The 144,179-nt window shown below is 40.4% G+C and overlaps 1 protein-coding gene and 1 long non-coding RNA gene across 5 annotated transcripts; one reads left to right on the top strand and one right to left on the bottom strand.

The window, feature by feature from the left end:
• Positions 1-8,886: 8,886 nt before the first annotated feature.
• LOC131225852 (uncharacterized) lies at positions 8,887-12,168 on the bottom strand. Its single transcript, XR_009161591.1, has 4 exons — positions 11,903-12,168; positions 10,906-11,032; positions 10,505-10,542; positions 8,887-9,222 (listed from the first exon to the last, which is right to left on the bottom strand). It is a non-coding gene; the product is annotated as an uncharacterized LOC131225852 (long non-coding RNA).
• Positions 12,169-43,788: 31,620 nt separating this feature from the next.
• On the top strand, positions 43,789-103,028 carry LOC131225186 (uncharacterized). Of its 4 annotated transcripts, none has more exons than XM_058220649.1 (10): positions 43,789-44,025; positions 44,325-44,518; positions 47,762-47,959; positions 48,128-48,250; positions 72,856-72,887; positions 72,987-73,158; positions 80,101-84,072; positions 84,569-84,625; positions 84,759-84,871; positions 102,588-103,028. In XM_058220649.1, the coding sequence occupies exons 1-10, from the start codon at positions 43,974-43,976 to the stop codon at positions 102,766-102,768; spliced, it is 5,094 nt and encodes a 1,697-aa protein (XP_058076632.1). In that variant the 5' UTR covers positions 43,789-43,973; the 3' UTR covers positions 102,769-103,028. The 4 variants fall into 4 exon arrangements, with proteins under 4 accessions (XP_058076632.1, XP_058076634.1, XP_058076631.1 ...); XM_058220648.1 differs by having other exon boundaries at positions 43,791-44,025; positions 84,759-84,892; XM_058220651.1 differs by lacking the exon at positions 84,759-84,871.
• The last annotated feature ends 41,151 nt before the right edge of the window (positions 103,029-144,179 follow it).

Below are 144,179 nucleotides of genomic sequence, written 5' to 3'. Positions count from 1 at the left end.
AGGACAACCTTACACCAAAAACCAGAGTTTATGGTAGGACAACCTTATTTCTAGAAAGATCTTTGTATCAAATCTCAAACCGAAGAGGAATACAAAATTAAATACAAACTGAATAAATTGTAATTAAAAATGTATTGTTCTAGGGACAGCCATACACCATAAAAATGGCAGGGCAACCTTGCTGGAACAACTTTCAAAAGAAATAGAATATCAAGCTGATAAAGGAATAGCAGAAAATAAATTCTAAGCTATTACAACATTCTCACAAAGCTTGAATTAAATAATTACAACATTCACCACCATACATACATCCCACAAAAATTAATTAAAGATTAGAAGTATAAATCATTCAACCACAACACAAGGGTTTATAGTGGTTCGCCTGTGTGTTCACCAACTGTTAAACAACAGCCACACAAAATGCTACTCCACTCCTAATATCCTCACACAGGGGATATTAGCGTTCACTAAAAATAGGTTTTCCCAGGTTCACCCAAAACCTTTACAATTGTGTCTTTGTCCGTGGGCTTACACAATTAAAAAAATCCCACTTCTGAGTTTTCCTGGCTCTCCTCAGAAAACCAATACAACAAGATTTTTCTGGCAAATCTTGAAAGAAACCAAAACAAAAGGGAATTTACAATAAAATGTAAAATACCTGATTATCTCCTTTGTTATAGCAGCCCGGTAGAACCAAATCAGAGTAGATGATTGAATGTCCAAGTTCAATGTCCATTACTCAATTACAATGGTTCTAATTCTAATAGATTTTAAATTAAACCAAATAGGGCCTGCCTTAATTGATTTTAATTCCAAAGAAAAGGAATAACAATTCCTCTTATCAAATCAGATTGGAATAGCAGAAACAAAATCAATTAAATAAAGCTAAGGAAAGAGAATATTAAATAAGCACACTTAGCTTAGATGGAGCACAGAATTATCTCTCAGAAGTTCGACGAAGATTGGCTTGAATGGATTAAGTAATTCGATGATTTCTTCTGAGATTCGTGCACTATTTATAAGTGAGAAGATCGGGTCTTCGACTAGTCGAAGCAATAACAGATATTTGAAAAATCCGACGGGATATGCTTTGACCGTTCTACGACCGGTCGAAGGTCTCCTACGACTGGTCGTAGGTCACCTACGACTGGTCGTAGCTCTCCTTCGACTGGTCGTAGGTCCTAAAAAGCTTCGCTAGAATTCGAGTTGAAGATGTTCGACTGGTCGTAGATGCAGTCGACACTGTTCCTACGACTGGTCGAACAGATTCCTGGACTAGTCGAAGCCTAACAGATTTCATCCAAAATTTGTAACAAACTCACGACTGATCGAGGAATTTCTTAGACTAGTCTAAGCAAGTCTAGGACTAGTCGAAGAAGGCCTAGGACTAGTCGAAGAACAGACCAAACTAATGTAAAATAAACATTCGGTTTATGTATCCGAAATGACCTACTTCTAAGGTCAACCTATGGTCAATCAAACCTCAATCATGAAGTATGGACATTGAAACATTAAGAACAAGTGACCTTGAAGTATGAGCTTGAAGGCTTGATGTAGATCAATTTTGAAATCTTGATGTAGCTCAATCTTGAAAGGGTCTTGAGTTCTTTACCAACTGCCTTGTACTCTTCAGCTTGAGTCTTATCTTGTGAGCTTTACTTGTTGTGAGCTTAGCTTGTTCATGAATGTTGATCCTTGAGAGAGCTTCACTTATGCAAGTTATATATAACATAACAGTGATTTTGGCACCACAAATTTGACAACAGACAGGGATATAAACTATAGCACTTACATCCTTTAAGTTGGAAGGCCATTGTGTTGAAGAAAAGAAGGATCTTGAGGTGGGTGCTCTTATAGTTAGGATTTTCTGATTTTCTTTGATTCCATAAATGCTCTTTCCCTCTTCTTCCATCTTAGAAGCATGTGAGGCCCATCAAATGACGGTGGAGGCCCCCATATCTTTTTGGGTGCGGCTAATGGCCCACCCCTTTGTGCATGCATGATCCACGCATGAGGCCATCCTCCATGGACCCCATTATGGTTTTCTCTCTTATGTTTAAGGATCCTTAGGTCATCTAGACCCTTGAACCTTGGTGGAGATGACATCTCCACCAAATATCTTGAGTAGGAAGAGTTATACTCATGTAGATCTATGTAAATCATGAAATAGTGAATGTGTGTGGTTGTGTGATGAGGGGAAGGGCCTCAATGTGGTGGAGTCCCTTCCCTTGTGGCCAAATCCTTTTTATTCCTTTGTTTATCCCTTTGTTTCTAATGTGTGTGGCCCACCTTGTGACCCGGAAACATCTAGACCATCCAAGGAGAGTGGACGCCCATGGCACTCCACTCTATGGATGCTAGTGCCTAAATTGCCCCAAAATGGGCACATGCAAAGAGTTTTTAGTGGTGGGAAGGGTCTGCCTATTTATGGGGCCCACTGAGGTGGTCCATATCACAATTTTTATGGGGTGATTCCCCTTTTAGTAGTGTTTATATTTAATTTATTTCAGCTATATGTTGCTGTCCAAAATTTCTGGACAGATTTTTGGGCTATCTTGAGCTTAGATTTTGGAATATTTTGAGGGGCGTTTGATCCTCATTAATAAGATATTCTTAGAGGTGTGGACCCCACCTAGATGCATGCCAAGTTACACCTCCATCTGACCTCACTTGGGCATCCAAAAGAGTAGGCCAAGAGGATTGAACAGTCCACATTTTTCTGGATAGTCCAGCAATACTGTCTAATAAAAACTTAAATTCATAAATTTTTCTAAAAGGGTTGGGCCACTTTTCTAGACCTCACCTTGATTCACACATGTTAGGGGATCTTGGCCCCCTATTTTCCAAAATTTTGGAGGTCCTGGACCCACTCTAATGGAATACACAAGATGAGGACAGCAATATGTAGTAGCAGAATTTTTTTAAGAAAACCTTGTTGTGCATTATGTCATTGTAGAAGTTTTTGGGCCCCAACCGATTGTTCATTATGGCCATCATATTGGGGCCCACCTTTGATGTTTTAGGGCCCATCGGGCCATGATTTTTTGGGGCCACTAAACTGGGCCAGTAGCCCTACTGGATGTCCCATCTGGGTTGATGTCCAGCATGGGCTAGCTCTCCTCAGCTCTCCTCGGCTGTGTTTCATCTAGTCATCCCCCCATTTGGTGTGGCCCACGTGGGAGTGTTCACCCCTGGTGGACGTCCACTGTGGAACCCACCTTATCATATATATGGTCCAGGCTGTCCAAGCCTTGGACCGCCCAACCATGGGGACGCCCACTGCCTTGGGCTGCTGTTGGACTTGTCTAAGTATTTAACTTAATCTTGATAAAAGGAGAGTACAACATTGTCACATGTCATACCTAGTTACCTTCATGATTCATCCATATGCATCATATGTATGCTTGGAGCATGGTATGATTGATCATGACTTATGCCATTGGGCAGATTATTTTATGAGACTCCATGGGTACTGGAGTTGCCTCTCTTAAGTGTGCTAGATGCGCAGGGTCAATGCATGTTTGACTGGTGTGGTTCATGCATTTGACATTATCATAACACATTGTTATCCACCCTAGCTTCATTTGGGCTGTAGCCTCCATAGACATATCGTGGATGGCCGAGTTTTAGGATGTCCTTAGGTGAAAGTCCCAAAACCTTCATGGTACCAGGAGATGCTCCAGAGCCAAGACCAAGTGGAAAACATAAGTGCCGATGCCTACTACCATAAGGCTATGTCTCCCACTGTGTCGTGGTCGATTGGAAAGGGGTGTGGCCTTACCCGCTCAAGTGAGGGGGCAATAACTAAGCTGAGTCTGACCAGCTCATAAATGGCTCCGCTACCATTGAGCCTTATTGGTGATTGGTTGTCCACAGGTGACTAGTGAGGTCTCTTACGCTCGTTGGGCTATGCGGCTAGGAGAGCGGCAGTCCATCTATAATGCATTTGACCCTGGTGGATTCCCTAGAGTAGAACTATACTGATACGTTGGATTAATATGAGGATGAGTTTGATCATATTACATATTGCACGTGGCATTGGCTCCTTAAGCCCTGCATTGCATTGTTAGCCTTGGGAAGGCTGTCAGTATCCCTACATTACATTTCATAGCCTTGTTATGGGTGGCGGTGTTTATGGTTCTTATCGCATATCCTTCACACTCTGTCATTGTATTCACGGCGTCTGTCATACACACATTTACACCACCTTCTAAGCTTTCTATAAGCTTATGCATAATTGATGCATGCAGGTGATCCCAAGCCAGCGACTGGAGCAAGAGCAGGGGCTAATCGTTGATCTTCTTGGAGCTTTCTTCTTGTTATCATTGTATTTCCTCTTTTGGAACTCTGTATTTTAAAAGTTTAAATTACTTGTGGATTTTGTGATGATGTTCCTGCAGTTATTTATGTGTGATTATGATGTTATAATCTTAGGTATGCTCATTTTGAATCAGACTTGTATTGTTGAAATCTTCCTTATAGGATCCCATGATCAGAACCTGGTGTATAGGCGCCAGGAGCCGAGAATGGGGTATTATGGAGGCTGTCGCCACCGGATTCAGTGATCAAGAATTTTGTGAGCCCAGTTCCCAGGTCTGGGAGGCGACAGACCTCCTGCTGGGCCTTCTGAGGGTCAGGAAGAGAGACAACATCCTTCTAGGACTACGTGTAAATTCATAGAGGAGCACATGCCTTTGACAGAACGACATATACCAAACTTTAATTCCTCACCATATTTGACTCTTCACTAGACATGATCCTTGCGTCTGTGACGAAGAGTTTTCTTGGGGTAAGTCAATCCTTTAAGTACTTGTTATTTTCCCTTTCTCTGTTCAACTTCTGATATCTTCCCATGCTTCTTTGTCAGTTCGCTCCTTGCCATTGAAGGTACATTGCGTTAGTGTATGCTTGCGGAAGGAGGCGTGGCAGAGTGAAAATAAACCTTTGGAAAAGAGAATTGAAGCCAAACAATTTCGCATTGCTGCCGAGGAGTCTCAAGCTATAGCCATTGTGGTTGTAACATCCTGAATTTTCGCGGCCCGAGTACATACTCGTGCCCGAGAATTTCAAGTGTTTGTAAATATTTGATGCTTCAAAATCGTACCTTATTTTTTCACCTAGATCACATCTAGTTACATTCACGAAGGTAAACCATTCATGAGAGTAAAATCAACTGTATTTATTATTCCATTAAATTAAAAGAATTCAATAAATTATCGAATGCCCTCTTAATAAGAGCTTATTACATTATCAAAGTTCACAGAAAAAATAAATAAACAAAACATAAAGATATCTCTTTATTTATTCAAAATAATCTTTCATGGGGAGATCGTCATTCATATCTTCAATATGTACATCACTTGCATCATCTTCATCGTTGAGGAGGGTCAATGCCCTACCCATAGTGATGGTTATCCTTTAATGATTAACGATAATTCAAGAGATTCATAAGAATAATTTAAGGGTTCTGATATGTTGTGTACTCTACCACTAGGAGTGGTATCAGTATGTGTAACCAATATATATATATATATATGATGCATGCCTAGTAAAGTGTGTGTGGCTCATCATCATACATAGTAATCATCTCAATGTGGAATATGATTCATAGAAAACCCGACTCGTCCCGCACCCCATAACTACAGAGATTCACCGGCGTGTCCAATACTACCATGGATTTACGTGAATACCTCGAGGTGACACAACACATGACTTAGATGAATTACATAACATGATTTGTTCATGGAGCAACTATTTACAACATCCAATCTCAAAAGTGATGTAACACACATTGTGAATCACTTACATTGATTTGTGCACTACTACCCGAACCCATCGAATTATGTATCGACCAAGAGGGTCTCTACACAGAGAGCATTGCATTCACGATAAATATTTGAATCACTAGTTATGAGACCTCTAACACATCACTTGAAAAAAAAGGGAAAATAAACTGAATCATGGGAATTTTGGAAAATGGGAATTTTAGAATTCTAAGACAAATGTCCAAGCCATAAAGGGAGGTAGCATAAGTGAAAAGGAGAGCTTAAGAAGTCCTAGAGGTCTTTGTAACCAAAAAATAACTGGTCGAATTTGCAACCAAAAAACAATTTTTCTTCGACTTGAACTAGGACTGGCCGAGAAAACTCAAACTAGTCGAACCAAACCTTAGGTTGGTTGAATTTCAAGCAAACACAAGTGTAAAAACTCAATTTAAATAATTTTTGAAAGCACCTAAACTTAAGGTTTTTCTATGGTTTTATACTACCTGAGATATATGAAATATCTAAACTTCTTTATCTTGAACTTGATCGCTAACTTCATCTTAACGTTGAGCTTGATCTTGAACTTGAACTATCAATTAATCATTAGCTTGATCTTCTCTTGAGAATGTACTAGACTTGAGCTTGATCTTTTCTTGATAATATACCAAACTTGAGCTTGATCTTCTCTTGATGTTGAGCATGATCTTGAACCGGTATTGAAGATTTCTTAACAAATTGTTTTGATCATATGAAATTTGACAACTAAAGAGTGCATTAATCATTTTAGCACTTACAACAAGGATGAACTAATAAAGGAGAAGAGAAGTAATAAGCTAACTTAATAAAACAGAAGACTAACAATGACTAACTCAGCAGAAGAGAAGAGTATCATTGACTAACTCAACAAAAGAAAAGAGTAGCAATGGTTAACTCAACAAAATAAGAGAGATGAGCAAAAGCCAACTCAATATATAGTGGAAACATGCGTCACTCTCAAAATTGGCAAATGGACAAAGGGCAAGGCTTGTATCTATAGCCTCATATAAATTCATAAAGATCACGCATAATTAAAATCATACATTAACCATAATTTTCAAAGGATAAATAATTGATGATGGTAAATCAAATAATTGCAGGGAGGATTTATAGTAACATGGAAGTATGTAAAAGGGTAAGATAAATCATCTCAACTCAAATTAATGTAAGCTTAAAGGAATCCCTTACCTTTTATAGTCAATTCATGCTCCGATTGAGGTTAGATGTTTACTCCTTCAATTCCAATCCTATCGTAGATCACGTAATTTGTAAGAATAAGATTTAGTCTAGAGCAGTGTTTATAGTCTTGGTCTAGGTTTAAGCTAGTTATTAGTGAGGAGAAACTTGGATTCTAGTTTTGTATAACGTTTCTTCTCAACCTGTCAATTTTTGTAACTTAGCGAATACATCCGCGAATTCGACTTAGTTCGATCCGGTTTCTCGCTAATTTACAACCTTGAACATGGAAGCCTAATTGTTAGGGATATTACTCTGGAATTTCTAACCAGTACTCACCTTTAGGATGGTTGGACTCGGCTCAATCTTGGACCCAAGTTGGTGACTCAGTGAGTCGTGGCTACAGCACCAATCGCTAACTCTCTCTCTCGCTATTTCTTCTCTCCTTCTTTCTTTCTTGTTTCCTCTCTCTCTTTCATTTCCCTTCTCTTTCTTTCTTTGGGTGTACATCTGGTGGAAGAGCTGGGGTTTTATAAGCTCTTCCATGCATCTAGGAGCTTCCTGAGTAGCGGGTACGCTAGCGGTATGTCACTACAAGAAAATAGGCCTTTATTGGCGGCCAAAAGCCACTGATACAAGTACTACTGGCGGTTAGGCACCTGCCGCTAAAGGGGGGCGTCGTTGTATCTTTTACCGGTGGTCGCACCTTTTTGCTGGCATTTTTAATGGCTGCTGCTAAGAATCAAACTTTTACCGGCGCTTAATATGGTTTAGCGGCGCTTCTGGTGACTGCCGCTGAAAGCAATAAAATGCCGCTAAAAACTATAAAAGTGTAAGGAAAAATGTACAAAATGTCGGTAAAAACCATAAAACGCTAAAAGATACGAGAAACGCCGCTAAAAGCTGCTACAAATGTTGTAAAAGTCGCTACAAACGCTGGGCAAAGCTGTAACAAATGCCACTAAGAGATTGAAAAAACACCAGTAAAAGCTGTAAAAAAATGCCGCTAAAAGTGCCAAAAATAGAAATTCCTACTAATTCTTTACTATTCCTTTCCCACAAATTCCTATTGATTCTAACTAATTCTTTCCTATAACTGTTGTCCTACAATCAAATCTCCATTGGTCTAACCATCAAATCTCTATCTGCATAACTATCAAAACCCTATGACTGAATGACAAGAATTTGAATTACCCAATAATCTGATTTCATAGAAACTAAAATGAGAATAGAGATGAAAAGACAGTGAAGCAAACAAGAGTAACCCGACCCAAAATTCAACAGACTCCTATTTGGATAATTAAAGCAAGTCTTCAAACTACAAGGTTGATAGCTTCAAATGTTTTCAATTAAAAATATTTATTGATATACAGAACTTGTGTGACAAGCCCCTATTTGGTAACAAGACTAACCGATATCAAGTAATGCAGATATGGAACACCTATTACTCAAGGCAAAGAAATACTATTGACATATATCAAAAACTTCTATGAAAGAAATAGTTATAATTTAGATAAACTTCATCATAAATTACCTTAGTATGTTCCTTAAAGTTTTTGAAGCAATACAACATGACATGATGACCATTCACATCATTTGTCACACTGTAAGCACTGATGAGAAACATGCAATTCTATTAACTCATTCAACACATTATCTTGCCAATACTAGTGGAAAATCAAGCTAATGCATAAGTATTTAGTATCATGCAGATTTTCATGTTGAATATGGTAAATTCAAGCACCATAAAACCTGTTATTTCATACTGTCTGAATCCACCTAATGGATGGCTTGGATCTTGCACCTGCTTGTCATGCTAGGACATATGGTGGCATGTAGATGGTATGCCTTGTACAGGCATGGGTGCTATAGATAGATTTTAAAAAAGGCATCCATGATTGACTCAAGATTGAGTTGGTTCCTAACCAAGTCAATAATGAAGCTAGAACCAAACCACGAGAGCACAAAGTGAGTTTACTACATCATTCGGTGCTTGGTTTCTAGAAAAATTGAGTGACTCAGTAGAATACAAAGTCTCAGCTCCAAGATTCAAACCATACCCAATGTTCATGTGGTAAAGAGAAAGACTACGAGAATGAAGTCATGGGCTTGATTCCAGCTTACCCACAAAACAAAAGAGAAAAGAAAAAGTCATGAAATATTAAACTACAAAAAATGCTTCAAGACAAAAGAATTACTTAGGGAGTGTTTGCCGCAGGACTTCCTCATGAAGCATCGGTTCCATCTGCAACCTCACGATTGGCAAGGCAGAAAAAATTCAAATAATCTTGCAGCACATGTTTTCTTGAGCCCAACCTCTTCCAAGGCCTTATAAATTATGTCATACATCATTCGCATTGTTTTATTCAGCAAGTCAATATTTCAAAAAGAATATATAGATTGGTGTTACTAATATCTGACACTCAATATTGCAAAACCAGCTTAAGTACAAAAGCAATTGGGGCAAGTCTCTTCTATCTGGATTTTTTTTTATGAGCTGAAATGAGAGCCTCTTCTTCTTACACAAGTGAAGCAAGAACACAGTTCCAAACTCAAAAAAAAAAAAAAAAAAAAAAAAAAAACCATTGCATATAGAAAATGCCTTCTAATAAATGGCTACAGAAAAATGAAGAAATGACAGAAAAGAAGCTTGGAGTGAAAATAAGCCTACCTCAAGTCATGCAATGTGTTGTGCCTCAGCCTTAGATATTCAAGTAGAAAACTGAACAACAATTGAGTTCTGTTGACATGAGCCAACCAAGTAATGCCAATTATGAAAAAAAAAAGAGTTGTGTATTATGAAAAAAAAGGACAAAGCCACACTTTCTGAAAATAGAAATATTGCCTAATACTATTCTGGTAAATATCGTTGTGTACTAATACATGGTCAACATAATTGCATGTTACAATATTTCTAGGGTTGTCAAGAGACTAGACATATTCAAAATTTTGATTTCACATGGCTCCAGCCTGGCTCAATGACAGCCCCAACCATTTCTAGCTCTTTCTTAAAAGTTAAAATTGGAGGTCGCTTCGGAATTAACCAAGCAGTATGGTTTTCTTAGCTTTAACTTTTCAGAAAGCAAGGATCTTACAATAGTTTTTGAAGAATGCAGAGGTTATTTATAAAATATTTTAGCCGTCTGGTTGTTGCCTGAAATGAGTTCATCTCATTTTTAATTAACTGTAAATTTTTTATTTTTTATTAGACATATGGTGCTTTAATACATAGTCAGTTCACGTTAACAATAATTCTGTATTAGAGTTCCTAATCTAATAAATATAATTACTGTTAATGAAATGAGATGAAATCATTTTTAGGCATGTAGAAAACAGGGTTGAAACTGTTAACAGAATCCATGGCCATAGATCAATCGACTTAACAGCCACCAATCTCAAATTTCAGATTTTGGAATTCATTAAACTATCCATTTCAAAAGCTTCAGGATTGATTCTTTTGAGTTCATGTTTGAATGCAGTGAAACCATGATGAGAGAACTTAATAAATGTAATCAACAAAGAATCACCTGAAAAGTATTCTAAGTGCTCCCCACCTTCACATAACCTGAAATATACAACAAATGAATCATGAGGATTCCAAACTACCATCTTTAATTTACCCAATTCATTTATCAGATCTCAAATACCCACACAAAAAATCTGTTGTGCTCGAATGATGAGCATGTCCCTACGTACAAATTTCTACAGTTTAATCGAGCTGAAATGTGTAATGTGAATGGTGGAGATTGATTAAAATCTACAATGAAATACCAAAGAAACTCTTATTTTTCACTACATCAATGAAGTTTAAAGCATAACTTATCATCCATAACTAATTGTCCTGATTGGGAATAGAAATAACCTGCCATTGGAAGCATAAAAACCTCAAAAGTTTTTATGGATGGCGTTATAAAAGGTTCCTACTTACCTTGGCTATCCAACATTTGCCTTCGCCATTGTGGATGGTGTTAATCAATGCAATGTAGTTCCAGTTCTTGACGACTTTGTACGGGCCATCATGGATCTCAACTTTAATAGTGTAGCCTTATCCAAATCTTCTTCATAGAATATAATTGCAATTAGAAAAGGAGGAAAAAAAAAAAAAAAAAAAGAGGCAGAGTTAGTGAGTTGTTTGGGAAAGCAGATATTTTCACAGATGCAGTTGGCTGATGAGATACCACAGATTGAGGAATCTATTAAGGTAGAGGTAGGGAGCTATTAGGGAAAGCAGAGATTTTCATTTGCAATTATATATATAATCAATTACTTAGATTCAAGCTTCAGGGTTAGTTTTCAGGTTTGTTTCTAAATTCTTTTACAAAGAGATGTCGTGTGCTTGTTGCTTCCATAAGGCCATATAGGGTGGTCATTGAATTACATGGCTATTTGGATTGGTGGAATGATCATAGACTGACTCAAGGTGACACCAAGTAATGTCTATTCCAAGTCAAGATTGCATGCATTTCCAACATGATGTATGTATAAAAAGTGGTATTATGAAATGGTGGCTCTTGAGTGCCAATTATAAGAGGTTTTAGGATCTGGCATGCATCATGTGCCATTTAGGAATGGTATGCAGCATTAAAGAGCTTCATCATCTCTGAAAAAATATTTTTTATTTTCCTTTGATAAGTATGAATAGAAAATTCTGATAGTAACAAGAAAAGGAGAACGAAATTTTGAAGTTAGATGCAAGATCGAAGTAAATAATGTTCTGTTTCAGAAAGATAATATTTTTAGAAAGCACGAGTTCACCAACAAGAGGAGAAACAGTCAACTCATGAACTGACAAACCTTGTAGTTTTGGAATCCTAAGTTGCATTCGTGAATCCATCAATTGCTAAGTTTAAAAAACACAAGCCATAACCAAAAGGAGCATTTGGATGATACTCCACCAGTGACAAGGAGAGTGCTTACATACTCACCTGTCTAGCAATTCTACTGGTTGAATCAAGGGTCCTTGCTTGCTCATTTGCTGCTCCATATAGAAATACAGGGATGACATGATTTGTATCAAGGAACATTAATAAGCGGAATAAAAAGTTTGAAGAACTGTCTAGGAAAACAGGATTTAGAACGGCTCATTCATAACATGGTCTTCTGCACACATAGCAATCCCTCATCGTTATTTTCTATGGACCTCCTTTCTGCAACATACTCAGCACCAGTCTTACCCCATGGGATCTCTTTAGGGTTCCTAAAGATTTCCATAGAATCAAGAAAATTTTAGTGACATGAGATTTCAATTTAAGGCAATAACATATAAAATGAAGAAACTACAGAGATATTAGCCACCATTAGATCAGCTGGGCTAAGTCTAGTTGGATCATCCAACTCAACCCATTGATAACTTATAGGGGTAGGACAAGTTGACTAGGGCTCAATCTAAGCAAAACTATGTATCCCGCAAACAAACAAGATGAATGGATGAGATGAATTCAATCTGTAGTTGATGGTGATTAAACAGGAGAACTAAGCAGCATTTTCAATTGCTTCAATGCATTTCAACACAGTAGCCTTGTTCGACATTTCTCCCACACACTCCAAACTCAATAAGCTTCAACTCAAACTAGCCCAATTTCACCCAAAGAAAAAAGAAAAAAGACCAAAGTGATCCAATATAAGGTGGGATACATATGTATCAGAAAATGAACAGTCATGTTGGATGCAAATATACTATAATCAGAATGCTCTCCAACCAAAAAAGTAAAAGTCGCTAATAGCTTAACAACCAAAATCCCATTACTTCCCAACCAAGCTATAACCATTTAATCTTAAAAGCCTTGGCCTCAACAAGTAGACAAGAAATAATAAATGTTACTAGATAATATGAATCATCTAATTACTTGAAAAGGTTAGTTATAATAAATTTTCTAGGTCAAACCAATGAGGCATCACTCATTTTTTGTCATCCCATGTGCTAATAACCTACAACATCCAATAAATATTTAGTAACAAAAGTCAAAACAAACTAAATGCATTAGGACCCCAAAAATCTTCAATCCATCCAAAAGGCAGAGGCATCAAGTAAATCAACCAGCATTATGATCTCATCTTCAAACTTCGGTGAAAAAAATCAAACTCTTCACTTTAATAATACTTGCATTCTTCAGAGAAGATTTGAGGTTGCTTCTCGGCAATGGATGTAGCAGTTATATGTCCTTGGCTACCTGCTCATCAACACTATAGGTGAACATGGATTTTGTATTAAATTGACAATGACATTGACAAGTTAAAATCAAAGATAAAAAAAAATAATTGGGAGTGGGTTGTTCCTGAAAGGTAGACCTGCATAAAATCATTCACCAAAGAAACGAATATTTACACCACCATCAAGCAATTGATGAATGAAAAATAAAAAATAAAAAATCCTTCTATGCACTTCAATTATGCCCTGCAAAAACCAAAACAAGCTTAACTTAACCAAAACAAGTATATTGTGCAGTTCACTACTGCCAAGTCACAATCCCAAGATTAGATTGGTTGAACAATCCTAATCTCTGATTCACAGACATTTTGTTTGCCAAAATAGGACAGTTGGAGATTTTCCATTTTCACACCAATACTCCCTAGTCAGTCACTAATCTTTATTTGAATTTCTTTTTCTTTATTTATTTACATCACTATCATCATCATCCTAGCATCATCCCACCACAGAAATAACAAGAAAATAGATAAAATACCCCAAGCTTATGAACTCCATAATGTTGACATCGGGTGCAAGAACAAGCTATCATGAGGTGGGTCCAATTGCATAGTTGCTCTAGCCTAAAATCAAGCTGGTCAGCTCATCAAGTGCGTCAAAATGTTAGAAATAGGTAGTCTTCTTGGGAATATATAGGCTTAGAGAAAAGAAACTCAAGGCTGGAGATTTTCTAGCCTTGAAGAGGTGAGGCTTACAAAGTTGAGCAAGAATACCAATGGCTACCAGAAAACATCCACCAGCAAATGTAATAGATAGCATTCGTAACAATGAAGAGCTCCTCTACCACAAAATAAAACAGCCATCTAAAGATTAAATGTTGATGTTAACAATGCATATTTTTTCAATGTCATTATACAGGTTCCACTCATCACTCAATGCTCAGACCTTGAGAAGAAGAAGAAGAAGAAGGGAACTTTAATACCTTACTCTTTGATAAATTTGAAATTTCTAAAACCAACCTAGATGAGAGCTGTTTGTTAGGGAGGGTGTATAAATCTTCATAATATAAATCCAGAATTTTAGCCAATCCAACTTGCAAAAATCATGAGTTAGCATTAAATCCAACAAACAACACATTAAGCTTTCATGAGACTTCAATCTTTTGAAATAGCATTTTATTTGCAAAAGAACCATGCAAAAGTCTATAAACTGAGCTGAAGTCTCTCATCAACACTTGTTCAAAATTCACAACATGATGCATAGCAGGCAACAAATTTCCACCTTTGACCACTAAAAAGACAATGTTAGAATTCTTTTTTATAGGTTAAAAAAAATGCCAACATTCTCTTAAATAGTTGCACAGTGCATGAAGCAAAGCAACAACAGACTTAAGTGTGGGAGTCAAGAAGTGTCTACTTCAAAATGTTATTAAGTATTAGCATCTAGGAACTAGGAGCAGCTGCAGGAATTTGAAGCATGACTCAAAGTGGGAAGAGCACCTGGTTAGAACTCAAAAGAATCGTGCAACTAAGCCCTCTTCAAATAGTTACAATTTAAACAATCTAATGCCCTGTAAGATGACAGAGCTTAAACATCGCTGGAATGCAAGTAACAAAAATTTGATATGGAGCCAGCATCATTTGATTCATTAATACAACCTTGAGTTTAATTCTAGAACTCAAAAGAACGTATAAAACATGCAAAGAAGCAAACTATTGCGATATAGCACATCATCGTATGTAATGGGCCAAACTCCATTTAAAATGGTGGTGACTACTCCTCACATGTGGCACTAATGCAAAACTATCCAGACCACGAGCCCCACTGTGTGGAGCATGTCTGCGTAATCATGCAGATCAATTAGCCAACATATGCTCCACATGTGTAATTGAGAGGATTTGTGGTGTGCGACGCATGATGCTGCCATCTTTAAATCATGATAAACGGCATTGGGAAGATCTATTCTATTTGCCATCTAGAGAAAAATATCTACAACTCAAATAGTTTCTATACATAGTAGCATTTAAGGAATAAAGCCATATACACACAAGTGGGCCCCAATGTAGCACTCATGGAATAAAGCTTATTCTATAAAAACTTGTAATAACTTTTATGGTGTGGCAACCTTGATGGATAGTAACCTTGATAGATAGCAACAACTTTGATGGATAGTAACAACTTCTATGGTGAAGCTGCCTTGATAGATAGGTTGGATGCCATACACACACAAGTGGGCCCCAATGCAGCACTCATGGAATAAATCTTATTCTACCAAGACTTGTACAGGAACAGTTCTCAAGACCATTCATGTGTACAAGATTAAGTTTCACTCATTTACATCAAATTCATAAATCTCAATCTCAGAACACACACTGCTAGTAAAGAATGGGAATTTATTTATCATTGTTCCCTTCTTAGAGAAAAAGAAAAGGGCATAAGATGCTACTCAAGAAGCTTTTGCACTAATTTCTTTTCCCTCTACTTTCATCCTGCAGCTCATCAATTTAAATCCCACCCAAGTGTCATAGAGACTATACAATAAAACCATTTTAAGGGTTTGAAATAAGATAAAGTTAGCAATTTAGAGAACTGACACCTGCATGCAGGGTGCCACAATTTGTGGTAACTTATGATCATTCCCCCATGACACTTGTGTAGGACAACAGTACCATGAAAAAGGTAGGTCCCACCACAAAGATCGCCTGGCAAAAAAAAAAAAATTCAAGCCAGACCAATCATCAGGTGAGATGCACAGTTGACATCAACGGATAACTGGACTAACTAAACATACAGGGATGACCCACCTAATGAGAGGATCAGCCTGATTTCCAAGGCAGGCAATCTTCATGTTGGGGCCTATCTTTTTTGTAGTACTGATTTCCTACACAAGTGGCTTTTAGCAGTAAATGTGGTACAACACCCTGTTTGTAACCTATTTCTATTTATCCAATGCATTTTCATGTAATTTACCTAATTGAGAGGAAATTTATAAGAAAAAAAAAAACATTAGCACAATGCTACCAAATCAAAACCTTCAATCAAGTGAACCCAAGCATGTAGATAGCTGTTGCTCATCAAAGGAGCAAACATTCAAATTGGATGTGGACCATCAACCTTTTTCCTTTATGGCCCTCTTCTTTGTATATTTTGGCCCAATCGATGATAGGACCATATTGATTTTTGGGTCAGAGTATCATTTGCGGGCAGACATAATAAACGGCTTGGATGCATGTGCTCCAAGCTAGCATGTACGGCTGGATTTAAGATAAAATCCAATCTATTGTAAAAAAAAATAAAAATTATCAGTTCAATTATCTTACCGTTCATTGAATTGAAAATTAAACGTTTTGATGCTTTACAATCTGGAAGCTGCCCATATATAACTTTTCTCCTGCATACACGGGCCCTTGAATTCCTACTATTCCAAAGTACACATTGTATAAAGATAAATAAATAAATAAATAAATAAAAGCCTACAATCCACTTAAATTTGAATATATATATATATATATATATATATATGGGTATCATCTTGAAATATCATCATGATTCTGAAGTAGTTCTTGCTTTTATGATTCTAATCATGCGATCCATGTCTCATGGAAAATGGACGATTGTAACAAAATAACCCCATTCAACTGGATGTTGCAGTAGATCTTCAAGGCAATAAGAGATTAACCTCCAAAGCTTCAAGGCAATAAGCTAACTAATATTCACACACCCCATACAGAGCTTCTGCTGCTGCTTCTACAATATCAGATGGATGTTGCAACGGCTGGTGGAAGTTGCAGGGAGAGGGAGATCGAGAGAGGGAGGGAGAGTGAGAGGGAGATTGAGAGAGAGAGAGAGAGTTAAGATTGGAAGAGGGAGAGGGAGATTGAGAGAGAGAGAGAGAGTCGAGATCGAAAGAGGGAGAGGGAGATCGAGAAAGAGGGAGGGAGAGTGACAGGGAGATCGAGAGAGAGAGAGAGAGAGAGAGAGAGAGAGAGAGAGAGAGACTTTCAGTAGGTTATTGCAGGAAGGAGAGAAGAGGGGAGAAGGGATTAGGTAAAAAAGAGGAGGGAGAAGAAGAGGCATGGATTTGCGGATAGGCGCGATGGATTTGGAAATAGGCGCGCGTTTTGGATATTTGGGGTATAGGGCACGCGTTTTAGATTTGGGGATAAGGGCTTTTGGGTTTTTTTTAATTATTATTTCAAATCAGCGGTGGTGGCCCATTTTGTACACAGGCGGCCACGTAAAAATGCCCCTCATTTCATTAATAGTGGCGGTTTGTTGTGGCCACTTATGATAAAAATGCCCCTAATAACTATATTTTTTTTGTAGTGTGTGTAAGGTCGAGCAGCACTTGCTGTTTGGAAACCTTTGGTTTCGACCTTTAAATAAGATGCTTCCTCCTCCTTTCCAAGAAGTTGTGTCGATTTTGGAAGGGTCCACAAACAAAGGATAGTGATCACATTCTTAGATGCAAGAACGTCCAGCGACTGATAAAAAAGGTGGCCCTGCTTCATTGGTGGATCCGTCCCCAGGTCATTTTAACTCGAACTAGCTAATCTGGACGGTCTGAGATGGTCGTCTGATGCTCTCTGGCCCACAGATCTGGTGTCTGGATGTTCTCGCAAGATGGTTTAAGTGAACCGGCTTCCACGCGTTGCGGTTCATCTCCGTGGAAAGCGACAGAATGCCAATCACTCCACTTCTTTCCTTCCTTTTCTGCCAACATGCAAGTGGTCGAAATTCTCATCTCTGAGGAGTGGATCATTCGGATTACCTCAATGTTGGGAGTTTCCTAACAAAGAACTCCCTCATGATTAGTTCTATCATAGAGTCGTGTTGTAGTGGTTTTCAACTGCCAGTATGATATTTTCGGTATATCCAGAGTGGTGGAAATCTTTCGAATCTCCCTGGAACTCTTCCCTTTAGAGTCGGGATTCTCTCCTTCGCTGGTTGAGTGGCTCAGATTGCATCAATCGTCGGGAGTTTGGATGAGAGGAATCCTCACATGCACGCATTCTTCAGATGATGTAATAGCGTTCACTTCTGTGTGTTTTAAGAAGAGGTGGGGTCCACTGTTAGTAGTTTTTTTAGGAAATCTATATTGACCGCTAATCTCCTCTCGTCTTGTTAGGACATGGGCTCAAGTTCGGGGTAGATTCAATGATCGGATGGCCCACATATGGAGCATGAAGATGGGGTGAAACCGTCGTTCGGTTCTGTCACCCATTGGTTTTATTTATTTATTTATACACACACTCACCCGACACACACCTACGCACGCCATAGTGGGATTGCACCACCTATGGGTTTCGAACCTAAGACCTCGTGTTGAAACTCCTTAGAGTCTACCAACGAGGCAAGGAATGGAACCCTGTCTGTCCCCCACTGTTGTTGCATGCGAAAGAATGCCTTTTTAGGTGGTTGTTCAAAATAGGTGGGGTCCACTTTTGATGCCTTTTCGGAAGATCAATGCTCTTCACTGTTTCAAGAACATCGTGTTGGCCCTTAGCCCCAAGTTTGAAGTAGATGTGGGTCATGTGATTGGCCAAAGTATGGAATGGTGTTCGCCATTAAAACAATCCCCACTCATACGAAGTATGTGCCAGGCATTTGACATCCCTTAATTACAAATTTACCATCCATTCCTTGACCATCTTCTGACGTCCGTTATGTTAGATAACACCGTCCAAATTGTCATGCCCCAAACCTGTAAATCAAGCTCACAAATTTCTCAATTGTCGAATCCGGTGCCGACAACCTCCGTAGTACCCCATTCTCGGCTCTCAGCGTCCATATGCCAGGTTTCGATCCTGTGATCCTACAAGAAGGATTTTCCAACGTACATTTGTCTTATAAGAAGCATAACCACAGTATACCCAAATCATAAAGGCAACATCATCATCACATATCCACTAATATAAACATTTGAATACAATACTGAAAGAGAAATTTATATGTCAAAAATCAAAACTCCAGAAGACCACTGCACGCTCAAAGCTCAACGCTGCTGCAACCTAACGCCACTTACACACATTTATCGTGCATAAGCATATAGAAAGCTTAGAGGGTGGTGAAAGTGTGTGTAAGGTAAGTGCCAAGTATACAATAAAGCCCATAAATCATAAATCATCAGGATAAGTGAAAATACTGACAAGATCGTGAATCATACGATATTAGATTAAGTGAAAATATACTAATAAGTCCATAAGTCATATAATATCAGAGTACGCAATGCAATTCATAATGAGCTAAATATCATATACTGCAGATGCAATGTAATATGCAGATCCTACCAAGTCCGTCTCAGCCATATAAGTGTAGAAATGTAGCTATCCAAAATGTCATATGCCGTAGATAAAATGCAATATGCGATGTGAATGAAATGACCAAGCTGGAGTGAAGTCGGGATGGTAGTACGAAGTATCGCAGGCTATGGGGTCTATCACAAGAGAATTCTATCCAAATTATTACATGTAAGAAGTGTTGACTCATGAAGAGAAGCCATCATTACTTGTGTAAGGTCATGACATCACCCACCTAGAGAATGGTGCCATTGTGATAGGTGAGTCCCGCAACATGCGGTCCACGGCCATTATAATGCGTGGGCCACATCTTATGATTTAAACATCGCATTGATGAATGAGACGTGGTGTTAGAACCATGGCGACGATGTGGTCGCAATGACACAGGTCTCGGGTCAAGCCCACTTGGATTGACAGGATGCAACTTAGGGTTACGCGCAAATGCTATTTACGCGTCGCGGGTCGCCGAAATTCGACCTGGAGGACCGTGAGATCCTAAGGAACGAAATGGTCACTAGGACACAGGCCTGACACTAGACATGATTTAAATATGTAGTCCAGGCACCCACAATCTAAAGTAATCATGGCAACACAATCGATACATTTTTCGAGCAACTAGGAGCACGAAGCGGTTAAGGCTATAAATTCGAAGCTAGCCCATGTTGCACCAATTTTCTAGGGATAAGTCAATAGTTAGTTACAAACAAAAAATGGAAATAAGTTAATTAAAAAGAGACAACAAGGCACAATATGACTCAGTGGTCGTATGTATTAATGAAATCCATTACAAATTACAATTTAAAAGATGCATAGTACTCCATCAACCCCTATACTGCTTCTAATTGGCTTTTTTATGGCTTGTAAAGTAGCCTCCCATTTAGCTGTCAATCGAGATAGTTGATTGATGATGATTGTTTGGGACCTTATAGCAATGGCCAAATAATTGACCCTCCCCTTACGATGAATATGCTTAGCATGCTTCTCCGCAAACTCCTGGTTCAGAGTAAGCAACTTCGCCTCCAGAGTTGTGATCCTAACTTTTTGGTTCTCCAGCTCGATGCTAGAAGCCCTCAATTCAGCAATCTTGACTACGAGGTCCTTAGCGATAGTAGTTGCAAATGCCCTCTGGGATTTAGCCACGAAATCCTCCTCAAGCCGATCGATGATGGACAAACATGGCAATGTGTCTTGATCAGTGCCAGAAGCTCTTGAAGACCTGGTACTTTACCCACCAAGGAGGGATCTAACTAGGAGCAGATGTGGTATGACTCGACCAATTGATCAAGTTTCTTGATTGACTCGGCATCAAAGGATCCTGGTAATCCCATTTAAAGGAGACCCTGAAGCTCAACCTTGATATCTTGTAGATTGCCTGAAAGAGAGGGAGACTCAGCCACAACTATATCTCCAGCAAGGCCCTTCTCAAATGAAGAAACGATATCTTCATAAGGGAGGTCCTCACCGATAAAAGTGGGACCATCATCCACTTGTACGGGTTCCAAAGCAGATGATGGATGAGCGCTGGGCTATATAACCTCGATTGTTACTGTCTCTTCAGTCGCGATCGCAACTTCTTCTAAAACAAGGACTCCCTTGACCATTAGAAGAGTTGGTTCTGTAGCAAGGAGCATCAACTGGACAAATGGTTTCTCGATCGATCGATGGGAGAGAGGTGCTTCATCTGTTCTCTGATCGACTGGAGCTTAAGGACTGGGAGGGATCAGGATCATGTACTCTAAGTCAAAAGGGAGAGTACTAACTTCAGGAGGGCTATGAGAAGGAAGGATCTCCGCGCTAACCATTGTCTTCGAATCAATGATCTGGATTTCAGTGATCACGGGAGCATCGACCACTGATGATGGTTGTTGTGGTTATTGTGGTTATGCCAGGACAATTTGTTTGTCTATGGCCGTGAGCTCCCTAGTGACTACAAAAGGAACAAAGAGAGTTAGCTAATGTAAAACAAGGAATTCAAAATAGTTAAATACATATATAAGCAAGCAATCTCCACCTATGTCAGATCAGACGGCGTAGACGATGGGCCAATTACTAATGGCCTAAGGCTTTCTTCTTATTATCACTAGTGGTCGAGTCGAAATAGGGAATGGTGGCAGATTAGGACAATAAGGAGTAAGATACCTCTTGTCGAAGGGAAGATCAGGATCATTCAATCTCTTCTATACTACCACCATTTGATCTAGCATTTATTATAATGAGCCTCTTAGTGACATTTTAAGCCTTCCTCGATCTCTTTTGAGTAATTAGCGATTGAGAGACTTGGCCAGTACTTCGTTTCGAAATATGTTTCAAAAGAAGAGATGGCCTCGGCCAAAGAAGTACCTGATGGCCGTCGAGGCCCTAAGAATGTCAACAGTGGTCAATGCTCGATTATAGTTGAGGGTTTGAAAGGACTGACACGCTAAATGGTTAGAACTGGTGCCTTAGGAGTTGGATCGAGCGGGGCTTCCAGGTCCATGATTCTCATTAAAGCTGTTGGAAGTTGAGGAGTTGGTAGAACTGGTGTAGGAGCAATAGAAATTTCTGTCACTACTTCTTGGCTTGCTGGAGCAATAGCATCGGTCGTTGGAGTTTTGGAAGGAGAGGAGGCAGTCCATCTTGTCTTTGGCTTACTTATTTTCTTAGTCGATGTGGCGACCGAGGGGTTCACTCCTCTCTTCTTTCCCTTCATCTCGAGTTGCAAAGAGAAGTATTGGATGATCTCTTTAGGGTGCTTCTGCCTTAGCAACCTATAATAATGATTCTCCCACCACTTAAGGAAGCTATCCATTGCTTGTGGTAAATTGGGATAGATGGGAAGCTTGAGAGCATACGTGGGCTTGTGGAAGGAATAATGGAGGGATGGATAGAGGCCTGCATCAGTCACCATGTTGTGACTGAATGGAGGTTGATTGCAATTCTTATGAGCGAGAGGGCAAGGGATGCACTGGACAAGGCCAAATTGCCGAGCAAGCAACTGGAGGTAATACTGCTCGACCCCAACTTTGGCATTCTTGCCTTCCTTGACTGACCCCCAATATGGAAGATCTTGACTGATGAGATAGCTTCCTCATGCCTGATGTGACCAACTCGTAGATTCCTCATCATTTAATGTAAACTGGTTGGTGAGCCAGCCTGAGCCATATTCTCCTTTGGAGAAAGGCATGAAGGTCTTATTTTTCTTCCTCTTATTTAAAGAAAAGAATGCAATCAGATACACTTCACACGAATGATTCTCCTGAAGGCAATGGAGGATCTGTTGACCATATGAAGTGTAGGTCATGGCATCATGCATGGAAAGGTGTACTAGAGAAGGGTGGAAGTATGCGCAGAACCATATCTATAAGAGCTACAGTGGTCCTCCTGCAGAGTACAAACCCTTGTGGGTGGCTTCCTAGATACCCCTATACAAGTGGTCGAGCACAAAGGGTGTTAGGGCAAGCGTGTAGCCCTGAGTGAGGTTCTCGGCCAAAGCAACATACTCTATGGTGATTTGCTAAGCATTCACGCATAATAGGTGGTGGTAGATCTAGAGAAGAAAGAAGGCTACATGCTCCTCTTCATCAATTGGGCCATTGAATTTGTGGTAGGACTTCATGAAGTTGGTGTAAGCTTTAACATTCTTACTAGAGAAATCCTTGCCTTGCCTAGATGAGAAACTCAGATAAACTATCGTGTCAAAGTGTAATAGCTAGGTCATAACCGAGATATCTAGCATGGTTGGGTTCATCGAACCATGAACAAAAAAGAAAGTGTTCGTCAACGTGCTTCAAAAGCTTGAAGTAATAAGAAGAAGGGTCGGGTTCGCTAGATACTCTTCGACAAAGAGTTTAATGCATTCATAAATTTTTACTCCTCTCCAAGTCTCCTCACGCTGGGAAGACACGTGAGTGAACCAGGACTCCCATTTCAGGAGCGATTTTTGGCCATGTCCTGGGACTCTTCAGGGTGTTTGCACCATTGGGAATGGAGTCGGATTGGAATAACAGTCTCCTCAAGGTAGAGAGGGAACAATGGATCCATCGCCTGAACCTCACCAATCTTTATTACAAGGGAGAACATAGGGCCCAAGCATAGGTAGTCACCCAGCGGCTGCAAGACCCGTATCCTAGCCTGTACTGTTCTGTAGGCTTCCGTGGTCCTCCCAGTCGAATTCCGATGACCCGCAACACATAGACAGCATTTGTGTGTGACCCTGATTCATATCCCATATTCCAAAGTCGACTCAACTTGAGACTTGTATCCTTACGACTGCACTGTCGCCATGGTTCCGATGCCGTGTCTCGCGCGCTAAGGCGATACCCGGGCCAGGAGATATGGGCCCGTGTTCAGTTAGTACACATCACTCTCATCACTCACACACATCCCTAAGTACAACTACCCATCCCCAAAGTCAACTCTCTCTCTCTCTCTCCACCCATCACTCTCTCTCTTACAACCCTGTCTCTCATCTCTCTCCCTCATTCTCCAAGCAACCCACATCCAACATTTCCATGGGAGAGAGGAGAAGCTAGTGTGACCCACCTCCCTACCACTCAATCCCACCATGCAAAGACCATCTCCACCGTTGAAATGCATCCCTTAGAGCTCTAGGATGTATTGATGGAAGAAGAAGTTCGAAAAGATCAAAGGTGGGTGACTTTATGTTTTAATTTTAGTGATTTAAGGGCCCACTTATGGTGGGACCCATCTTGATCTATGCATTGTAATGAGGGGCCCATAGTGGCGGGGTCCCTCCATCTCGTCTCTCTCTCTCTTTCATTTTTCTTATGGTGATGATGAAGTCGTGTGGTCCACCCGAATGGACCCTACCATGAAGTATGTATAATATCCTTGCCGTCCATGCATTGGGCCCACCTTGCTGGACTGTCCAACGGATGAGATTGCTCCGCGTCCGTCTGGACAGGCCCAGATGAAGAGAAAATACAAATATCAGCCCTATCCTGAGCTTGCCTAGGAGTGGATTGGCTGGTATACCTCAACCAGCTATATAGCTGTTGTATCGGGTCAGCATGCCTTATGGGCTGCTATGATGTATGTGTTTTATACACACCATCCGTGGGACCCACACATACCAAAAATCCAGGCCATCCGGTGTATGTGGGGCCTGCCCTGATGATGTTTGACATCCACACTGTCCAGTAAAGGACGGTGGGACCCACCTGATGTATCCGTGTTATATCTACGCCGTCCCGTAGTGGACTAAGACCCCACCTTGACGTGAGTGTTTTACCCACGCTGTCCAGTCCACTAGACGTGGACCCCACCTTGATATATGTATCTAATCCACACTGTCCATCTAATTTCCCAGCTCATTTTAGGCGTTGATCCAAAAAATGGAGCCAATCCAAATCTTTGGCAGGCTATGTTGTAGAAAATAGTGATATTTATGGTTAAAATCTGTTAGGGCCCACTGCGATGTTTCTATACGTCAAAATATGTTGAATATTGGGCTTATTAGACCCGTCACGAGCAGGAGAACCCAACAGACGGACTGGATTGTCCCAATATGGGCCCCACCTATGAAATTCTTCAAGAAAAAAAAAAAAAAGAGGGTTACTCTGGATGTTGTAGCAAGCAGCGTCCTACTACTTGGGACGGGCAGATTAGTGGGCCCCACCATAGGTCCCACCATGATGCTGTCAAAAATCAATACTGCCCATTTGATGGGTCCCCTGTATATATGGGGTGCCTCCAAAAATCAGTCGTAAACAGAACTCAGGTGGCCCACACCATCTACAATCTTGTGAAGACATGCTAAGCCATATAAAAGCACTTGTTGGGGTCCATCTAAGATTTGGATGTACCTAAAACTTGGTCTGACCCTTTAACCAAGTGGGACACACATAATAGATGGGTTGGATTTGTGAACCACGGCTTGGTGGGCCCAACAAATGATTATGAGTGCTTTAATAGAGGGTAACCTCTTATCTGTGTGTACGGTGTGGCCCACACAAGCCACAGGTTAACTTAATTTTAAGTCCCAGGCCCCACCATGATATGTGTATCATACCCACACCATTAAACTATTTTTAGGCCGTGAGCCCCATTGTATTGTATGACCCACCTTATATGTATGTGTTGTACACAGACCGTCCCTCCATGAGACCCACCGAAATGCATGCGTGGTATATCCACGCTATCCATCTACTAGGGACGGAGGGCCCCCTTGACACGGGTGTTATATATATCCAGCCGTCCATCTGTTTGACATGGGGCATGGACCCCACCTTAATATATGTATTGTATATTGTACCGTCCATTTCTGGACGGTACCATGTAGGCCGACCTTAATGTATATGCTGGAAATCCAGTCGTCCACCTATTTTACCAGTGGGACCCACCCTTGATGTATTTATTTTATATCCATGATGTCTATCAGGTGGACCACACTGCAACCAGTGAAGAATTGAACGTCTACCAATGAAACCCCTTTTCGGAGTGCAGAAGTTTTAGACCAATATGAAATTTGTTCTTCCTCTTGATTCGGATCTTTGTGACCGTATGAGTAGATTTGGATAGAAAATAAACATTGTGGTCGGCCCTGGTAATTTTAACGGTGATAAATCATTATCACCACTGTTATTTAAGGTATGATCCTGTTGATCTCCCATTATGATCCGTTTGGGTAGCACTCTAAAATGATTTCTAAATATAGATGTATGGTGTAGATAGCCCACCTAGAACGATGGGCCAAATTTGATGTATTTGAGGCCCACCTATTGTATATATTTGAGACCCATGTGTAGGGCCCACCTATTATGTATTTGAAGCCCATTGGTTGTGGCCCATTGTAATGTATATGAGGGCCCATTAGTGCTGCCCATTGATATGGCCCACTTGATGTATACGAGGCCCATTATGATATATTTGAGGCTCATGGGTTGTGGCCTATTGTGATGTATTGAGGCCCATGGGTTAGGGCCTATAGTGACGCATTAGAGGCACATTGTTGCGGCCTATTTGTTGTGCCCCATTATGATGTATTTGAGGACCATGGGTTGTGGCCCATGGTGATGTATATCAAGCCCATGTATTCGGCCCGTTGTGATGTGTATTTGGCCCTTGAGTGAGGCCCATCATGATGTACATTAGGCCATTGTGTGAGGCCATGGGCCCACTTTACGTTTGGCTCGATGTTAGTCACTCCTTGGGAGCAATGTTGGTTAAATGTCCACATTGATGGGCAATGATGGTTGAATGTCCACATTGTGACATTCCCTTAGGCCTTGTTAGGCCCATTCTCATCAAGACCGATTGTCGAGACCGATTCTGATTATCGAGGTTGATTCTGATTGTCGAGGCTGATTCCGATTGTCGAGGCCGATACCGATTATCAAGGCCAATTCTGATTGTCGAGGCCGATTCTGATTATCGAGGCTGATTTCGATTATCAAGGATGATTCTGATTGTCGAGGTCGATTCCGATTGTTGAGGCCGATTCCGATTGTTGAGGTCGATTCTGATTGTCGAGGCCGATTCCGATTATCTAAACCGATTCCGATTGTCGAGACCGATTTCGATTGCCGAGGCCGATTGTCGAGGCCGATTGTATAGGCAGATTATCAATACTAATTATCGGTGCCGATTGTCGATACCGATTATGAGTATGTGACAGCATAGCATCATGTACATGCCCATACGCATCATCTACATGTTTATTATGAGATGTGGTTGACCATTACACATGTCATTGGGCAGGTTGTTATGAGACTCTCTGATAGGCGGAGATTGTCTCACATGAGCACACGGTATGCACAGGATTGATGCATGACTGGATTATATAACTCATGCATCTTGCATTGTGTGTTGTGATTACTCTACGTCCTAGCGACATCAGGGCCATAGCCTCCACAGGCATGATGTGGATGGCTACATGGGACACCGAAAATGTTTGGTTCGAGCATTTGGGCACTTTGGATGTCCGTGGGTGAAAGTCCCTAAACCTCCTTGGCCAGGAGATGCCCCAATGTCTATACCGAGTGGATACATGAGCGCCCAAGTACTGAATACCAGTAGGTCACGTCTCCTACTGTGTCATGGTCGGTTGGGAGGGGGTGTGCCTTATCCACCGAAGTGAGGGGGTTGCAAGCTAAGTTGAGTTTGACCAGCTCCCAAATGGGTCCGCTATCGACGCCGAATAGGCATTAGTATACTACTGACAAGTGGGTAGTGAGGTCTTTTCCATTCGTTGGGCTACGCGGCCAACCGGGGCGATAGCCAGCTTAGAGTGTACTAGACCTCGGTGATGATCCCAAAGATGTACAATACTGATATGTGGACTTATTGAGCAGGAGTTGCATACTCATTCATTCATTCACTATCCACTCAGGCTGGTGGTGCGCAACTATTTATTACGTATACCTTCACAATGGCCAAGATTTTGGTTGGGGTGCGCAACTAACCTGAGATCAGGAGTTTACCACATTGACTCTGACTATCCAAATTAGGTATGTGATTAGTTTGAATAGAAGTCCCTTGTGATACACCCCATAGCCTGTGATACTACGTACTATCATCCCGTCTTCACACTCCAGCATGGTCATTCCTTCGCATCGCATATTGCATTACATCCGCGGCATATGGCATTTTGGGTTTAGTGTGTTTCTACATTTATATGGTTTAGATATGGCTGACGGTATTCGTGAACTCATCAAGAATTGTATATTACATTGTATCCTCGGCATCTGATATTCGACTCTTTATGACTCCTCATTTGCATAACTGATCTGTATTGTGTAGTCTGATGTTGTTTGACTCATGGACTTGTCCGTATTTCTGCTTACTCTGATATTGTATGATTCATGATCTGACCAGTATTTCTGACATTGTATGATTATGACGTGGTATTTGTGTGCTTGACACTTATCTTGCGCACACACTTTCACCACCCTCTAAGTTGTTTATAAGCTTATACATGATAGATGTGTGCAGGTGACGTTGGTCGCAGCGGCGTTGAGCTTGGAGCATGTGGCTATCTTTCGAAGCTTTGATTTTATTTTGACAAATGTATTTCCCTTTCAGCATTATATTTAAATTTTATATTAGTGGATATGTGATGATGATGTTGCCTTTGTGATTTGGGTATACTTGTGTCACGCCCCAAACCCGAAAATCGGATTCACAGGAATCCCGATCGCCGAATCTGGTGCCGACAGCCTCCGTAGTACCCCATTGTCGGCTCCTAGTATCCATGCACCAGATTCCGATCGTGGGATCCTACAAGGAGGATTTTTTTTTTAATATACATTTAACTCATAATAAGCATAACCACAAGACTACCCAATTCACAAAGACAACATCATCATCACATATCAACTAATATAAACATTTGAATACAATACTGAAAGGGAAATACGAAAATCGAAAGTCCAGCTCCAGAAGACCGTTGCACGCTCCAAGCTCAACACTGCTGCAACCTATTATCATCTGCACGCATCTATCGTGCATAAGCTTATAGAAAGCTTAGAGGGTAGTGTAAGTGTGTGCACAAGGTAAGTACCAAGTATTCAATACAATGTCATTGTTATACAATACCGAAAATACTGGTAATCCATAAGTCATACAATATCGAAATAAGCAGGAATACTGACAAGATCATGAATTATCAGAGTAAATAGAAATGCTGACAATGCCACGAATCATAAGATAACAGAATAAGCGGAACTATCGACAAGTCCATAAGTCATACAATATTAGAATACGTAATACGAATCAACTATACAAATGAGAAGTCATGAAGAGTCAAATTTCAGATGCCGCCTCTAAACTATATAAATGCACAAACACAGTTAACACAAAATGCCATATGCCGCGGATGTAATGCAATATGCGGTGCGAATGGAATGATCATGCTGGAGTGTGAAGTCGGGATGATAGTACGTAGTATCGCAGGCTATGGGGTCCATCACAAGGGACTTCTATCCAAACCAGTCCCATACCTAAATTTGGATAGTCAGACTCAATGTGGTAAACTCCCGATCTCAGGTTAGTCGCGCGCCCCAACCGAAATCTTAGCCATTGCGAAGGCACACGTAACAAATAGTTGCGCACCACCAACCCGAGTGGATAGTGAATGAATGAATGCATGAATAGTATGCAACTCCTGCTCACTAAATCCACATATCAGTATAGTTCATCTCTGGGATCATCACTGGGGTTTAGTACACTCCAAATGGCACTGCCGCTCTCCCAGCCGCACAGTCCAAGTGAGCGTAAGAAACCTCACTATCCGCCTGGCCAATAGTCTGTCAATACCTATCCGGCACGTCGATAGCGGACCCATTCACGAGCTGGTCAAACTCAGCCTAATATTGCCCCCTACCCTCGGGCGGGTAAGGCCACACCCTCTCCCAACCGACCACGACACAGTGGGAGACGCGGCCTCCTGGTATTCGGCATTCGGGCGCTCATATATCCATTCGGTCTCGACGTCGGGGCGTCTCCTGGCCACGGAGGTTTAGGGATTTTCACCCAGGGACATCTATAGCGCCCGTATGCTAGAACCAAACATTTCGGGTGTCCCATTGGCCATCCACGATATGCCTGTGGAGGCTACGGCCCTGATGTCGCTAGGGCATACAGTAATCATAATGCGAGATGCATGAGTCATATAATCTAGTCATACATCAATCCTACGCATACCGCATGCTCATGCAAAATAACCTCGGCCTATCAGGGAGTCTCATAACAACATGCTCAATAACCTATGCAATGATCAACCACATCTCATAACAAACATGCAGATGATGCATGTGGGCATGTATCATGATGTTATGCTGTCACACACTCATAATCGGTATCAATAACTGGCATCGACAATTGACCTCGACAATGTGGACATTTAACCGACATTGCTCCCCAAGGAATGACCCACATAGAGCCAAACATATAATGGGCCCACGGCCTCACACAAAGGCCTAATATACAACCCAGTGGGCCTTACTCAAGGGACACATATACACAACAAGCGGGCCCTGCTCATGGGCCATGAATACATCACAGTGGGCCTTTCTCATAGGCCTAACATACATCATAATGGGCTCCATAGCCTGGTCCTCAAATACATCCTAATGGGCCTCATCGCATAGGCCTCATATACATCATATTAGGCCTTAAACACGGCCTGAATGCGCATCACAACGGTCCTCAAATACAGGTCGCATATACATCGCATTGGGCCTCAACAATCGGCCTCGATACTCAGCCTCAATACTCGGAATCGACACTCGGGATCGGCCTCGATAATCGGTACCGATAATCAAAATGTATAAACAAGGCAGGGTCCATAAATGGACAACTAATCAACAATAATGTAAAAGAATCGGCTCACGGCCATGGTTATATCAATCCAATAGCACGGAGCTATCTGTCTATGGCGAATGGGGCCCACTTATTTGGGTTAACCCACGAAGAGAATGGGCCTAACAAGGCCTAAGAGAAGGTTACAATGAGGACACCTAACCGTCATTGCCCATCAATGTGGATATTCAACCAACATCGCTCCCAGGTAGTGACCCATGTAGAGTCAAACGTAAGATGGGCCCAAATATCCAACATGTGGTCTCAAATAGTCATCACAGGTGGGCCTTACACATGTAGCAGATGGGCCTACACATCACGGTGGATCGATACATTGGGCCGCACCATTAGCCTAATATGCACATCATGGTGGGTCGCATCATTGGGCCACATCAATGGGCGTCAATCCAACAAGTGGGCCGCATCAATGAGCCGTACTAATGGGGCTCATACACATCAAGTCAGGCCTCAATAACTGGGCTAGAAACATGTCATAATGGGACACGACATACGGGCCGAAAATACGTCGCAATGGGCCTCGACCATGGGCCTCTAACATATCATAACGGGCCTTGCATCAATGAGTCACACAAATGCACAATAGGTAGGCCCTGCACATGCGGTAGATGGCCCCCATCAGATGGTTAGTGTGGATATAGAATGCGTACATCTAGTGGGTCACACATCACACGGACAGTGTGAGTAAAACATACATCGAGACTGGCCCTATATGACCTGGACGGTTAGGGTGGAATATATGAGGTGGGCTCTCCTCACGAGTTCCAAATACATTACAATGGGCCTTACCAAATGGGCTTTGAGTACATCTCAATGGGCTTCAACCCATGGGCCGTGATATATATATATATATATATATATATATATATATATATATATATATATATATATATATATATATATATATCATAATGGGGTGCCTGCCCTGGATGGCGTGGATAAAAACACATCATGGTGCATCCCATCCAAATAGTTGGACAGTATGGATATAAAAACATATATATATATATATATATATATATATATATATATATATATATATATATATATCATGTGGGATCCATGCGTTCAACGGATGCATCAAGGTGGGCCTCACACAGATGGACTGCATGGAACGAAATACATATGTCACACGGGTTCCACATCCCACGGCCAGAGATTGGGCGGTGAGGATAAATAAATACATCATGCTGGCCCGCACTGCATATGGACAATATGCTTATTCAACACATAATATCATATAGTAAGGAGGGCCCCACTGTCCAGTAGCTGCTGGACGATGTGAATAAGGAGTGCATGCATGAAGATGGGCACCTCGAATGGACCACAAGATACATCAAAGTGGGCCCGACAAATGGGCCACAAAATACATCAAAGTGGGCCCGACAATTGGGCCACAAAATACATCAAAGTGGGCCCGACAATTGGGCCACAAAATACATCAAAGTGGGCCTCATAACACGGGCCTCCTATACATTAAGGTGGGCCCCCACTAGACGGGCCACAACACATCAAGATGGCTCACATGGTCATAAGTACATCAAATGGGCCACACCAATGGGCCCCATGTATATCAAACGGGCCACACCCAAATAAAAGTGGTGGTAATGATTTCCACCATTTAAGTTCCTAATGTCCACCATAATATATGTTTCCCATCCAACATATTCATAAATTATCGTAATGATAGATGAAGTGGAACAAATATCAGCTTAATAGAAAACTCCCATGGCCCTTAGAAATTTGAGCGGTGGACGTCATTGTCCACTACCTTGAATGGTGGGGCCCACTTAAGCTTTAGATCTGACTTATTTTTAGTCTCAAGCCTGGTAAGACAAACTTGCCAAATGGTTGGACGGTTTAGATGCAACACATGTATCAAGGGCGGGGTCCACATGAGCTATGGATCTGACTCATTCTTTAGCTCACGCCATGAAATTGGCTTTCAAAATGGATGGACAGCTTGGATGCAACACATGCATTATGGTGGGTCCCATGAAGGCCCATAATCAAGTACATATAATATAATATAATATAAAATCTATATATAAAATATATAATATATACAATATAATATATATATATATATACACACACACACACACGCACACACACATCAGCCCCCACACCTGGGGTGGTCCCACCGTCCAGGTGTGGACGGTGTAAACAAACACATACATCACCGGTGGGTTCCACGTGGGGCCCACTATAACGTCTATACGCCATCCAACCCGTTGATAAGGTCCACAGACCTGGATGAAGAGTAAAAACAAATTTCATATTGATTCCAAAAGTTCCGTGGACCCAAAATGGGTTTCAATAGTATACGGTCAATCCCACCGTTTCCTCTGACGTGGGCCACCTGAGCATTGGATGAGGCTTATTTTTAGAGGGGGCCCGCTGTTGGAAGTGGCCCACTATATGAACGGGTTGGATGACAAATATACATCATGGTGGGGCCCATGGCTGGAGCCGTGGGACCCTGCCCGTTTTTTTTTTTTTTGAAAATCTCATTTATCTGAGGTTTTTCGTACATGAGGCCCACATCGGAAGAATCTACCTCGCCCACTGATCTCTACAGCCCATGACAAGTCCATCAAGTCCAATATTGGACATCTTCCAGCGTGTAGGAAAAATTGAGTGAATTTAAACGGTGAAAGTCACTGTTTGCTATGGTAGAGCCCATCAGTAAGTCAGTTTGGCCTCATTTTTCGGCTCAACGCCTAAAATGAGGTGGGAAACATGATGGACAGAGTGGATCAAAGCCCTACCTTAAGGTGGGGCCTGCATGAGCAACCTATCCTAAAATTTACATTCAAAATTAAATTTGTATTTTCATTTGTGGGATGGTACCCGTCAGTTCACACTTCACTCTTCAGCCACGTCCAGCGTCCCTGAACGCTGGACGGTTTGGGAAACACATACATATAAGGTGGACCCCACCTACAAATGTGCCACATATGGGCCACCAAATGGTTGGATGTTGTGGATACAACACATATATAAAGTGGATCCCACCTACATATGGCTTGGATAGAATACATGCTTCATGATGGGGTCCATCCGGGTGGGCCACACGGCCACATCATCTCACAAAATGATAGAGAGAGGGAGAGAGAGGAAGAGAAAGAAGCACCCACTATGATCCAAAGGTCAAGATCTACACAAAAGAAAATCACCCACCTCGAGATTTCTTCTTCCTTCTTCCATCAACGCGTTCTATAGCTCCAAAGAACGTTATCCATCGGTTGAGATGAGGCTTTGATGGTAGAGATGAGAGGTAGGAAGGTGGGCCACACATGGCATTCTCTCATGGAGGTGGACGTGAGTTGCTTGGGAGGAAAATGAGAGAGAGAGAATGGAAGAGAGAGAGAGAGTGATGGGATGAGTGATGGGGGTGTGTAAGAGATGGGATGGGAAAGTTGACTTTGGGGATGGTGTTGTGTACTTGGGGATGGGATAGGGTACTTGATTTGATGAGTTGTGTACTTTGATTGATTGATGGGATTGATTTGACATTTGGTAGAGATTCTCTCGAAGTTCGCAATGCGTGGTGTTTTTCTCGAATTGAATGCAGGCCGACATCTTCTAGCCTGGGTATCGGGTCGGTGCATGAGTCACGACGTTGGAACCGTGGCGACGACACGGTCGCCAGGGTACGCCGACTCTGGAATACAAAATACGAATCGGGGTCGCGCGCAACTGCCGATAAAAGATCGCGGGTCGCCGGAATTCGACCGGAAAGACCGCGGAAGCCTACGGAACGGTACGAGCTAGGACACGGGTCTTACAACTTGTGTTTATGCTTATTACGAGTTACATTAGAAAATCCTCCTTTTAGGATCCCAGGATCGGAATCCGGCGTATGGATGTTAGGAGCCGAGAATGGGGTACTACGGAGGCTGTCGGCCTCGGATTCGGCGATTGAAAATTTTGTGAGCCTAGTTTCCAAGTTTGGGGCATGATAGCGACAATTTGAAGACTATTTTCTTAATGCACTTATCAGCAAGAGCATTTATCATAGCATCAAATCGGTTTGATCAAAGGAAGGAGCATACGAAGAAGACGTAGCCATTGTTAAAGATCTGAGGAAAGGAATGAGATTTTCAAAGAGGGGGAAGTTTTGGAGAAAGATGAAGTGAGGCACGAGAATTAAATTCAAAATGGTGCGCATATTATTCGAAGGAATGAAGCATTAATTAGGGCATCATTATGATGTTGTTAAATTCAATATGGGTACAAGAGTTAGCACAGGGTTCCTCCTTCACTTCGATAAAACGTGATCGTACCTGATGCGTTGCAATGAATCAGCCAGTTGATCTCCTAGCAACGCATGTATGCAATTAATGCGCTATTAATGAGGGGCTATACGTCGCTGTCACCTTTCCTCCAAAGGTATAAAGACATGGGGGGCAAATGTTAATCCCCATTATCACCATATCCTATCGCGACCAATTAAGTGGAGTTACGTATGATCTATACGGATACACATGGTGCGTTCGGAGATCTGCAAATATGTACAGAGGAAATTTCTCAATAAGTATAGCTAGGACATATTAGGTGGTGCTGCATGCTACCTAAGTAGCCGATGGAGAAACGATCGTGCTCAAATGGTTACATGATTAAAAGCAAGAGGAGTAAAGGAAGCAAAGAATGTGAGAAGCATCTAGAGTGCAGTAATGGATAACGGTTATGATAATCATTGGAATGTGAGAAGGAACCAAAATGGTCAGATCAATACTATAAATAATAAAAATAAAGCAAGAAGGAAGATCATCTCATACCAACCCAAACAAACTAAATCTATCTTTTAATTATCCTGTCGATTTACATTTCATAGTGTAATCTTTTACTTACTTTGTTAAGCAAGTTACATTTCATAATGTAATTTTTACTTTCCAAGCCTATTGTTTTACATTCCGTACTGTAATTCGTAGCGGTAATTGAGTAGCTAATAATCTTTAGCTGTAATTCGAGTTTATGCTAGCACGTTGGACTCAGTTCACCCATTGAAAGAGTGTTCTGCAGTTGTTCTTATGACTGATTGTAAGAATCGCTTTCCCATTCTATATTTGTTTGTATTAAAAAGTCCTTTCATATGGAAGGCAAAGGTGCAACACATCATTAGAGGACGAACCCCACCTTCTAAATATTACCTGATCCGATTTTACAAACTGAGCGAGTGACTAAATAGGTGACCGATCTCTTTAGATCTCGGTCATGCACTACGTGTTTGCCTATCTTGACACTTGGGATCATTGTTGTTCAGTTTAAATTGAAGCCGCAATTTCAATTCTAGCACACCCTTGCACCTAGTGCAGAAAACAACAACAAACACCTATGAGGATGCCCAGGTAATGGGATAATGTATGGTTGAATCTCATACAACTAATGAGATAGTTGGTTCCAATTAGAGTTACCTAGATGGGCATTCTAGAGTATGATTGACAAATGATGTATATGTAAGATTAGTGTCTAACCTCTAGAGAATACAAGAAAACATGTACATCTTCAAGGTAAGCTTGGAATGCTCATATAGAGTATGATGAATCTCGATAATCATCGTGCGACCCGGATTCGTCGAATTTATCCAGTGTGGCGGGACTAATTCGGCCACCCGAACAGAGACGGTTACCGATTGCCTGGGCCACGTTGTAGCCCCAATCTTACTCAGATGCAAGAAGTAAACACATGTGGTAAACATCTCAGCATTTAGCAAAAAATTCGAGTAAATTCCTCATTTAAGCATTTCATCAAACATGTTGTTCCTGGTACCATACACTTGCATGTTGGCATGTTGTCCATTATTTGTGTAGACGTAAGTGTGAATACATGAAAGAAACTATGCACATGACTAAGGTAAATGAAGATCCTATCTTAATACTCATAATAAACACAAATCATCAGCAATTCCTCATTCATACAATTTATCAAACACTTAAACTACACTTTACCAAATATATAGACTAAGTTAGTTACAACATATGTTTTAGCAAATCCTTATGCAGAGAGGTTAGCATGCATATGGCAACGATGAATCCTATACTAGTGGTCATGGTAGCATAAATCATGTTTACGTGTTCATACAAACATTTCAACAAACACATGGAATGCATATTTTATTCAACATAGCTCATACATGTAAAATCTATCGAAATTGGCGTGTATAAGATAATATGGTAGCAATCAAGTCAGACATAAACCATTGCTAACATTGAAAGTATTGACAACCATAACCTAAACGTTTATAGTCCGCACCTTTCGTCAGAATACTCGATTCGGACTCGGTTTGAATTCTACGTTCTCGAAAACAGAACGTCAGGCACTTAAATAACATGAACGGTCAGCTAGTTTGACGATTAATGAACTTGGATCTCTATACCAATATTAGGGTCATGATTTCTTACCTAATATCGTAGCCGAAACAGATTGGGTAGCATAATGGAAAGGTGATTCAGTGCGTGGAGTAGTGGGAGAGAAACACTGCAGTAATCACCAAAGATCCTTCTTCTCTCCTTCTTCTTTTCTCTCTTCTCTCTCCATGGTTTAGAGAAATTCGTGTGGAATAGAAGTGAGGTGAAATAAGGGCTATATATAAGTCTAGAAGTGATGCAATTGGCCCCAGTGTCAAGGTATACTTAGTTTATATCCAAAGGGTGCCTGTTTTTTATGAACGGGGCTCATAGGGAGGTCTATTATTCACTTACGTCATAGGGGAAGATCCTCGACAAAGGACCTATGTCAGGATGTGATTTCGGTGCGATTGGATAGGCCGATTGAGCATGGAGGACCTGTGTCAAATCAATAGTCATACTTACTCGATTGGGGCTACAAGTATACAGATACATGCATCGAAATTTGCTCTTTCCATGGGTGAAGTTTGGTGACAGTATGAAATCCTCAATTTCATACGTAATCGAATGGCCCAATTTATTTAAATTTCATTCTGTTTTCTAAAGATATTCGCGTTTCTCACACACTTTCCTCAGGGCTCAGGTTTTGTATTTCTGGACACAATCTGGGCTCAATTCCTGCAATGGTTGTCAAGCCTAATAAGACGGATATAACCTTATAGTTTCGCGGTCATCGGACTTTCGACGTGCGGTCCAGGTCTGATACGGGGTTTCAATGTACTCCTGAGAGCGACAGGCCCTTGGGATTTCTCCTATGTTTTTAAGTAGTGTTGAGTTAGCTGTATTGATTAGTCTTGCCATTTGTGGAAATGGTGGTTTGAGCTAAATCCACCGATTAATTGGTTTAGCATTTAATTAATTTTTGTCTAAATTACGATAGGGTATGGTCCTTAGGTCTTTCTGCCTGAGGTGATACTCGGTTCTTTGTAAGGATTTTTTCGAGACGTTATACCCCCACACTTTTAGATATCCTAGGTTAGGTTTTCTACCTCTCCATGTTTCATATGGAGATATTTTATATTTTTTAGATGGAATTCTATTTAGTATATGGTACGCTGCAAGTAGTGCCTCATCCCATAAACTTAGTGGCAACTTTGCTCTTATTAGCATTGAGTTGACCATCTCTACTAATGTTTTATTCTTTCTTTCAGCTATTCCGTTTTGTTGAAGTGTGTATGGTGTAGTACATTGATGTATTAGTTCATGTTCTTCATAGAAGTTATCGAATTCATTTGAGAAGTATTCTCCTCCTCTATTGCTGCAAAGAATTTTTATCTTCTTATTTAGTTGATTATCTACTTCTACTTTATATATTTTAAACATGTTCAATGCTTTATCTTTGCTCTTTAATAGGTACACATACACATATCTAGAGCAACCATCAATAAAAGTTATGAAATACCTTTTGCGTATACGAGTAAGAATGCTGTTTAACTCACAGCTATCACTGTGCACAAGATCCAATATTTGAGACGATCTTTCAACACTTGGGAAATGTTTCTTCATCATTTTGGATCGTATACACACTTCACATTTATCGGTTTTATTATCTGTGTATGAGATTAAACCATTCTTAGTCATGAACTTCAAGGTACTATACCTTATATAAGCTAATCTATCATGCCACAGTCAAATGGATTCAACCATATATGCAGAAGTGTTACTTTTATTCAGAGAAAACTTAACATACTAATACAAGCATATCCCTTTCAAGACAAAGTTCTCATTCTTAGATAGAATCAGTTTTCTTGACTCGTACATCACCCTTATTCCTGGTTTGCCCAGAAGGTCCCTAAAAACTAAGTTTCTCCTCATGTCTGGGACGTGCAAGACATTTGTCAAAATCACTTTCTTTTCCGAGGTGAATATTGGTTTGACGGTTCCTTTTCCAACAACCTTCAATCAAACTTCATTACCCATTTGGACTTATTGGCCATCGGTCAATTCCTCATAGGTTTTAAAGGTTGATTTGTCGTAGCACATATGTACGATAGCGACAGTATCATACCACCAACCGGGAACCTTTCCTTGGATAATATTCACCTCAGTGATCATGGCCATAATATCGCCTTCTTTTACTACACTTGCCTTTTTTTTAGACTTATGATATTGGCATACTCGAACATAGTACCCAATTTTTCCACAGACATGGCATGAGCCTTTGAACTTTTTATTTTTCTTTTGGGGCGGTTTTCTTGAATTTCCCTTTATTGAGTTTCAGGGAATCGTCCTTCTCGGGATTATTGTTATTAGTGTTCTTTACTAAATGTACCTTGGACGAGGCATTCCCGTTGTCATTCTTTTTGTCGCGATTACGGGATTCTTCCTCAATTCGAAGATGTTTTTAGATTTTTTCCAGTGTATAGTTCTCAGTCTTATGTAGCAATTCTTTCTATAGTCTTTCCACATCGGTGACAATTTAGTGATTATAGCGTCGACTTGGATTGATTTAGGAAGATCAATCTTTAAGCTTTGATTTTGTTTACTATTAGCTGCAGTTCTTGGATTTGGGCTAACAGCGGTTTGTTATCTACCACGTTGAAGTCAAAATACTTGGAGATGAGGAATTTGTTGGTACCTTTTTTTTCAACCTTTTATTTGAACTCCAAAGCGGTCCAAATTTCCTTTGCTGATGACGTCTGTGTATAGATTGTACAGGTGGTTGGAAAGCGCGTTCAGAATGTGTCCTCGACACAAGATTTCGTCTTCAGCTCGTTTGGTGTGGGTAATTATCTATTCAGGTGTATCCTTACCAGTTGCTTCAGGCAACAGTTGCAAGTTTAGATCTAGGATGTAGTAGATCTTTAGCGCCATTAAAAGAAATTTCAGTTTGTCTTGTTATCTAGTGAAATTGGTTCCATCGAACCGGTCAAGACGAATCAAGTCCTGATTCATCAACTTGATGGATGATACGCTATCGACTTCCATCAGTAAAAATAACGCTTTAAGATTGTTACAATAATTTACAGAATAGATTTTTCTGTAAAATATGAAAACCGAAAATCCAAATGATCTGAAATAAGGATAGGCTGAAGCACGTTTAGGACACTGTCCTTAAAGCGTTATTTGCCCCTACTCAAGTGAATTGAGTATGCTGCATGGTTATAGGCAAACCGCTTCTAGGATACGACGAGGCTGATGTGAGTCTGCGTTAAATAAATACGAAGGCCCATAATGGAACTCGGTTACACAGTCTGATAGAAATACAGAAAAAAGAAAAATTCCGAAAAGAAAGGAGATAAGAAGATTTCTGAGTAAGACCACTGCAGTGGTCAGTTTTTCTAGTTCTTCAGCTATTGGTTCAGTTGAACCGTTCTAGACCACACCGTTGGTCTGTTCTTCAAGCAATGGTTCAACCTTTCTATTGTTACTGGAGTCACTGAAGTATAGGAGAGGAGTGGCTATAGCTCAGTTCGTATGGGTCTGCTAGATTGGGTTGAGTGATGGTTTGGAAACCCAAACAGACCCTGTTTATATAGGCTTTTGTGGCTGGGGGTTATGGTTTAGGGAATTAACTCCCATTAAGCCAATTCTAGCTGTTAGAAAACTAGCCGTTTTCTGACTGTTGTGCATGACTCATAATAACATCTGCATGCTGACTGTTGTGAGAGCTGGCTAGCTGTTTTTTGGTTGTTGGGCTAGCCACGTAGCAGTTAGAGCATGGTTTCTGCACTTATCGCACAACTGTTACTCATCTGCTGTAACAGTCATATTCAGCCCCTCTATATATACTGAATGACTTCTCTCTCAGTCCTCTAGTCTTTCTTCCAAACAGCCATCCGCCTTAGCCATTTAGTCACTTATTTGTACTACGACTCGCACATGTCTCGCCCTCTGCGACACAATGCAGATGTACGAAGTGCAAAGTGCGCCACTAACGCCTCTATAGCCATACTGCCTCACATGCCCATGCCTTCGCACCGAGACAGATACCGAGCCCGTGCCCGAGCACGTGCGGGTGTTCGTAGCACTGGAACATGCAAGTTCCATGGTCCATGGACTATGTAGGCAAATAATAAGGTACTCTACTGTTTTTATTTAAACCACAAAATCTTCTCTTCCCTTTCCTCTTGTGGGAGTATTCTCAAAAACCACCTGAAAAAGCTTTTTTACAAAACTTTATAATATATTTATATTATATTATATTTTATTTAAATATAATTTATAAAATCATTATTTTATAACAGCCCCAACATAAGCACTCGGATTATTGCATCACGGCATCCTTACACACGCTTCCTATGTGAGGAATGACCAACATCTTCTACACATGGGCTGCTTTAAGCAAGCGAGATCACGTCAGCTTTCCTTGTCAACCAATTCTCTTTTACAGGACATTCACGGCAGTTATTCGCACGCATGAGCTATTTTAAGCGAGCGAGATCCCTCAGCAATACCGATCGGCGTCGATGGCTTCGAGATACCCAGATGCATTTATTCCCAACCAATGGATTATAGTAATACGCTTGATAAACAGGTGCTCACACATTGTACACAGCATATATTAACTCAAACAAAGCTATTAGATCCTGGAACCTGCCGTTGACAAGTCACATACCAAGATCAGACTGGTTGGACGATCCTAACTTCTTATTTGTTGAAATAGGACCGTTGGATATTTTTCATTTTTAGCCGTCCAATAAATGTCCTCAATCCGATATTCAGATAATCAAATATGCTTCGTTTTTTGTTCATGATACATCTACAATGGGTAACATAATTTGTACGGTTGATTTTACTTATAAGTGGCTGCATATCGCATCACACATCAGACTCTTCCAGAGCATCAAAGTTATTTCTCCATTTTCAATGCGGTTCGGAACGCAATACCAAGATGCTCGTGCCTGCTCGGCGCTTTCAAAGCTGGCTTTCTGGAGGAAATATTAATAAAAGGAAAAACCTTGGTACTCTCGCAGCGTGTGATGGTCGATGCTCATGCACTAATACATCGTACAAAACGTGGGGCCCACTCTGTTGTGTCCTTAAGAAAATCTACATATTAAAGTAGAATTCTAAATGGTCCGATTTCCAACGTATAATGATTATACAGTTGATGTGAAGAGCAGGCAACGGTCCCAATTCAATTTTCATGGAAGGCCACGATATGGGGTTACAACCCATCTGCAGTGGTTCAATGACCGGACGGTTCAATTTGACTCACATGCATATTCGGTCTGTAATTTTGTGAATGCTGTGTAAGAATTATATGAAGTGGGCTTTATTCATCAATGGTCTATATTACTTTGATGGTTGGATAGCAACATACCAGTGGTCTTTACTAATTTATGATTAATCTAAAATGGCTGGTGTGCTACAAGTAACGGTATTCTAGTTGAACTAGGATTACAAAATTATTACATAGCTTCCGGAGGAAGAGTTTCAATAGGTTTCAAATTCTTAAACTCTTTAAACTATATAAACATGTAGGATCCGTAAGTTTATACGTGACTGAAGTTTTTCGTTGGTTTTCAAACTCTTCGACACTTTAAACTGTAAACAGTATAGGGTCCTTAAGCTTACGCGTGACTGAGGCTGGTTTTTCATCTCATTACCCTGTTTTAAGGGTAAGATTTAAGCTATCTCCTACAACTATAGCTTCTTTATCAAGTACACTTTTTATGTAGTTTATTTGATCTTTATATCTCATGCATACCATAATCCTTTACAATTCTGCGTAAAAATTACATGTACGTGATGAAACATTCAGTTGTGTGGAGAAGAGCCTGAGTTTTCCATGCTGGACAGATATGAGATGCACGGTCCTGATGACTCACAGAAGTACCTTTTTTTTTTTTTTTTCTGGTTAGCTTGTTAGTACACACCCATGCCAGTACACACACTTCACGGTCCTGATGCCTCACACAAGTACCTAACTGCCACGTGCTGTGACGAATGTAGAGTTGCACATGGGACTAAGCATCCAAGTGGCATATATTTAACTGTTGGCCGAGTGTCTAAGGTTGGTGAGTCCATTATGTCTGATCTGTGGCCACCAAAACAGATGGTGGCCACCAAAACAGATGGTGGTGAGTCAACTTATGAGATAGTTGGGACGTAACGGCATGGTTGAGCCGGTAGAAGTAGGATATAGAAGAAACGCGCTCAACTTTGCACGTTGCAGGGGAATGTATGAATCGGAACCGTCCATCTAGTTGATCGGATGGTGGATGGCCCTCTGTTCAAACTGCACACAGTAAGTTGATCCTTGTAATCATATTGGTGCCCTTTTAACCAACGGTAGGGAAATGGTTAGGGGAAGAAGTGCAGAAAAGTGATAGCAAGGGTCATCAGATCTATGCCTCTCTGAAGCAAGGTCCATCAACATTGCAGACAGCAACTTGGACGATTCTATAATCACTTTGATGTGTACGGTGGAGAGTGATCTCTACCATACCCCACTTTCATCGGCTTCACTCCATGCTTTCGCTGTTTATCATCATCCGTGTGGTGTGGTTTTTGTGTAAGTCCCAATCCAAAGTAGGGCCCACATTAAGGACGGTTTAGATCAGTCATATATACAAAACGTATATAGACATGCATCATGCAGTCGTATGATTCGACATACTCTGCGAGAGCGTAATATCATTCCTCGAACAAATCTCTCCATCCGACAAACAAAACGTCTCCTTCTCCCTTGCTAGGAAACGCCATTAGAGAAATCCCAGAGCGTTTCACAGAAGATAACAGAAGAGGTGAATCTCGGCACACGTGCCAAGAAATCATAAGTGTGCCATATCCGGGCCATGCACCACGTGGATCTCTATCTAGCCATGCCCATTCGCGAAACCCAGCCTGATCTCCCCATCAAACAGGCCACATCTACATGTTGAATCTAGGCCGTTGGTTGATCCTCTTCCAAACCGTCCATTCTGCTGGTAAGAGTACGGCCCACTTGGTGAGTATGCTGCTGTAAAAGCAAGTGGAATTCTAATAACCGGACTCAACTAAAAATGCCCGGGATCTCTCACACGTGCGTCAAATAAGCATGTGTACCGAGATTGATCTCTCCACTATCTCCTCGCGCGTATCTTAACAGAAATCTGCAACACCATAACATTCTCCACTCTCGGCCCTCTCTCTCTCTCTCTCTCTCTCTCTCTCTCTTTCACACACACACACACACACACACACACACACCCTTTTGGAATGTAACCGCATTTTCTTCGTCTTTCAGCAATCTTTGATGCTGCTTCTGTTGCATTGGAAAATGCTTCTCTAGACTCGAAATTCCTTGGAAATATCTTCTCTAGAATCGGAATTCTTTCCGTAAAGAGGAGAAGGAGAGAGATGTTCAGATTGCACAGGCATAAGCAAGAGAAATCAGGGGAGAGAGTCGACTTCAAGTTCTCCCACTTCCACGCCCTTCAGGTTCCCATCCCTTTATACCCTAAACTACTCCATAATTTACGAGAATGCCCTCCCCTGCACTCTCATCTCAAAATTCACTTCTGGAATTAATCGATTAGATTCAGGAAATCTTCTTTTGGGTAAAATGTATTTATCTGTTTCAGCTTTTCTTTTTCAAAATCCAAAATGTGGCCTTTATTTTTTATTTTTTATTTTATTTTTTTTGCTGCTGATATATGAGTGTTTCGAAATATCTAATTTCAATCTGATTATGATGCTCGACTGTTGATATGTAAGTTCTTTGATTTTCTGAATTTTGATCTGATTATGATGCTCAACTGTTGAATTTGATAGATTAGCTTCTGTTTAATCAAAGCTCAGTGTTTGCTCTTTGTCGTTTTCTCAATTACTGTTTCTCTTCTCTATATTGTGTTAGTTGGTAGCATGTGTGCATGACTGATGCAGCAAACGAAACTGAATTTTGCAACAAGCGGTTGTAACCATATACCAGTTTAGAGATTCAAACTAATTGGATGGACCCATGTAAATGTTCATGGAACATGATGGACGCTTGTAGTTCTAAGTATAGGATTATGACACGCATGCATATGAGATTATATCAAACTGAAAACCACAAATGAAGATAAGGTTCAAGCACATACCTTGGACCATGGCAGCCAGTCAATGCATTGCATGCCTGTAAATGCTTGATCTTGGTGACGAACAATCTTGATCGATGGTCCACACGTCCGAGAGTGTAGATGCCCTTGGCTTACCTTCTCCCCACTTTTCTCTCTTGTGTGTGTACTAGAGATACATGTTTTCAGCTTAGTGGGGAGAGGGCCAAGAGTCCCTCTTATTTACAGGCTTTGGTTCCTTTCTCCCATCATACAAACCATATCCCATGAGGAACCACTGTCCTTTCTTATGTTAGACTCTTAATATTGGGTTTCCTAAGGTGATTGGGCTTGAGAGACTTAGAGTCCAAGTTTATTGAAGTACAAGGAGACATGCATGAATGCGTGTGGGCCACTGTACATGTAAACGTTTCTAACAGCATATGATTAGAAGAAAATAGCAATGAAGGGACTGTAATTTGACATCAAGCCCATGTCTCGATGGTAGACAAAGTGCGTTTCAACATTGAGATCTCAGGTTTGATTCCATACTTGCATATATAAAAATAAAATCAAAATGATTTGAAATAAAAAAAAGACTTCCATTCTCGGTAATTTGACTTTCAACTACTTACTGTTGAGATATGAACACCCCATCTGATTATAGAGTTTATTTATTTATTTATTATTATTATTTAAAAACTGAAGATCTGTCACAATTGATCTTTGTTGAGACACATGTAATGTGGGGCCTCGTTAAATCAATTCCCCTTGTCTTGGAAGAATAAGACCTACTTGAGGTAACTGCAATGTACTCATATATCTTCAGGTTTTTGTGCTTGAAATGTACCGCGATGATCCACATACGATCATATCCTATGCGTCCTTTCCACTTCACAATGAACTTCTGGTACCCGCCTTGTCATGCAGACATGATCCGATCTTCGAGCATGTCTCTTATAGTCTTGTCGACTTTCCATGGTACCTCTGGCGTGTTCATTGCTTATTCTTCAAAATCATCAGCGTGGTATTGTCCAAAATATGTAGGATGATCCTCCACATTAAAGAGAGGATTAATCTTCAACTCAGGTGGAAGTTCAATGAGGTATGCATTATCTCCAAGCTGCTATAAGCAAATGGTAGGGACCCATGTTGCGCTACTGTAACTTTTGGTAGGATCTTGTGGGAAATTGCTTAGTTTGAGATGTACCATCACCTCATCTCCCTCTATGATAATTGTCCACTATATATATATATATATTTGATGTATTGATTGCATTGCTTCTAATTGTATTTAGCAAGATGCACAATGGTAATGGTTCACTTGTTTCATTTTGTTTAGAAGTCAATGCAGAAATGTGTTTGAGGTGATATCTTAAAGTCACCTGCTTGCAAGTTATGCATGTTGATTACTTAGTAATCTCCATTCTCCACCTTCTGTTCTGTGTTACACTCTGTTAGCATTTTCCTAAAGATAAGGTGCTATGGTTTATCACTTTTTCATGGCATCAAATGTTTGATACTCGGTCCATTGTATATTGCGTTTACTGCATTCTTGTTGGTAGAGTGGATATTGATTTGATTCTAGGATTGTGGTATTTCCACCTACCTTTTACCCATGTTTGGGTATGTGGAAAACCTTGGAAATGGAGATGATATCTGCGGAAAATGTACTTATCTTCTGTTTGAGAACATAAGTAGCCTCTTTTTTCTTTTTTTTTCCCTCCATTTCCTAGCCTTTCCTTGAAAATAATAGACATTTATTTTGCTAAAAAAAGACAGTAAATTAATTTCTGAGGTAGAAAAGACATGAGATGACTGTATGTGGGATCCATGTAAAATTAGAATTGACAACAACTAACAAAAGGAAAACATGAATCCATGGTTTTCTATTTCCTGAATATTCCAGGTTACAGTTCTTGTGGTAGACAACTTACGCAAATGGTGAAATGATTCTCTCCAATATTTGCCTTCTTTGTTAAAGGGATGCTGAAGCCGTCTTTCATCTCTTTGTGACTTGCTCTTTCGCTAGGGGTTGTGGTGCAATATTTTGGATTTGTATAATATATTCTGGGTTATACCAGGATCTGTATGGAAGGGTTGTTTGCCTCTTGGCACAATGGTATGCCTATTCCCAACGTTAGGGCTAAATGGAGATTAGCCTTATTGGTGGCTCTGTGGACAATTTGGGAGGAAAAAAACAACTGCTGTTTTAGGGATATGAGCGGTTCCCTTACGGCAGCTATATCCAGCGTTTTAGTATCTATGAGGGAATGGGACCCTGGTTGGAGTTGGTTTTTGTTCTATTTTCCCCTGTTTTCGTTTTTCTCTTGTCTTATATTCTTTTGCCCCTTGGGGTCTTCTTTAATGAAATTCTTTACCTTTCAAAAAAAAAAAAAAAACGAAAAACTTTTCCGTATCCATGTTTTAGTTTTCCTCCATCTAGACACCCCCTTAATGCAATTGGATAGTGCTTCTATCTAATTGAATGTTAAGATCCATATTTGGATTTTTTATTTTTTTTTCCTTGTGCCCATGGCTTCACATTTCTAATTAATCTGCCCAAGTCCATGATCTCAGTGAAAGCTTCATGCTATTAAAGAAGTTGTTAGTTAAAACTGTTTTATTACTATAAATTGGTGGTCAGGTGGCCAAAGGATGGGACAAGCTTTTCATATCAATTATTTCTGTGGAAACTGGGAAAACCATTGCCAAATCCAGCAAAGCTATTGTACGCAGTGGAAATTGTCAATGGAGTGAAGCTCTGTCAGAATCTATATGGGTCTCGCAAGACAATGCTTCTAAAGAGTTTGAAGAATCTCTTTTCAAATTTGTTGTTTCAATGGTATGACTTACTTTCTTGGTCACATACTAAATTTTACTTTGCACTGGCTGCTCGATTTTTTAAATTTGATCAATTCTGTTTACTAGTAGTTTGCTTGTGGTTCTTGAATATCTTTCACTACTTATCTGTTAACTAATAATTACAGTTGAAAATACATGAATGTTCTAGGGATCTGCTAGATCTGGTATCCTTGGAGAGGCTGTTGTGAATCTGGCAGACTACATGAGCTCAAGAGCTGCAGTTCCTGTTTCATTGCCCTTGAAAAAATGCAATTATGGGACAATTTTACAAGTGAGTTTTATCGAAAAATCTCTTATTCCTTCTCTTCTTATTGATATCTGCGTTCATGCTGTTTTGATCTCGTTTTGGGTCTTATAACACAATTCAATGTTCAGAATTTATTCATATTACTACTTTCTTTGAATTTACTCTTTATTATTTCATCTGCCTCAAAGAAATAAATAAATAAATAAAGCAAATATTTATTGTTGCACTTTCAGGATATAAAACTGTGCACAGACACTGACAAAGACAGATTATTACATATAATGAGTAGCCAGGGTAAAAAATTTCGCAATAGATCTTTAATGTAATAGGATCGACTTTCAGAGAATTTCGAGGGAGACGGCATCATGGTTGAGTGCTCTTAGCAATCTCAACTCATTCCTCAGCTGAATACATTGGATCTTCTTCGCATATCTTTACCTCGCATGGAGGATGGCAATGGAGGCTAGGAAAGAGCTGGTAGCAGGAGGTTGACGTGCAGGCGGGATGGGAGAAAGGGTCCACTGAGTTTGTCGGAATATCTGGCACTCTTTGTTGACAATTTTCCAATGGGATGGCAGTTGATTAACTTTGAAAGAGTATTTAGTCAGGCAGGATTAGTTATGGAGGTGGTGATCTGAGAGACAGGAATTAATCTGCTCCCCAGGGCTTCGCCTTTGTACGAATGAGCTTGGAGCAGGAAGTTGAAGAGGTAGTTCATCTTCTGAGAGGGGAGAGTTTCGGAGGGGTCAAGCTGAGGGTTTAAAGGGCACAATTTGGTCCAGAATGAAAGAACAGAGAAGGGGAAACTTGGGATAAGCAAAGGAAAACAGATGTGAAATGGCAGACGATGAGCAAGGGTAAGACAGCAGTCCCATCGAAACAGGGGCCAGGGCTACAATTGCAACCTCTCTACAATCTGGGAGAGAGAGAGAGAGAGAGAGAGAGAGAGAGAGAGAGAGAGAGAGAGAGAGAGAGAGAGAGAGAGAGAGAGAGAGAGAGAGAGAGAGAGAGAGAGAGAGAGAGAGAGAGAGAGAGAGAGAGAGAGAGAGAGAGAGAGAGAGAGAGAGAGAGAGAGAGAGAGAGAGAGAGAGGAAGTTCTGGTCAAGAAATGGGTGTGGAGGTTGCTTTTAGAAGAGGGTCCGGAGGTGTGAATCCATAAGGTCTTGGAGGATTCCTTGAAGTCTTTCGAATTTAGTTTTGCCATTTCAGTTAACCCAGGCATGAGGGAGACTGAACTGATGGAGTGGTTGCTTCAAAATTGCAAAGGAATGGAGGAAGATGTTATTGTGGTAAGGAGGATGCAGGAGAACATTTTTCTGGTTTCCCTTGGTTGCCACGATCATGCAGATGCAGTTTTTCCTACAAGGAAGTTATGCCGGATGAACACAATAAGAAAAATCCAGAAATGGGATGAGTGGTCGGTGTTCGGATATGAAGAACATTGGTACCAACTTTGGAATGTTCCAATGGAATTATGGATTGGTGATATTTTCAAGGAAATTGGAGCGTGTATAGGAGAGGTGATCTCCATCGACCCTCCAACTGATTCGAGTGAAGAGCTACAATTTGCCAGATTATGAATCAGGAAGAAGAAGTTAGATCTGCCACCAAAGATGATTGTGTTGAAAATTCTAGGGTGATGGTGAAGGTGCTCCAGGACCAAGAGGATCAATTGGCAACTGAAGGCGATGATATAAGTAATCTGCTTATGGTGGAACTATGGATCGGAGTTGAAGAAGCACCGTTTCAGTACTCCCATGAACCACCAAAAGATAATATGATGCCGTGTCCCACTGCAATTAGTCTCCAAAAAGTAGTTTTAGAAGGGGTGAATGGTTCCTTAACACATGGACGAGGAAAAAAAGAAAAAGAGGCGGTGCTTCTGCATGCATTAGATTTCAGTTGCTGCGAATGTAACACCTGGCACAAACTTTGCTCCAGTATTTATTGATAGAGAATATCGGCTCTCTTCTCATGAGATGAGAAATTCTTCGACGAGAGATGCCTCTCTCCCGTGTGTGGTGGAGAGTTCTCATGCCACAAATAACTTTTTCCCCACACATGCACAGATTGATGTTACGTGTGAGTGATTAATCTCTAATGAAGCCGATTCCGAGTCCTTTTTGCCTCCAACTGAGCAACTGAAACATGGCAACGACTTTGGAAGCATCGAGGCTACCTTTTTGCAACCCCTTCTTTAACAACCTCTTCGGTCTCTCCCAGAGCTTCTGGATCCTCTTAATGTTTCTCATGGCATTCTCTCGGGTGACTGCAGTAATACAATGAAAGATCTACAAGTATCTTGAGGGCAAGAAGAATTGGTCCCATAACATACAACCTTCTTAAATCATCAGATCAGTGATCCATCCCAAATGGTGGTGTACAGTGATATTCAATAGGAGACTATCTTCGGGGGAGATGAATCAAGACCGTCAAGGCATATAACGCCAATCGATGTCAATGATAGAATCTAACATTCAGATTCAACAAAGGGCAGATGATCTAAAGAGCAGTAAAGAAACTGGGGAACCTCTAATTATGTCTCCCTTGGCAATTGAGCGCCAGTTGGCTTTGAGAGATATAGTGAATTTTAACTCTGAGATAGGAAAAGGGGCTAATTTTATTTCCGACTCTAGTCTATTGCAAAATCAGAGAGTTTTCCATGATACAAGGTATGAAGCACTCTAAGAGGGTTACAATGGAGGTTAGCCCATTTGGTGGGGGTCACTTTTGGTGATAGGCCAGAGGATTATGTCGCGCTATTTGAATTTGTGGAAGAACAGGGCAGACCCCCAACGCATATAGAGGATCTCAATCCAGTGAGTAATAGTGACAGGGTAAGAATTATAGCAGTGAACGAATATAGAACCAATCCAAAGATGGGTAAGTCAGGAATGGGCCTTCTGGGATCAACAAGTTTGCAATGAAATTAATGACCTAGAATGTAAGGGGGTTGGGGTGTCCACATAAGCGTGGGCAAATAAACGATATGTGCAAAAAATTTGAAGTACAAATAGCAGCGTTTCAGGAAACAAAGTTGGAAGTGATAGATCAGGGTGTTGTAAACTCATTGTGGTGGGGGCAGATGAAGGATTGGGCTGCATTAGATGCAGTGGGGGCAACAGGTGGTATCTTAATCGTTTGGGACACTATTAGCTGGAGAGGGAAATATTCTATTTGTCAGGCTTTTGATAGGCTTTCTTGGCAATATACGACCCATGTTGACTGAGTCTCCGATCAAAATTTTGGAGGAATTGGATGCATGTAGGAGTAGATGGGGGCTACTGATGTAGAATGATGTAAATCCAACTATGTGACTGAGATTTAATTTAAAATCAAAGGAATATATAAAAATCACCAATCTAAAGTGTGATGCACATGCAAACAACGTGAAGCCCAAGAGATGACAGGTATGATTTGAGGACAAATCACAGTCATCAGCCCTTTAACCAAACAAAACCCTCGGAAAATAGGGCCTAAGGAAGATAAAGATCTTCCAACTAGCATAGGAATAATCCGGGTTGAATAGGTGAAAGTTTGAGATCCACGCATGAGTTGGGTCCGATAATAATGGAAGATGGTCGAGGTGGCCCTTAGAATAAAGTAAAATAGAATCCAAGTGAGGACAATGAAAGATAAAATCTTATCGTTGGATTTGAAGATTCAAGGGATCTACCACCTACGATCCATCAAGCATGAAGTGGAAGAGGAAGGATCTTAGGGACGAAGGATAGAGTGGCTTCACACCCTCTAGACTTCTATCCAAAGATTTAGCCTTCACAATGATGAATGAAGAAGAAAGGAACTCTCATAAGACCTCCTCAGAATTTTTTCCAAATTCACAATAGGGTTGGACGTCCCCACCCCTCTTGCTTTATTTTATAACAAAAATTTGTTGAAATGACAATTCTACCCCTTTAGTAACAAAAAAAAAAAATACCCATTATGTCTTAAAAGGTAAAAAGTCTAATTTACCCTCCCAAAAAATATCTTATGTAGCAAATAAATGTCTATTGTTCAATCACAAAGTAAAATGTCCAAATCATCAAGTAATATAAAAGAACTAACTAACAAAAGGGTCCTACATAATCCAACCATCGGATGGCCCCATGATGGGACACAAGACAATCCAGTGGATGGACAATCATGTAAACCATGATCAATGGTGAGATGATCTCCAAATATGATCCATGCCTTCCATGCTTTTCTAATGCTCGCCGATGACCACTGGTGATCATCATTAGTCGCGTAGCCAAAGTGAAAGTGCCGATGTAGCTTGTTGACACCTACGTCTTTGATGTGTACGAAGTGGTGGTGTGATGTCTGCATTAGCTACCTTGGTGTGTGGGCAGAGATTTCAACATTGTGAAATTTACTTATGACAAATCAAACGGGGGGCACATCACTAGCAGCATGAGGAATTTTTTAGATTGGATCCAAAGGAATGAGTTGGTTAATTTACCAATGGGTGAGGTTAAATTCACATGGTCGAATTGGCAGGTGGAGGCAACACAGTCAAAGCTGGATCGGTTTCTTCTTTCACCAGAATGGGTGGAAAAATTTTTGTTGTCTTTTCAACGAGGCTTGCCTAATATCGGACCATTGCCCAGTGTTGTTGGAAATGAATGAAGAAGATTGCGGTCTTTGCCCTTTTAGATTTGAGCTTTCTTGGTTAGAAGACGAAGGCTTTGCAGATAAGGTGATTGAATGGCAGTTATCCTTCTCGATTCAGGGAGGGGCAGGCTTCGACTTGTTCTAAAAATTAAATTCTTTGAGTATAGAAATTTGCAAGTGGAAGAAAGAGGTCTTAAGGGCTTGAGAGTAGGAGACTACAAAAATTCTTCAACAACTACCAGCCTTGGACTCTAAAGAAGAAACGAAGGAGCTGTTGGAAGAGGAAAAGTCCCGATGACAAGTGTTTCGAGCAAAATATAGTGCTAGATTATGCGAGGAAGAAATCAAATGGCGTTAACGATCAAGAGCTTTGTGGTTGAAAGAGGGGGATAAACGCACAATTTTTTCATGCAATGGCAAGCGCTAGAGCGAGAGTAAACAGGATCAAGTCCCTTCTGGTGGAGGGGGAAAAGGTGGAGAGAAGAGGAAAGTTATGCGATGCAATGGCTGAATTCTATAGAAGACTTTATCGAAGGAAGAGTGGAATAGGCCGGTGCTAGACAATTGAGTTTTGACTCCCTCTCATTAGAAATAGCAGATTCCTTGGAAGAGGTTTTCACCGAGGAAGAAATCAGATGGGCAGTTTCAGATTTGGGAATTGATAAGGCCCCTAGACTAGGTGGCTTCTCAATCGCGTTTTACCAAAGGTTTTGGGAGTGAAGCAGGGCGTAATTTGTTTTATGGATGAATTCCACAAAAAAGGATTGTATTACTCCGGAGTTGGCGGCTACTTTTATAGTGGTTATTCCCAAAAAGGAAGGAGTTGAATGTCTTCGGGATTTTAGGCCAATTAGGGTTTAGGGTTTTAATTTTCAGATTACACTCATGCTGAATTTTCAGTTTTACACGTTCACTTTACCGCCCTGCTGAATTTTCAACATAATATTTGAGGGTAACGACTTGCTGAATTTTCAGATTAGTGTTTCTAGTGTGTCCAGTTTGATATCTAGGTTGGTTTTATCGTTGTTATAACATTGTCATAGGATCTATGGTGCATGACATGAAATTAAATATGGAATGCAAGAAATCAAGCTTGTGGTTATACTAATTTTAAATAGTCACAAAATTCCACATCCTACATACTATCAAACATTCAAAAAGGGGAATCTACGGGTCCAAGCCTACACAACTTTAGGGTTGGATCAAATAAAATTATAGGCTAAACAAGCCCAAAGGAGTGTAAGAATCATCCATTCTTGCAAAGGATTGTTCCCAACTCAAGATATTCACTAAGTTTCAATTTGGGGGAAAATGTAGGGTTTGAAAATTGGGGATAATTGGGATTTGGGACTCTTTAGGGTTAGAGATTTGGATGAAGGGTTTTTTTTTTTTTAAAGTCAAAAGAGAAGGAAATAGAGGAAAAGGAGAACCTAAGATGAGCCACGCACGATGGACAACAGATGGACCTGGACGCACGTGCGTGATAGGTCATCCCCACATGTGTGGGGCCCACAAAGTCGGAAACCGACTTCTAGGCTGAGATCAGCCAGGGATGGGCTGCTTCCATACCAAGTTTTGCGTTGATCCATCGCAAGGCATGTGTATAGTACTCCGCCGAAGTTTTAGCCCCTTAAATGGGCCAGAATTTGAAAATCTATTTGTGCACTGCTGTAGGAGAACTTATGAAAGTAGGTGAATCTGAAGGTGGTAGGGTTGTAGAGGGTGATGGATGTGGTACGTAAGAAGGTGGAGATGATTTGGAGCGGACGTGGCTTCGCACCACGGTAGTTAGCCCTTCGAGGAAGGGAGAGCTTCGCACCCAATTCGATTCTTCAACCCAAAGAGAGAGAGAGAGAGAGAGAGAGAGAGAGAGAAATGCAGAAATTTTTATTCATAAAATATCATTGCAATACCTACATGGGATTGCTATATTTATAAGAAATTCCTAAACCTAAAAAAGACAAAATTACCCTTGCGCCATGTGCGCACACTAATACCAAAGCTAAAGAAAATAAAATAACTAATCTAAGCAATCAAAGCCGTTCATGATGTTTCTAACAACAAAAATAGTCAAAATTCAAAATTCTAGATCATCTAAAGTAGTGGGCCACGATCATGAGATCACATGGAAGACTCGATGTGATGATCGGGTCCACTCCAATGCTCCATAACGCAGCTCCCTAATTATGAGGCCCTCCAAAGATGTCGTTGTCGATCCAAATTAAAAGTGGGGCCTGCCTCCTCGAATGCATGCGTAGAGGGGGTGTGTGCATGGTGTCCCCATCAACTCTCCCCAGCTGCGAAGGTTTCGCTACTGGTGAAACAAAGCTCCTTAACCGCTCCAAGATGTCTGGATCAAGTCTCTAAAGCTCCTCAGTGAGCCACGTACTGTCTGAAGCTGGGCGTGACTTCTACTTGACAAAGAACTTTTGAAAGCCGCTGTTTAGCGTCGATACAATCTGATGGTCTAGAATATCTTCTATCTCCTCTCTGGATGTGGGCAAGGTAGGTATAGGAGGTAGAGGCTGGGAAGATGGGTCGGGAAGAGGCCATGGGTCAAGGGAAAGATTTGGGGAACTGAGATGGTTAGGTGAAAGGCTGGACAATGTGTCAGTGGTCCCCTGAAATGAAACTAGATCCTCCACATTGAATGTGGAACTAATTCCTATGGAAGGTGGAAGATCTACAACATACACATTGAGACCGTTTCATTTTATAATTTTGAATGGTCCAGCGCTATGTGCGTGTAATTTCCGAATGGTTCCCCGAGGATACCGCTTTGGCCTGATGTGGACAATCGCCAAGTCCCCTACATTGAATTCCTTAAATCGTTTATGTTAGTCTGCAGAAAATTTGTATTGTTCATTACTAGTATTGATCTTTCGCCTGATTTCTTAATGTAATGAATGAATATAATGTGCAAAGGACTCTGCAGACTCTAATGGCCTATAGGACAGGGACATAGGGACAAGATCAATAGGCTTTCTAGGTTTATAACCAGTAGCGACTTCAAAAGGACTTAAACCTGTGGATCTATTGACAGAAATATTAAATGCAAACTCGGCGATAGGTAGTGCAGTGACCCACGTCCTGGTGTGCTCCCCCACTAAACACCTGAGCAAATTTCCTAGGCTCCTATTGACCACCTCCGTCTGACTATCAGTCTAAAGGTGGTAGGCAGAAGAAAATTGGAGCCTAGTATTCATCATATGCCATGGTGTCTTCCAAAAATAACTCATGAACCGTACGTCATGGTCAGACACTAAGGTTTTGGATAACCTATGAAGTTTGACAACCTCACTAAAGAACAATTTGGCAACATAGGATGTGTTAGAGGTCTTCGCACAAGGGATGAAGTGGGCCATTTTAGAAAAACGGTCCACGACAATAAATATGGAATCGTGTTTTCGAATAGTCTTCGGGAGCCCAAGCACGAAGTTCATATTGATGTCCTGCCAAGGGGCGAATGGAACTGGCAAAGGTGTGTATAGCCTCGTATTCTTTTTTTTCTTTTTTTTTTTTGCTTTGCCAGTTGACAAGTACGACACTGCCCTATAATTTTGGCCACGTCTTGCTTGAGGCTTGGCCAATAGAATCTATCCTCCACTAGGGTAATAGTCTTGTCTCGACCAAAATGACCTACGACCCCTCCTGAATGTAACTCACAGACAAGAAAATCGCGGAGGGAGGTGCGAGGTATGCACAAACGGTCACTCCTAAATAAATATCCGTGCAATATTAAATTCTCATTGCTAGTTCCTGACGGACTCTCTAACAATGATGCGTACACAACTCCAAAATCTGGGCACTCAAAATAATCGTCTCTGACATGCTCGAGCCCCGTGACTCCAACACTTATGGAATTAAGTAATGCAACTCGACGACTCAACGCGTTGGAAGGCTTATTCTCTATACCGGTCTTGTACTTGAGCACAAAAGTGTACTTTTGAAGGAACTGGACCCACTTGGCATGCCTAGGGTTTAGTTTCTTCTGAGAGTTCAGAAATCTCAAGGCCTCGTGATATGAGAACAAGACGAATTCTTGTGGCAATTAGTGTTCGAGTTGTCGGTATCGCTACAAGTTTCGCTGGGCAGAGATAAAGATATAATATCGTTATCGCCATATCGCCGATAACCGGAAATGCAAGGAAAATGGGGGAAACATGGAGAAAATGGTGGAATTTTTCAGTGAAACTTTCAGAACATGCCTGAATACACATATTTACATATTGAGGAATAAAAAAATTACAAAAAGAATGCATTAAATAATAAGTTTCCATTTAATAGGGGCCAAAAGGATGTCCAAAGCTCAAGTGGACCACATGATGGATGGATTGGATCTCTTCTCAATTTGCCATGCTGGTACATATTGTGCCATTTGAGCTCCTTAATGTACACAAATTACAGATGGAAGTGTATAGATCCAGTTGATCTTAACTGTTTGATTTCACCCATTGAATTTGTACTTTTGACCACTTTTCAGATTTTATTTTATTTTTCTTTTAGTTTGTAATTGTATGGTGTCCCATGATTCAGTGATCCAAACTGTTTATATGATGGGCCTCAGCACCGATGCTTCATGCACCAAAACTCTCCCACATCAAAATTTATGTGAACCCCAAAAAGGTTTCAATGGCAGGGAGTTCAATCCTCCACTGCTTTTTACAGTGTGGTCCACTTGATTTTTGGATCTGTCTTATTTTTTGGATCAAGACTTACGACGAGCTCACCAAGTGGAAGGACGGTTTGGATATAAGTCATACCTTATGATGGGACCCACGGAACTTGGTGGCGTCAACACACTGGTTTGTGGTACACCAGCCAATCCACTTCGGAAGCGGATTGCGTACCGAGTAACTCAGTACGCTAGGTGTACTGAATAAACTCTGTGGGGCCCACCGTCATTCATGCACGGTATCAATTCCGTCCATCCGTTTTATCATATAAATTTATATCTTTAAACCAAATATTAAGAATATCCAAATCTCAAGTGGAACACACCATCGGAAACAGTGTGAATTGAATTCTACCGTTGAAAAGTTCTTGGTGGCCACATAAGTTATACATCAAGATGATATTTGTGTTTTCCTTTTCTCCATATCTTTTTGATGTCATTAACAGTTTGGATGAAAAATAAACATTATTGGGAGCCTTAGAAAGGTTTCAACGGTGGAGATCAATACTTCCACTGTTTCCTGTGGCATGGTCTACTTGAGCTTTTGATATACTTCAATTTTGGCCTCAACCCCTAAAATGATTTGTAAAAATGTATGGACTGTGTGGATAAACCGCATGAATTCACAGTGGGCCCAACAGAGTTTACTTAGTACCATAAGAGGGTACTGAGAAACTCAGTACACAATCCAATTTCATCCGAGTTCGGGATCTCACTGTATCCCACGCGCGCGGAGGATCCGATGGCCACTAAAAGGCCACTGTGATGTATGAAATTTATCCGCATCGTCCATTCATTTCTTCATGTTATTTTAAAATATTATTCAACAAATATATAACATCTAAATCTCAAATGGGCCACACGGTGGTAATTAAATTAATACCGTTGAAAAATTCTTAGGGGCCACAAAAGTTTTAGATCAAGATTATATATATTTTTTTTCACTCCATCCAGGTGTATATGAATATATCAAGGGGTTGGATGTAAAATAGACAATACAGTGGGCCCTAGGAAGGTTTCAACGGTGGGCGTCCTTAGCATCGTTGCTTCTTATGGTGGTCCACTTAAGCCTTTGATATGCTTTATTTTTGGTCCAGTACTCTAGAATGATATGAAAAGATGGATGGACGGTGTGGATAAGATTCATTCATACATCACGGTGGTCCCTCAGTGGCCCTTGGATCCTTCCCCTGTACCGAGCTTCGAACGGACCGGGTGGTACCTGATTTGCGCGCCCATCCGCTGCGGAAATGGATTGGCTACTACCACTGGCCAATGGTTGGTGGTCGGTGCTTTGTGGGCCCCACAACAATGTATGTGTTTCATCCATGTCGTCTATCTATTTTTATAGATCATTTTATGATATAAAAAAAAATAAAAAATGAGGTATATACTAATCTCAATTGGACCACATTACAGGAAACAATGTTGAATGAACTTAGACCATTAAAATTTTTTTGGGGGCCATTAAAGTTTTGGATCAAGCTGATCTTTGTTTTTTTCCCTTCATCTGGGTCTGTATGGCCTAATTAACAGATTGGATGTCAAATAAATAGTACAGTGAGCCTTAGGAGGATTTAAATGGTGGATATCCAATCACTATTATTTTCCTGTGGTGTGGTTCACCTGAGATTCGTATCCCTCTCGATTTTGGGATAAAGCCCTAAAATGATCCGTAAAAATGGAAGAATAGAATGGATAAAATACAGACATCATGGTGGGGCCTAGAAAGGTTTCAACGGTTGAAATCATTATACCCACCATTTCGTATGGTATGATCCACTTGATCTTTGGATTTGCTTCAATTTTGGGCTCAACCCTTTAAAGTGGATGGAAAAACAGATGGACGGCGTAGATAGACCACATACATTCAAGGTGGGCCCAACTGAGTTTAGTCAGTACGATAAGAGCGTACTCGGTAACCGATTTCCTACGAAAACCTTAGAAAAGGCCTGTGCGACTACGAGAGGGTTTTTCGATGGAGGGAAACCCCCCCCCCCAAAAAAAAAAAAAAACCCTAAAGAGGGTTTTGCGGGGAGATGGTGAGATACGAAGGGTTTTGCGGGAGATTTCAAATCCCTAAATCTGTACCGGTTCTATCGATTGAGATTCGAGAAGCTCCTCCTGTTCCGACTTCCGATTAACCAGGTACGTAAATCACTCTGAATTTTTTACCCCAATTTTTACATATTCACTCAATTTCAGCCCTGATATTCAGATTTTTCTTCCGATTTATTCACGCAACCCCGATAATATCGCCCGCATTTCGATAATATCGCCCATATCAAAAAAATCGCCGATATTTCGCCGATAACTGGGAGAGAAATGAAAAAAGGGGTTTTCGGTGTCGCAGGGCTAGCGACATCGATAATATCGTCGATATTATCGAATTTTCGCCAACAATTTGAGTACTGGTGGCAAAAGATATTGACGCCAATGGCACAATGACTGTACTACCACATAGAATTCTTTGTTATAGGTGGACTATTTTTACTTCGCCTCATTCAGTTTCTCACTAAAAAAGGCGACAGGGTGCCCTTCCTGACTAAGTACTCCTTTGTTGTTGCTTTAGTCCACTCAAAGGGACCGGATTTCATACATTCAGTAATGAGCGCCATGATATAACTAAAGTTTTGAATAAATCTTCGATAAAACATCGCAAACTCGTGAAAACTGCGAACCTCATGAATGTTTATGGGAGTAGGCCATTCAACAATGGCCTGTGTCTTTTCATAATCAACCTTCATGGCTTCTGCTAAAACGACGAACCCCAGAAAAACCACACTAGAACTCGTGAAGGTACACCTCTTCAAATTAATGTAGAGTTTATCATGGCGTAATACTCTCGTCACATGGCGAAGATAGTCCAAATGGTCTTCTCGTGAATGACTATAGATGAGGATATCGTTGGAGTATACGATGACAAATTTGCCAATGGATGGCCGTAGAATTTACGTCATCATTCTTTAAGCTGAAAGGCATGACTAGCCATTCATATAATTCATCCTTTGTCTTGAAAGCAAATTTTCATTTGTCTCTAAGACAAATTCTTATTTGGTGGTACTTGCTTTGCAAATCAATTTTTAAAAAGATTGGAGTATTCACCAACATATCCAACATGTCATCTAGGTGTGGAATGGGAAAGTGGTACTTTACCGTTATCTTGTTGATGGCACGACTATCAACACACATACCCCAGCTGCCATCCTTCTTTGGTGTGAACAATGCCGGCATGACATACGGGTTGAGGCTCTCACGAATGAAACCCTTTGTTAGCAATTCCTTTACCTATCGACAAAGCTCTGCATGCTTTGTCGGGTTCATTCGATATATTGGAAGATTTGATAATGACACTCTAGGTACCAAATCAATCACATGCTGAATGTCACACATGGGTGGAAGCTCACTTGGTAGTTCATCAATAGCCGAATCCTAAAATTGGGACAGAATGTCCAGAATCTCAGGTGGTTAAATAACAACATTACCAACTGGATTGGTCTTACATCTTACCAGAGCATACATGATTCCCAATTCAAGACTTTCTTCCACGAATCGGGCCATACTCAACACTATGGAAGTCAGCTTTGCCTCTTCAAATTCGTCATCCTTCATAGGGTTAAGAGTAATGGGCTTTCCTTTGTACATAAAGCTATATGTGTTCTTTCAACCCTTATGAGTTACATCTCTATTGTATATCCACGGGCGCTCCTGTAATATATGTGTGACCTTCATTGGGATGATGTCACACCAAAGTGTTTCTTTGTAATGACCCAGAGAGAAGTAACTACGCACCTTTTAGTTACAGGGATGAACGTGTCATTCACACACAATCTTGAATGGCTTGGGATGCGTTTGAGGTTTCAGTTTCAACTTGTCCACCGTGCTTTGTAAGGTCACTTTCATGCTACTGCCTCCATCAATAATGACTTTGACAACCTTTCCACCACGTGATACTCGTTTAGGGAAAATATTGGTTCTTAACCATTCTTCTTGGGCCTCCTCTTTGGGTGTCGTCAGAATCCTTATGACAACTAATGATAACTTGTTTTTGGACCGTTATTGGACCATTACGGGGCCATTATGCATACAAATTTTTTTTTTTTTTGGGGGGGGGGGGGGGGGGGGGGTTAGGGGGGATCCCGCCGATACGTAAATGATACTGCACACCCTGGTTGGAAGAGGATGTAAACAATTTTTTTTTATTTTTTTTATTTTTTCATATGATTAGGGTTCGAAGGGTTTGGGGGAAAAACAAAAGGAAAAGGTATGGTTTAGGGTTTGGTGATTTTTGTGAAGGAAAAAAGGGAAAGAAAAGAGAATGGAAGATGAAGGATTGAGGAAGGGGAAAGATGAAAGGTTGGATTGAGATGAGAAAATTACCTTCTTTCAGTTTCCTAAGAGCAGAACTTGCTCTGATACCAATTTAATGCAAACCTCAAAAGGAGAAGCAAATAGATCAAAGAAAAGAATAAAGAGATCGCGGGAAAAAACCCAACAATTCTCTAGCTGAATGCTAGAGACCACGAATGTAAGACTATGAGCAAACTCAATAGTTCTCTAGTATTGAATTAGCGATCACTTCCTCCCCTTCAACAACTACCATAGAGAAATATGAGAATTACTCAAAGAAATTATCAATTAACTTGTCTTATTCCATAGGCCATAGGCCTTATTTATAATCAATCCTTACAATACATAATAAAAGCTATGGAATCTAAAGATAGAATTTCTAGCTAGTCAAGATTTGAGAAAATAGGAAACTACCTTAATAAGAAAGCATTGCAATTAAGAAAGCACCTAAATAAGAAAAAAAAAATAATCTAAAATTACCTCTTGCCTAATATAAAGATACAAAAGAATAAGGAAATTTCCTAAGGTAGAGATTTGAAAGAGGAAAGTAGTGATGGGCTAAAAAGGGAAAATGGTCCTTTTCTTGTATACACGTGCGGAGGGTGCACATGTGAGATGTGGGTTGATGGCATCTTGGCCCAATCTTGGACTCCTATTGATTGTGGTTTGCCTCTTCAATTTCTCATGTGAATTGGTCTGAGACTAATAAATATGCTTGTTCTATTAACTTTTGCGCATGCATTATTGCAATGATGGGATTTCATTACCTACAAGTAGATTGCATGACCACTTGTAACTCAAAATTGGTGTTCATAATTGCTCTCTTAATTTTTGGTAGTTGTTACTAGAGCTATTGTGAATTTAAGAAACGAGGCTGGGTCATCAGGTCAATTCATTGAATATTGATTCATTGGTCAACCAAGTTGTGTATGAGTTCTCAATTCTGGCTACCATTTAAGCTGACGGCAAACTACTAGGGGAAAGAGAGCATCAGATGATGATGATGTGAGAAATAGAATGCATGACTACTTGTAACTCAAAATCAGTGTTCATAATTGATGCAGGGCATGAAAATTAAATATGTTATGCAAGATTTTAGGCTTTAGATCATACTAATTTTAAAACAATCACAAAAAAATTCCACATCCCACATAAAGTCAAGCATTCAACAAGGGGAATATACGAGGGTTCAAGCCTACACATGTTAGGGCTGAATCAATTAAAATTATATACCAAACAATGCTCAAAGGAGAGTAGAATCATCCACACATACAAAGGATTATTTCCCAATCCAAGGGGTTAACATGTTTCAAATCGGGAAAACCTAGGGTTTGCAAAAGTGGAATAGAACTTGGGATTTAGGATTATCTAGGGTTAGGGTTAGGGAAATAAGGTGAGAGAGGAGTGAAATAGAGGAGAGAGATAAACCTGGGATGATCAACACATGTGGATAGTAGCTGGGTCCAGATGCACGTGCGTGGGATCCTGCTCGCACGTGTGTGGGGCCCACAAACCCCAAAAAAAAGGTTAGCTTAGGTCTAGTCGGCCAGGGGTGGGCCACCCACACACCAAGTTTCAGGTTGATTCGACGTCTGGTTTGCGCACAGTGCTTCGCCGAAGTTTCAGCCCTACCGCAGGGCCCGATTTTGCAAATCTGTTGTAGAGGAAGGATCGGCTGCAACAAGAGGTGGATTTGAAGTGTGGACGGCTGTGGGAGATGATAAATATTGATGGTAGGGGATGGGGGCGATTTGAGATGGGTTTGTCTTCGCACCACGGTAGCTAGCCCTTCGAAGTTTTGCACCCAATTGGATTTTTCCAACTCAGAGAATTAGAGAAGTAGGAAAATGCAGAATTTTATTCATAATATTCAATGAGAAAAAACCTACAAGGGGTTGCCTATTTATAAGAAAAACTTAAACATCAAAAGTTGCGCCACGTGCACACCCTCTTACTTAGAGATGAAGTAACAAAAATAACAACTAATCAAAGTAATCCAAACCGTCCATGATATTTCTAATAACAATAATAAGCAAAAGTCAAAGTTCTAAATCATCTAGAGTAGTTGGCCACGATCATGAGAGTGGAATCCACATGATGATCGGGTCCATTCCAATGAACCAAAACACAGTCCTCTAAATAGGAGGCCCTCCATGGATGTCGTCATCAATCCAGATCGATGGTGGGGCCCTCCTCCTTGCGTACGTGCGTTGGGGGGGGAGTACGTGTGCGCGAGATGTCCCCATCAACTCTCCCCGGCTGCGAAGATTTCGCCACTGGCGAAACAAAACTCCTGAACCGCTCCAAGATGTCGCGATCAACTCATTGAACCTGCTCCTCAGTGAGCCACGTATTATTTGAAGCTGGGCGTGACTTCCACTTTAACCAAGTACTTTTGAAACCCATCGTCCGACGTTGATACTAGCTGATAGTCCAGAGTATTCTTTCTCTTCTCTGGGTGTGGGGAGGGAAGGTATGAGAGGTAGAGGCTGGGAAGACGGGTCAGGAAGAGGCCATGGATCAAAGGAAAGGTCTGGGGAATCAGGATAGTTTTTTTTTTTCCAGACTCGTCATCAGTCTTTGACATCACTGAGAGAATCAGCATGGTTAGGCGAAAGGTTGGACAATGAATCAGAGGTCTCCTGAAAAGCAACTAGATCCTCCACATTGAATGTGGAACTAATTCCCATGGAAGGTGGAAGATCTACCACATACGCATTGAGACCGTTTCATTTTATAATTTTGAATGGTCCAGCGCTACGCGCGTGTAATTTACAAACGGCTCCCTGAGGGTACCGCTCTGGCTTGATGCAGACCATCACAGAGTCCGCTACATTGAATTCCTTGAAACATTTATGTTGGTCTACAGAAGGTTTGTAATGTTCATTACTAGCAATGATCTTTCGCCTGATTCTTGATGCAATGAATGTATGTGATGCACAAAAGACTCTGCAGACTTTGATGGCCTATGGGACAGGGGCATAGGGACAAGATCAATAGGCTTCCTAGGTTTATATGTCCCAAACTGAATATGAATAACATCACACCAAAGCGTATCTTTATATGATCCAAACTGAATAAGAACAAGACAATGGTGCGAGATTGGAATGGAAGTTTCATCAACCCAAGATGCTCTATAGGGTCGAGGATGTGCTTCAAGTTTCAAGCCCAGATGGCTCACAATGCCAGTTGATGCCACGTTGGTACAACTATCGCTATCCACTATTATCTTGCAGCTCTTATCACCACATTTTGTGTAAGTATCGGAGATCGTGTTGCGGCTCCAATCGTCGGTATTCTTTGTTTTTACAAAGGCGCAACACATAACTGCAAAGGTCGCGGACTGTTGCGCTCCCTCTTCCTCATCACTAGGGGTTTCTGCTGGCTCATATTCTTCCTCCTCACTGTCACTTTCTAGGGGCACTGCTTCTACCTGCCCTTCAATAAGGAACACCTTAGTTCCCTCTTTCGTGCCACACTGGTGGGCAAAGTGACCAAACCCCTAACATTTAAAACACCTAGTCGCATCGCTTCTGCGCGAGCTAGATCCAACAATCTCTTTACCCTTATCATCCTTGGGCCTAGACTGAGAACTACTGGAAGGCTTGTACTGATATTTAGTGCTAGGTTTATCCCCAGAAGGGTTGGCCTTAGCGCCAGAATCACGAGACTCAAATCGCCTTCCCACAGATGCTTTGAGGTATTGCTCGACCTCAACACTACTTGATACATCTATTCAAGAGTGTCTCTGTCCTTGGCGAGCAATTCTCTTCTAATGTCAAAATGGAGGCCCGTCTTAAATCGAGCAAGAGTGAGTACGGGATCCTCATCAACTTCACACCGGGTCAAGTACTCTTCGAACTTCTCAATGTATTCCGCCACATTCAGGAAACCTTGTCGAAGAGATTGCCATTCCTCAACCAACTTCAAGTGATAAGAGAAAGGGAGGTACTTCTCCTTACGACATTTCCCCCCAATGAACTATTGGGGGCTCCCTCGACCTTTCTTTCTTTCGCTCTACAGTAGCCCAAAACCTCTTAGCTTGGCCCATAAGTTTCATCTTGGCGAATTGGACCCGACGAACATCCGGCATGTCATACCACTCAAAATAGTGATCCATATCCGCCAACCAATCTAGAAAAGCCTTAGGGTCCAAGTGGCCATCAAATGTAGGGGCCTCTACTCTAACTCTCTTGAGGAGTTGCGCATCTGGGTCATAATGATCATAATGCCACTCGTGGTGTGGGTGCACGGGTATGCGCCCATGACCAATTCCTTGGCCACCTCCATTCCTTGGTATATCCTCCTGACCACCTGCTTGAGATGGGGCATCTTCCCCAATGGTGGGGTTTGCCCGGGCAGAGGTCTCTAATTGGGTAACACGCACATTAAGTTGTTCAAAGCGTTGGTCAATATGTTGTTCCAACCGCCTACCCAAAGACTCAAATTGCCAAGTTATATTGTTCATTGATTCTTGCAATTGCTCTATGTTTAGTGTAGGGTGCAAGCCAAAACCACGACCAGTATGCGTGGGCATACAACTACTCACTCAAGTCAAAGACCCTCTAGCACAACTACATGGGCCTAAATGGGACAAAATGATTCTATACGACTCTATATGAGGGAAACTACACAATGCTACTAAAATTCTAGCAACAAAACCGCCTAAATAGTCTGTTAACAGAAAATTCAGCCACGAAATTTGGGAATTTTTTGACAAAAAAAATAATTTAGCAGCTCATACTGTGAATTATGAGTCCTAAACAGCCCTATATGATGAAATTTAATGCAAAATAAATGGGAATAGACTAAACCCTAAACATGCAACGCAATCCCCTATGAAAAAACTTGGCTCTGATACCAAATTTGATGCAGGGCATGAAAATTAAATATTTTATACAAGATTTCAGGCTTTAGATCATATAATTTTAAAACAATTACAAAAAAATTCCACATCCCACATAAAGTCAAGCATTCAATAAGGGGAATCTACAAGGGTCCAAGCCTACACATGTTAGGGCTGAATCAATTAAAATTATAGACCAAACAATGCTTAAAGGAGAGTAGAATCATCCACACAAAGGATTATTTCCCAATCCAAGGGATTCACATGTTTCAAATTGGGAAAACCTAGGGTTTGCAAAGGTGGAATAGAACTTGGGATTTAGGATTAGCTAGGGTTAGGGATAGGGAAATAAGGTGAGAGAGGAGCGAAATAAAGGAAAGAGACAGACCTGGGATGATCCACACCTGTGGACAACAGCTGGGTCCAGACGCACGTGCGTGGGATCCTGCCCGCACGTGTGTGGGGCCCACGAACCCAAAAAAAGTCAGCTTGGGTCTGGTCGGCCACGGGTGGGCCACCCACACACTAAGTTTCAGGTCGATCCGACGTCCGGTCTACGCACAGTGATCTGCCGAAGTTTTAGCTCTCTTGTAAGGCCTGATTCTGCAAATCTGTTGTAGAGGAAGGATCGGCTACAACAAGAGGTGGATTGGAAGCGTGGACGGATGTGAGAGATAATGAATATTGATGGTAGGGGATGAGGGCGATTTGAGATCGGTTTGGCTTCGCACTGCGGTAGTTAGCCCTTCGAAGAAGGGAGGGTTTTGCACCCAATTGGATTTCCACAACTCAGAGAATTAGAGAAGCAGGAAAATGCAGAATTTTATTCATAATCTTCAATGAGAAAAAATCTATAAGGGGTTGTCTATTTATAAGAAAAACCTGTACCTCAAAAGCCATGCCATGTGCGCACCCTATTTCTTAAAGATGAAGTAACAAAAATAACAACTAATCAAAGCAATCTAAACCGTCCATGATATTCCTAATAACAATAATAAGCAAAACTCAAAGTATTAGATCATCTAGAGTAGTGGGCCACAATCATGAGATCCAATGGTGGGATCCACATGACGATCGGGTCCACTCCAAGGAACCAAAACACAGTCCTCCAACTAGGAGGCCTTCCATGGATGTCGTCATCGATCCAGATCGATGGTGGGGCCCTCCTCCTTGCGTACGTGCGTAAGGGGGGGGGGTACGTGTGCGCGAGATGTCCCCATCAATAATTGTTCTCTTATTTTTCATAGTTATTACTAGAGGTACTGAGGATTTAAGAAACTAGGGTGGGTCATCAGGTCAATTCACTGAATACTGATTCCAGTGTTCGAGTTGTCGGCGATATTATCGAAATATCGCCGATAATATCGGTATCGCTAGTCTTGCGATACCAAAACCCCATTATTTCGTTTCTCTTCGGATTATCTACGAAATATCGCAGATATCGGTGAAAAATCTGTGATATCGGCGAAAATCTTGGATTATCGCCGATAATATCGAGATTTTCGCACTGTAGCTACCAACCACGATCCGTATCATGGGAAAACTGTGGCTAACAACCCGTAAATCGAATAAATAGGTAAGAAAACCCTTCTTTCAAAAAATCGGAAAAAAGAAAACCCTTCTTTCGGAAAAAATATCGGAATCGAGAAGGTCGCCTACTTGTTGATCGGATCGGAAGTCAGATCTCGGAAGAACGCATTGATCAACAGCGCCGGGTGCCATTCCGTTCGGATTTTCAGGTATGAAAATCCCCTTTCTGCATCAATCCTCTTTCAAAAATCTCATTTCTTCGGCGGAGATCTCTCTTCCACGAAATTTTAGGGGGTTTTTTTTTTTTTTTCGTAAAGAAAAACCCGTAATAGATATCGGGATTTTTTTTATTTTCTTTTCTTAAAGAAATACCTGCCTGATGAGGCATGCGCACCTACGCACCTACGCACATGCGCACCTTTGTACACGTGTCATGGTAGTGTAATCCGGACGGTCCATGTGATGCAGAATCACATGAAACCTCGTAGGGACAAATTTCATACTGATCTAAAACTCTGGTGGGCTATAGAAAAGAGAAATGCAAATCAATAGATGACACATTTTTCTTCTTTCATGGCCCACCAAAGTTTTGGATCAAAGTAAAAGTTCGGTCTTACAGGTTTCATGGGGTGTTGCATCACGTGGACCATTCAGATTTTGGACTCCCATCATGTATGATGGCCCACCAAAAAGTTCGCACCAGTTACGTACGAACTGGTTTGCAGTGAGCGTATATCAACGGATTACGTGGAAAACAATCCGCGTGTGTATAAAGGCAGCCCGACCACCGCATGTAAGGCCCACCATGATTTATTTATTTTATCCACTCCGTCCATACATGTTAACAGATAATTTTAAGCCTTTAGAAAAAAAAATTTGAGGCATATCCAATGTTCAAATGGACAACACCATAAGAAACAGTTGAATTGAATGTCTACCGTTGAAAAATATTTGGAGGGCCACAAAAGTTTTGGATCAATCTTATATTTGTGTTTTCCCTTCATCCATGTTTGTATGATCTTATGAATAGGTTGGATGAAAAATAAACATCACTGTGGGGCCTATAAAGGTTTCAATGGTGGAAATCATTATCCCCACTGTTTACAGTGGTATGATCTACTTAGTCTTTGGATATGAATTAATTTTGGGCTCAACCCCTTAAATTAGATGGAAAAACGGATGGACGGCATGGATATACCACATACATTCAAGGTGGGCCCAAATGAGTGGGTAATTATGTTTAAACAGTGGTCACTGAATCTCCACTATTTCCTCTCGTGCGGCTGCCCTGAGTTTTGGATCCACATGATTTTTTGTCTGATGTCCTAAAATGATCTAAAAAAACGAATGAACGGGGTGGATTTTTTAGAAACATTATGGTGGGCCCCACAACATCCCAGAGCAATAAAGAACCCCCCGACGCGGATTAGCTGCTGGCGTAGGGAGACTTGCTACCGAGGTGACGTCCCCAAGTTCTGTAGGCCCCACCATGATGTATGTGTTGTATCAACACCGTCCATCTATTTTTCTAGACCATTTTTGGGTATGAGACCAAAAATGAGGTATATCTAAATGCCACGGAAGTGGGACAGTGACGCCCACCATTAAAAACTTCTAAGTGCCATGAAAGTTTTAGATCAAGCTAATATTCGTGTTTTCCCTTCTTTCGTGTCATTTTTAACTTTTGAACGGGTTGGATTTCAAATAACATGATGCCGGGCCTTAGGATAGTTTCAATTATGGGAATCACTCTTCAACTGTTTTCTGTGGTGGGGTCCACTACAGATTTTTATCTACCTCATCCTTTCGCTCATGCCCTAAAATGATATCTCAAAATGGATGGACGGTGTGGATACAACACATACATCGTAGTGGGGCCTACAGAACATGGTGACGTCACTTCAGTAGCCGACCGCTACTCAACCTGTCAGTATCTAAGCCGCGTCCGCGCGGATCGGAAACGGATTGGCTATTCCCCTGCCACCAGCCATTGCTCTGTGGGCCCCACCATGATGTATATGTTTCATCCATACCGTTCATCTATTTTTATAGATAATTTTACGGTATGAGACCAAAAATGAGGTATATCCCAATCTTAAGTGGACCAATTACAGGAAACAATGTTGAATGAACATTGACCATTTAAAACTTTTTGGGGCCCATAAAACTTTTTGGGGCCCATCCAATGAACGTCTCACCTCTTGTTTTTACTGTAAACATGTCTTTGATAGTATATCAGATCCATGAAAATGGTGGGACACACCACAATGATCACCTAGTCTGAAGATTGGGATGAACCGATTTTTGGGTGGGCCACAACTTCAAAATCAATGGGCAGCTGATGGAATACTTAGTGTACATGTGTGCCAGCCAAAAGAGTGGATCGACCTGATTTTCATTCCAATTGATCATCATGGTGTGGTCCACTTGTGGCACGTAACCAATTTTGTACAATTGTGACGCTTTTGCTAGAAAGAAATCATTGTATCAGAAAATAACATCCAGGCAGGCCCTGGTTCAGTTGAATGGGGATAATTTCTTTAAATTTCTACTCTACTCCTATTTTTGGGTCATAAATAGACATCTCCAAAAATGATATTTTGCTGATTGGGTCAATGCATGCTTTTGGCCCCCATTAAATGGAAACTTTTAATTTAATGTATTCTTTTTTGCAAATTTGGTATTTTAATTTAAAAATGGAACTCATTCCTGAATATGTAAATATATGTATTTAGGCATGTCCTGAAGTTTCACTGAAAAATTCCACCATTTTCTCCATGTTTCCCCCTTTTTCCCTGCATTTCCGGTTATTGGCGATATTATCGGCGATAACGATATTATATCTTTATCTCCAGCCAGCGAAACTTGTAGCGACATCGACAACTCGAACGCTGACTGATTCATTGGTCAACCAAGTTGTGTATGAGTTCTCCATTTTGGCTACCATTTAAGCTGACCCCAAACTGCTAGGGGAAAGAAAGCATCAAATGATGATGAGGTGACAATTAGCTATTGTACTGGTATGCATTTGCAAAGCAACACCCACACCCACACCCACCCCCACATATCATGTGCTTGTCTTATATAGTTTTCCCTTAAGTTTCATAGGCATTTGTGATGACCACTCAGCTTTCTAGAGGCACACACATCTCCACTTTATCCACAAAACTCTAATTCTGTTAGAGCATCCTCATTAATCTCCTAATTCTTTTGATAATAGAGCCAAAGTTACCAAACAAATCGCTTAAAGGAATATTTTGTTTTTTGTCTATCTATATTAACTAAAGCCTTGCCTATATGAAAGTTTCCACTAAAGTTGCATTTCAAATTCTATCTTGTTTCTACTAATTTTTAAGCCTATGTACTCTAGAGACTTCCTACAGCCATCATTAGCATTGGCTCCCTTTCTAGTCTCATCGACCAACACATCACCATCCATAAATAACACAGGAAACATCCTCACCCTGGATACTGGAAGTGAATTTGTATATAACAATATGGAAGAAGGTAAAAGGCTAAATGCAGACCCTGATGAAGACCCTTTGCTACTAGGAACTCGTTAGTATCACCACAAGCTGTCTCATTGTTGTAATGACACCCTCATGTATCTCTTCACTAATGTTGATGTATCCTCAGGGGAGCCCTTTCCTCCTCACCACCCATCATATAACCTCCCCACGTACTCTATTATATGCTTCTCTATATCTTTGGAAACTGTGTACAGATTCTTCCACTCTTCTTTATGCTTTTTAGTTTTTAATCAATTGTCTAGTAGAAAATAATTTTGATTGTTTACTCCCTAGCATGAAGCCAAACCAACTTTCTGTTATCCTTATTTCTTGTCTTGGTCTTTATTCTACTGCAGAAACTTAATAGCGTGGCTCATAATTTGGATCCCCCAAAACTTTTCAACTTGTGCATCTACTTTCTTTCTTTTAAATAAGTATTGGGATGTTTCTCCTCCACTCAATTGGTATTTTCTCCATCAGTAAAACTCTACTGAAAAGACTACCTAATCAAACTAATCCACTTTCAATTGTATCTTCCACGATTGTAAGATATATATATATATATATATATATATATTAGTATCATCATCATTGGAGCCTTGTCTCAACTATATGAGGTGGGCTTTATTGATCCTATTCAACCAATCATTGTCATCTAAGGTCCTATACTCGCTAAGTGAACAGGCCTTCATATCATTTCTTACCACTTCAATCCAAGTTATTTTAGGCCTTCCTCTCATCCTCTTTTCAGGTCTTTCCACCCTAACCAATGTTCTGATTGTTGCATGAGCCATCTTCGGTCTTTGTTGCACATGGACCATATCAATATGTTGCACATCATTTGTCTCTTTTTGGTACTACTCCCAGGCTTGCTCATATGAGATCATTCTTAATTCTACCTTTCCTAGTCTTCTTGGCTTCATTGATGGTTTTATATCTATTTTCAATATGCGTTGGGTTTGTGGCTTATTTTCAGTACGAATTTAATTGTATTGAAACACACCCACTTTACATGATGCCTATTGTGTGATTTCCCTTGGCAAGTATGTTGCTTGTATATTCTGGGGAATGATGTTTATTTCTTGTCTTGTCTTCTACCTTGCAGGTCAAAATTCAGTGCCTTTCCCCAAGACCAAGGTTAAAATTATATTCCAATTGTAGAATAGGAGGTTTTCTATTCGTATGTTAGAATTTAGAATTTTGCTTTCATTTTGACTATTTGCTCCTATTATTCAGGGATGAAAAGAAGTCAAAGGAAACAACCTCCCACCTGGAAGATACGAATATGGAATACGATGACATGGACAACAAATCAGATGGATCTGATAACATGTTCAATAAGAGTTCTGGATCTTCCTCTGGTAACCATTTAGGTGGTAATTCTCATCCAGGAGAAATAGGGATCAGGGTGAGATTATCTTTCATGCTCCTAATATCACTGCATGTTTCATATTTGGCAAGAACAGACGTCTGTAGAATAATGAAGTGCTCATTTCTTTTATCTATCTGTATTGTTCCTTTAAGAGAGTTGAGCAAATTGGTATTTGCAGAGATATTTCTTGACGTTTGCTTGAATACATCCCGACGTCTTGCACTATGATACATTGGGAATTTAGCCTTTGAATCTGGGTCGACTTCCAGTGATCCAAACTGTATATATGACAAGTCTCACTTCGCATAGTGGAAAGACAACAAGTAAAATATCTCAATTGGAGAGCCCAATCACATTTTTATTTTACATATATATATATATATATATATATATATATATATATATATATATATATATATATATAAATTTTGGGCATCCCTCATACAAGCGGAGCCCTATCAAGTAACTCTATCTCTCTCAGTTTTTTTTTTTTTTTTTTTGGGGGGGGGGGGGTGCATCCCTCATCCCTAGGCGCACACATATCAAAGGTTTGTGTCATTGAAAAATGCCCAATGCATCTTATAGTAATATGTCGGAATATATTTGAGCAAACCTCATATTTCTTATATTTGACATGGTTAAAAGTGTTGCGTTCTATATTGCTTTTCTATACTTGTTGAGTTGTAATTAAACGGTGCAAGGAATTTCTCTTTTGATTGAACCTTCAAACATTTGGCATTTGGATTAAAGCATTCAAACCTGCCAGTAAACTTCTGATTCCAAAGAACACACTTTAGACTAATTAAATGAAATACATAGAAATGGCTTAAATGTTTGTAAAAATAAAGCAAGGAGTTTTGGCATGAAACAGAGGCACTTTTGACAAACTAAGTCCACACATCTCCTTATACTATATATATATATATATATATATATATATCACTAAATGAAATCGCATAAATATCAGCATGACAGAGATGTTCATGAAAAATAAGCAATGAGGTATGACAGAAAAGAAGGAATTGTAAGAATCAGCCTGCAAAAGGTCAGCTGGTATGATGAAAAGTGGACATGCAAAGGAAGTTATTGTTTTGAAGTATCTGCCCATTTTGCAAAATTATTCAACTGCATCTTTCTTATTTGTAGTGAGTCCTTTGCTACCCTAATAAAGGTAGTTAATGGTCTGTGATAGCTTCGATCAAGGTTGATGCTTCTACATCTCATGGTCCATGATGGGGATTTGTTTGAAGCAAAATTTTGGAGCATTTTTTCAGTCTATCTGACGTTCCAGTTATAGTATGGATAGAAAGAGAACACGACATTATTCTTACTCCTGCTTCATATAAATAATACAGAAAGAAGGATAATTCTAGCTGTAGGATATCCACTACCATGTTCATTTTTTGGCATCAACATATTATAATATTGATTCTTGTACTTTGTTCGTAAAAGGTTTTTTTTCTGAACAACGATAAATCTCATTAAAAGGGCCGAAGCCAAGGAAACAAAACAAAATATTACTACAATTGCCAAGAAATAGGGCTTTGGCTATAGAGATTTATTGCCACAGCCCATTCCTCAACCTGCCCTTTAGCCATCCTAGACACATCCAATACTCTCCCTTGACGATTTCTAAAACAACGATCGTTCCTCTCTCTCCAAGGGCCCCATAATCTTGCAAGCATAGCCAATCTCCAGATTTTTGACCCCCTTGTTCCACTCCCTGTTGAAATCGTGTGGATTGTCTACCACGACATGTGCGGAAGCTTGGCGGAGCTTAGAATTAGGTTTGGTAGTAGATAACGGTCCCACACGAAGGCATACATAGGATACATAGATTTAAGGTGGATTCCATAACACAACTGGGCCCCTCACATCCACCATCAATTAGAAGACAAAATACAATCCCAAATCCAAGACCCACATGCCAACATTGTACAAATTCCACGTCATGTTGGGCCCACAAGCCTCGCACACAAGTAAAACAAATAAAAGATTGCAAATGTACAACTTACACAATCCAAAATAGCTCTCACTAGGTGTGGTCCACTTGACTAGTGGTAGCGTGCAAGCACGCTGCACGCTAGGCAATGGGCCTACCTAATAGGCCTAAGGAAGGTTCCTAAGTTGGGCTTCTTACTCTCATATGTTTCTCTTAGTATCGGGCCCACTTAGGCCTTAGTCCTGCTTCATTTCTATGGGCCTAGGGCCACATATGACCAATGTTTTAAATATCAACGATATCAGTCGATATATCCCACGATATATCTTATATCCCACCTGTGCGATACGAAACGCACAGGTAGTCTGATATATCTCACATGTTCGATCTAGTGAGCATTTTCAATTTTCGATCTTTTTTTTTTTTTTTTTTTTTGTTAAAATTATGTTAAATCAGTGTCAAATGGTTATAAATCCATTGGTTCTTCATGTTTTACGAAAAATTACATATTTGGATCTTTGATTTTGATATCCATTGGTTCTTCATGTTTTTATCAAAATTTTCCCTCAACCAGCTATTGATTGTAAGGAGTAGAATGTGGAACTCCGACACTTTGTTACTTGACCTAAACACACGTGTCCCGATCCGTGCTATCGATAGACTATACACAACACCCCTATGAACCCAGCAACCTCACCCAAGTGATTTGTAGAGCAAAGATATGGGCTTTTGATCGAAACCCTGAAAAACGGTGCATGTTTAAGTGTGGCCCACCTACTGTGGGGTCCACCTGAGTGGGCCACGCCTGACACAATCTCCAAAGGGCTTGTTGTCCCGCATAATGTGTAATTATTCCCTCTTGGAAACACCATTCATGCATTCATTGTCTTTTTTGAATTTCCAATCAATGCATTTATTTGTTTTTGGTTTTTGTTGCATGCACTTATGACTAGCCTTTACTCCATCTTTCCTACCGATCAACATCCTACCGATCTTCATCCCTTATACCTTCATCGATGACCCTAAACCTAAAAATCTCAAATATTCCTATTTCCCTAAATTACCAAACGCTAGTTCTTCACAACCTTCAACTGAACCCAAATCCCAACATTCCCTCCATCCAAAACCCTAATTCTCTTATCCTAGTACCTAAACCCCTCAAACCCTTACCCAATTTACCCCATTATCCCTAATTCCAAGGCTTTCCCCAATTCCCCTAAACCCTAATTTCACCCTAGGTAGTATTAGACCCAGTGTTCGAATTATCTTCGATATTATCTTTATCTCCAGCTCGGTGATACCGATAGCGCTTTTAGTATAAAAAATTTCCGATATTAGCAATGTATTGCCAAGTATCGCCAACGTATCAATAACGCTAATGTAATTGTCAATATTTTCAACTATGTAAATTCTAAGTGTCACTTATATTGCCAATGCATCAATATCGCCAATGTATCGCCAATATTTATGACTGTAAATTCTAGGTAATGCTTGTATCATAAGTGTATCGACGATATTTCAATAATACTGCCAACGTATTGATATCATCAGAATTCTGATATTATCTTTATCTCCAACTCAGCGATACCGATAATGCTTTTAGTATAAAAAATTTCTGATATTAGAGTATCGCCAACGTATCAATATCGCTGATGTAATTGTCAATATTTTCAACTATGTAAATTCTAGGTGTTGCTTGTATTGCCAATGCATCAATATCACCAATGTATTGCCAATATTTTTTACTATGTAAATTCTAGGTAATGCTTATATCATAAGTGTATCAATGATATTTCAATAACACCGCCAACGTATTGATATCATCAGAATTTTGTTAATTAGAAGAATTTGTGTGTCAATTTTCTTTTCATGGGCACATGGTTGCATGTAGTGTTCAATTTTTCATTGATAATATTAATAATATCTTGATATTATCAATATCGCAACATGCGCGATATTGAGACCACAATGTTTCGTTTCCTTTCCAATTGTTGATGATTTCTTGGTGAAATATCATGAATCGTTGATATTTTGCAATGTCGATGGATGTTTGGCTGAAAGGTTGGATGGTTAAATAGGCTGGATGGGATGGTTGGACTGATTTCTTACAACAACACATGCTTTTAAGGTCCCATTAAATGGAAACTTGTTATGTATGCATTCTTTTTGCAATTTTTTTTTATAAAATTTCTAAATATGCAAAATGTACATTTTAACATCTCCTAAATTTTCGCTGAAAATTCCACCGTTTTTCCCATGTTTCCCCGCATTTCTGGTTATCAATGATATTATTGGCGATATCGATATTGTTTCTATATCCTTGGCCAACGAAATTTGTAGCGATACCGATACTTTGAACACTGGTTAGACCTTCCCTTTTTGAAATAAGCTTATCCTATGCTATTTGGATGTCCCTACATCCATTAGATCCTACTTTCCCTTATTTAATGGTTTTGTAGTATAATGCTTGGTAACCTAGGCTTTATTTATGCATGATCTCCTTTTGAAATTTTGGTATTTGTGATGATGGTAGCAAATTTTGTGATTTTGATTATAAAATTAATTTTGCTAGTTGATCTCACACAATATTTGAGTTCACGCATCGGTCCTACATCAAAAAATCTCGTCTTGATTTCTCTAAAGAGTTAAGAACTGATTTAGGACATTTAAATAAGGACATTAAGTAAACCGGGAGATTTGACATAGACGATTTGATCATAGTAATTCTCCCACCTAGAGAAAGATGTTTTGATTGCCAAGTAGACATCTTCCTCTTGCTTCGTTCAATCACTTTATACCACATAGCCTTTCTTGGTTGACCGATACATAATGGGAGCCCAAGATATGTAGACAGAAAAGACCCTTCCCTACACCTAAAGAGCGACACAAAAATTTGATTATCTTCTTTAGCTATACCAATCCCTAGAATCTCACTCTTACAGGTAATTCACTGTAGACCCGACACCGCCTCAAAACAAACCACAATCGACCTCAAATTCTGAAGATACCACTCATTTGCCTTACAAAAAATCAATGTATCATCTGCATATTGAAGATGCAACATCTGGAAATCTGAGGTATCCTCTCAAAAGCCTTCCACCAAGCCAATATCTATCCCTCTATCAATCAATCTGCTAAAAGCTTCCATAACGGATACAAATAGATAAGGAAAAAGAGGATCACCTTGTCACAAGCCCCTCGAAGATGAGAAAAAACCATTCAGCGATCCGTTTACCAAAATACAAAACTTAGCCGACCTTACACAATTTTGCATCCAAGAACGCCATTTTGCACCACACCCCAATCTTCCTAGCATGTAATCCAAAAAAGACTAGTCCACGTGATCATATGCCTTCTCAATATCTAACATAACAACTAATCATATATCTCCTCTTTTGTTGCAAGAATCAATACATTTGTTGGACATTAGAGAACCGTCTCCACAAAAGCCCCTTGAGAAAAAGATATTACTTAACCCAAAACCGATCTGAATTTGGAGGCCAACACTTTAGCAAGAATCTTTATAAGGACCACCAAGTAGACTGATTGGACAAAAATCGCTTCGGCACTCACCACCTTCCTTTTTTGGGATAATAGCTATGAAGGTGGCCCCTAACTCCATCGGAAGTGAACCTCTTTCAAAAAATTCTTTCATGAAACCTGTAACATCCAACCTGACCATGTCCCAAATTTTCTGGAAGAACGCTATCAGGAAACCGTCCAAGCCTGGAGCTTTATCACTACCTAAATTTACCACTGCTTTATTGATTTCCTCTTCAGAAAATGCCTGCTCTGTCATATTCGCTTCCTCTACTGAAAGTGAGTTGTAATGCCGACTATCAAGCACTGGCCTACGCCAACCTTCCTTGGACAATAGACTTCTATAATACTTGACTATGACGCACATATTCTTGCCTTTCCTTCAATTCTCTCCCCCTCCACCACTAGAGATTTGATTTTGTTAACTCTTGCTCTAGCACTAGCACATGCATGGAAAAAATTGGTATTTTTGTCCCCCTATTTCAACCATGTTGCTCTCCATCTTTGGCGCCAGTTGATTTCTTCCTCCCTCTGTCTAGCATTATACTCTGCACGATGTATCTCTCGCCATGCTCTCTCCTCTTCTGATAACTCTTCCTCTTCTTTTGAATCCAACATCTGAATTTGATGAAGAAACTGAGCAGACTCCTCCCAGCCTAACAAGTGTTCTTTTTTTTTTTTTTTTCTTTTCTTTTTTCCTCCATAGACCTATTTCCTTTTTCAGCAACTTAAGTTTTTGGAAAAGAGAAAAACCTGCTCCTTCCACTGAGAAAGACGACCACCAATCTGCTACCTTTGATGAAGAATGTTCTATTTCTAACCAAGCAAGTTCGAATCGAAAGGGATGAGGACCCCAATCCTCCTCATCCACTTCCAATAACACTAGACAATGATCGGAGATTGGTTTAGGTAAACCTTTTTGATGAATAAGCAGAAACTTATAATAAGCCCAAGCCGAGGATACTAGGAATCTATCTAATTTTGATTTAATCAGTGAAACTTGCTCATTTAACGAAATAAACTTCTCTCATAGGTAAGTCCACCATGTCATTTTCTGGATCCATTCGGAGAAATTCCACACACTCTTAGTAATCCTTCCCCCACTTAGACTTCTCATGCACAAATCTGACCACATTAAAATCCCCTTTTACCAGTTTCTCTTCCCAGGCAACTACATGGACTGGCCTGACTTTGAGCCCAAGGCATCTACATGGTTGGACCCACCTGATAACTTCTATCTCACATGAGTGCCACATTTGCCAATGTGGTGGTTTGTATCTCACTCGTATTGTTCTCTCCGTTCAAATTGCTTGTCCTGTTTGAGAAGGTGGTATGGTTGTGTGTGTGTGTGTGTGTGTGTGTGTGTGCGGCGTGTATTTTTTTTCCCCCCTTGCAGTTGTCTTTTTTTTTTTCCTTCACAGTGACAACCATTCTTATATTAGAGCTGTTACTTTCCCTTTCCTCCAGGTAACCAACATCTACCTTATGTTTTGCAGGACATGAGCTTTTCAGTGTCAGGATCACACCATAGTTCTGACTCAGGGGAAGGCTCAGTAGGCAGGGTGGCTTCTTCCCCTAGAAACAGTATAAACAATGGTGATGCATACATTCCGGTCAGAAGACAAGATTCAGCAGCCTCCCAAAATAGTGCAAATGTCGGGAATGGCCCTGGTGATGATCCTTCTAGATCAAACCCATCTTCCTTCAATTCAAGGGTTGCAGGATCAGGCAATCATCTTCAGAAGCAGTGGCAGGAGCTTACTGGCCAAAGCTCTTCACATGGGCTTGCCCCAATATCACTGAGGCCTGCCAATTCTTCTAAGGACCTTCTTGAAGCTGCTGAAGATACCATTGAGGAGCTCCACGCAGAATCGAAGATGTGGGAAAGAAATGCTTGCAAGTTAAAGCTTGACCTGGAGATATTGCGAAAGGATTTCTCTGACCAATCAAGGCGGCTGGCAGATCTGGAGATGGAACTTTCAGCAGCATGCACTGAACGCGATGGCTTTAAACTGGAGATCGAGCAATTGCAATTGTCATTGGATAAGTTGGTGGCCAAACAAAATCCTGCCGATAGTTCAAAATCACGAGCCGATGATTTAAGTCATATGCAAAGAGAATTGGAAAATGAGATAAAGTTTCAGAAAGAATCCAATGCCAATATGGCTGTACAGCTGAAGAAAACTCAGGAATCAAACATTGAGCTTGTTTCTATTCTTCAGGAGCTGGAAGAGACCATAGAGAAACAGAGATTGGAGATAGAAAATCTTTCAGCTCAAAAAGCTGAATTTGGTGATATGAAAGGCTATAGGCATGGAACTGAAGAGAGTGGTCAGTCAGATCAAACCGATGGAATTTCCGTCAGAAATACAAGTGCAGGGCCTAATGATCAGGGAGGCAGTGTTCACCAAGATACAACAGGAAATTCACATGAACAAGCGTGGATGAAGGACAATCTGAGCTTAGAACACCAGCTCACTGAGTTGCAGGAATCACAAAGGAAAATGCAATCTGTTGTGCAGTTACTGGAGAAAAGCTTAGAAGACAAGAATCAAGAGATTCAACTTGAGAAGGAGCTGAGGGACCAATCTTTGTTGGATATCGAGGCAGAATGGGCATGCAAGCTATCTGCAAAAGAAGAAGAAATCTTCAAACTGGAGGCAAAGCTATCTGATTCAGTCAATGCTCCATCTTCACCGAAAACGGGGTCTGCCTATGGAGGCTATCCTGATATGGTAAATGAGATTGCGGCCTTACGAGCTAAAGTGCAGGAGCTAGAGAGGGACTGCAATGAACTTACAGATGAAAACCTGGAGCTTATATTGAAAATGAAGGAATCAGAAGGGGATATCACGACAGGAATTGGATCTGATGAGTTTCAGTATTCTGCAACTACATCCGAATCTGAAATTGGTCAGCTCAAATCCCAGGTACACCAGCTGGAACAGCAGCTAAAGGAGATGGAAATGCTTAATGAAGTTGCTGCCAACCACTTGCAAACCCAAATAGATCTTCAGAAGAAGAGTGCTGATCTTGAGAGTGAGCTGCAGTCTTTTAAGGCTAAAGCATGTAATCTTAGTGGTGAACTCAGTAAAAGTCAACTTGAAGTAGAAAAGAAAGAGATGGAAGTTACTGCATTACAGCAAGAGATTGAAAGTTACCGAGTTAGAGAAATCGACTGGGAGAACCAGCTTGATGTTGCATCCACGAGAGAAAGTGTAGAGTCAAATAGCCTCGTAGAACTATCAGAAATCTTTTCTGAGATGTATAAGCAGCTTCAGCTGGCTTTAGCGACTTTGAAGAAGCCATGGTACGATATTGATTCTGATGTGCAGATAGAGCATCAAGATGGGCTTCATTTATTGCATTCTATCAGTACAGATGGGGTCATTCAGAAAAAGCAGGCTGAGGATATGGTAAATGATTTTCGTGAGCTGAATGATTTATTGGGAGAAAAGATTGCTAAGTGCAAGGCATTTGAACGGGCTAGTGATGCTCAGAAGCTGCTGAATGATTACATTCTGAAAGAAAATACTCTTTCGCTGTCGATTCAAGAACTAGAGAACTTGAAGATGGAACTGCAGTCTAAAATTGCAGACATGGGTAAGGAACTGGACGTGAGCAGGTCCGTGATGGCAGAGCTTGAATCTGGCATTTTATTGAAGGAAGAGGAGATTGAGGTTCTCCAGCATTCTCGGATGGAACTAGAAGTTCAGGTTTCTAACCTTTCGAAAGAAAAGGATCAGTTGGAAGAAAGCTTAGATACTGCAAAAAGGGAAAGTAGTATTACCACCAAATGCTTGGATGATGTACGACAGGATTTGGTGGTGCTTACTTACAATATGGATTCCCATGTTTCTGCTAACAAGATGCTCGAAAGGAAGTCGACAGAGCTAGAGAGTAGCAGGCATGAATTAGAAATTCATGTATCTGAGCTAGAGGAAGAAAATGTGCAGCTGTCAGAACGCTTATCTGGCTTGGAAGCTCAGTTAAGGCATTTGACAGATGAGAGGGAGTCTAGTAGATTGGAACTAGAAAGATCCAGGCGGCTTGTAGCAGATCTTAAGAATGAGGTTGAAAAGCTAGGAATTGAAATGGAAATGCAGAAGGCAGATCTGAAACAAAAGTTGCAAGAAACACAGAAGCAGTGGTCTGAAGCCGAAGAAAAATTGGAAATTTCAAAGAGATCGCACTCAAAATTACAAGCTACAGTTGAAGGTTTGATTGAAGAATGCACTTCTCTTCAGAAACTGAATGAGGAGTTGAGGCGGCAGAGACTGAAGTTGCATGAGAATTGCACGCATTTAGAGGCTGAATTGAGGGAATCACGGAAAAACTTTTCTGAATGCTGTAAGAAAGTCGAACACTTAGAGGAAAAGTATTCTTCAATGCATAAAGATGCTGCTTCAAAAGAAAAATTGCTAACTTCAGAGCTAGATTCTCTTCTTCACGAGCACAAGCAAAATGAAGAGAAACTCATTCTAGCAGAAAGCTTGCTAAAGCAGACTCACTTGGATAAGACAACTGAAGCTGAGAACCTCCAAAGAGAGGTAGCACATCTCACTGCACAGATAGTGGCGACTCATGATGAAAGAGAGAGAATGGCATCAGAAGCCGTACTTGAAGTATCCAGACTACGTGCTGATAAAAGTAAACTTGAAAATTCTCTTCAAGAATACCATGCAAAGGCTAGATTATATGAAACTGAGTTATGTGCTCTCCAATTAGAATCTGAAAGTAAGGTACAAGGGTTGACTGATATGCTTTCTGCTTCTAAACAGAACGAGGAATTGTTTATGGCCGAGCGTGAGCATATGAAGAGATCCCTGGAGGATGTCAAACTAAGTGAAGAGAGACTAAAGAGCATCGTAAGTGAAATAGAAATGAAGCTTAAAGCTTCTGAATATGAAAGACAGCTTTTAACAGAAGAGACTGCTAGCCTGAAGGTCCAATTGCAAGACATGGCACGCCTTCAGGATGAGATTTCTGCCCTTAAGAGCATGCTCGATGAGACGAAATATGAAAAGGGTAAACTGGAAACATCACTTCAAGAATTGTCTATGGATTGTGAAGAGCTGAAGGTGGAGAGATTTTCATTTATGGAGAAATTTTCTAACATGCACAAGGCTTTGTCCGAAGGAGAGGAATGCATACGTAGTAAGGTTGCCTTAGAAGAAAAGCTTTTGCGGTTGGAGTGTGAACTAACTGCAAAGGAAGCATCATGTGCTAATGATGTTGAGCTGAAGAATGAACTTAGCCGGATTAAGAGAACAAATAGCCAATTTCAGCGGAAGATACAATGCCTTGAGGAGGAGAAAGAAGAGTGCTTAAGGAGAGCTCAAGGTCTTGAAGAGGAATTAAAACTGAAGAGGGAAAATAAACATTTGGATGAGAAACAGATTCTAAGTGGGTCAAGCAATAAAAACTTGCCCGAATCTTCAGAATCCAATCTGGTGAAGCCCTTAGAGGTTTGTCATGGTCATTATTTTGTCTTGTAATGCAGGGACTTCATAGATTTATATTCATTTATGCGATTTTACTTAGAAAAGGACCTTTTATACTGATAATAATCACAATAGCATGCTTACTACCTTTTGTTCTTTGGGCTAATGTCCACAAATTCATTGCTAGAATATTTCATATAATTTCCATATTTGATGCAATTTCCTTGGTTTCTTGCGAAGTATCAGAACAAACTTTTCCTACTTCAAACCTAACATTTTCAACAATTCTTATGCTGAACTAAAAGGTCACTGTTTTATAATCACAAGATGCAAGGTCTTTGTTGCATGGAAACTCACGATAGATCACACCATGAATGCCTTCCCAATGTAAAATCTGCCTATCAAGTATCATAACCAATCATGTCTTCTTTCAACTTGTGCATTCAGCTTCTTTTCATGAACCTTTTTGGGTGGCTAGTGTTTTCTCTTGACAATAGCTGATTAAATCCCATACTTGCAGGGAAATGAATTCTCAAACAGTAAGATGGAGGCCCAGAAAGATTTCCCTAATTCTCAGGTGGTTTTATATCTGTTCATAGTTCTTAGATATGCAGTTAGAGTTATCCATGCTGATTTTTTGCATTTAAGTTTTCTTTTAATATGATTGCATTTTAACCTCTTGAAGGTTTCTGTTATGCTTTTCATGACAGAGTGATAACATGCTACTTGAACATAAAGAAAGGCCACAAGGAGCAGTTGATCTTGTGTCTAAGGTCCAATTGCTTGAAACTGAACTTGCTGAAGCCTTGGAGGCAAATAACAAGTATAAATTACAGCTTAGTGGGTAGGTTTGAGTAATAGTTCTCAAGTTTCAGATGCACCTTCCGTTTGCATTACCATATGTTTGCTGTTAGTCTGTCTTGCTTTCATGAGTTATAGAGGGATGTAAATATCTATCCTTGGAAGTCTTTGCATTTTTCATTCTTGCTATGCCCTTTTCATGCTTAGTTGTTTCAATTCCTTCTTTATCATGATCAAAATCTCATGTTTGAGAAAGGACTAGTCTCTCATTTATAGCATATATGTGTCTATTTTTGGCAGTTTCTCTCCCTATTCATTTCTTTTCTTAATTTTGGGTTGGGTCAAATATAAGATTCTAATTTTGTGACTTTTCTAGTAGACATAACCTTGTTTGTTATTCCAAAGTAAAAGGACCAAACTGTCCTTTTGGTTTATACCATGTTAAAGAGGTCCCAGGCCTATAGTGTGGTATGAATGGCCACACCATATGAGTCATGTCCCACAATATGGCTCATAGGAGGGGGCCACACCGCATGTGCGGTGAATTTGATCAGTGTGACAAATATTGCTGAATTTTGAAAATATAGTGATATTTTCATAGAATATTAATCAAATAATATTCTCGCATTAATATCACAAGATCTTATCATGAAACTACTGTGACTTTGATGGATAGAGCCGAGGAAGATGGTCTTAATCTTACTCAACCACGTTTTTTTGAAGGAGGTAGTTGTCGGGAAAGAGATGGTGCAATAGAAGACCACAGGTGAAAGGGAAGTCCAACAAGAGTTGGAGGTTGTGCAAGTATGCAAACAAATTTGGAGAGACACAACAAGCTTGGGGCATGTTGTTTTCGTGGACTCGGCCGTTGTGGATCTCTCCTGGCCATCACGACGGAACTCGCTAGTCGTGGAAACATGAGACGGAGCTCTTCTCTCTCACATCGAGTGTGGCTGAAGGCATTTTGGAAATTAGAGGAATGTGATTATAGAATTAAGCCCATAAAAGCCAATAGACTCTAGATTTTGGGTACTAATTTGGACGAGATGGTCATGGTATGGGCCCTTTTCAAGGACAGGCCGATCAAATCTGTTAAAATTTTGGGAAAATACTTCCATTTTCAGGACAAAAGATGGATGGTTCCTGATATGTGACATTCCCTTCAAGTAGTGGAATAGGGAAGCTATATTGGCAATAAGAGGGTGTATCAGTGAGATCCTTGCTATTAATAGAGCTTGGAATTGGGTGAAGACATCATCGCCACAAGGCTTTGTATTAGGATGAAGAGAGCTCATCCAACGCCTAAGGAGCTAATGTTGTGAGTAAGAGAGATCAACATTCAACTCTCGATAGAGAAGGAAAATGCTTGGGGAGTACCGAGTCTCTAGTGAGAGGAGTGGAAGAGAAGAGAATACTCTTCCCAATAGGATCCGGTCGATGGAAAGGGGTGGGAAGGAGTACCTTCCCTTCTCACCAAAGGAGCATTGGAAGCAAGAGAGATGACGTGCAGGACAACGATTGGCCGGTAGGAAAGTAGTAGACAGTTGGCCCGATTCGAGTAGTCGAGGCGAGAACGGTACTCTGGGGAGCTGCTATCAAAAGAAGCTCTCCCGGCGTGGGATACGTGGCTAGGGGAGATGTGGCACATGTCGAGATGGCTGGCACACGTGCCCCTGAGATTTTTTCTTCAAGGTCTGTCACAAAGGTTCAGGCCGATGCTTCAGGAGAGGAGCCGGTTTGCCCCGGGGTTTGGGCATTAGTTCGAGGCTCGGATGGATATGCAACCGTCATACGGAACACATGGTGAGTCTGATCCAGGTCTTGGACGAGGCTCAAACCTGAACCTCTAGAGTGGTGACATTCCCGAGGATCGCTCTCCCATTGCTTTTTATGGAGAGATTGCCATCTAGCTGTCTTGTCATTCATGCCATTCCATTAATGATTAATGCTTTGCCGCTTGTGATTTATGGGTATCAAGAGGAGGCGTGATGACATGTGCCTCGTTCGGTCAGAAAACGAAGCCCCTTTTATTTCAGCAATGACTGCCTGTCTTTTTTTTCCCTTTTCATGTCTAACATGTGCAGCAGACATATATAATAATTCAAAAGCATTAGTCTCTATAGTAGAGGAGGTCCGAGAGTTGTCTTGCTTAGAGGAAGCACATCTCCCTCTTTGAAGGAATTCATCACGGAGAACAAGGACCAAGATCGATCATCGGACAACAATATGGAACCAAGATGCTGGTTGGATTGAGCGACAAATCTCATTCAAAAGAGGCATAAATAGGTGTCGAGGCAAAAGAGAAACAAGAGAATGAATCGGCAGTGGTCAAAGTAGAAGTTTGATTAAAAGCAAAGCTAAACGTGACGTGTGAGATGTTCTTCTAGGTGATGGACATTACTCCACTGAAAATTATAGGCAACAGGATCGAGAGCCATTCTGAGATGAGATCCATCCATCGAGCAGAGAGAATGTTGTCCCCTAAGAATATGCAGTCGGCCTCATCTAGGGGGATGAACTCGATTGAATGAGGGATCGAAACATCCATAAATTGTTGCGACGTGTTCCAAAAGGCCAGAGAGAATTGTTGCAGATCTAAACATCTGTAAATTGTGTCAGGAAATAAATTGGGTGGGTCCTGTAAGGGCAAAAAGGTGAGGCCTCTCTCTAGATGAATATATTAAGTTGGAATGTCAAGGTTCTGGGGACAAGGAGAAGCGATGATAGGTCATAGAGATTTGTAGGAAGCTAAAGGCTCAGATCACCATGCTTCAGGAAACGAATCTCTCTTCTGTGAACAACATTATTCTAGATGAGATATGGGGTTCACATCCGAAGGAATTCCTCTCTTTGGATGTGGTGAGGTCAGCAAGCAACATTCTTGGTTGCTTGGAACTCATCTATGTGGAAGAAAGTCAATAATTGGTGCAGAGATTTTACGGTTTCAATGGTGCTAGCGGAGATCCCTTCAAGTTTCAAATGGCTTCTCTTTGCAGTATATGGGCCTTGTAAAGCAGCTGTTTGATCCAAGTCTCGGGAGGAACTTCAAGAAGTCCCATCGAGGTTCTCCCTCCTGTAGCATATAGAAGGGGACTTCAATGTGACTATTTACTTTTGAGAAGTCATCCGGATCCTGCATTTCCAGAAGCATGAGGGCCTTCACCGACTAGTCGCAGAGGTTCGACTTGATAGGTCTTCCATTGCAGGGTGTGAAATATACTTGGTCAAATGGGCAGAGTAATCCGATCATGTCCCGCCTAGACAGATTCACGATGTCCCCTAATTGGCTGACAAGATATCCATTGGTTTAGCTCAAATGTCTTCCTAGTCTGATTTTGGATCACGGACCAATCCTTCTTGATGTGGAGCCTGACTACTGGGACCCAAACCCTCTAGGTTCGTTGTCTTGGCTAGAGGTGGATGGATTCTTTCGGCTAGTTGAAGACTGGTGGAACTCCTTCCAAATAAATGACTAGGCTAGAGCTAGATTACACCATAAACTGGAGCTTCTGAAAGATAAACTAAAGAGCAAGGAGGTTTATGGTGAAAGGGAAGTTGATCTCTCTCGGTCATCATGAATGAGATTCACTCACCCGATTTGAAGGAAGAAGAAATCTATCTTATTTGAGGAAGACTATGTGTGAAGATGAAATCAAATGGCGTCAATGATCCAGGACATTATGGTTAAAAGAAGGCGATAAAGACACATGTTTCTTCCACAACATAGCTTCAACGAGGGCAAGGAATAACCTAATTTATTTGATTATTGTGGATGGAAGAAGAGTGGAAGAAAAGTCGCTAGTATATGAAGCAATTCTCGGCTTCTATGAAAAACTTCTTTCCAAGGATGCATAGGTCAGACCACGGCCGGATCTTTTGGACTTTGACACTTTATCAGAGGTTGAGGCTGATTTCTTGGAAAAACATTTTTCGGAATAAAAAGTTAAGGAGGTAATGGATAGTTTGGCTAGGGACAAAGCTCCGGGATCGAATGACATTCCCAGGCCTTCTTTCAAGTGTTTTAGAATGTTGTGAGGAGGGATGTGTTAGATTTCATTAATGATTTCTTCAACAAGGGCTTCTTAAGGCCAGAGTATGGAACATCCTTTATAGCGCTAATCCCCAAAGTAGGAGCGTGCTTCTCAAGGCCAGAGTATGGCACATCCTTTATAGCGCTAATCCCCATAGTAGGAGCAGATAGCATGAAAGACTTTCACCCAATAAGTCTAATTGGGCGCCCATACAAGATCCTCGCCAAGATCCTAGGTACTCACTTAGTGAGGTGATAGGTGATGTTATTTCTAATAACCAAGGTGTGTTTGTGAGAGGGCGTGAATTTCTGGATGGTGCTTTCATAGCCCATGAGTGCATAGATTCCAGATTCAAAGAAAAGAAGTTAGGGATTATTTGCAAACTTGAGTCGAGAAAGCGTACATTCATGTAGAATGGGGCTTGCTTAATTACATGTTGCAAAGAATGGGTTGTGGTGCTATGTGGATACCCGAAAGGCTTCTTCAAACCTTTTAGGGGTCTTCAGTTTGGAGACCCGTTATCTCCCTTCCTCTTTTCAGTTGTTGCGGAAGCTTTTAGTAGGATACTATTTGAAGCTCAAGAGTCCAATCTGATTAACGGCTTCCAGGTGTCCAAGTTGGGGGAACTTATTTCACACCTTGAGTTCATCAATGATACTATTATCTTCTGTAACATCTATCCTTTCATGATGGACAATCTCGGGAAGACTGTGGTGTGTTTTGAGGCAGTTTTGGGCTAAATATCAACTTGGACAAGAGTGAGATTCTGGGCATCCATCTATCTGAAGAAGAAGTGTCTAATCTCGCAACTATCTTTGGATCCAAAGCTAGGGCTCTCCCCTCTTTTTACTTGGTCCTTCTGTTGTGCATTGGCAAGCATGCCATGCACTTATGGGAAAAGGTGGTTGAGAGAATTGAAAGAAAACTTTCAAAATGGAAGAGTCGTTACCAGTCCTTGGGTGGTCGCCTAACGCTTCTTAAAGCGGCCTTTCCAACATGCCTCTCTATTATATGTCCATTTTCAAATGTCCGCTCATTGTTCGAGAAAGATTGGAAAGGCTAATGAGGGAATTCTTGTGGAGGGGATTAGAAGAAGGCAACAAATTCCACCTCTTGAAGTTGGATGATGTTTGCCAGCTGAAAAGGGAGGGAGGGATTGGCTTAAGGGATCTTCATAACATGAATATGGCCACGGGTTAGAAAGGCCACACAGTTCATGAGTATTTTCGGTCAGTTATTTTTTCAATATGATTCAGCCAGCTGAAGCGAGAAACAAGAAAGATCTTGCTTTTCATTTTTTGTCATATGCCGCCCCTCCCATGGTCATGGTGGGTAGGAAGAAAGTTTTGACAATTGACAATTGACAATTTGCAAAAAGCGTTCTATGATTATCGCGAATGTGTTCCTTTTACAAGCAAAGTGACGGAGTCAATCGGCCATTCTTCATTCATTGTCTCTTCACTTCCAAGGTGTGGTTTTGGTCCTGGCATGGGGGAGGTTCGAGAAGCAAGGAAGGAGCTATTTTGGCAATTAGCTCTTCCAGCTGTTTTGTGGGTGATGTGGATTGAGAGGAACAACCACTGCTTTTGCAACTTGTTATGTTAGTGGAGGCAATGATGGGTAAGGCTTCAGTATTGGTCTCCCAATGGACCCTCCATGTTGAAAGTGTTTGAGCATTAATAGTCTAATTTTGTTTTCTATTGTTGCTCTATGGGGTTCTTTTCCCTTTTTTGTATTCTTTTCCTGAATAAAATCTTCATTACTCTTAAAAATAAATAAATAAATAAATCTCTGAGATAAATTGATGCCTTCCTTCAACCTCGCAACCTCTATACCTAGGAAGGACTTGAGCTTTACCAAATTATTGCATGAAAAACGTAAGGTTTTTTTTTTCTTTCAATTCTATACACAATGTGACTCGATTAACTTTGTTGATGAAAAATTAAGCGATCAGCTGGCTTCCTTGAAGCCCATATTAATACTTCACTAAATTTCTCAAACCACACACAAGGAGAATGTTTCAGGCCATAAGTCGACCTCTTTAACCAACACTCCTTGTTAGATGACTCCCGCTGAACCAAAGTTTTAAATATTATTTTCACACAAAGTTTCACACCTTAGAGAATGGGTACTTTCATGGGAAATATGGGAAGTGTTTCGATATGGCGTGAAGTTTTGCGGTCCTAGGAAAACTTAAGGGAAGCCTTAAGAAAGTGATGGAATCAGTGAAACTTCAGGAGATGTTAAAAGACACGATTAAACACTTAGAACTCAAAACATTTATAAAAATAAAAAATAAAAACTAAAAAATCTAGCACAGTAATTTTCTGTGTTCAAGGGACAAAACTATGCACTGTCACTATAAATGGTGCAATTATATCCAAAATGAGTTCATATCATTCAAATGTGATACCATATAAGCAATAAAACACAAACAATACAACCAACAACTAAAAAGAACCAAAAGTATACCTTGGTCTCAAATCTACATGGAGTTATGAGGTGATGAGTAGTTGTCATCCCTATCCCTACTAGGTTGACCATAATATTATTGCTCCAAGTAGCAGTCTTGTACCTAGTTCATGAGGTGATTATATCATCCTCATCAATGTGAATCGACATGCCCATCAATGGATACTGAGTTATCACCATAATTATCCCTATCGCTCTCAATGGTACTAGTCATGGCTGTCATTGGACACCTTCATACTCATACCTGTATCTTGGATGCATTTGTCTATAGCCATACCCTTGTCCATATCCTTAGGCTAACTCATAGCCATGGCGATAGCTTGATGACTATGAATGGGTGTTACAGCTGTTCAAGTTGCTCATCCCATAGTAAACACAAGCCATCTTTAATTTTTTTTTACTCTTGTATATTAATTTTGAAGGGTAAAAACCAAAGAAATTCATATTTTTCCCATTTTCACCTTGGGAATCCAAGGATTTTGCTTAAAATCCCTTCAAATGCATCAAACTTTCCCATATACAAGGATTTCAACTTTATTTCATTGCTAATCTAATGAAAAAATGAAGTAAAAATTTGGATTTTTCTCATATTTGGCATTCCTTCCCTAAAACACTCTCCATCTACCAAATTCATGTTTTGATGTGAAACAACTCGAGGAGTTGTTAAAGTTGAAACATGATTGAAAGGAGCTAAGCAAAAATATTTGGGACAAAAAAAAAAAAAACTTTTCGGATTTTTTGTGATTTTTGGTAGTTTTGGTTGAAAATTTGTAAATATATAACAAAAATACCTCATGGATAACTACACTTGGTAAACTATGGATGATAGTTTTCCATTGTTTAGGGACAACTATGCGTCGTCAGCCATAAGTGATACAATTATATCCAAACTGAGTTTTCATGTTTCAAATGTCATACAATACAAGCAAATAAAACACACACGCACACACAAAACTTGTTCTTTGATCCACATGGAGTTATCCAGTCACGAGAATGTCTATTATTGTAGACAAAATATGTGATTTATCCTCTAGGACACATTTCGTTTGCCCATGTCGAGAGGAGAGGAAATGTAATCACTAACACCCTTGCTAAAGAGAGGATTTTTATTAGCTTCCAGTAGTCTTCTAGTTTATTCAACTAGAAACAAAAGGAAGAAGACCCTCCAAAATGAAGGATAGCACTCGAGGTCCTAGATGGCATGGTCATGGGAAATATTGCAAATATCCAAGGAAATATATCGAAAATATCACAGATATTGCAGTTATCACTGAGATCTTGTAAAAAAAAAAAAGGTGTATTCTAGAAAGATATCATAATACATATGTGGGAAGCACAAGATATCAGCCAATGTATTTGTCGATATGACAAACTAGACCATTGAAATCGTTGGCCCACCAATCTGATATCAGATAACTTTTGGTTCATCATACATCTAAATTGAGACCCATCATTTGGATGGTTTAATCTGAATTAGTTGTAGGATATTTGAATGAGATGAACTCATTTTGAATATAATTGCATCACTTCTGTCAGACAATGCATAGCTTAGGACACTACACAGGAAACTTTTTCTTCATACCTGTTTTTCGTGTTGTTTTGAGTTTTAAGTGTGTAATCATAACTCTTTTAACACCTCCTGAAGTTTCATTGAAAAATTCTACCATTTTCCCATTGTTTCCCTCAAATGGCAATACGTTCCACAATACATTCGATATCTCCCTTGCTTCATACTTATATGTTTTGTATTCCAAGGCTGTGTGCTACATGCACTGATATGGATACTGAGAACAGTGGGCATTGGTTCTTCCTGAATTTTCGTGGATCTCACTTTCTTCCTGGAGAGCTGACTGGAATGCTATTGTTTTTGGGTATCCAGGTTTGTGATCGGGGGTCTATTTGGTCTGGGGGCCTGCCGTGGTTCATTTCTGTTGTATTGTTGTTTTTTCTTCTGTGGAGTGACGAAAGGGTCACCCTTCCACTGCTGTTTCCTTTTTGTTTTTTGCCTTTTGCTTTTAATGAAGTCATCATCTTTATAAATAAATAAATAAAAATGGACTACTAAAAGATAGTGATATGACTAGCCCTCCTGCCTTTTGATAAGAATTGTTGTCAACTTTTCCCTCCACGACAACACGGATAATTAATGATAAGATAAACATGTTGTTAATAAGCTGCCAGAAACACGATGTCAACAGGCTGCCAGAAAAACTTCCAATCACACCTCCGCTCGAAAACGGGCTGTCAAAACAACCTCCAATCACTTTTACCATGGAAAACAGGCTGTCAGATATGATACATCCTGTGCTACCACCAGTAATACACAAAACACTTCGAATCATCCTGACAATACTTGCCACATGTATTCATCCAACACAGACAACAAACATGGTTGCTGCAGGCCCAAGGAAAACCTTGATTTCCTAAAAGGAAAAGAGTCCCTGGCAGATTTGGGGTTTCAGAACATATAAAAAAGAAGAAAGAAAAGATAGAGAAGTGAAGAAATGAAAGATCTTGGGTCAACTTTGCTCTGATGCCATGTAATTCTAGAGGTTCAATGTTGGAGAAGAAAAGAGAAAACAGAGGAGAAGAGGGAGATGGAAGAACGAAATGAAGGGTATAAAATAATTTTGGGTTATGTGCCCCTTGTTTATTATTAAGTAAAAATGGCCAGAATGACCTATTGGACTTACATGAGGTCCTAGGCTTACAGTATGGATTGTACAGCCCACGCTATATGAGCCATTGCCCATAATACAACTCACAAGAGGGAGCTAAACCATATGTACGGTGAATGTGGTGGGCAACATGTACAGTCAAGACCCTACTTTTAGTTGTTGTGTTAGTCTGAATATTGTTCACTGTTTTGTGAAACGAGGATTAGTCAGTGTCAGTTATCAGAACTAGTTCATTACTTTGACTCTGTTGGGGTTATTGTGTTTCCCATGACTTGCCTGTTCATGTGAATGAGTGATTTCATGGGCCAAGGGTCCTGTGTCAACCCCTGCCTAAGCCTAGTTGATCTTTTTGTGCTCACTAACATAGGCAGTAGTAACATGGGAAGAACTATTGGATCTGAAACTTAAAGATTTGTTGGCTTATAGGATTCTGCATGTGGATCCCCATGCTACAGTTTGTGGGTATGGAAAATCCCAAATCTAATATTCTCTTCTAGTGTTGCTATACTCTATTTGAATCAACAAACCATGCATCTAATTCTAAGAGAACTAGCCCTCACCATGTACGGACGTACAGTAGAGAAAGATTTGATGATGATAATGTGAAGAAGAGAGGAAAGTATTGAGAGAGAAGAAGAAGAAGGAGAGTTTGGGAGAGATGTTGTGTTAGGCTTGCTTGCCCTAACACATAATATTTTATTATAATAAAGAATATAGTACACCGCAGGAGAAAAGGGAAGTGTGTACATGCACTTACACTAACCACCAAACCACATACATAATACATAGCATTACATACTCCCCCTCAAGTTGGAGCATAGATGTTGATCATGCCCAACTTGTCACGAACACGATGAAGAGTATCTCGACTCAAGAACTTTGTAAGAACATCAGCAAGTTGATCCCCAGATCGAACAAAAGGAGTGACGATTTCCTTAGAAGCGACTTTCTCCCGAATAAAGTGACAGTCGACCTCAATATGTTTGGTTCGCTCATGGAAAACTGGGTTACGAATAATATGGATGGCCGCTTGGTTATCATAGTGAAGAGGAACATGATCCGAAGGAGGATAGCCAAGTTCTTCAAGAAGGTTGCGAAGCCACACGAGTTCACACGTCGCATGAGCCATAGCACGATATTCTGCTTTAGTCGAGGTCCGGGCAACAACTGGCTGCTTTTTTCTCTTCCAGGTTATAAGATTGCCACCTAGGAAGGTACAGAAGTAGGATGTAGAGCGGCGATCAAAAGTACTACTTGCACAATCAGCATCGGAATATCCAGAAAGATGAAGATGACCATGAAACTGAAAGTGGAGGCCAAGACCCGGGGCTAATTTTAAATATCGAAGTATGCGGTAGATAGCCGTGAGATGGGAAGTACGGGGAGCTTGTATGAATTGGCTAACCCCCACCGCAAATGAGAGATATGGGCGAGTAATAGTCAGGTAAATAAGCCGGCCTGCAAGTCGTCGAGACATCTCGGGATCAGTAAGGAGAGCACCATCATCTGGTCGAAGCTTCTATGAAGTATCCATGGGACTAGTAACAGGCTTGCACCCTAACATGCCGGTCTCCATGAGAAGATCGAGCATATATTTTCATTGTGACAAGACCAATCTGGATGATGAGCGAGCAACTTCAATTCCGAGGAAGTAGCGAAGAGGATCAAGATCTTTGATCTCAAACTTGGTCTTCAAAAAATCTTTGACCTCCCTCATTCCAGCAGAATCACTACCGGACAGAACAATATCATCCACATCGACAATGAGAACCATGATGTCTGTCGATTGTCGGCACAGAAAGAGAGAATGATCGGCATGACTACGAACAAAGCCAAACTCCAAGAGAGCCTAACTAAAATTTTCGAATCATGCACGTGGGAATTGTTTGAGTCCATAAAGAGCCTTCTTCAACTGGCAGACAAGTGCAGGGTAGTGAGAAGCAACAAAGCCAGGAGGTTGATGCATATAAACTTCCTCTACAAGATCCCCATGGAGAAATGCATTCTTAACATCAAGCTGAAACAAGGGCCATGATAAATTAACAACTAAGGAGAGCATAACGCAAATCGAATTAAGCTTAGCCACCGGAGAGAATGTCTTGAAGTAATCCATACCATGAGTCTGTGTGTAACCCTTAGCAACAAGACGGGCTTTATAGCGATCAATTGAGCCGTCTGGAAGAAACTTGATCGTATAAACCCATCGACAACCAACAGGCTTATGGTCTAAAGGAAGTGGCACAAGGTCCCAAGTATGATTCTTCTCAAGAGTAGACATTTCTTCTATCATTGCCTTCGTCCAATCAGGACTCTGAAGAGCATGTGAGAGAGATCTAAGAATAGTCTGTGATGAAAGGGAAGCTACAAACAACTGAAAAGACGGTGAAAGATGATCATATGAAACGAAATTACTAATGGGGTATTGAGTACAAGATTGTGACCCTTTGCGCAAGGCAATGGGAAGATCTAAACTCGAGGTAGGAGAGTCACTTGAGCCAACATCCAAAGTGAGTGGAAGGGTGGATGGCTGAGCGTGTGAAGATTTATCTCGACGATGGTAAAGTCATCCAATTCACCAATAGGAACATCAGAATGCTGAATAGAGGGGAGATGAGTTTTTCCATAATCACTAGTAGAAAGAGGATAAGAGTCATACTCCCCCTGACTCGCAAGAGGATCACAGAGGGAACGGCCGGGAGTGGAGAAAAAAGAAATATCCTCAAAGAAAGTTACATCAGCAGAGACATATTTCTTACTAGTCAATGGGTCAAAGCATTTATATCCTTTCTGACTCCGAGGATACCCTATAAAGACACATTTAATTGCCCTTGGGCTAAGTTTATCACTACTCCTATCCAAAATTTAAACAAAGCATGTACAACAAAAAACTTTAGGTAGTAGAGGAAATGGATTATCATGAGGATACAATATAGTAAATGAAGATTTGTAAGACAGGATACGTGAGGGTATACGATTAATAAGAAAAGTAGCAGTTAGGAGAGCATCACCCCAAAAATGTTTAGGTAGATGCATACCAAGCAGAAGGGTGTGAGCAACGTCAAGAAGATGACGATTCTTTCGTTGTGCAATACCATTTTGTTGAGGTGTGCGAGTACATGACATCCGAGATAAAATACCACATTCCTGCAAGAAGGATAGAAAGGCAGTAAACATGTATTCCCCCCATTATCAGAATGGAGGGATTTGATGGAACAAAGAAATTGAGTGCACACTTCATGATAAAACACTTTAAACGCATCAAACACTTCACTTTTAGATATTAAAAGATAAATCCAAGTCATGCACGAATAATCATCAATAAAGGTAACAAAATATCTAAATCCAAAAGTCGAGGTAACCGGAGCTGGTCCCCAGACATCCGAGTGAACCAGATGAAAAGGTTGAGATTTTCTCCCAGAAGAGCTGGAGGAAACGTAGCGCGATGATGTTTAGATAATTCACAAATATCACAGCATAATGGTTTAGTGACATAGAAGGAGGAAAACAAAAGTCTCAATCTAGATATGGATGGATGGCCTAAGTGGCAATGCCACCGAGTCATGGACTCTCGATCTAGAGAAAGGGAACTAGAAACAGCAATGGGTGTATCATCGAGAAGATAAACGCCTCCTCGCTCATGCCCCCCACCAATCACTCTCTTCGTTTGTAGGTCCTAAAACAAACAATAAGAAGGGAAGAAGGTAATGGAACAATTAAGTGATTTAGTAAGAAAGCTAACAGACAACAAGTTTAATGGAAAAGGAGGCACATGCAAGACTGAGGATAAAGACAAGGAAGAAGAGAGAGGGATGAAACCAATTCCAGAGATGGGAGATTGGGTTCCGTCTGCGACTGTGACATACTGAGTGGGAAAAGAAGGAGAATAAGAAGAAAAGAATTGAAACTTACCAGTCATATGGGAGGAAGCTCCAGAGTCGATGACCCAGGAGGTAGGAGAGTATGACGCAAGAAGGGTAGTACCTGACTGGGCCGAAGCTGCATGAGAAGGCTCGAGAATATCACGAATGTGAAGCCGCATAAGGGCATCATATGCAGCCTGAGAAATGATAAGAGACTCCCCTGAAGTAGACTGCTCAGTTGTCGGGGTGGAAGACTATCTCAGAAGCAACAGTGGATGCAACAGAAGCAACGGCATACGTAGGACGACCATGTATCTACTAGTAATAATCAACAGTGTGATTAGTTTCACTGCAATGTGAACAAATGCGGGAACCATCACGTCCACCACGACCACGAAGACTACGGCCGCCACAACTGCGATCTCCCTTGCGGCCTCAATCACGACCACTAAAACCAGAAATACGCCCTGAACTCAAGGATGGTACCCAAATACCAAGAGAGGACCGATCGCCAGCAAGATGTGCCGAACGCTTGGGTGACACAAATGAATGAGGAAGAGTAGAGACAGTAGCATGCTGACACATGGCATAGACTGTCGTCAATGGGGGAAGAGGATCCTGCATAACAACCTGATCTCGAACATGAAGATAATCAAAACTCAACCCAGCTAGGAACTGCATGATACGAGTATCATCCCGCTGCTTATGAGCATGTTCATGAACCTCTTTACATTTGAAAGGAAGATGTTGATACATATCCAACTCATCTCACATACCCCGAAGCATCGAATAGTAATCTTTTAAGGATCTCGAGTTTTGTTGGAACCGACCAATTTCTTGAATAAGCTAGAATACCCGTGAAAAATTCTGAGATTCCAAGAACATATCATGAAGCGTATCCCAAATGCCTTTAGCTGAGGATAAAAACATCACTGAGTGGCTAATCGAGGAATCTATACTATTCAACAACCATGCAATAACTTGATAATTCTCCTTTGTCCAAGACTTGTAAGTAACATTTGTAGAGCTTGGGGGATCATCCAAAATATACGACAACTTGTCACGGGCTCCTAAAAATACTTTTACAGATTGTGCCCATTGAAGATAGTTGTCACCATTCAACTTAGTGGAGGTAATCTGCAAGGGGTTGGATTCAAGAGACCTTATGCCAAGAGATGAAGGCCATTTGTCAGCCATAGGAGAGTTAAAGAGAGATAAATCTATGCCAAGAGAGCCCTTACACCAAGTAAGATTGATTCAAACAACTCTATCTCACTCAATCCTTCAAGGTAATAAGAGATAAACCTCAAACAAATATCAATCATCCAAAAATACCATGAAACGCAGTCAAAAAAGCCCTAACCGAGTGAAAACGGCCCAATCACACGTCCGTTTGAGGTTAAAAACCTCTCAAACAGTGATCTTAAGTAAAAAAATCCATCATGGGTAACTTGGGAGGAAGATTTCGGTCCATCTTGAGCAAAGAAATCAAAGAAAAGCTTACCGATTTGAGGTATATCAGAGAAAAACGGAAGATGGGGCCGATTTTCGAATTTCTCTATTTCGCTCAAAATACCATGAAAGGAGATCCAATAAATTCTGAAAAAATCATGACAAATCTTCTAAAATCAAGATCTATTAAACCCCTTAACTTTTACTTAAACGGAGTCCATGTGTCCGTACAACGCTGATGTCAGCTGTACGGCTGCTGACGTTAGCAAGGTGACATGTCGTCTCTCAATCTGTTGGATGCGAAATGCCTGGATCTATGCTCTGATACCAAGTAGAGAAAAATTTGATGATGATAATGTGAAGAAGAGAGGAAAATATTGAGAGAGAAGAAGAAGAAGGAGAGTTTGGGAGAGATGTTGTGTTAGGCTTGCTTGCCCTAACACATAATATTTTATTATAATAAAGTATATAGTACACCGCAGGAGAAAAGGGAAGTGTGCACATGCACTTACACTAACCACCAAACCACATACACAATACATAACATTCTATAGCTATACTCTATTTGAATCAACAAACCATGCATCTAATTCTAAGAGAACTAGCCCTCACCATGTACGGACGTACAAGACAAGGAAGAAGAAAAAACTAGTAAATTTCTTTTTGTACACACAAATACATGTAGAGCCTATATTTATAAGAAGTCCATTCAACTAATCCTGTCCCTACTGGAACCCAAAATAGAAACTAACTTCTAATCCTAGTGTGACGATGAATTGTTACTCAAGTCCGAAACAGAAACTTCCTAGTAGATTTTTTTCTTTGTACACACAAATACATGTAGAGCCTATATTTATAAGAAGTCCATTAAACTAATCCCATCCCTACTCGAACCCAAAATAGAAACCAACTTCTAATCCTAGCGTGACAATGAATTGTTACTCAAGTCCAAAACAGAAACTTCCTAGTAGACCTTAACTTGAAAATCAAGTTAAATAGATTTCTAACGACCTCCCTTAAGCATGAATCCTTTCATTTCACAGGCCCATTCATGGATGGGAATTAGAAGAAATGTTGCATGGAGATCCAACACCATGATATGGTGATCTACAAATGGTGCTCAAGTTATAGCAACATTCCATATTAACAAAAGAAGGCCAAATATCAAAGGGTTATGATCTTCTAGTCTGGGAGATTTTCAAGACATCCCTCCAAAGTTGGGTTCATGATTAGGATGAAAAACCATGCGGGAGCATATGATTAGGGTTTCACTATATATACAATTGTACAAAAACATTTGAACTGACATGATTTGATTTCAGAATCTTCTTCCTATGTTTAGGGGCTGTTATACACCAAAATGGTAGTGTGTTTTCTCCTTGACATGTGAGTGGCTGTTTCCTTCTCCATTTGATGCATGCCTTAGTTTCAATGTATATTCTTCCCAAACCACTATGTGAGGAGGCATCATATGCCATTAGCAAAACATGTCAACCATTGGGAATTTAAATAAGAGGAGCCTGGATCTTGCAGGATTGTGTCACCCCATATTAATCACTTGTACCATTTTCTTTTCAAGAAACCCATAAAAAATGAAAAAGCAACGGAATCTATGGAATGTATATCTCTCTTTTGGACCAAAAATACGGTCCTGCATATTACATATAGATGGGAGGATGTTGTAGGACCACTGATTGGGTCATATAGTAGTGTCTATGCAACATAAGGATAGACATGCACCAATGGTCAATGTTCATCCAAAGACAAGCTACAACAATAGCAGTTGCATGAGTGAAATATTCGAGCCAGATGGAAGGAGACAATCATAACTAACATCGAACTTGGTGGAAATCTAAAACTACCTACAATTTTAAGCTCTGCTTTATTTGTACAAATACATGCACATTCATCCTATCATTTCTCGAAAACTGAGTTCTTCTATGAATCCAACGTGTTCCAAATATCAGAGTTATTATCAATAATGTTGCTGATATTATATGTATCACTAGGTCAGCGATACCGAAACTGCTGGCAGTTTCCAATTTTCCAAATATCACAAATATTTTCGATAATATTAGCATATTTGGCGATATTATCAATATTGGTGACATTTTAAGAAGAATCCCTCATAAAAGTTCCCTGGTATTGGTGATACCATTAATATATCCCCAATACCTAGAGAAACATCCATAGATAGGCAACAATTGACCAAATTTTGGGAAATTTCCAAAAATCCAAAAAGTCTCCATTTTGGTGGATTTTTTTTTTTTTTTTTTTTTTTTTTTTTTTCTGGAATTTTGTTACTTAGGTGATTTTAGTTATGCTTGATTTTTTTTATTGAATCGAATCTTGGATTTTGGGAGATTGAAACAAAGATAGGCCTAAACTCATGATGAAAAATCCATAGAAACTTCTTCTTCTTCTTCTTTTTCAAATGTTAGTATGGATGACAATGGAAATCCATGCCTATGTATGATTTTCATGCATTGATATGGATTTGTGGTGAAAAAAAATTAACATTTAAGTGAAAAATGGGGAAATCCCAAAATTTCCTTTTTTTAATTGGAAAATGCATTTATTCACTATTAACTATTGTGGAAATTTTATATATTATCGAGTGTTGGCCGATCTTTTGATTCACTACAAATTTTAGATATTTATATTACACTGATTTTTTCCACAACGCATTGTTAGACCCCTATAAAATGGAAATTTATTGTGTATGGTTGTTTTTTGCAATATTTTGATTCGTACATGTGTAAACATGTCTTTTAACATGTCCTGAAGTTTCACCGAAAATTTCCATATTTTTTCCCAATGTTCCCCTCAGACAGCAATATTTTTCCGAGAATTGGTGATACCAATACATGTTTCCATATCCTCATCATCGATATATGTAATAATATCAATTACTCTGAGCAATTCATATGCTGTACGTGCTTTGAATTCATTCATAACAGCTACGATTAATCCTGATTTTGACCGATTAATAATCCAAAGTATTTCAGTCCAACAAAGATGGCTGTTTCATTCCTATTATACCTTTTTCATTCGTGTCCCACCTTGATCGGGGCTATTCAAATTCGACTAGTGGATGTAACCCAAATATTCACTTGGTTGCACATGAATGGATGTTGGGGTGTGTATAGATTCTTTTCTTCTTTTCTTCTTTTCCTTCTTTTTTTTTTTTTTTTTCCCCACAGTTATGTTCCTATGAATCAAAATGCTAATGGAAATTATTTCAGGAGGTTGGTAGGAGAATACGAAGGAATGGAGAGAAAAGCATCATCGCTGGAAGAAGAGTTGAGAGACATGCATGACCGCTACTTCCATATGAGCCTAAGATTTGCTGAAGTAGAAGCTGAACGAGAGGAACTTGTAATGAAAGTTAAGACTCTGAATAATGGGAAAAGGTGGTTCTCATGAATCCAAAAGTATGGATTTTCTGCTACTCTCTTTACATTTTGTATTTCTTTTGTTTTTCATTTTTCTTTCGTAGACATTCTTCTTTGATAGTCATTCATATTTTGGAGAGGGAATAACATGGGGGAAAGAAGATTCAAGCTGTAATTATGGAAGAGACAGGATTTGAGAGCTCTATAATTTTGAAATAAATGTAAAGAGAACTCTGTAATTTTGAAATAAATATTAAGTATATGTGATCCAATACCATTTGAATGAGAGAAGCAATTGAGCAATTACAGAGAAGATCATATGCCATCCCATTTAGCTAGAAATATACCACTGCTGTGATTCTTACAGGAGCTGATTAAAAAGGCGCCATGTGTCATGGTGCATGTGTCTGATATCCATGCCATTGATTAGATGGGGGCCACACAGTCAAGGTGTCCTGGCCTGAAATCAGTTGGGTCCACTAATTAGGTAGGTGGGCCACACATGTATGAGAAAAATGGGCAGTTAGGAGAAAGATAATCAATGGTCTCTGTTCAAATACATGTGTGACCCATCCAATGAGTGAACCTTAAAGTGAACAGCACCTGATGAGCAACCTGGATGACTCACACTGGTGCTTCACACCCCGTGACTCACCTCCTCAATCTCTCCTTGCCTTGAAATTTCAAGGTGGTCCAGGACCTGCACTTTTAGGCCAGCAGGTCTTCTTGGGGCTCAAACTTAGGCTAGCTATGTAAGGGGTTGGGCCTCATTGTCCAGTAATCCAGACTGTCCATCATATGCGCAACACCCACCCACCATTAGGTACCCCAAAAATCTCCTAGATTGAAACATCCCTGACAATGTTGTAAGTGATCTAAAACAGACAGTTAAATAAATAAATAAATAGAAGGAAACCAATGTTCCAGCGGTTTTTTAAATGAAAAAAAAAAAAAAAACTAATGCTCCACCGGTTTGTATTACAGACCCATACAACTTAGGCCCAGGTCCATGGGCCTCACGTTTATGCTATGGGGCCTGCCTAATGAACAGCCTGAATCTTTGCTCAAATGCCCTCCGTAGAAGTGTTCTTCTCACTCAGGTAAAGGGAGTTTTGAGTTGAAGGTGTAGAGTATCATCCATAAACAGAACATATTATCAGCCCCATGATGACGATACAGTAAAACTGCCTGAATTGAGCTGAATCATCCTTGGCACATCCTCCCAACTCAGACCAGTCCGAGGGATTTGGACCGAGTCACTCCTGTCTAAGATATAATGGGCAGAAAAGCCCACTGTTTGGGCCCTGTGTCATGTGTTTTTGTGTGAATCAGGTGAGCCTCAACATAGTTACTAGACGCCCCAAAAATTAGGCTGATCCGGAACTCAAGTGGATCACACCATAGGAAAATGTTATACTGCACGAAAATATATAAATTCAAGTTATCGTAGCCTACCGATGACTGCATTAACTTGATTTTTGAGTAGAGTGAGCACCATTTGAATAGATCCAATTCCATAAAAACATCACCGTAGGACGCACACATTTTGGAGCTTTCATGTGGTTGCCCATTGTTCTATACACTATGGCCCATCTAATTATCTGAATGGTCTGATTTGTTTGGAATCATTGACTGTTGATTGGATCTTCCATTGGACTGGTTGGATGGTGTACGCATCTCACAGTGGGCCCCAAATACATTTTCCTTGAAACATACACGTGTATTCTGTACTAACCATACATTAGATGGGCCAACATAATGTTCTATGCCATCCAAACCGTGCGTCATATAATCATCCAAATCCCAAAATTCAGTCCAATACAGAACTCCGGTGGGCCACTCCAAAAGGAAACAATGTAAAATTGAACATATAATCATCCGAATTCAATTGACAGGACCCACATAATGATTTTATCAGGCTATTTTTTTGGTCGTACAATTTTTATGGTGGGGTACACTGTTTAAAAATATTGATTCCATAAAAACATCGCAATGGACCTGACACAGTTTTGGAGATTTCAAGTGTCTGTCTATCCACTGTTTTTCCTATGGCGTGGTCGGTGTGGTAATTGGATGGGTCCAATTTTTGGGACATCACTGGCTTATTATTGGATCTTCATGTGGAGAGGTTGAATAGTGTAATTGTATAATGGTGAACCCTAAAATTTCATTATTTTAAAAATTTTGGGTGTATGGGTTGTGCGCGTAAACTTGTTTTTAATCCTTGTTGTGATAGCTTCCAGTGTTTGCCTAGACGTATATCTCCAACGTTTTCTTTTTTCCTGTCTCTTCTAGGCTGGTTTCAAAGCCTACAGAGTCAATGATAGGGTGATCGGAGCATTTCATTGCTTTTGGAGGGGAGTTTAAGCCTAATATTATCTTACTAGTCAGCTTTTAAGATTTATTTCGTTAGACAAGTGCAGCTTTATTTGAACATTGCTTAGGTTATGGATTCTGGTTGGTGCTGATCCTTGGTTTGGATTGACAGGCCAAGAGTCAGAAATCTCTTCCGGTAATCTTGTTTGGGACGAGCTAAGGGTCCCACCTCTGAATCTTGTCAGACATCCAACGACAGCTAAGGGCCTTAAGTGCGGTTTTATCAGGGTATGGCCATACAGTTTAGAAATAGTATCTCATGATTCAGGTGGGATGTCTACACATTGAAAATCAAAATGGGTCGAATAATAACAGGTCTCAACATTTCCTAGAAACAATTAACCGACCCTGATTAACAAATCCAGAACTCAGTAGATGAAATCTTGGCCGAACATCCGGACTCTCCTAGAATCCTAACTACACCTCACTCCGATAAAATTGTATCTATGCGACCTAGAAAACATCCAAATTTGAACATGTCAACTAGAAAGGGTCCACCACACCTCCCAAAAAACAACCAACGAACCGATGCGCAGGTCCCAAACTTAACCAACAGACAATAGACAGTCATCTCGACCCTGTTAAACATGAAACACCCTCTGTACACAGAGAATTGTGCGGAGCAAAAGATAAAATAGACCGTAAGCTTGTGGTACGATGACGGTCTACTTGGCTTACTTTTACCAAATCAAATTGTTGCATAACCCTCGGATGAAAAAAAAAAGTTAGTAATCGTTGTCCTTAACAGATGTCTTAAATATGGGGAAATTCAACTAGGTGAAAATTTATCAACAATTTATTTTGGAACTTACGAGAAATTCGACTAGTCAGAGGACAAGTTCGACTAGCCAAAGTGTCCTTCGACTAGCCCAAGATCTGGTTCGACTAGTCGAAGGTTACGTAGATTGTGCACGGACTGCATAAATTTGAGGCGATATCTGGATTATTCCAAGTCGGTGCGAAGGTTGGAGTTCCCCAATTATAAATAGGAGTTCCTAAGGTACTCCTAGATGTATTCTAAGGCTTCCTAAACTATTCAAAAGGATTTCTAAAATAGTTCTTGAGTTTCAAAAAGGTATAGCAAGGGTGAGATTTGAGGTTGTTCGAATCGGGTAAGTCTTTTTTTTTTTTTTTTTGTAATTTCTGATTTCATAGTGGATTTCTGTCGCTTTGTGCCGTTGTTTTATTTTTTCCCGAAAGAGTTTTTCACATTAAATTGTTGTGTTCTCTTTGTGTTTACTTGGTGCTTTTGGATTGCAATTCTAGATTCATCTCTATGTGATTCCGTCGTTTATCCCAACAAGTTGCATCAGAGCAATTGTTGGGGCGCAGGCTTGAATCTACAGGATTAGCAATAATGGAAAACATTATGTATGATATTGAGAAGTACTTAGGTAAAAATAACTTTAAGTTATTGAAGATAAGATGATCAGTTCCTTAACTAAGCAATGTTAAGATGGTGCTCTTGAGGAGCGAAAGCCGACTATAAGTGATGAAGATTAGAATACTCTTGATAAAAAGGCCTTATCCTCTATCTATTTGTGTCTCACGGATGAGGTCTTCTATAACGTTTTGAGGGAGAAAACTACAGCTAGTTTATGGGTGAAGTTAGAGGATATTTATGCTAAAAAATTCACTGAGAATCGCCTACACTTGAAGTTATAGTTGTTCACCTTCAGATTGACAGAGGGTAGAGATATGGAGGCTCATATCAGTAATTTTAATAAACTAATTTGCAAATTGCTGGACATGAAGGAAGTGATCAAAGATGAAGATCAAGCATGTATATTGTTCAATACTCTACCGCCATCGTATAAGTCATTCAAGGACTCATCGTGTATCAGAAATAAAACTCTATGTGTGGACACCATTATCTCAGCCCTTCAAAGGATGGTCATGAGAAAGATGAACGGTGGCTTGGGGTACATGATCTTCAAGACCTACATCCAAATCTAAGGGCATGGGCAAAGGAAAAATAAAGTGCTGAAACTGTGAGATGAATGGACACATGAAGAAGGATTACATAAATCTTAAAGCGAAGAAAGAAAACTCAGAGGCTTCTTCCAGGGAGGCCCAAGTTGTCACATCTGATGAAGAAACAAGTGGATGTGATGTTTTGTCTGTGTCTATGGTCAAACACTTACATGACAATCTTAGAGATGAGTAGATCCTTGATACGAGAGCATCATATCACATGACTCATTATCGGAGTTAGTTCGTCAGTTACAAGGAATGAGATGGTGGATAGGTCTTTATATGCAATGATAATGCCTGTAATGTTGTGGTTATTGGTATGGCAAGAATCAAGATGTTTGATGGGATGGAGCGTACCTTGACTGATGTCAGGCATGTTCCTGATATGAAGAAAAGTTTGATTTCTCTCGATGCATTCGAGGTTATAGGGTGCAAGTTCACTGGTATTGATGGTGTCCTTAAAGTTTCAAAAGGGCGACCCATGGTTATGAGGGCGTAAAGGTACAGAAACCTTTACGGGTTAATCAGGAGCACTTCAGCAGGTGGAGCGGCAGTGGCTGTTGTATATTCCATTCTGTACATATATGGTATGCTCGTTTAGGCCACATGAGCGAGTGAGGCATGAAGTTACTATCTGATCGTTGTTTGATTTTAACTTTTAAGAATTGTGATTTAGATATATGCGAGTATTATATATATGGTAAATAATCTAGATTATCATTTAAATATAGAAAACATGAATGTAAGGGAGTACTTGATTATGTGCACTCTTACGTATGAGGGTCATCGTTAGAGGTTTTCGTTGGAGGTCATCATGGTTTGTTTTATTTATTGACACTACTCCCGAAAAGTTTGGGTTTACTTCATGAAACATAAATCCGAAGCTTTCACCATATTCAAACAATGGAAAGCAATAGTGGAAAAATAGTCAGGGCAAAAAATAAAGGTTTTAAGGACTGACAATGGTGGAGAATTTACTTTTACTAAGTTTAATGAATATTACAAAGATGAAGAAATCATTAGCCACAATACAGTGCACCATACACCCAAACAAAACGATGTGGCAAACAGATGAATTAGACTCTCTTGGAGAGAGCCTGATGCATGTTAAGTAATGTTGCGTTGGGCAAGGACTTATGGACTGAGGCCGTTAACACGGCTTGCTACTTAGTGAACTGATCTTCCTCTACGACAATTGAATGTAAAATCCCAGAGGAAGTATGGAGTGGTCATAAGCTAGACTACTTAGATTTGTGCATATTTGGTTGTGAGGCTTTCTCTCATGTATTGTCAGTTGAGAGAGATAAGCTAGACCATAGAGTCAAAAAGTACATATTTGTTAGGTATGGTATTGGTGTGAAAGGTTATAGGTTATTCGACAAGGTCACACGTAAGGTTATCACTAGCCGTGACGTCAGGCTCGATGAAAGCTCCCTATTCCACAAGAATGATCAGGAGGAGCAAGAGAAACTAGAAAGGTTGATCATAGAAGTCTAGATTGACACAAATGATACTTAAGCAGAAACAGATACATAAACAGAGGTATAGGAGCAAGTGGAGCAACCACCTATGAGAATAAACTCACGCGTGATCGCAAGTTACCGGCAAGATACATTGACGAATCTAATATCACATATGCCCTCATTACAGATGAGGGGGACCTTTCAACTATTCAGGAGGCTCTTGATGAGCCTGATGCAGAAAACTGAAAGGCGGTTATGGATGATGAGATGAACTCGTTGCACAAAAACTACACACGGGAGCTGGTGGAGCTTCCAGTGGGTCGAAAAGTGATCGGATGCAAGTGGTTATTTAAAAGGAAACAAAATAGATACAAAGCAAGGCTAGTAGCAAAGGGGTATGCACAGAAAGAAGGAATCGACTTCACCGAGATATTCGCATTGGTGGTTAAGTATTTATTAGATTTGTGTTGGCGTTGATTGCCCAATACGATCTCAAGCTCAAACAAATGGATTTCAAGACTGCTATCCTACATGGGGAGTCGAAAGAGCAGATCTACGTAGAGCAACCAGAGGACTATGAAGTTAAAGGGGTAGAGAAAGTTTATAGGTTAATGAGGTCATTGTACGGCCTGAAATAGTCACCTAGGCAGTGGTATATGAAATTTAATTCTTTAATGTTGAGTTAGAAGTTTACTCAGAGTGAATACGATCACTATGTCTATTACAAGACATTGAGGGATAGAAAGTTCATCATCCTATTATTGTATGTTGATGATATGTTGATCGCCAGTCATGATATGTCTGAAATCAATGTAGCGAAGATTCAGTTATGAGGGACATTCGAGATGAAAGATCTGGGGGCTGCAAAGAGAGTTCTCTCGGCATAGATATTCATAGAGACAGGAAGAGGAGCAGGCTTTGGTTATCAAAGGTAAAATACCTTGAATAGGTGTTGATCAAGTATGGGATGGACCAAGCAAAGCCAGTGAGCATTGCCCATGCGGCTCACTTCAAGCTTTCCTCAGAACAATATCCTAAATCAATTGAGAAAAAATAAGTTATATCTCATGTGCCTTATTCGAATGTGTTTGGTAGTTTAATATATGTTATGGTGTATACGAGACCAGATATTTCACAGGCAGTCAGTGTTATGAGTAGATACATGTCAAACCCCAACAAGCAACATTGGAAAGCGGTGAAATGGCTACTTCGATACATTTGAGGTACAAAAGACTATCTTAACTTTTAGGAAGATAAGGACAAAGTTGGTAGGCTATAATGTCTAGGAAAAATCCGTACAAAGACCTGAGTATCACCTCAGGCAGAAATTACTAAGGATCGAATTCTGTAGAAATTAGACAAAAATTAATTAAGTATTGAACTAAATTACCAGTGGAATTTGCTTGAACTACTATCTATACGAACCGCAAAACCCAAAACTATTAAAATTGCTAACTCAACATTACTTAAAAACCTAGGAGAAATCTCAAAACACAGTTGCTCTCGGGAGCGCATTGAAACTCCGTATCGAACCGGGACCGCACGTCGAAAGTCCGATTACCGCGAAACTATAAGGTTATGACCACCTTACTGGGCTTGACAAGCATCGAGGGAATCGAGACCAAATAGTATCCAGAAACGCACAACTTGTGCTCTGAGCAAAGTGTACGAGAAACGTGAATATCTCTAAAAAATAAACTCAAACTTAAGTGAATTGGACCATTCACTTACGGGCGAAATTGAAGACTTCAGACTGTCAGTTTCTGACCAAAACTTTACCCTTGGATCAGGGGAATTTCCCTGCACATGTAAGTATTCTTGTGGCCCTGATCGAGTGACGATGACCGTTGAACTAAAACAGTCCTCCACAGTTGATCCATAAATTTGATTGGACCGAAAGCATAACCTGGCTTAGATCTATGGTCAGGAAACTTACTCCATGACGCAAGTGAGTAATAGACCTCCAGATGTGTAACGTCCCGGATTTTTTTACCAACTTCGAGTTAGGCGTCCTTGGGCAATAGGTCTATCATAACACCTTATCAACTTCTCAAAACTCAAATCCTAAAGTCTTAAAATCCCCTTTCAACCCATTTCCTTCAAAATTTCACCTTTCACCACTTTATTCTTCAAACTTTTCTAAGTACTTTCATATTAGACACTTATACTAAAATTTAAATGATGAAGAACAATATTTAAACTAAAATTTACTATAAATAGTAAATATATAAATAACCATTAACCTTGTGGAATCTCACAAAATAAATATGTTATTTGGATAGATCAGCTTCTCATATCCTAAAATCATATATTGCACGTTGAATAACTCATCCCGTTTTGCAAGATACGCTCGTTTCAAACATCGTATGACAAAAACACCACTAAACATCACAGCGGGCGGGCGGCGCGCCGCCGGTGCACCAAAATTCGGTGGACACTCGCTGCAATTTTCTACATTCTTCGGCTGACTTCAAAAAGTTATATCTCCCTCGTTATAACTCGAATTTAGGTGATTCAAAAGACAAATTGAAGCTTGATAAGTCTAGTTTCATATAAAAAAATAGAAAAATATAATAAATTTTTTTTAACATACTTGAATCTAGGTTGATGTGACAACTGTCCAAAAATTATTAGTTGGGACAGCTGCTACTTATAGAATTTTTAGAATTTTTCTACAATACGAAATCTAATGAAATTTAGTAGAGATGAAGTAGACTTGATGATGAACTACTAAAAAAATAATTAAAATAATATACTAACTAAAAGTGGCAAGAAGGGACATAGAACTACCCTAGGACCTTATTCTGTCAAAATTAGGGCGAAGTTTAGTTAAGTACTAGACTAAATAATTGATGGATTTGGCTTGAACCACTTTCTATACAAACTTCAAGACCCAAAATAAGTAGAACCGTTAATGCTACATTGCCTAAAAACTTAGGATCCATCTCAAAACCCAGTTGCTCTTGGGAGTACACTGAAACTCCGTATCGGACCTGGACCGCGCGTCGAAAGTTCGATTACCCCAAAACTATACACGGTTATGACCTCTTTATTGGACTTGACCACTACCTTAGAAATTAAGTCCTAATAGTATCTAGAAACGCACAACTTGAGCCCAGAGCGAAGTGTGTGAGGAACGCGAATATCTTTAGAAAATGAACTGAAACTTAAGTAAATTAAGTCGTTCGCTTGCAGGTCAAACCTAAGGTTTCAGACTTTCATATTTTGACCCAACTATACCCTCAGATCAGGAAAAGTTTTCTAACACAGGTCGATGTACGTGTGGCCCTGATCGAGTGTCGATGATCGTTGAACTAAAACTGGTCCTCTGCGGTCGATCTGTAAATCCGATCGGACTGAAAACTTAATCTGGTATAGATCCATCGTCAGGAGGCTTACTCCCAACCGTATGCAGAAAAGGGGTCTCCAGATGCACTCCGTTGGACCGAAACAGCTAACTTTTGGCTATAACCTAAGTATATCATGGCCCTGGGGCCAATCTCATCAGTTCTGGGCCTATATAAGGGCCTTAACCCACCCCTCTCTCATTCCATACGAATTCCAAACCCTAGGAGAGAGAAGAGAGCAAAGAGAGAAGGAAAGAGAGAGAAAGTAGGAGACAGTCCCTGGGATTCAATCCCACCACCCCACGTGCTGAATCAGCTTTTCTATATCGCTATACCGGCGATTCTGACTCCGTACTTGGATAAGAAATCCTAACCCTAATCTGTTTTAGAGATTCAAATAGAGTAAATGGTGAAATAGTTAATCTGTTTCATACTATAGGTTATCGTTGTGCCATAGACGAAGAGTTAGTGTTCGAACTGAGTTCGTTACAAGTCTACCGGTGAAAGGTGTGGATTATAAACATTTAGGTTCTAGTTTTCAAGGATTTTAATGTCAGCAATGATTTATGTCTGATTGATTGCTATCACATATGCTTAGATACAATGTTTTTCGTATATTTCATATATATGTATACTATGTTGATTGTAAATGCATTTTATGTGTTTGTTGAAATGTTCGAATGAATATGAAATTATGATTTGTGCTTGCCATGATTATTGAATGCAAATACATGATTGCTGTACATGTGGCAACTCCTATGTGGAAGGATTTGCTATAATGTGTGTTTTAACTAATCTATTACATGTATGTGATATGTGTAGTCTAAGTGTTTCATAAAATGCCTGAATGAGAAAATGCTTGTTTAAATGTATGTAATGAGGGTATTGAGATAGGATTCTCAATTCCCTTATCTATGGTAACAGGTTCCTTCATGTAACCTATCTTACTACTTTGTGATTTATGGATGAAATGTCTATGTATGTTAACATGGACTTAATGTGCGCATTAAAATGCTTATATGAGATTTATATTTAAATTGGTTGCTACGTACTGTTTGGACAGCACATATGAATGCCTATTGTCTGGAGTGTGTTTGGGGCTATGATGTAGTCCAGGCAATCAGTAATGGTTTATGATTGGTGGTTGAACTGTTTTAGCCACGACGGATGTCTTCAACAAATCCGAGCCGTACACTGTGTGTCAATAATGGTTAGGCCACGCGGAGTGCTTATGCGCTCCATATTGATTAACTCAACGTACGCTTTTACCAGTCGAGCTCGTCAAGTAACCCGATTGGCCAATGTATGTTCACCATGTATGGACGCTACTGTTTGAATCTAAAGTACCAAACTCACCAGTGCAAAACCCGTTTAACCTTGATACCTCAATCTGCTAAGACTCATGAGCCGGGCATGGTGGTATAGGACACCGTGGTCAAGCTGTCGGCCTACGCTGGGTTGACGAGCCTCCCTGTAGTGACTAGTGAGCAACCTAAACTTGTGAGCCGAATACGGTGGTATGGGACACTGTATTCGAGCTATCGGCCTATGATCAGGTGACGAGCCCGTAGTGACCTCGAGTATACATTAGGACTATGCTAAAGTGACCAGCCTTTCTATAGTAACCTCGTGTATAAACTAGGCTTGTGCTAATGGTGACGAGCCTCTCCGTAGTGGCCTAGAACTGCCTATCATATGCAATTAACTAGGATTGACGACCCTAGATGGATCATTGTTTGAGTAAATGATATAAAGGGAGGTGCCTTAGATTCCCAATCCTGCTGTATGAATATGCTTTTATAAGAACTTGGCTAATCACGCACATGCACCGCTTTGCATGTGCCTTTAGCGTTGGAGTTGAGCACAGCGAGAGTGTTGCATGCAGCGATCGTGAGATGATGTCGCTGAGGGAGTGCAGGCGAGGGCATACATCATTATCGCATTTCATACTCGCATTAACAAGAGTACTTAGGACACGATTGTTATACTGCTTTATCATTACTGCTTGACTGAATTGATAACATGTTAACCTTTTCTTTATAGCTCCACTGAGTTGATCACTCACTCCCACGTTCCAGGATGATGCTTTAAACACCAACCAGACCCTGTTGTAGTTGCAGATGATGGTGATGCTTACGTAGCGCTGGACTTTTATGATGACGAGGAGGAGTTCTCCTACATGCAACTCTCTGGAGGGTCTATGTAGACCTAGAGTTGCGCATTGGGGCTACAGGGATATGGATAGACAATATCACATTTTATCATTTTGTTATTTTTGGAATTATACTTGTAAATGCTTAACCTGGTGACTTTCATACTCTTGGGATGCACAATCACTTATACATTTTATATACTTATCACAATCTTCCGCTTGTGTAATTTAATTGTTTCTGGAGTATAATATACTGATTTGGTATAATCCCACTCATGTTTAATGCACTAATACAAACAACATTTAATCATCATTATCTATGTTGCATAAGTGATGTGTTGGAACTCGGGAGTTGGGCTCCTGCTCGACCCTCAATTTTTAGGGCGTTACAAGTTGGTATCAGAGCATGATTTGGATAAAACTGGACCTGGGTTATGGTCGCACGATGCACACTAACGTACTTTGACTTAGGAAGGTACGATAAAACGTAAAAACAGTCTTAGGATTCCAAGTTTCACCCATCGACGAAATTGACCGAAACTAACCATTGAATTTCACCCCGTAGGTGTATAAGACCATGTAAACATGATCCCAATTCCTCTCTAACCCATCAATCACCGAGTTTGGGCAATAACTTAGTAAATTCCACACTCAAACCATGCTGGAAGCATGAATATGGGGGAGTTGAAGTTCGAAAGTGCTCCGAACGGAAGGTGGGGCCACACTGCAATTTGCAAAGGGACCCAAGGTGGGTCCCACATGTTTTCGGCACCCCGGGGAGGGATGGACACCACCCAACCGTTGACTGGACAGAGCCTGGTCGTCGATGCACCGCCCAGCTCAACAGCGCTCGAGTAGCGTCATCGCCATCCAATCGTACATGTGGGCCCTAGCTCATGTGTGGGACCACCCCACTAATCCTTTAAAGCCCCCCTTTTGTTGTTTTGACCCATTCATACCCTATTTTCACTCTAAAACCTCTCAAAACTCACTTTCCCTCTCACCTCCTCTATACACTCAAAAACTCCCATTTCTTTTACATCTTCCACCCCTCCACCATCACTCCTCTAAACTCATCTCTCCATCTTCCCTATTTCCACCTATTGAGCACTAAAGCACTCTTTGGTGTCTCATATCCTTCCAAACTCATAAACCTGTCTCACCCCTCAAGCTTTGTCAACTTAATGGCTCTTTTTAAGATAGTCACCGCTATCTTCCCCCTCTCCACACTCCTTTCCCTTATCGGAAGGAAGAGAGCGGCCCTGGATGAGACCGGGCCTAGCCGCCCAACCCATTCAAAGAAGAAGACGAGTGCCGAGACTAGTGCAAGCGCCAAACGAAGGTCGAAATGGGATCTCGACCCTCGAATTCCGTTAAGACAGTCTCTACCGACGGGCGAGACCAAACACTGTAGTTTAGTCCATAAACAATGACCACCAAATGTTGGGACATTTAGAGTTTTGGGATCTAAAGTTGGTGCTCCTAAATTTTGAAAAATCTAACAGTTTAGAAAATCTAATAAATTAAAAACATGAATTAGATGACTATGACCCTAAGTGATAAAACAATTCCTTGTATTAGAAATGATATGAAATCATCTAGCGTATGAGCGTAGACTTTGGATCACAAATATTGGATTACAGCTACTCCCAAGTTAAGACTAGGATACTACTTATACTAAGGAATGTAAAAGACTGATTATGCTAAGATAATTGAAATATAGACTTAGTTAGTTGTCTTGATTAGGTTAGAGTGAGACCTCGTTCCTTCGTTGAGTCCCCTTAATACTTATAGGCTTCTTTAATAACTCTTAGGAAGCTTGTTTTGATTAGAAACTATTCACGCTTAGAGAAAACTTATATATATCTTTGATTTAACGTTAGGTCAAATCAACACACCCCTTAGAATTGCCTTCCTAAAACTTATTATAATCAGGAACACGGAGTGGAGGAACTATATATAAGTGAAGTATTCGTGGTTTGAATCGAATTCTCAATCCTGATAGTTACCAATGAACTCAATGCTTTGATTAAGCAAAAGATCAGGATCAACTAGGATTAAGAACTGATACGATAAATTTTCTGTTATAGCTAGGCAGAAGGTCTATGTATCTGACTCAGACCCACTACACAACTTTCTTTTCGTGTTGGCCCGACCACTTGCAACTAAAGGTTTATTACTTCACCTTTGAGAAGTGTTAAGAACATATAGCCAATAAGAATATTTTTTCCATAGGCCCAAGAAATTTCTCAAATGGGCAACAAACAATTAGGGATTAGGTCCCGAATCACAGACCATTTTGGCATACATATTGTGCATATGAACTTAGAAAGATAGTCTGCACGTTAACTTATTTTATCCAAATTCCTTATGTACTAATAATGTATAGATTATCTCACAGTATTAAACTGGACATGATTAAAGAGGATTAGTCGGGACCCTAGTAAAAGTCCTTCTTTGGTAGAATTAGGCAGCCTGTCACAAACTCACAACCATCCCTGGAATCAACCACAACACCCATCATTTTTAGCACCTTTCTATAACCATAGGTACCAATGCCATAATACACATCATTGACGAAAGGAAAACCAATGTATTGAGAGATTGTTTCCCATTTCATGTCAAGGATAGGTCTTAAATTACACCTTGTTCCGACATACGGATCATGACATAGATTCTTGAGCCTTGAGAGTAGAAATAATTTTTAAGGAGGGTAGAACATTATGAGCCCAATCTAGTTAGGTCGGCTAATACATCCATTTGATCAAAGTGGCGCAGCGGAAGCATGGTGGGCCCATGCCCCACTGGCCCAGGATCGTTAGTTCAGGGAATAAATATGGTTAGATTACTAAGTAAGATCATATTCGTCATTGAAATGTTAGTAATAGACTCATTAAAGGAAAATAGACTCTATAACTAGACAAAGTCACATAAGTTGATCGAATCACTAAAGAATAATAGTCCTAACAATGGGAACGAGCCAAGGTCAGTGTATCCACAAATGTGCTCGTTGAATACGAAACCAATAGAAGCCTTAGCCAATTTTGGGGACAAATTTTTTTTTTTAACGGGGGTAGATTGTAACGTCCCGGATTTTTTTACCAACTTCGAGTTAGGCGTCCTTGGGCAATGGGTCTATCATAACACCTTATCGACTTCTCAAAACTCAAATCCTAAAGTCTTAAAATCCCCTTTCAACCCATTTCCTTCACAATCTCACCTTTCACCACTTTATTCTTCAAAATTTTCTAAGTACTTTCATATTAGACACTAATACTAAAGTTTAAATGATGAAGAACAATACTTAAACTAAAATTTACTATAAATAGTAAATATATAAATAAAATAGTTTTTTGATCATTAATGTTATGGAATCTCACAAAATAAATATGTTATTTGGATAGATCAGCTTCTCCTACCCTAAAATCATATATTGCACGTCGAATAATTCATTCCTTTTTACAAGATACGCCCGCTTCAAACATCGCATGACAAAAACACCACTAAACATCACAGCGGGCGGGCAGCGCGCCGCTGGTGCACCGAAATTCGGTGGACACTCGCTGTAATTTTCTACATTCTTTGGCTGACTTCAAAAAGTCATATATCTCTCGTTATAACTCCAATTTAGGTGATTCAAAAGCCAAATTGAAACTTGATAAGTCTAGTTTCATATAAAAATAAGAGAAAAATATAATAAAATTTTTAATATACTTGAATCTAGGTTGATGTGACAACTGTCCAAAAATTATTAGTCGGGACATTTGCTACTTCGAGAATTTTTAGAATTTTTCTACAACATTAAATCTAATGAAATTTAGTAAGGATGAAGTAGACTTGAAGATGAACTACTAAAAAAATAATTAAAATAATATACTAACTAAAAGTGCCAAGAAGGGACATAGAACTACCCTAGGACCTTATTCTTTCAAAATTAGGGTGAAGTTTTGTTAAGTACTAGATTAAATAATTGATGGATTTGGCTTGAACCACTTTCTATACAAACTACAAGACCCAAATGAATAGAACCGCTAATGCTACATTGCCTAAAAACCTAGGATCCATCTCAAAACCCAGTTGCTCTCGGGAGCACACTGAAACTCCGTATCGGACCTGGACCACGCGTCGAAAGTTCGATTACTCCAAAACTATACGGTTATGACCGTTTTGTTGGACTTGACCACTACCTCAGAAATCAAGTCCTAATAGTATCCAAAAACTTACAACTTGAGCCCGGAGCGAAGTGTGTGAGAAACACAAATATCTTTAAGAAATGAACTAAAACTTAAGTGAATTGAGTCGTTCGCTTGCAGGTCAAACCTAAGGTTTCAGACCATCAGATTCTGACCCAACTACACCCTTGGATCAGGAAAAATTTTCCAACACAGGTCGATGTACTTGTGACCCTGATCGAGTGTTGATGACCGTTGAACTGAAACTGGTCCTCCGCGGTCGATCTATAAATCCGATCGGACTGAAAACTTAACCTGGTGTAGATCTATCATCAAGGGGCTTACTCCCGACCGTATGCAGAAAAGGGGCCTCCAGATGCGCTCCGTTGGACCGAAACAGCCAACTTTTAGCTATAACCTAAATATACCATGGCCCCGGGGCCAATCTCATCAGTTATGGGCCTATATAAGAGCCTTAACCCACCCCTCTCTTATTCCATATGAATTTCAAACCTTAAGAGAGAGAAGAGAGCGAAGAGAGAAGGAAAGAGAGAGAAAGTCAGAGAGAGTAGGAGACAGTCCCTGGGATTCAATCTCACCACCCCTCGTGCTGAATCAGCCTTTCTATATCAATATACCAGCGATTTCGACTCCATACTTGAGTACAAAATCCTAACCCTAATCTGTTTTAGGGATTCAAATAGAGTAAATGGTAAAATAGCCAACCTATTTCATATTATAGGTTGTCGTTGTGCCATAGACGAAGAGTTAGTGTTCGAACTGAGTTCGTTATGAGTCTACCGGCGAAAGGTGCAGACTATAAATGTTTAGGTTATAGTTTTCAAGGCTTTCAATGTCAGCAATGATTTATGTTTGACTTGATTACTATCACATATGCTTAGGTACGATGTTTTTCGTATATTTCACATATATGTATACTATGTTGATTGTAAATGCATTTTATGTGTTTGTTGAAATGTCTGAATGAATATAGAATTATGATTTGTGCTTGCCATAATTATTGAATGCAAATACATGATTACTGTACGTGTGGCAACTCCTATGTGGAAGGATTTGCTATATTGTGCGTTTTAACTAATCTATTACATGTATGTGATATGTGTAATCTAAGTATTTCATAAAATGACTGAATGAGAAAATGCTTGTTTAAATGTATGTAATGAGAGTGTTGAGATAGGATTCTCAATTCCCTTATCTATGGTTACAGTTTCCTTCATGTAACCCATCTTACTACTATATGATTTATGGATGAAATGTTTATGTATGTTAACATGTACTTAATGTGCTCATTAAAATGCTTATATGAGATTTATATTTAAATTGGTTGCTATGTGCTGTTTAGACTAGCACATATGAATGCCTATTGTCTGGAGTGTGTTTGGGGCTACGATGTAGTCCAGGCAATCGATAATGGTTTACAACTGGTGGCCGAACTGTTTTAGCCACAACGGATGTGTTTAACGAATCCAAGCCGTACGCTGTGTGTCGACAATGGTTAGGCCACACAGAGTGCTTATGTGCTCCATATTGATTAACTCAATGTACGCTTTTACCATTCAAGCTCGTCAAGTAACCCGATTGGCCCAATGTATGTTCACCATGTATGAAAGCTACCATTTAAATCTAGGTACCAAACTCACCAGTGCAAAGCCCATTTAACCTTGGTACCTTGATCCGTAAAGACTTATGAGCCGGACATGGTGGTATTGGACACCGTGGTCGAGCTGTCGGCCTACGCTGGGCGACAAGCCTCCCCGTAGTGACCAGTGAGCAACCCAAACTTGTGAGCCGAATATGGTGGTATGGGACACTGTATTCGAGCTGTCGGCCTATGATCAGGTGACGAGCCCGTAGTGACCTCGAGTATACACTAGGACTATGCTAAGGTGACTAGCCTTTCCGTAGTAACCTCGAGTATAAAGTAGGCCTACGTTGATGGTGACGAGCGTCTCTGTAGTGACCTATAACTGTCTATCGTATGTGATTAACTAGGATTAACGACCCTAGATGGATTATTGTTTGGGTGAATGATTAAAGGGAGGTGCCTTAGATTCTCAATCCTGCTGTATGAATATGCTTATCTAAGAACTTGGCTAATCATACACATGCACTGCATTACATGTACCTTTGGCGTTGGAGTTGAACACAGCGGGAGTGTTGCATGCCGCGATCGTGAGATGATGTCGTTGAGGGAGTGCAGGCGAGGGCATATATCATTATCACATTTCATACTCGCATTAACAAGAGTACTTAGGATACGATTGTTGTACTGCTTGACTGAATTGATAAGATGTTAACTTTTACTTTATGGCTCCACTGAGTTGATCAATCACTCCCATGTTCTGGGATGGTGCTTTAAACACCAACCAGACCCTATTATAGTTGCAGATGATGGCAATGCTTACATAGTGGAGCCAGACTTTTATGATGATGAGGAGGAGTTCTCCTACATGCAACTCTCTAGCGGGTCTATGTAGACCCGGAGTTGCGCATCGGGGCTACAGGGATATGGATAGACGATATCATATTTTATCATTTTGTTATTTTTGAAATTATACATGTAAATGCTTAACCTGGTGACTTTCATACTCTGGGGACGCACAACCACTTATACGTTTTATATACTTATCACAGTTTTTCGCTTGTGTAATTTAACTGTCTTTGGAGTATGATATGTTGATTTGGTATAATCCCACTCATGTTTAATGCACTAATATGGAAAATATTTAATCATCATTATCTATGTTGCATAAGCGATGTGTTGAAACTCGAGAGTTGGGCTCCTTCTCGACCCCCGATTTTTAGGGCATTACAAGATGAGTCCTGTTTGCCTGAAACAAACACCCTTTGGCTATAACCTAAGTATACCATGGCCCTGGGCCATTTAAACCAGTTTTGAGTATATTTAAGGACCTTAAACCACCCCTCTCATTCCATATGAATTTCTCTAACCCTAGGAGAGAGAAGAGAGAAAAGAGAAGAAAGGAGTGAGGAGAAGAGAGAGGATAGGGAGATTGTTACTGGGATTCACTCCCACTACTCCACATACCAAATCACCACCCCACCATCGCTACACCAACGATTCTAGCTTTGATTTGGATAAGAAATCCTAACCCTAATCTTGTTTTAAGAATCCAAATAGAGAAATCGGCGAAATAGCTAACCTATTTCGTGATTCAGGTTGCTGTTATTCTGTAGATGGAGACGTAGGATTCGAACCGAGTTCGAAATAAGGAATTCGACGAAAGGTGCGGACTATAAACATTTAGGTTATGGTTTTCAAGGCTTTCAATGTCAGCAATGATTTATTTCTGACTTGATTGCTGCCATATGAGCTTAGTTACGATATATTCGATACACTATACATGTGTGTGAACTGTAAGAATATATAATGCATTTCATGTGTTTGTTGAAATGTTTGAATGAAAGTGCAATTCTGATTTATGCTTGCTATGACTATCAACCTAGAATATATGTTTTTTGTACGTATGACAACTCCTTTGCGAAAGGATTTGCCATAATATATGTTATAACTAATTTAGTTTGTGTATGTAGTATTATGTAGTATAAGTGTTTGATAAAATGTTTGAATGAGTAATTGTTTAGTAAATTGCTTTTATTAAGGGTGTTGAGATGGGTGTCTCAACTACCATATCCATATTGGTAATTTCCTTTATATAACGTAAATTGTTGCTATATGATTTATGGATGAAATGCATATGTATGTCAACATGCTCAAGGTGTTTGATAAAATGCTCAAATGAGAATTATGTTTGAATTATTTGTTAAATGCTGTTATGAGTAACATATGTGATTTCCTATGACATTTGAGTATGTTTGGGACTACCACCTAGTCCAGGCAATCGGTAATGGCTCCTGATTGAGTGGCCGAACTAGTTTCTCCATATTAGATACGTTCAATGAATCTGAGTCGTACACTGATTATCGACAATGGTTAGGCCACACAAAGTGCTTACACGCTTCATGTCAGTTAATTCAACGTGCACTCGTACCAATCGCACTTGTCAAATAACCCGATTAGCCTATTGCATGTTTACCATGTATGGACACTACTGTTTGAATCTAAGGTATCGCTTACCAATGTAAAGCATGTTTCAACCATGGTACCAAGATCCGCTAAGACTCATGAGCTAGGCATGGTGGTATGGGACACTGTGGTCGAGCTGTCGGCCTACGCTAGGGTGACGAGCCTCCCCGTAGTAACCAGTGAGCAATCCAAACTCGTGAGTCGAATACGGTGGTATGGGACACGTATTCGAGCTGTCGGCCTACAATGAGGTGACGAGACTTCCCGTAGTGACCTCGAGTATAAACTAGGCCTACGCTGAGGTGACGAGCCTCTCCGTAATGACCTCGAGTGTAAACTCTTAAACTTTCCTATCCATTGCTTCCATCAGGGGTGATGCCTTACAACTTGCCTATCGTATATGATTAACTAAGATTGATGACCCTACATGGATCATTGTTTGGGTAAGTGATATAAAGGGAGGTACCTTAGCTTCCCGAATCTGTTGTATGAATAAGCTTAATAAATTACTTGGCTAACATGACCATGCACTGCATTGCATGTGCTTTAGTGAGGAAATGCACGTTTAAGGAGTTTACCATGCGCGATTGTGAGATGATGCCGTTGAGGGAGTGCAGGCGAGGGCGTGCATCATTACAACATACTATTCCTGCATTAACAAGAGTACTTAGGATATGATTATTGTACTGCTTGACTGAATTGATAACATATTAACCTTTCCCTTATAGTACCAATAAGTTGATCACTCACTCCCATGCTGGGACGGTGTTTTAAAACACCAATGAGACTCTGTTTTAGATGCAGATTATGGCGAGGCTTATCCGGCAGAGCCAGACTTCTTCGACGAGGAGGAGTTCTCTTACGTGCAACTCTCAGGTGGGTCTATGTAGACCTAAAGTTGCGTCACCGGGACTTTGGGACTATGGAGTAGTTGAACCTTTACACTTGATATTTTGTAAATTTTGGAACCATATATGTATTTATTTAGCCTGGTAATGTACTCATACTCTGGGGATTGATAAACACTTATATACTTTATATATTTATCTCATTCTTTCACTTGCTCAATTAAGTAACTCTGGAGTATGAAATGCTGATTTGGTGTAATCCCACTCATGTTTAATGCACTAATATGGACAAAATTTAATCATCATTATCTATGTTGCATAAGTGATGCGTTGGAACTCGGGAGTTGAGCTTTGCTCGACCCCCAATTTTTGGTGCGTTATAAGTTGGTATTAGAGCACGATTTGGATTAAATCGGACCTGGGTTATGGTAAGACAATGCACACTGACATACTTTGACTTAAGTGGGGATGATAAAACATAAAAATGATCATAGGATCCCAATTTTCACTGATGAGCGAAACTGACCGCTAAAATGTACCCTGTATGTGCCTGAGATCACATGAAATGATCTCAATTCCCTTTTAAGCCGTCAATCGATGGGTTTAAGCTATTATTTGATGGATCCCAAGCTTGAAACATGCCAAAGGGCGTGAATATATGCGAGATGGGACCTGAAACTACCTCAAACGGACGAGGGGGCCCAAACCACAAGAAACTGTGGGACCCAGGGGGTCCCCCGCACCTTTTCGGCACTCCAGGAGGGGGGCACTACCCACGGTCCAGCGGACTGTGGTGCCACCGTGCTGACTGCACCGTGCCGCTACCCTCTCCAGTGAGCCGCGGCGGGCCCGTGGGTTCGGTGGCCCGTCGCCCCTTTGCACTCATGTGGGGCCCTCTATTTACACCCCTTTGCCCTATTTTCTCCCATTTTCACCCCATCCAAGCTTTCAAACCCCTAAAAAATCGCATTTCCCCTCTCAAATCTTCATTCCATACTAAATCTTCTTCTTTTTCTTCATTACATACCTACCTCCCACCATTTTCCTCAAAACCCATCTCCTACCACCTCCTATCTCCCTTATTTCCTCTCATTTGAGCACATAAGTCCACCTTTGTGTCTCATAAACCCCAAAACCCACCAACCCCTCCTTCAAGCTTTCTTTACTTCCATGACTCTTTTTGAGCTAGTGGCTACCATCTTTTCCCTTTCCATATTCCTTTCCCTCATGAGAAAGAGGAGGGCGTACACAGATGAAGCTGGGCCTAGCTGCCTAACCCGTCCAAGGAAGAAAGCGGGCGCAGAAGCAAGTACAAGTGCCACACGAGAGCAAAGGACGAAGCGGGATCTCGATCCCCAGATTCCACTTGAAAGATCTCTACCACCGGGTATCGAACATGGTAAGTTTCAGGGCCGTAAGGTGGTGTTTGAAGCACATGTTGACGAAAGATAATTTGGGCTATATCCGGTGATGGACCTCCTGTTGGAATCTGGGTGGGGTCCCATATTTGAAGGCAAGTCTCATGCATGTGAAACCACTGTTCGAGCCTTCTATGCCCATATATGGGATCCGCTACTGGAGCCTCTATAGTTTACTATTCTCGTAGGAAGGCGGGAAGCAATAGTCAATGTAGATGTGATGGACCGAATTATGGGAATTGCATGTGGTGAAGTGCATGCTAATGAATCTTGTCTCAAAAGTGTGTGAGAAAGAGATCGTCGCATGCGATTTCTTTGTGGCCGACTGGTTGACTGGAAGAGAGGCAATTACCTCCCATTGACCAAGATAACGGCAGACTTTCGCCTACTCCACCACATATTCACATACAATGTGTATCCTAGGTGGAGCAACCGTACTGAATGCACTCGTTTGATGGTGAATTTCCTGTACAGAGCTGGGCAGGGAGACAAGTTGTGTCTACCTATGTTCGCCCTACTACAGATAATTCAGACCGCACGCTCTGTTAGGAGAGATGTTTCACTCCCATTCGGCCGACTTATATGCAAGATTGCTGGAGAGTTCGGCTATAGACTTAACATGGATGAGCTTACGCCGATCCACTTCATTAATGACACTACGCTCAACAACATGAGGATTGGCCCTCGACAACATCAAGCCCAACTCGATGACTATGAGGGTGAGACAGAAAGTGAAGAGGAAGAAAGTAATGAAGAAGAGGAAGAAAATGAAATAGAAGAAGGAAGTGAGGATGTAGAGGAGGAAGCCCAAGACTCTAATGGGAGACCTCCTACTACTACACCTGAGCACCGCCATGATCGGGCCACCCTGGAAGCCCGCTTGGCTCAGATTGAAGAGAACCAGGCCACCCTGAGACAAGAGGTCGAGGAGACCCAGGCTGAATTGAAGCAAAAGCTTGAGGAGAGTCAGGCTTATATGAAGCAAAAATTTAAGAAGATGTCTTACACTCTGAAGGCCCTCCTGTGCTGTATGCAGGACAAGGGTGTGCCTCCGCCTTCACCAGAGACGGACGACTAGTCATATGTTGTAGTCGTCTTTGGGTTTTTTGTTATCTTGTTTCCCTTTGTAATGGCCTTAGTAGGCTCAGTGGTGTGTTGGTTTGCTTAGTGTTTAAAGCTTTGGTTAGATTAGCTCACATGCACCTTCCGTAATGATCCATGTAAGACTATATCTCATGTATTGTGACAATTTTGGTTAAATGAAACGCATGAAGCTTCTTTTGATTTGGAATGTGTAGAATGCTTGGAAAATTTAGATGTTGTCATTTAAAATATTACACGTGTTGCACCCTATGTTGTGTATAAGGAATGCCTCCGAAGACCACTCGGAATATGACACGTCTTGCACTTGGTGAATTGTTTGACGGGGCACCTCCCTTGAGTAATAGCCACATGGACCCCAGTTTGGGCCTTGATAGTGACACCATGCCGGATTCACAGCCGGCCACTGACCCCACCAATGGGCCAACACCTAGTGGACCACCGGTTTCAGAACAGAATCGTGCGTCTACCTTGACGCCATGCATGCAAAGGCAGCTTCTCCTCCTAACAGGTTGGAGTAGATAATGCTCCTAATGCAGCAACAACAGCAAGTTTGGACCACAATTGCGAGGGCCCTTGCCCAAAACATAAATATGGTCCCGCCTGCACCACTTGTGCAGCTTGCTGGAAGTATGAATGCCAGCAGTTTATTTGAGCGCTTTCAGTGTTTTCGACCTCCCACCTTCATGAGCACTTACAGGCCCGAGGAAGCTGAATACTGGCTCGACCGCATCTCTAAGATGTTGAAGTCACTGCACTGCAATGAGGCAGAGCAGGTAGAGTTGGTTACATACATGTTCGAGAAGGAGGCCAGTCTCTGGTGGGATAGCATCCTACGAACAGTTACCCCTGGACACGTATGGATGTGGGATGCGTTGAAGAGCCGCTTCCATGAAAAATACTTCCCCCTCACTTACCCTAATGAAAAGGAGGGTGAGTTCCTTCGCCTCTGATAGGGAGGAATATCTGTGTCAGAATATGAGAACCGATTCAAGGAGCTAGCCCGATATGCTCCTTTAATACTAGCAGACGAGCCGATGAAGATGCGGCAATTTTTAGAGGGTCTGCGGCCTGAAATCCGTTTAAAGGTGTGTTGCGCTAGCATTCTCAATTATGTTGAGCTAGTGAACATGTCCCTGTGAGCTGAACAGAATGGGGATAGACTGTCCCGTACGCGTGTGCCCATGGGCCCGAGGCCTCGGCCAGACTTGCCCAACCGACCGTTCCTCGGCAAGAGGCCACGCCCCGATTCACCTCCTAAGCTTACTACTCCACCGACCCAACCGAGGTGATTAGATTTGTAGTGCACATACTGTAAGAGGATAGGCCACACAAATACTTATTGCTTTACCAAGATGAGGGATAATGGCTTTATGCCGCCTTAGAAGATTAACCGTCAATTGCCACAAGCCATTTCAACTCCCCCTCTACGATCAGCATTGCCAGCACAACCTTTTTATAGACCGAATGTACCTTGAAGTAGGCCGCCTCAACGACGTATAGCAGCTCAACCCAATCATCCTAAACAAGCGCGTGTGCATACGCTTGCAGCTGAAGCATCTGAGTCAGCAACTACAGTGCTTTTAACTTTCGAAGTCACTGCTCACATTCGAGGTATACCAATTTTTCTATTAGTGGACACCAGGTCCAATATTTCGATGATATCATACTCTATAGTCAAGCATTTAGGGTTGAATACTACCCCTATGGTTGGGGTGAGAGACATTGCAGTAGTAGGAACCTTCACAGATATCACTAAGCTTTGTAAGGGTTGCTTAATAGACTTAGGAAGTAGGGTGGTGTCCATTGACCTGCTCGTCACCACAATATACCACTACGATGTCATCCTCGGCATGGATTGACTTACTGAAATAAAGGTCGAGATTGACTGCGAAACCTGACTGGTGACCGCATATGAGCCTAAAATCACGACCTTTACTTTCCTGTTCAGGTCAGTTGCCCCTTTCAGGTTCTTTGTTATGCTTCCCTATTGAAAGATCATAAGGGTCTGACACTTGGAAACATGCCTATGGTCCAGGACTTCTGGGAAGTGTTTAAGACGATCCCTGAATTACCTCCTCAGCACGAGATCAACTTTACTATTGACCTTGTGCCTGATGTGACACCCATTTCCTTACCCACATATCGCATGCCTCTATGTGAATTGGAGGAATCAAGGAGACAGATTGATGATTTGTTGGATTCAGGTTTCATACGACCAAGTGTATCTCCTTGGGGAGCACCTGTGTTGTTTGTGAAGAAGAAGGATGGATCACTACGATTGTTATTGATTATCGCAGGTTGAACCAAGTGACAGTCAAGAACAAGTATCCTTTGCCCATGATAGATGATCTGTTTCACAAGTTGAAAGGGGCATAGTATTTCTCAAAGATTGACTTACAATTCGGGTACCATTAGTTGCGCGTCAAGGATGAAGACGTGTAGAAGACGGCATTCAGAACCAGTTTTGAGCACTACGAGTTCCTCATGATGTCGTTCGGACTTACGAATGCACCGATAGTGTTCATGGACCTCATGAATTGGGTGTTCGGCCGTACCTATACCGGTTCGTCATCGTATTTATAGATGACATTTTGATATACTCAAAAAGTCGAAAGGATCATGAAGAGCACCTGCGAGCAGTCTTCGATACTCTCAGGAAGAATCAGTTATTTGCTCAGTACAAGAAATGTGACTTCTGGAAGGAAGAAGTCAAGTTCCTGGGACATGTTGTATCCAAGGAAGGTATCGCTGTGGACCTTGCCAAGGTGGCCACAGTTCAGGACTGGGAGCAGCCCAGTTTGGTTACAGAAGTGAGGAGTTTTCTAAGACTTGCTGGCTACTACCGCCAATTCATTAAAGATTTTTCCAAGATAGCCAGACCGTTGTCTCAGCGTACTTGAAAGGATCTTAAGTTTGCCTGGAATGAGAAGACAGAAGCAGCCTTTCAGGAATTGAAGGATAAGTTGACATCCGCACCTGTGCTAGTATTACCAAAGTAAGGGGTCAGATATACGACATAAACTGACGCGTCTCATGTTGGTTTAGGTTATGTTATTATGTAGAAGGATAGAGTGATCGCATATGCCTCACGATAGTTGAGGAAGCACGAAGAAAACTACCTTACGCACGACCTGGAATTGACAGCAGTTATCTTCGCATTAAAGCTCTGGAGACATTACCTCTACGGAGAGGAGTTCAAGCTCTTTTGTGACCACAAGAGCCTCAAGTACATATTCACGCAGAGTGACCTGAATATGAGGCAACGATGTTGGATGGAAACTTTGAAAGACTTTAAGTTTGAGGTCTCCTACCATCCTGGTAAGGCTAACCTTGTGGCAGATGCGTTGAGCTGCAAGAAGACAATAGAATTTGTGGCTCCGCTAATGATTGAAGAATGGAACATGGTAGAATTTGTGTGAGACTTCGAACAGAAGCTTACAATAGAGGGGCTGTTCGTGAGCATCGCACACATCCACATGCAGCCACTTAATGATGACTGAATCATTGTGGCTCAGAAAGAGGACGAACTGTTGGTGAAAATGAGAGGGCAAGCAACTGACGATGAAGACTTTGAATGGAGAGTTGGTTCGGATGGGGGTTTACATTATCGTGGCCGCCTATGCGTCCCAAATCTTCATGACTTAAGAAAGGAAGTTCTTGAAGCTGCTCACAATTTGAAGATGGCGATGCATCCTGGTAGTACAAAGATGTATCGAGATATGAAGTGTTCGTACTGGTGGGACAACATGAAGGCCCACATAGTAGATTTTGTATCCCGTTGTCTCACGTGCTAGCAGGTCAAGGCTGAGCATCGCCGACCTCTTGTATTGCTTCATCCCATGCCCATAGCTGAATGGAAGTGGGATTTCATATCTATGGATTTCATTACTGGGTTACCGAAGACAAGGAAGGGATACGACTTCATTTGGGTGATTGTGGACTAATTGACGAAATCAGCTCATTTCCTCCCAATTAAAGTTTCGAACTTCGTAGATGATTTAGCTAAGTTGTACATCAAGGAGATTGTACGGCTACATGGAGTGCCTATGGAGATTGTGTCAGATTGAGACACGCGATTCACGTCTATCTTCTGGACTTGAATTCAGGAAGCAATGGGGGTAAAATTGAAGTTCAATACCGCGTTCCACCCACAGACTGATGGGCAGATGGAACGGGTAAATCAGGTGTTATAATATATGTTACGGGTATGTGTGCTCGATTTCAAGGACAGTTGGGTTGACTGTCTTCCCTATGCTGAGTTCACTTATAATAACAATTTCTAAGCGAGCATTGGCATGGCTCCCTACGAAGCATTATATGGGCGTCCGTGTCGAGCACCGCATTGTTGGGCAGAAGTTGGTGAGAAGAGTCTGATTGGCCCAGATTTAGTATAGGTGACCTCAAAGAAGATCGACATTATCAGGCATCGACTTCTTGCAGCATGGAGCAGACAAAAGAGCTACGCTGATACACGACGGCGGTAGTTAGAATTCGAGGTTGAGGATCATGCATTTCTTAAGGATTCCCCCATGAAGGGAATCCTTCGCTTTGGTAAGAAAGGGAAGCTCACGTCGAGATTCATTAGCCCATTTCAGATTCTAGATCGAGTGGGTGTGGTAGCATACTGTCTCGCCTTGCCTACACCACTCACTGGCGTGCACAACTTATTTCACGTATCGATGCTGAAGAAATACATTCCTGATCCCACTCACATTATTAAGTGGGAGCAGGTGCAGCTGAGTGAAGATGTTACATACGTACTTCGACCAACACGTATCTTGGATAGGAAGGAACAGGTGCCGCGCACCAAAGTTATCCCTCTGGTGAAAGTATTGTAGACCCACCACACTGAGGAAGAGGTGACCTAGGAAACGGAAGCCGATGTCCGTAAGAACTACCCTCAGATCCTCGAGGAGTACAAAAAGGTACTAATTTCAGGGTTGAAATTTTTCTTTAAGGGGGGTAGAATGAAACGTCTGGGAAAAATCCGTACAAAGACGCAAGCATCACCTCAGGCAGAAATTACTAAAGATCGAATTCTGTAGAAATTAGACAAAAATTAATTAAGTACTAAACTAAATTACCAGTGGAATTTGCTTGAACCACTATCTATATGAACTGCAAGACCCAAAACCATTAAAATCACTAGCTCAATATTACTTAAAAACCTAGGAGAAATCCCAAAACCCAGTTGCTCTTGGGAGCGCATTGAAACTCCGTATCAGACCTGGACTGCGCGTTGAAAGTCTGATTACCGCGAAACTATAAGTTATGACTGCCTTACTGGGCTTGACAAGCATCGCGGGAATCGAGCCCAAATAGTATCCAGAAACGCACAACTTGAGCCCGGAGCGAAGTGTGCAAGAAACGCGAATATCTCTAGAAATGAACTCAAATTTAAGTGAATTGGACCATTCACTTATGGGCAAAATTGAAGACGTCAGACCGTCAGTTTCTGATTAAACTTTACCCTTGGATCAGGGAAATTTCTCTGCACATATCAGTATACTTGTGGCCCTGATCGAGTGATGATGATCGTTGAACTGAAACAGGTCCTCCATGGTCGATCCACAAATCCGATCAGATTAAAAGCATAACCTGGCTTAGATCTATGGTCAGGGAACTTACTCCATGACACAGGTGAGTAATGGGCCTCCAAATGAGTCTTGTTTGCCCGAAACAGGCACCCTTTGGATATAACCTAAGTATACCATGGCCTGGGGCCATTTGAACCAATTCTGGGCCTATTTAAGGACCTTAAACCACCCCTCTCATTCCATACGAATTTATCTAACCCTAGGAGAGAAAAGAGGAGAAAGGAGTGAGGAGAAGAGAGAGAGAGAGATAGGGAGATTGTTACTGGGATTCACTCCCACTACTCCACATACCGAATCACCACCCCATTATCGCTACACCAACGATTCTAGCTTCAATTTGGGTAAGAAATCCTAACTCTAATCTTGTAAGAAATCCTAACTCTAATCTTGTTTTAGGAATCCAAATAGAGAAATCGGTAAAATAGCTAACTTATTTCATGATTTAGGTAACTGCTGTTCTGTAGACGGAGACGTAAGATTCGAACCGAGTTCTAAACGAGGAATCCGACGAAAGGTGTGGACTATAAATGTTTAGGTTATGGTTTTCAAGGCTTTCAATGTTAACAATGATTTATTTCTGACTTGATTATTGCCATATGAGCTTAGTTATGATATATTCGATACACTATACATGTGTGTGAACTATGGGAATATATAATGCATTCCATGTGTTTGTTGAAATGTTTGAATGAAAGTGCAATTCTGATTTATGCTTGCCATGACTATCAACCTAGAATAAATGTTTGTTGTATGTATGAAAGCTCCTTTGCGAAAGGATTTGCCATAATATATGTTATAACTGATCTAGTTTGTGTATGTAGCATTATGTAGTTTAAGTGTTTGATAAAATGTTTGAATGAGTAATTGTTTGGTAAATCACTTTTATTAAGGGTGTTGAGATGGGAGTCTCAACAACCGTATGCATATTGGTAGTTTCCTTTATATAACGTAAATTGTTGCTATACAATTTATGGATGAAATGCATATGTATGTCAACATACTCAAGGTGTTTGATAAAATGCTCAAATGAGAATTATGTTTGAATTGTTCGTTAAATACTGTTATGAGTAACATATGTGATTTCCTATGGCATTTGAGTATGTTTGGGACTACCACCTAGTCTAGACAATCGGTAATGGCTCCTGATTGAGTGGCCAAACTAGTTTCACCACATTAGATATGTTCGATGAATCTGAGCCGTACGCTGATTGTCGACAGTGGTTAGGCCACGCGGAGTGCTTACGCACTTCATGCCGGTTAATTTAACGTGCACTCGTACCAATCGCACTTGTCAAATAACTCAATTAGCCTATTGTGTGTTTACCATGTATGAACGCTACTGTTTGAATCTAAGGTACTGCTTACCAGTGTAAAGCCCATTTCAACCATGGTACCAAGATCCGCTAAGACTCATGAGCCGGGCATGGTGGTTTGGGACACCATGGTCGAGCTGTCGGCCTATGCTGGGGTGACAAGCCTCCCTGTAATGACCAGTGAGCAATAAAAACTCATGAGTCGAAAACAGTGGTATGGGACACTGTATTCGAGCTGTCGGCCTACGATGAGGTGATGAGCCTTCCTGTAGTGGCCTCGAGTATAAAGTAGGCCTACGTTGAGGTGATGAGCCTCTCCGTGGTGACCTCGAGTGTAAACTATTAAACTTTCCTATCCACTGCTTCCATCAGGGGTGATGCCCTACAACTTGACTATCGTATGTGATTAACTAGGATTGACGACCCTAGATGGATCATTGTTTGGGTAAGTGATATAAAGGGAGGTACCTTAGCTTCCCGAATCTATTGTATGAATAAGCATAATAAATTACTTGGCTAACACGACCATGCATCGCATTGCATATGCTTTGGCGAGGAAGAGCACGTTTAGGGAGTTTGCCATGCGCGATCGTGAGATGATGTCGCTGAGGGAGTGCAGGCGAGGGCATACATCTTACAGCATACCATTCCTACATTAACAAGAGTACTTAGGATATGATTATTGTATTGCTTTATCATTACTGCTTGACTGAAATGATAACATGTTAGCCTTTCCCTTATAGTACCACTGAGTTGATCACTCACTCCCACTTTGGGATGGTGTTTTAAAACACCAACTAAACTCTATTTTAGATAGAGATTATGGTGAGGCTTATGCGACAGAGCCAGACTTCTTCGACGAGGAGGAGGAGTTCTCCTACGTGCAACTCTCAGGTGGGTCTATGTAGACCTAGAGTTGCGTCACCGTGACTTTGGGACTATAGAGTAGTTGAACCTTTACACTTGATATTTTGTAAATTTTGGAACCATATATGTATTTATTTAGCGTGGTAACGTACTCATACTCTGGGGATTGATAAACACTTACATACTTTATATATTCATCTCAGTCTTCCGCTTGCTCAATTTAAGTAACTCTGGAGTATGATATGCTGATTTGGTGTAATCTCACTCATGTTTAATGCACTAATATGAACAATATTTAATCATCATTATCTATATTGCATAAGTGATGCGTTGGAACTTAGGAGTTGAGCTTTGCTTAACCCCCAATTTTCGAGGCGTTACATAGGCTATGTGGATTCAGACTACGCAGGCAGTGTGGACTCCATGAAGTCGAATTCTGGTTACTCGTTTGTACTAGCGGGTGGAGCAATTAGTTGGATGTCGAAGTTTCAGTCTGTGGTGGCTCTTTCCACAATCGAAGCAGAGTATATGATAGTGACAGAAACGTTTCCATGATTGAAGCAGAGTATATGATAGTGACAGAAATGTTTAAGGAAGGTGTTTGGTTAAGAGGCATGATAAATCAATTGGGGCTTCAAAAGGAAGCCGTGTCGGTTAATTGTGATAGCGAAAGCACTATAAATTTGGTTAAAAATTTTGTTTAGCACTCTCATAATAAACACATTAATATTCATCATCACTTTATCCGACAGGTGCTTAAAGAATGAGGTGTAACTCTGGAGAAGTTTCACACCAACGTAAATCCAGCAGACATGCTCACCAAGGTCATTCTTATAGAGAAGTTCAAGTTCCATGCAACTTCTCTGGGCTTGCCGATGGCATAAAAGGAAGACAGAGTGTGCACGAGAAGCATTAATGAAGCTATGATGTGAGGCAAAGATAAGAGAATAGGTTAAGAAGTTACATGTTTGAAGATTGAAGACATGGTGGAGATTATTGTTAACAAATGTCTTAAATCTGAGGAAATTCGACTAGCCCGAGAAAGTTTGGGTGAAAATCCAGCAACGATTTATTTTGGAACTTTTGAGAAATTCAACCAGTCGAAGGACAAGTTCGACTAGCCGAAGTGTCCTTTGACTAGCCCAAGCTTTGGTTTGACTAGTTGAAGGTTACATAGATTGTGGGCTTTGGTTTGACTAGTTGAAGGTTACATAGATTGTGCACGGACTGCATAAATTTGAGGCGATTTCTGAATTATTCTAAGTCGGTGCGAAAGTTGGAGTTCCCCAACTATAAATAAAAGTTCCTATGGTGCTCCTAGATATATTCTAAGGCTTCCTAAACTACTCTAAAGGATTTCTAAAATAGTTCTAGGGTTTCAAATTGTGTAGCAAGGGTGAGATTCGAGGTTGTTCGAATTAAGAAAGTCTTTTCTCTTTGTAATTTATGATTTCATAGTGGATTTCTGTCACTTTGTGCCATGGTTTTTTTCACGAAAGGGTTTTCCACGTTAAATTATTGTGTTCTTTTTGTGTTTGCTTGGTGCATTTGGATTGCAATTCTAGATTCATCTTTGTGTTAGATTCATCTTGGTGTGATTCCATCGTTTATCCCAACAATTGTGACATCATCGTCAGCCAACCAGTGGTCTATGATGAAATGTCTATAAATGCCACATAACGGCTATCATTCGAAACAAGCTGCAGAGAGGGGCGAGAGCTTTCATAAAGATCAAGTGGTGCTAAGGGGTTCAAGGTTCAAGAGAGTCTAAAAATCCCCGATAGCACCAACAGGCTGCCCAACCCAATAGGGCCCAATAGCAGGCAGAAGAAGCTAATAAAGTCTATATTAGGGTTGGAATCTGGGATATTTAACCATCCATTTTGTAAAAAAAAAAAAAGTGTTTGGTATCCCCTTTTTTTTTTCTCATAACTCAAATCTAGATCGCATTCCACTCCACACATCCCAATTACATTTGCAACTTTTACTTTAATTGACAACATTCTCTCTCATCTATTCTTATTTATTTGCCTAATTGGAGTCTTCCACTCTACAAAGCAAGGCTAGGTTTGCATTCTTTTTTATTTGCCTGCACGAAGCCTCCCGCTCTGAGAAGTAAGGCTAGATTTGCTTTTCATTTCATTTCCCTACTTAGAGCCTTTTGCCTTATGAAGCTAGGCTAGATTTGTACTTCATTTACTTACTCAGAAACCTTGGCTCTAAAAAGTAAGGCTAGGTAACATTTTTTTTCTTATTACCTACTTGGGCCCTATAGGTTTTGCGAATCACGACTAGATGTAACAAAGCCAAAGTACTACTAAATCCCTTAAAAAAAAACTTAAAATCTAATAAAGTAGATACTGTATGTTGTGAGGATAGAAAATTGTGCCTAACACATTCCTTTTTTCTATTACCAAGGCCCTTACCCAGAATCTACAGTTATAGTTTAAACCGTCAGGATTACTCAAGCTGGGTAATCTCGTAATTCTCAAACCCTAAAAATAATTCTATTGTTTCTAGCTGGCCTTAGATTTTGAGCTTCAATTGGTTATTGGTGATTCTAAGTTATACGCTTATTATATCTAAGTCAATATAATACTTGTCCAACGTAAAAACATGAAAGAAAAACCAAGGAAGTGCGGGCCCCTACTCGTGTGGAGGATTCAAAAACATGTCAACTCCAATAGGGAGGCTTTTTAGTGTTCACTAGCTAAGGCTTGACTCAAAATGTGAGATTTTATAGTTTTTAGGTGATTTCATAATTTTGGCATAGTCACTTTTTAGTGTAACATTGATCATACTTTTACTTTATATCGTTCTAATGGATAGTAGTTCTATTTACTTTCCTAGCCTTTACTTTCTGTCATTCCAATTTATACTCGTCCTGTGCTTATTTTTTGCCATTGCATTCTATTATTTTAGTGAATGCTATCATATTTAGTTTCTGGTCCTTTACTTTCTTTCATTCTAGTGTATACTGTTAAGGCACTTATTTATACACCTTGTTTGTTAATCACGTGAGTTATTATGTTAGACAATCAGTTGAGCCCTTAGAAACTGGACCGAAGACACAAGTAAACATGAGCATCAAGGAACGAAAAATGGATAAATGAGGTGCCTTGGTGATCCTAACCGTTGATCCAAAACAACCCCTTAAACCTCTATAGTATCATGGCTTAATATGTTAACCTTGTTGATCATCCCTTAGCCTTAAGACCCTAATTAGAACATGATAAATAAGACTAGTAGAGGTGCATAGCTGCTGTAAACATACCTGCTCAAAATAACAATTTTCAAGTGGTCTTCGATCCCATCGTCAAATTGTCGATGACACTCAATCCAATCGAAGGTCCACTCAATCAGATCGAAAAATGAGTCCAGTAACCATAAAGAGATAATTCTGAATTTTCTAAACGTGATTGATAGAGGATTTGATCCTATTGAAGGACCTTTCGATCATATTGAAATGATAGTTAATTAGCTATTTTATAACTGTTGCAAAACGGTTTCTTATAAAATGGCATTCGGTTCTTGGGCATTTTGATGAATTTTGGTGTAATAGAAGCCTAGATGATTCAATGTTCATATCTCTCATCCTAAGCCTTTAAACCAATGAGTTCTAAGTCATCTTCCTTGAGATTAACACTCTAATGAAGATTCTGTAAGTGCTCTTATTTGTAGTACACATGAGTTGTCAAATTTAATAGACAAAGATACTAGTTAGATCGCAAGGACACTTCAGTCTTCTACGATCGGCTCAGCATCTCAAGACTTAAAGATGTCGCACAGTTTCAAGATTAAGATCTTTGTATATGCTAACCACTAGGTGCAATGACCCTAGAAAGACCTTAGGTTTTTTCAAAAAATTGTTAAAATGATTAATCTATAGTATAAGTTCACTGAAGTTCGGCCAGCCCAAATTACTTTAGCTAGCCTAACTTCAGTTTTGGCCAAGTTTTCAAATTTAAAAGTTTGAAATTTTCATTACAAATTCAGCCATCCCAACTTTGGGTTCAGCCAGACTGAAGCAGTTTCGGGTTAGTTTCCAACAATGAATTCTCGAATTTTCGAAGGGATTCAGCCAGTCGAATTTTGGCTCAGGCCAGCCAAATTTTTGATAAATCTTATCTCGTGCAATCTGATAGTCATTGGAACAGAATCGTAAGAATACGGTTGGTCGAACCGATTTTTAGACTGATCAAATTTTTAAATCATTTGACTATAAATAGGGACCTTCTCTCGTTCTATTCTACAACAAAATTCACTGATAAATCTTCTATTTGAGAAATAGAGAATTGAATTTGCAGCATTAGGGTTTATATTCCTTGAAATACATTGGATCCATATATTCTTTCTAGTTGAGCATATACTAACTCTTCGACACTCAAGAAAGAAGAATGCTGCTTCAAGCCTCAACTACATCTTTGAATCGTCATTTGAAGATAAGTACAAATTGTCAATTATTATTTCCTTATTTGAGTTTTTCTGAGATAGCCCGAAAATCTTTGTGGGTTGATTTGTGATAGCCCGTGAAAATTACAGAAGGGATTTTTGTTGTGATAGCTCGTGAAAATCATAAGAACTATAAGAGGTTATTAAGGTAAACCTGTGAAAACCATGAAATAGAGAAAGCCAAAGTTATGATGGTAGTAATTTTGGGAGTGGAGTAGGTGTGGGTTTAAGCACCGAACCACTATAACCCAAGTGCATTTGTGATGATTGTTTCAATTGATTTTTTCTCTTTTTATTTTGAAAGTTTGATTTCAAAGACACCGTGATATAAGGTTGTCTTACATAAAATTCTAGGTGAAGGTTGTCCTACGAATTATTTGGAATCAAGGTTTCAATACTTTGTGCAAATGAGATTATTTATTCCCCTTTATTTTAAAGAATTTGATATAATCCTATTCACCCTCCCCCTAACCCCCCTCCCTTCTAGGACATCTATAGCTCATCTTTCAAGTGGTACCAGAGCGAGTTTGCTCTCTTTAGGATTTACCTCATAGAGCTAGATCCGGAGCTATAAGATGTCAAATTTCAAAAGTTCATCCATTATCAAGCTACCTCCCTTTGATGGCTCAAAATATTCATATTAAAAAGCTAAGATGAGGATTTCCTCAAATCCATTGATGAGAGTGTGTCACAAGCCACTGTAACCCAATGGATCCCTCCTATGGTGGAAGTATTAACTGAGAGTGGAACCACGTCCATGAAAGAAACTGCTTATACTTTTTAGACGACTATTTAAAAAAGTGAAAGTAGTGCTAAAGCCTTAAATGCAATAACTTGTGTTCTATCACTAGATAAATTCAAAATAATCATTTCATGTGATATATCTAAATAAGCATGAGATGTACTTGAAATGATACATGAAGGAATTAACATTGGGAAAAAAGTGTAAGATCCAAATCCTCACAACCAAATTTGAGGAAATTCGTATGGAAGAAAATGAATCATTTATGCACTTCTATACAAAACTGAATGACATAGTCCAATTTATGTAGGGTTTTAGAGATAGAATCCCTGAAAGCAAGGTTTGTGTAAAAATACTATGATCACTTCTTGATAAGTTTAATTCAAAAGTTACTGCTATATATGAATTGATGGATACTGATACTATGAAGGTTGAGGAGTTATTTGGATCTCTTTAAACTTACAAGCTGAATTTCAAGGCTCCTAAGAACAAGTCCATTGCCCACAAATCCTTTAAATCTAAATCAAAGGATTTTAATGTAAATTTAGACATTGAGGAAAATGAGAACGATATGGCTATGTTGGCAAAGAAATTCTAAAGAATTTTCAAAAATAAGAAAAGAACAGATTTTTAAAAACCATTTGACAAAAGAAAAAAAATTCAAACTATTGGAAATGTAAAACTAAAGACACCCAATGCTTCAACTGTTCTAAATATGGGCATTTCACTTCTAAATATCCTACAAGGATAAATCAAGAAGAAAATGCATGATTGCTACTTGGGATGAATCATTAAAATCTAAAACTAATTCAGAAACTGACGAATTAGACTAGGGATTTGTAAATGATCTAAAAGCCTTTATGAATATAACCATAATCACTTCCTCGGATGATTATGAAACTCCACGAAGTGACTCTGAAAATTAAGATGATCTTGAAGTTGCATATAATGCCCTATATAGAGAAAGTTGTAAGATGGTAGCCAAATTAAAAATTCAAAAAGAAAAATGTGCCAAATTACAATAGAACTTGAAAATGTTATTTTAGAAAAATCTCATTTTTCTAATTATTTTGAAAAAGCTAAATTAGATTTAAGTCTAAAAATTTATGAATTGTAAAATCTAAAATCTAAAAATGTGATATTAAAAATTGAATTCTCCTCCCTTAAGAGTTCAAAAGATACTTGGAAATATACTGAAGTTGACTAGAAACTAGAAAATTTGTTAACCTCATCTCGCTAATGTGGTGACTGTTGATTTAAAAATTTGGTCGATCCTGCCTCACCTTCTACAAGCCACTGAGTACCTGTAATTAATTGATATACAAGAGAATGCACTAGGGGCGCCAGTTATGGCCGGGGACCCTCCAATGCCTAAGTTAGGGTAGGTCTGCAGAAAGAGTAGAAGAATCAAGATATTTGTTGCATAGCTTTACCTATGGTAGGGGGTGTATTTATAGGCTTTTTAGGCGGTCTACATATCTGAGTTGATTTGAGGGCTCATATTGGAGTTAGACTCTAACTCCAAGAATATCCTCGATCGGCATGATCCTTGGCGAAGATCTCGAAGAGTAATCTTATCTTTATATATTGTAAGGGTATTTTTATTTCAAGTTAGTTGTTGATATCTGAGGTTAAGGTTGGTACTTGAGGCCAATGTTAGTATTCGAAGCCGACCTCTGAGGTTCTTGAGGTCGAGGTCATCTCTTGAGGTCTACGAACAAGACTGACCTCCAAAGTCATTGTTGATATAAAAGGTCGGGGTGATTTTTCAGCCCTTAAACATTTCATTGAGTCTGGCTGCTCGGCTCATCTATTTCATACATTTGTTTTAGCCTCATTTTACCTATAACAGTAGCCCCCCTACTTCCGAGCTTTATACTTAATGAGCTCAAGAAGTAACTGTTGAACTAATGTATGAGAAGGTCAGCTCATTTCACGTATGTTCCTCGATTTTGTTACCTTTATGTGTTGTGGTTGTACACGATAGAATCAATAGGTCGACTGACAAATAGTAGACGTTGTAGTAGGCCAAGCAGTAAGGACTTTCTTCCCTTAAATTGAGGGAAGTCCTTTTAGTCAATCATACAACTCAGATAGTCAGGAGTTGAAAGATATTCTCCTCCCCTAACCTGGGGAGGTTCTTTCATAATAGAATTTATAGTGGAGGACTTTCTTCCCTTGCACTAAGGAAAGCCCTCATAGTTGATTGCATATGCTAGATAGTTGAATTTTGAAAGAAATTCTCCTCCCCTGACCTGGGGAGGTTCTTTAATTGTTGAACTCAGTGGAGGACTTTCTTCCTTCCATTAAGGAATGTCCTCACAGTTGGTCATGTAGTTCGGATAGTCAAGAAATCATTAAAAGAAATTCTCTTCCCTGACCTGTGAAGTTCTTTTATTGTAGAATGCATGAGCATAATAGATAGTAAAATAATAGAGTGTCCCGAGCACCCTTTTTTCCTTTAAGAATGGAGGTCGCCCTTGTTGATTAGGTCGGGGTTGGCCGATGGGCCTTATTACTGGGGTTAGTTGATTGGTTCAGCTTGGTCGTTAGGTTTCTTTGATCAACCCGGCTTCCTTAAGTACCTGCTCTAGCATGGTGTTTAAGGGAGTGTATCAATGGAAGCGACTTTTTAGATGTCGGTTGGTACGCTGATCTCGATCTTGGTCGTCCTCTTTCTTTCTTTTGGTGTTAGCAACAGAGGGCTCCCCTTCTTCCCTTCATTTTCTATCCTTATCCGATTAGTTTCTTCCTCGAGTAGCTCTTCATGAACTAAAGAACTCCTCAGCATTAGAATATTTTTTAGCTCAGTTAAGTAGGTCGGTGAGGATATTCGGGGGTTCTTACTAATAGAGAAGAGGAACTTTCCTCATTTAAGGTGAGCTACCATGGCGGCTGGAGCTATCTAGTTGGAATAATTGTCGAGTTGGACAACTTCAGGATTGAAAGGGATGACGTAGTCTTTTAGTATCCCGTCCTCCCTCTGAGTGATTGTAAGGAGGTGGGTTGATGGCTTTCTCTTGTCTTTCTCACCGATGAACTAAGTGATGAAAGCCTTACTGAGTTGAGTGAAAAAACTAATGGATTTCAGCTTCAAGTGTCCCTATCATTTTTGCATCATCCCCGATAAGGTTAGGGAGAATGCTTGGCACATCACAGGGCACGAGGCGCCATGAAACTACATCCAGGCTCAGAATGACTCGGGGTCTCTAAATCCATAGTAGGGAGCGATCTGGGGAATCTGGAACTTGCACGGGAGCTGAGCCCCCACGATGTCGTCAGTAAACACTAGTTCGACTTCCTCAAGCATGGCCTCCACGTAGGTCATACCCTGGGCTCGACATGCCTATTGAATGTCATCGAGTTGTCCTCGGATTTGTTTATGCTCAACTTGTCATTGGACTTCACTTTTTATTGTGCCCTCTAGAGCCTTTCTGTGTCTCTTCTTCTTCGTGGTGTGATGCAGATCGGACTTAACGAGCTCAGTTGCTTCCATGGTTTACATGGGGATGCACTTGCTTTGTGCCACATACGAGTCGTGAGACGGTTGTAGAGGTCGAGATTGGGTGGAAGCTACTCCTAATGTCGCACCCTGGTCTGGGAGGGGGTGTTGTCATTCTAATATGCGCATTATTCGATCCATGTCACTAGTCATGGCCCAGACTTGATTCTTTAGGGAGATAAGTCGACCAGCTCTGTTGTGGTGCCTACCCGAGGCCACCACCAGAATGGGGTTGGTATGGTGTTCTAAAGGCAATTCCTCGGGCTGCTTGTCTGGTGCGGGGATTGGCTGCTCTGGATATTGCTTAACCTCACGCGAGTTATGAGGAGCCTGCGGAGGTCGAGATCACTTGGTAGGTGTGCTTGCCTTTGGTCCGTGGTTAGGGGGCGGGTTCTACCTTTACAATATTTTGATTAACCCGTTCATATTGTTGGTTAAGGCTTCAACCTGCTTCTCCAGAGAGACTAGTCGGCTACCTTGATTTCGAGATCGATGAACAAGTGTTGGAAGAGCAGAGTCATCATCGTGTGGTGAAGGCGGACCTTGGAGATCTACGAACTGCTCGACTATCATATGAGCGACCAGTGTGGGAGTTATCACGACGATGGCCGCCAAGGTCTTCTTTCTTCCTTTCGCCATTACGAATCCTTGGTGAGATAGAGATAATTTTGATGTCATTCTCACAGATGGTGCCAAATTGTTGATGAAAAAATCTGGTCGATCCTGCCTCACCTCCTGCAAGCCACTGAGTACCTGTAATTAATTGAGATATAAGAGAATGCACTGGGGGCACCAATTAAGGCCGGGGACCCTCTGATGCTTAAGTCAAGGTAGTTTTGCAGAAGGATTCAAAGAATCAGGATATTTGTTGTGTACCCTTACCCATGGCAGGGGGTGTGTTTATAGGCTTTCTAGGCGGTATGCGTATCTGAGTTGATTTGAGGGGCCCATATTGGAGTTAGACTCTAACTCCAAGAATGTCCTCAATCGGTATGATCCTCAATGAAGATCTCAGAGGGTAATCTAATCTTTATATATTATAAGGGTATTTCTATTCTAATATAGTGGTTCATATCTGAGGTTGAGGTTAGTAACCTAGGCCGAGGTTGGTATCTGAGGCCGAGGTCGATATTCGAGGCCGACCTCTGAGGTACTTGAGGTCGAGGTCATCTCATGAGGTTGGTGAACAAGACCAACCTCCAAAGTCATTGGTCAGCACAAAAGTTCAAGGTAATTTTTCAACCCTCAAGCAATCCATAGTCATCAAGTCTAGCTGCTTGGCTCATTTGTCTCATATATTAGTTTTAGTTTCATTTTACCCATAACAGTGACAAATCTGAACTGGGTTATATTAAAAATAATATTTTGAAATCTAATGATTCCGCTCATACTTTTGTAAAATAAGAATCCTCGAACTCTAAAGAAGAAACTCTAAAAAGGTTAATCTGTTAAAAGAATAACTTTAAAAATGTAAAATCCTTTCAAGAAGCCTCTAATGTAAAAAATTATGCCAACTACCACAAATATCAAAGGAGAGATAATAAAAATCCTACTCTAGCTGATAAATTTGCAAACTTGCTCAAAGTGCTGTTGAAATCCAACTTTGGTAAGAACGGAGTAAATAGAAATAGGAAAAATCCTAACTCCCAAACACAGCGAAAGGTAAAAGACCCTCCTAAACCTAGAATAATAATGAAATGGGTTCCAAAGGTTAAGTGTCTTATTATCCACACAACTTTCCAAGCAAATAGCCATTTAAGATGGTACCTGGATAGTGGATGTTCTAGACATATGACAGGTGATAAAGTTATTATATCAAACATTAACCAAATCGATGGCGGCTCAGTTACATTCGGAAATGGTAGTAATTGCAATATAATTGGCAAAGGTAATGTACAACTTCCAATTTACCTATCTTCGAAAATGTTTTATATGTTGAAGGTTTAAAACTTTTTTTTTCTGAGGATATCTCAAATATATGATAATAAACATATTGTGAAATTTTCAAATCATGGATGTGAGATAATTAATAATAAAGGACATGTG

Source organism: Magnolia sinica, chromosome 14, assembly GCF_029962835.1.
Source record: "Magnolia sinica isolate HGM2019 chromosome 14, MsV1, whole genome shotgun sequence".
Classification (NCBI taxonomy): domain Eukaryota; kingdom Viridiplantae; phylum Streptophyta; class Magnoliopsida; order Magnoliales; family Magnoliaceae; genus Magnolia; species Magnolia sinica.
Note: the sequence above shows the minus strand (reverse complement) of the source record. Positions and strands in the feature narration are given on the sequence as shown.

Excerpts from the sequence above, each read along its gene's own strand:
- LOC131225186 (XM_058220648.1), top strand. The coding sequence starts at position 43,974 with ATGTTGAATCTAGGCCGTTGGTTGATCCTCTTCCAAACCGTCCATTCT. Across the intron at positions 48,251-72,855 it reads ATTATGGGACAATTTTACAA|GTCAAAATTCAGTGCCTTTC; the intron begins GTGAGTTTTATC and ends TCTACCTTGCAG. Across the intron at positions 84,073-84,568 it reads ATCTGGTGAAGCCCTTAGAG|GGAAATGAATTCTCAAACAG; the intron begins GTTTGTCATGGT and ends CCATACTTGCAG.